This window comes from Bufo bufo, chromosome 1 (assembly GCF_905171765.1).
Source record: "Bufo bufo chromosome 1, aBufBuf1.1, whole genome shotgun sequence".
NCBI classification, from domain to species: domain Eukaryota; kingdom Metazoa; phylum Chordata; class Amphibia; order Anura; family Bufonidae; genus Bufo; species Bufo bufo.
In genome coordinates, this window is record NC_053389.1 from 9,318,262 (window position 1) to 9,462,440 (window position 144,179).

Sequence of the window (144,179 nt, forward strand, 5' to 3'; positions counted from 1 at the left end):
TCCTGTACTGATCCTGAGTTACATCCTGTATTATACTCCAGAGCTGCACTCACTATTCTGCTGGTGCAGTCACTGTGTACATACATTACTTATCCTGTACTGATCCTGAGTTACATCCTGTATTATACTCCAGAGCTGCACTCACTATTCTGCTGGTGCAGTTACTGTGTAGATACATTACTTATCCTGTACTGATCCTGAGTTACATCCTGTATTATACTCCAGAGCTGCACTCACTATTCTACTGGTGCAGTCACTGTATACATACATTACTTATCCTGTACTGAACCTGAGTTACATCCTGTATTATACTCCAGAGCTGCACTCACTATTCTGCTGGAGCAGTCACTGTGTACATACATTACTTATCCTGTACTGACCCTGAGTTACATCCTGCATTATACTCCAGAGCTGCACTCACTATTCTGCTGGTGCAGTTACTGTGTAGATACATTACTTATCCTGTACTGATCCTGAGTTACATCCTGTATTATACTCCAGAGCTGCACTCACTATTCTGCTGGTACAGTCATTGTGAACATACATTACTTATCCTGTACTGATCCTGAGTTACATCCTGTATTATACTCCAGAGCTGCACTCACTATTCTCCTGGTGCAGTCACTGTGTATATACATTACTTATTCTGTACTGATCCTGAGTTACATCCTGTATTATACTCCAGAGCTGCACTCACTATTCTGCTGGTACAGTCACTGTGTACATACATTACTTATCCTGTACTGATCCTGAGTTACATCCTGTATTATACCCCAGAGCTGCACTCACTGTTCTGCTGGTGCAGTCACTGTGTACATACATTACTTATCCTGTACTGATCCTGAGTTACATCCAGTATTATACTCCAGAGCTGCACTCACTATTCTGCTGGTGCAGTCACTGTGTAAATACATTACTTATCCTGTACTGATCCTCAGTTACATCCTGTATTATACTCCAGAGCTGCACTCCCTATTCTGCTGGTGCAGTCACTGTGTACATACATTACTTATCCTGTACTGACCCTGAGTTACATCCTGTATTATACTCCAGAGCTGCACTCACTATTCTCCTGGTGCAGTCACTGTGTACATACATTACTTATCCTGTACTGATCCTGAGTTACATCCTGTATTATACTCCAGAGCTGCACTCACTATTCTGCTGGTGCAGTCACTGTGTACATACATTACTTATCCTGTACTGATCCTGAGTTACATCCTGTATTATACTCCAGAGCTGCACTCACTATTCTGCTGGTGCAGTTACTGTGTAGATACATTACTTATCCTGTACTGATCCTGAGTTACATCCTGTATTTGTCACAACCAGACAGTTGAGAAGCTCTGACAGGAGCTTTCCAGATCCTCCTCCTTGAGTTTCTTTGTTTGGTTAAGTTCCTCATCTCGTTAGTCTATCTCAGCTGTCATGCAGTTGGACTGATTGCTGCCCTTTAAGTTCCTCCCCAGAATGCAGTAGTGTGCGGCTTATACAACTTCCTGGAGTGTGTGTGCATGCTGTTCCTGGTTCCCAGTCCACAGTCCCCAGTCGTCTGCAAGATAAGTGCTGTTTATGTATTTATGATTTTCTGTTTTCTGGATCCAGGTGACCCTGACTCCCTCCGTGTCTGTGTAGGGAGCCGGTGGTCGTGTCCCCTCACTATTGTAGGGTCTTCAGGTGTAAGATAGTCGAAGTACGTGGATATGCGCCCATCCACCTTTGGGGTGGTCGCATAGGCTGAGCAATAAGGGGGAGAGGCAGGTCTCATGCAGGGGTCTCCCTTTTGTTCCTTAGTTGTGGATCCAGTGAGTCATTGTTTATATTGTATTGTCTTGTTTCCTGTACGCCATCCGTGACATTATAAGCCGCCAAAACCGTCTCAAGCATGGATCCGGTTTCACTTTTGGCTGAACGCCTCCAGGGTCTTTCATTGGAGGTAGCTGATCTCCGTAGGATTTTTTCTCAGTTTCAAGTGACCGGTTCAGCTTGCGTTCCTGGAGTTTGTTCTGAGCCTAAGATCTCGCTCCCGGATACGTTCTCTGGGGGTAGTGAGAATTTTGTGCGTTTTAAAGAGGCTTGCAAACTCCATTTTCGCCTTCTTCCCCATTCCTCCTGTGATGAAGAACGGAGGGTGGGGATCATTGTATCGCTGCTCAGGGGTAACGCTCAGTCTTGGGCCTTTTCGCTACCGGAGGGGGCACGGCCCCTCCGCTCAGTGGATGAATTCTTTTTAGCCCTGGGTCAGATATATGATGATCCGGATCGTATTGCTCTGGCTGAGTCTAGACTACGTCTTTTATGCCAGGGTAAACAATCCGCAGAGATATACTGCTCAGAATTTCGGAGATGGGCAGCTGATACTGGTTGGAATGATGCTGCACTCCGAAGTCAATTTTGCCATGGTCTTTCAGAGGGATTGAAAGATGCATTTGCCTTTCATGAGAGACCTACCTCCTTGGATTCTGCTATGTCTCAGGCCGTTCGTATTGACAGGCGTCTTAGAGACAGAGGAGAGATCTCTCCTTCCTGTCATACTCAGTCCCGGGACAGTGCAGCGGTCTCTTTCTGTGCGCAGGGGTCTCAGTCGCTGTCAGCCCCTTCTGAGCAGGAGCCCATGCAGCTGGGGTTGATTGCCTCTGACAATAGAAGATTCAGCTCTCAGAGGAGGGTTTGTTTTTGTTGTGGAGGCATAAATCATTTGGCAAATGTTTGTCCCTCTAGGAGATTCAGACAGTTTTCTGGGAGTAATAAAGAAACAAAAAGGAAAAAATCTTTTAAAAATGTTCCGTCTGTTACTATTGGCAGGGTTGAGGCGGAAATTGAAGGTTTTCCGTTTGCTTGTAGTTCCCGTTTTGTCCTGCCTGCTAGGGTGGCGCTAGAGAGCAAAAGCATTTTTTGTGAGATTTTTGTGGATAGTGGAGCAGCTGTCAATCTCATTGATAATCAATTTGCAATAACTCATGGTTTCCAGGTATGCACTTTGGGAAAGGATATTCCTGTTTTTGCTATTGATTCAGCTCCACTTTCTCAGAAATCATTAAAGGGCATAGTTCACAATATCCGTTTAATTGTGAGTGATGCTCATGTTGAGGATGTGTCATGTTTCGTCCTTAGCGGTTTGCCTACTCCTCTAGTGTTGGGGCTACCCTGGCTCACTAAACATAACCCCACCATTGATTGGCAAGTGAGGCAAATAAATGGTTGGAGTGACTTTTGCAGAGAGAATTGCCTCATAACATCTGTTTCTGAGGTTTCTACTAAGACTGTACCACCTTTCCTCTCTGAATTTTCGGATGTCTTCTCTGAGAGTGGAGTTCAGGATTTGCCTCCGCACAGGGAGTACGATTGCCCTATTAATCTCATCCCAGGCGCCAAGCTGCCTACATCTCGTTTATACAATCTCTCCCAACCTGAGAGGGTCGCTATGCGTGCTTATATCTCTGAGAGTCTGAGAAAAGGACACATACGACCCTCGAAGTCACCTGTTGCCGCTGTTTTTTTCTTTGTTAAGAAAAAAGATGGTTCTTTAAGACCTTGTCTGGATTTCAGGGAGCTGAACAGTATCACTATTCGTGACCCTTATCCGCTTCCTCTGATCCCGGACCTGTTTAACCAGGTTGTTGGGGCTAAAGTCTTTTCCAAATTAGACCTAAGAGGGGCATACAACCTGGTCAGGGTCAGAGAAGGAGACGAATGGAAGACGGCTTTCAATACCCCTGAGGGCCATTTTGAGAATTTGGTTATGCCTTTTGGTTTGATGAATGCCCCAGCCGTTTTTCAGCATTTCGTGAACAGCATTTTTTATCATTTAATGGGAAAATTTGTATTAGTGTATTTGGATGACATTTTGATTTTTTCTCCTGATTTCAAGACTCATAAGGAACACTTACGTCAGGTCTTGCTCATCCTGCGGGAGAATAAATTATTTGCGAAACTGGAAAAATGTGTGTTTGCGGTTCCAGAAATTCAATTTCTGGGGTTTCTTCTCTCCGCTTCTGGTTTTCGCATGGACCCCGAGAAGGTCCGCACTGTGCTTGAGTGGGAGCTTCCTGAGAATCAGAAGGCGCTGATGCGTTTTTTGGGCTTTGCCAATTATTACAGGAAGTTTATTTTGAATTATTCCTCTGTTGTTAAACCACTCACTGATATGACCAGAAAGGGGGTAGATTTTTCTTCCTGGTCGGTAGAGGCGCGTAAGGCCTTTTCTAATATCAAGGAGAGTTTTGCTTCCGCTCCCATCCTGGTACAACCTGATATTTCGTTACCCTTCATAGTTGAGGTTGATGCTTCTGAGGTAGGGGTGGGTGCGGTCTTGTCTCAGGGTTCCTCTCCTGCCAAATGGCAACCATGTGCCTTTTTCTCGAAGAAACTCTCCTCCGCAGAGAGAAATTATGATGTGGGAGATAGGGAATTGTTGGCCATCAAGTTGGCTTTTGAGGAATGGCGCCATTGGCTAGAGGGAGCCAGACACCCTATTACCGTGTTTACTGACCATAAAAATCTGGCCTACTTGGAGTCAGCCAAGCGTCTGAACCCGAGACAGGCCAGATGGTCTTTGTTCTTTTCAAGGTTTAATTTTGTTGTCACGTTCCGCCCTGGGGTTAAGAATGTGAAGGCAGATGCCCTGTCACGTTGTTTTCCGGGAGGTGGGAATTTTGAAGACCCGGGTCCCATTTTGGCTGAAGGTGTGGTGGTCTCTGCTCTTTTTCCTGAATTGGAGGCAGAGGTGCAGGCAGCCCAGTCGGAAGCTCCTGATCTTTGTCCTCCTGGGAGGTTGTTTGTGCCTCTCGCTTTGAGACACAAGATTTTTAAGGAACACCACGATACGGTCCTTGCTGGGCACCCGGGGGCAAGAGCCACACTGGATCTCATCGCTCGGAGATTCTGGTGGCCTGCGCTTCGTAAGTCGGTTGAGGGTTTTGTGGCAGCTTGCGAGACTTGCGCTCGTGCCAAAGTCCCTCATTCACGGCCATCAGGTCCTCTCCTTCCCTTACCCATTCCTTCCCGTCCTTGGACACATCTGTCCATGGACTTCATAATGGACTTGCCTTGTTCCTCGGGGAAGACTCTGATTCTGGTGGTGGTGGACCGTTTTAGCAAAATGGTGCATTTCATCCCTTTTCCTGGTTTGCCCAATGCTAAGACGCTGGCGCAGGCATTTATTGACCACATTGTCAAATTGCATGGTATTCCTTCAGACATAGTCTCTGATAGGGGCACGCAGTTTGTTTCCAGATTCTGGAAGGCTTTCTGTTCTCGCTTGGGGGTTCGGTTGTCGTTCTCTTCTGCTTTCCACCCGCAGTCGAATGGCCAGACAGAGCGCGTCAATCAGAATCTGGAGACATATCTGCGCTGTTTTGTGGCGGAGAATCAGGAGGATTGGTGTTCTTTTTTGTCCCTTGCTGAGTTTGCTTTAAATAACCGTCGTCAGGAGTCCTCTGATAAGTCACCATTTTTTGGTGCATATGGGTTTCATCCGCAGTTTGGGACTTTCTCGGGAGAGGGGTCTTCTGGTTTACCTGATGAGGACAGATTCTCCTCGTCTTTGTCATCTATTTGGCAAAAGATTCAGGATAATCTAAAGAGCATGAGTGAGAGATATAAGCGTGTGGCAGATAAGAGACGTGTGCCTGGTCCGGACCTGAATGTTGGTGATCTGGTGTGGTTGTCTACCAAGAATATCAAATTGAAGGTTCCCTCCTGGAAGTTGGGTCCTAGGTTTATTGGGCCTTACAAGATCCTGTCTGTCATCAATCCTGTTGCCTACCGTCTTGATCTTCCTCAGACTTGGAAGATCCATAATGTTTTTCATAAGTCCTTATTGAAACCTTATGTTCAACCTATTGTACCCTCGCCTTTGCCTCCTCCTCCGATTATGGTTGATGGAAATCTTGAATTTCAGGTCTCTAGGATTGTGGATTCTCGTCTTGTCCGCGGTTCCCTCCAGTACCTCGTTCATTGGGAGGGTTATGGTCCTGAGGAGAGGATGTGGGTCCCAGTGACGGACATTAAGGCCACTCGTCTCATCAGGGCTTTCCATAGGTCCCATCCTGAGAAGGTGGGCCCTGAGTGTCCGGAGTCCACTCGTAGAGGGAGGGGTACTGTCACAACCAGACAGTTGAGAAGCTCTGACAGGAGCTTTCCAGATCCTCCTCCTTGAGTTTCTTTGTTTGGTTAAGTTCCTCATCTCGTTAGTCTATCTCAGCTGTCATGCAGTTGGACTGATTGCTGCCCTTTAAGTTCCTCCCCAGAATGCAGTAGTGTGCGGCTTATACAACTTCCTGGAGTGTGTGTGCATGCTGTTCCTGGTTCCCAGTCCACAGTCCCCAGTCGTCTGCAAGATAAGTGCTGTTTATGTATTTATGATTTTCTGTTTTCTGGATCCAGGTGACCCTGACTCCCTCCGTGTCTGTGTAGGGAGCCGGTGGTCGTGTCCCCTCACTATTGTAGGGTCTTCAGGTGTAAGATAGTCGAGGTACGTGGATATGCGCCCATCCACCTTTGGGGTGGTCGCATAGGCTGAGCAATAAGGGAGAGCGGCAGGTCTCATGCAGGGGTCTCCCTTTTGTTCCTTAGTTGTGGATCCAGTGAGTCATTGTTTATATTGTATTGTCTTGTTTCCTGTACACCATCCGTGACAGTATTATACTCCAGAGTTGCACTCACTATTCTGCTGGTGCAGTCACTGTGTACATACATTACTTATCCTGTACTGATCCTGAGTTACATCCTGTATTATACTCCAGAGCTGCACTCACTATTCTGCTGGTGCAGTCACTGTGTACATACATTACTTATCCTGTACTGACCCTGAGTTACATCCTGTATTATACTCCAGAGCTGCACTCACTATTCTGCTGGTGCAGTCACTGTGTACATACATTACTTATCCTGTACTGATCCTGAGTTACATCCTGTATTATACTCCAGAGCTGCACTCACTATTCTGCTGGTGCAGTCACTGTGTACATACATTACTTATCCTGTACTGATCCTGAGTTACATCCTGTATTATACTCCAGAGCTGCACTCACTATTCTGCTGATGCAGTCACTGTGTACTTACATTACTTATCCTGTACTGATCCTGAGTTACATCCTGTATTATACTCCAGAGCTGCAATCACTATTCTGCTGGTGCAGTCACTGTGTACATGCATTACTTATCCTGTACTGATCCTGAGTTACATCCTGTATTATACTCCAGAGCTGCACTCACTATTCTGCTGGTGCAGTCACTGTGTACATACATTACTTATCCTGTACTGATCCTGAGTTACATCCTGTATTATACTCCAGAGCTGCACTCACTATTCTGCTGGTGCAGTCACTGTGTACATACATTACTTATCCTGTACTGATCCTGAGTTTTACAGCAAGACACGGAGGCTTCATATTGCTTTCTCCTTCTTTACTGACCACCAATAGCAGCAAAGAGAAAAAATTTACATACAAGGAACCATAGCAACCAAGGTCCCTCCCCACTGGCCCCTATAATAGGCCGCTCTTCCTCTGTAACTCCCTCTTTCTTTGCTGCTGCCACCAGATGAGTACATTGTGAGATTTCTTATCAGTGACTGTATTTATCAGTGATTTATTACTGTTGCTTGCGCTATGTACCCAGGGTGACTAACCCTGTCTTTGCTAGCAGCGCTAACTTGATTGATTTTGCCCGCTTGCCTGCCGATAGGACTTTGCGCTTATCCACTGCGCCCCCCCTTTTGCATCTGCTTGCGCTTCATTGCCCCTTCCCTACTTGCGCCGCTCACTGCGGCGATCGTCACTGCTTGCACGGCGCATGCCCCCCACCTTCTCCTCACTCACCGGAGCAATCTTCTTAGGATCAGGTGGCTCCTCGGATTCCAGCGGCACCTCTCCATAACACCTCCGGTGGTCAGTGCGGCCGCGAGATCTCGCGAGATCTCGCGAGATCTCGGAGGCCATATTGGTATACCCTCAGTGACCCGGCCGGCCGCGAGATCTCAGCGGCCGTGCTGTATCAAGCTTACCGCATTTCGCGGGCTTCTCAGCGCTACTTCCGGTACCTCCGTCACTTCCGGTCCTGCGTCTGCTCCTGTGCTGTGCGGTCGGCGGCTCCTGCTCTGCCTGTGTTGCTGAGGTGACATTTTACATCAGGTGCATCTAGTTTTAGCCTGCGCTTTGCTCCATTAGCTAGTGGCATTACTATCATGTCTACCCCTATACCTTCTGCTGTGAATATGTCCCCTGCCTCCCCTGAGGGTCACAATCACTCAGATGTGGATGTACAAACGCTGGCCCTGCAGCGCTCTGTATCAGAAGCCATCACGGAGGCCATGGGCTCCATGTCGACTATTCTGTCAAAAACCATTACCCATGCGCTGTCCACCCAGCCAGCTACCAGGTCCTTGCCAGACCATAACACGTCTCCGCAGCCTACCTTTATTGAACCTCCTGTGCCACAGGGGACTTTGACTGGTGCGCATCATGCCACCCCAGAGACCGTGCATAGTTCACGGAAAAGAGCCTTTTCCCGCCAGGCAGAACGGGCGCGGACATGGAAGTGCGCTAGAGCACAATCACCAGATAGGTCTGACTCAGAGCATCAGGCGAGGAGGCTATGGCGGACTTTGACTACGGGTCAGAGGAGGATATAATCCCACCAGTGCAGGGTCCATCTACATCCGCTACTGCGGCCTCCTCTGCCAAGGATGCGGCATCCTCTTCTAATGCCATTCGCTCGGAGGCTCTGCTAGACGCGTCAGGCGAACCCATGTTCGACCCTGAGGCACTGCATCATCCGCGCTCGGCGGAATGGCTCCCCACTGAACACGTGGGGTCTTATTTAGAGCACTGGGTACGCCACCGCCTTAACCGTGAGACACGGAACAAGCTTAGGGTCGAGTGCCCCAGGCCGATTGTGCCTAACAAAGTATGTGACACCCCCATAGTTGACCCGAAGATGTCTCAATTCTTAGCCAAAACTGTCTGGAACCCTAAGAAGGGCCTGGATTCAGCTCTCCGCAGCTGCCAGGACAAGGTTCTGGATGACTTTGGCCCATTGGCAAAGATTTTTGAATTAGCTGAAGCAGCTAGGAATCAGGGATCTCCAATAGACCCCGAGGAACTACGGGGTTGGACCCAAAGGGCAATTTGTATTGCCGGTAACGCCAATACCTCATTGGCAATCGAGAGGCGCAAGGCCATCTTGTTCAAGATCGACCCCAAGTTGGCAAATTTGGCTCTTACTGAGGTGGGTAAAGACGCCCAGGGTCTCCTCTTCGGAGACTCTTTTATTAAAGACATGAGCCGCTTTGTGGGTACTTTTACTGCGCTTGACAAGGCCCAAACCAATATGCGCAGAGTTTTCCAGGGACAGGTCTCTCACCGGGCCGGCAGTGGTAGGGGCCGCCTGTCCGGCCGTGCAAACTTTCAGGCCCGTGGCACGAGCAGAGGTGCTGGTGGTCAACGACCAGCATTCCAGGACCACCACCCGTCACCTTCTCCACCAGAGGAAATCAATGGAGGTCTCGTTCCTTCAGAGGAAATCCAAGTTACCGCAGACCCTTGGGTAAGTCCTCCCCAGATTGGGGATTCTATGGTCCCTTGTGTAGGGGGCAGACTCCAGCTTTTTTCTCATGCTTGGGGCCTCATCACCTCAGATCCATGGGTACTTTCCACGGTCAGGGGATTTCACATAGAACTCACGGGTTCCACATCCCTAATCCCTTCCCCTCCACCCATACCCTTGTCAACCCCAGATTATGTGTTGGTGGACGCGGAACTGGTCTCTCTCAGGCAAAAACAGGCGATAGAACGTGCGCCCCCTTTCGGGGAGGGGTGCTCAGCAACATCTTCCTCGTCCAGAAGAAAGGGGGTCAGATGAGACCTGTCATCAACCTTCGCGCCCTAAATGCGGTAGTACGATACCGGCATTTCAAGATGGAAGGGATCCACCTCCTTCGGGATTTGCTAGTCCCCGGGGACTGGATGGTAAAGCTGGATCTGAAAGATGCTTACCTGACGGTCCCAGTGGCCAGACATTCCAAGGATCTTCTCAGGTTCCGGTGGAGAGACGAGATCTGGAGATTCACCTGTCTACCGTTCGGACTGACATCCGCCCCTTGGTGTTTCACCAAGTTACTACGGCCGGTCGTGTCATGGTTGAAGACACGGGGCATGCGTCTTATCATATATCTGGACGACATCTTGTTGATGCACGAATCCAGGACGGGTCTACTGGAGCATCTCCAGTGGACAGGGAACCTGCTGTCGGACCTCGGTTTCCTCCTCAACAGGGAGAAGTCCTCTCTCATCCCATCCCAGAGGATGGAGTTCCTGGGATTCATGGTAGACTCGCTCTCGGAATCCCTCAGCCTGCCGGCGGCGAAGTTACGAGCCATCCGCAAGGAGTTGAGACATGCTCTTCTCATGCCCAACCTCTCCTTACGTCACCTGGCTCGCATCATCGGCTTGTTAGCCTCGTCGATTCAGGCCGTGTTTCCAGCCCCGTTGCATTACCGGGTTCTACAACGGCTGAAGATCGCTCATCTGCGGACCGGTGCCTCCTTTGCGGACGCAGTGGTCTTGGACTCGGAGGCCCGAGAGGAATTGAGTTGGTGGATCGCCAATCTGGAGGCGTGGAACGGCAGAGCGATCTTCGGTTTTCTGCCGGAAATAACCATCGAGTCGGATGCGAGCCTCCAGGGCTGGGGCGCCCACTGCCAGGGGGTCTCCACGGGGGGTGCCTGGTCGGCGGAGGAATCCCTCCTCCATATCAATGCCTTGGAACTACTAGCCGGTTCGTTTGCAGTGAGGAGTTTTTCCAATGGGATCGCCAACGCGTGCATCAGGCTACAGATGGACAATATATCGGCGGTCCGGTATGTCAACCGTTTGGGAGGTACCCACTCGGCAACCTTGGCTCGGTTGGCCAAGTATTTTTGGTCGTTTTGCCTGTCCAAAGACATCATGGTACAGGCGGAATACTTGCCGGGATGGAACAACGTTCGTGCGGACTGGAACTCTCGCTACCTAGCGGATGGCAGCGACTGGCAACTGGATCCACAGATTTTCTCAGCAATCTCGGAGATATGGGGTCCGATGTCGGTCGATCTCTTTGCCTCTCGGCTCAACAGACAACTCGCTCGGTTTTTCAGCTGGCGTCCGGATCCGGAAGCGGTGGCAGTGGATGCGTTCCTCCAGGATTGGTCGATATCCCGCCTCTACGCCTTCCCTCCTTTCTCGATGATCCCGAGGACTCTTCTTCAGGTCCAACGTCACCTGGCGGATGTGGTGTTGGTGGTTCCGTTCTGGGGGTCTCAAGTCTGGTTCCCTTCACTGATGAGGATCCTGGTGGAAGTACCTCTTCTCCTCCCGAGCCGTCTGGATCTCCTACGCAACCCTCAGGGTCTACACCATCCACTTCTCCTGGACGGATTCCTACGGTTGTTGGTGTGCCGGATCTCCGGACACCTGGAGCTGTCGAGGGCATTTCGGCTGCAACTCGACAGTTACTGGATAACGCATGGGCTCCCGGTACCAGAAAGTCTTACCGGGCAGCCTGGAGAACTTGTGCTAATTGGTGCGTGGAACGGGACCTGGATCCCATTTCGGCACCTGTAGCCCACATACTGGAGTTCCTCACCTCTCTCTTCGAGGCGGGGAAGGCGTATCGGACCATCAACCTTTTCAGGTCCGCTATTTCTTCTTCCCATGCTGGGTTCGATGGTGTGCCGGCTGGTCAACACCCTTCTGTGTCTCGCCTTTTGCGTGGGTCACGGTTGGCTCGCCCACCTCAACCTCGTTTTTCCACTACATGGGACGTCTCCCTGGTCTTATCCTTTTTTATCCTCTTGGCCCGAGAATTCTGCCCTTACACTTAGGCAATTATCCGCAAAGTTGTTGGCATTGTTTTGCCTTATTTCTTGTAAAAGGGTCTCGGATGTGAGAGCCCTGGACTACGACGCTCGTTCGTTTACCCCGGATGGGGTCACCTTTAATATTTCGCGTCGTACTAAGACTAACATCAGGTCTGTCTCCTATCCCAGTTTCCCTTCCTCTCCGGTCCTGTGTCCTGTGGCTTGCATGAAGGAGTACGAATCCAGGACCTTATCACACAGGTCTTCTACCATTTCCCAATTGTTTCTTTCTATCCGACATCCTTTTGGCCCAGTTTCTAGTCCTACGTTGGCGCGTTGGCTTAAATGGGTCATGTCTCTTGCAGGTATCGACACTTCTATCTTCACGGCCCACTCGGCACGGGGTGCCTCTGCCACTGCCTTGGCGGTTTCGGGGGCCAGATTAGAGGACGTCATGCGTTTGGCGGATTGGTTGAGTGTTACTACATTCAGAGAATTTTATTTTCGCCCTCCGTCTAATTTGTTTGCTTCTATTATAGACAGGCTTTGAACTTGCAATATGAAGCCTCCGTGTCTTGCTGTAAAACTAAATGATTTTCCTATTCCATGACGTAAACCCGGGGTCCTTCAGCCACAACTCTCCCCGCTCCGTTCTCGTTGTAGGCACGGGTCACTAGCGATATGCCCTTATTGTCTTTGATGGGAAAACCACTTTAAGCCTTGGTCCGGTAAGTTTCCGGTCTCCCACGGATGTGTGCTACTGGTGACCTCAGGTCCCATAAGCCTGTGTGCTAGTGGGCGACCTCAGTTTTTTTTTTTGACCAAGTTCACAGTCATAGGGGCACATTTATTATAGTGTTTGCACCTCTTTTTTGTCGGAAAAATGCTATTTTAGATAGTCAATTTTTTTTACTACTGAAACTGCGGCTGTTTTGGAGGCATTTGCGCCTAAATTGACAATTCTGCATTTGTCTAATTTTTCAGACTTTTTTTTCAATCTATTTATGTAGGTGCGCCTTTTTGCGATTGAAATGAGCACAAAAATAGTCAGATTTTTCTTCCACTCCAGGGCTGGCTTATTTTTATTCGTCAGTTTTGAGTGGTGAAGTTGTAGCATACCAAACCACAGGGGAAACACATGAGGCTCACGGTGGGCCGATGGGTGCTATAGTTCATGTACTCACGGTTAGCAGATGTCTCCCTGGGCCGGCGTACAGTGGATGGGAAGACAGCAGGAAATCCTCCGGGGCGCTCTCTGTTACAGGGAACACCAGCCAGATGTTGGTTGAGGTGCACTTGATGGTAATTAGTGTTAGGTGCTTTTGCGGCTGGGCCCCTGGTTCGTGACGGTTCAATGGAGGGATTCTTCTAATGCTGATACCTTACAGGCAAACTAAAGATTTACTTTAAGTTCCAACTCTAGACTTATCTTATTGAGTTATCCAATAAGGGCGTTCCCCTCGTGGCAGGCAAACATTTCCACCACATAATTTGCAGGATGCTCTTCTGAAAAGGTTCAGGTTTTTCCACTATATCCCGGAAGGCTTCTAGTGAATAAGGACAATTCTGCGCACTAACTGTCCATTTGTGTCCCGGCACTCGGAAAGTTGCTCTCAGGCGCTTGTGCTAATGAGGTCCATAAGCTGAGTTTAGCTGTTACTCTTACTAGTCTCTCCCCATATCCAGACATAGACTTACTGTCTTGTGCTCTGCTGCTGTAGATAGATGTTCGCTGTACTCCCTTAGACACACCCAAGCTATATGTATTATGTGGTGCCAGCACCACCTAGGGGCGAGTGGGTGAAAATGACATTGCCAGTCTGATAGAAGGAAATACCATACAATGCAAATAAACACATGTATATATATATATTAAGATGTTTGAAGTGTCCCATTTACACACATATGTGGGACGCTGCAAAGTGCGAATATTTGTGCATTTAAAGTCGCACTTTCAGGGGGTACGTATGAGTTTTCACAGCACATTTGCGCCTTTTTCATGCGCATTAGACCAGCCCAGCTGAAATTGAACTACCAGAGACCTGACTAATACGACGACGCCTCGCCTCACTCAAAAACGCCACAACGGCGTTTCGCTTGTGCCATTGTACCATACGTTCCAGTGTCGAATGCTGGTGGGTTTGAATCTGGGTTATTGTGTTCAATGGTGGTTCATGTTTCCACTGCACCGTGTATCATGGTCCTGGTTACTTGTGCTGTGAATGTCTATGTGCTTGTACTCCTCCTCAGTCCTGTATTGCGAGGGTTAATCAGTCCCTTGCTGCATGTGTAAAGGAGTTTGTTATTTCGGCTATATAGTCCTAAATCCTGTATCAGTTTGGGGGATGTCTCGTGTGATATAACCAGTCCAGGTTAAGCAACCTTCATATCCTTTATGTCTGTCCCGTCATGCCTTGCTTTGACCCGCTGGGAGTCTGTCTGTGCCGTAGGCCTCATGCACACGACCGTGGTGTGTTTTGCGGTCCGCAATTTGCGGAACGGCACAGACAGCCTTCAATATAAATGCCTATTCTTGTCCGCAAAGCGCGGACAAGAATAGGACATGTTATATTTTTTTAGCAGGGCCACGGAACGGAGCAACGGATGCCTTAGTGCATTTGCCTTAATCTGTTCTGTGTCATAATCTGAATCCTGTCCTAGTTTGTTTGCTAAAGTCTGTTCCGTGTCTTCATTCTGTTCTAGTTCTTGTCCAATCAGTCTTGTCTAGTTTCTGTATGTATCTGCTGTGTCTAAACAGTGTCCAGGTTACTGAAGTCTGTCTTGCCAAGTTCTGCTATGTCCAAACCGTGTCCGGGCTCCTGGAGTCTGTCCTGCCAAGTTCTGCTATGTCCGAACCGTGTCTGGGTTCCTGAAGTCTGTCTTGCCAAGTTCTGCTATGTCCGAACCGTGTCCAGGCTTCTGAAGTCTATCTTGCCAAGTTCTGCTATGTCCGAACCGTGTCCAGGTTCCTGAAGTCTGTCTTGCCAATTTCTGCTATGTCCGAACCGTGTCCGGGTTCCTGAAGTCTGTCTTGCCAAGTTCTGCTATGTCCAAACCGTGTCCGGGCTCATGGAGTCTGTCCTGCCAAGTTATGCTATGTCCGAACCGTGTCCAGGTTACTGAAGTCTGTCTTGCCAAGTTCTGCTATGTCCCAACCGTGTCCGGGTTCCTGAAGTCTGTCTTGCCAAGTTCTGCTATGTCCGAACCGTGTCCGGGTTCCTGAATTCTGTCTTGCCAAGTTCTGCTATGTCCAAACCGTGTCCGGGCTCCTGGAGTCTGTCCTGCCAAGTTCTGCTATGTCCGAACCGTGTCCAGGTTACTGAAGTCTGTCTTGCCAAGTTCTGCTATGTCCGAACCGTGTCCGGGTTCCTGAAGTCTGTCTTGCCAAGTTCTGCTATGTCCGAACCGTGTCGGGGTTCCTGAAGTCTGTCTTGCCAAGTTCTGCTATGTCCGAACCGTGTCCAGGCTTCTGAAGTCTATCTTGCCAAGTTCTGCTATGTCCGAACCGTGTCCGGGTTCCTGAAGTCTGTCTTGCCAAGTTCTGCTATGTCCAAACCGTGTCCGGGCTCCTGGAGTCTGTCCTGCCAAGTTCTGCTATGTCCGAACCGTGTCCAGGTTACTGAAGTCTGTCTTGCCAAGTTCTGCTATGTCCGAACCGTGTCCGGGTTCCTGAAGTCTGTCTTGCCAAGTTCTGCTATGTCCGAACCGTGTCCGGGTTCCTGAAGTCTGTCTTGCCAAATTCTGCTATGTCCGAACCGTGTCCGGGCTCCAGGAGTCTGTCCTGCCAAGTTCTGCTATGTCCGAACCGTGTCCAGGTTACTGAAGTCTGTCTTGCCAAGTTCTGCTATGTCCGAACCGTGTCCAGGTTACTGAAGTCTGTCTTGCCAAGTTCTGCTATGTCCGAACCGTGTCCGGGTTCCTGAAGTCTGTCTTGCCAAGTTCTGCTATGTCCGAACCGTGTCCGGGTTCCTGAAGTCTGTCTTGCCAAGTTCTGCTATGTCCGAACCGTGTCCGGGTTCCTGAAGTCTGTCTTGCCAAGTTCTGCTATGTCCGAACCGTGTCCAGGCTCCAGGAGTCTGTCCTGCCAAGTTCTGCTATGTCCGAACCGTGTCCAGGTTACTGAAGTCTGTCTTGCCAAGTTCTGCTATGTCCGAACCGTGTCCGGGTTCCTGAAGTCTGTCTTGCCAAGTTCTGCTATGTCCGAACCGTGTCCGGGTTCCTGGAGTCTGCCTTGCCAAGTTCTGCTATGTCCGAACCGTGTCCAGGCTTCTGAAGTCTATCTTGCCAAGTTCTGCTATGTCCGAACCGTGTCCGGGTTCCTGAAGTCTGTCTTGCCAAGTTCTGCTATGTCCGAACCGTGTCCGGGTTCCTGAAGTCTGTCCTGCCAATTTCTGCTATGTCCGAACCGTGTCCGGGTTCCTGAAGTCTGTGTTGCCAAGTTCTGCTATGTCCAAACCGTGTCCGGGCTCCTGGAGTCTGTCCTGCCAAGTTCTGCTATGTCCGAACCGTGTCCAGGTTACTGAAGTCTGTCTTGCCAAGTTCTGCTATGTCCGAACCGTGTCCGGGTTCCTGAAGTCTGTCTTGCCAAGTTCTGCTATGTCCGAACCGTGTCCGGGTTCCTGAAGTCTGTCTTGCCAAGTTCTGCTATGTCCGAACCGTGTCCAGGCTTCTAAAGTCTATCTTGCCAAGTTCTGCTATGTCCGAACCGTGTCCGGGTTCCTGAAGTCTGTCTTGCCAAGTTCTGCTATGTCCGAACCGTGTCCGGGTTCCTGAAGTCTGTCTTGCCAAGTTCTGCTATGTCCGAACCGTGTCCGGGTTCCTGAAGTCTATCTTGCCAATTTCTGCTATGTCCGAACAGTGTCCGGGTTCCTGAAGTCTGTCTTGCCAATTTCTTCTATGTCCGAACCGTGTCCGGGTTCCTGAAGTCTGTCCTGCCAAGTTCTGCTATGTCCAAACCGTGTCCAGGTTACTGAAGTCTGTCTTGCCAAGTTCTGCTATGTCCGAACAGTGTCCGGGTTCCTGAAGTCTGTCTTGCCAATTTCTTCTATGTCCGAACCGTGTCCGGGTTCCTGAAGTCTGTCTTGCCAAGTTCTGCTATTTCTGAACAGTTTCCACATTCCTGAAGTCCGTATTTGCATGAACTTCATATGTCTGGGTTCCTGATCCGTTTGTCTGCCATCTAGTATTCTGCCTGGTACTGAATGAACACACCATGCCTGTGTCTGTGTTTTCACCAGTGTTCCTGACCACAGTAGGCCAGCTGCCAAGTACACTGGGACCATCCCAGGAGGTAGCGGTCTGGGCAGTAAGTCCACATCCCTGTACAGAGGTTAAAGGTTGAATACTGGGGAGGTGCCAGAATAACACCCTTAGGCCCCTTGCAGACGAGCATGTCCGGATTAGGTCCGGATGCGTCCCGGTGCACAGCGGCAAACCCGGGCGAGTAGATACGCAATTGCAGTCAGTTTTCACTGCGATTGTGTTCCGATGTTCAGTTTTTATCGCGCGGGTGCAATGTGTTTTGCACACGCGTGATAAAAAACCGACTGTGGTACCCAAACCCGAACTTCTTCACAGAAGTTCAGGTTTGGGTTAGTTGTAGTGTAGATTGTATTATTTCCTCTTATAACATGGTTATAAGGGGAAATAATAGCATTCTGAATACAGAATGCAAAGTAAAATAGCGCTGGAGGGGTTAAAAAAATAAAAAAATAATTTAACTCACCTTAATCCACTTGTTCGCGCAGCCGGCATCTCTTCTGTCTTCATCTGTGAGCAATAGGACCTTTGATGACGTCACTGCGTTCATCACATGATCCATCACCATGGTGATGGATCATGTGATGGACCATGTGATGAGCGTAGTGACGTCATCAAAGACGATTTTCACGCAACCCCATTCATTTCTATGGGGCCTGCGTTACGTGAAAAACGCACAAAGAGGAGCATGCTGCGATTTTCACGCAACGCACAAGTGATGCGTGAAAATCACCGCTCATGTGCAAAGCCCCATAGAAATGGATGGGTCCGGATTCAGTGCGGGTGCAATGCGTTCACCTCACGCATTGCACCCGCGCGGAAATCTCGCCCGTGTGACAGGGGCCTTAGGGTTTGGGACAAAGTCAAACCAGTTACTTGGCACAGTGGGTCCACAAACATTGTACGTATGTCTGTAACTAGTACAAATCTGGCCAAGGGCATCATCTGCATGGAGTATGTATGTTCTCCCTGTGTCTGTGTGGGTTTCCTCCAACACTCCATAGACATACTGAAGACACATTTCTGTGTCCATTTGATGTCCATTCAAAATTCTTAGGCGTTTGATCCGTGATATTGTCCATGAATGATCCGTGTTCCGTGGTCCATGTGTCTGTTTTTTGCCCTCCGTGTGTCATCCGTATTCTACGGACACTTGCTTAGCTGAAAATTAAATAGGTCTGCACCACTGACTAAAGTAGTGCATGTGCTAACTAGCATATTAAAATCATTGTGTACATGTACTGTCCGTTGAAAATGCAAACAGCCCACGCCATTGGGGACAGCAACTGATGATCATGTCTGTAGAGTGCTGCGAATAAGTCAGCGCTTTATAAGTGGGTAAAATAAAAGAATAAACATAAATGTAATGCATATCATGTGGATGTACAATAAATACCTTTTAATACCTTCTTTAGGAGAAGACGGGGCTTAATCTTACAGGACAGCACTTAGAAAGGATGAACACTTTGGAGCTCCGATGTAGACGGACTGGACCAGGAAGCCGTTTTACAACTCTCTTAAAGAGGCATTTGTTTGCCCATGAGGTGGACGCTGTTTCGGCAGAATGGGACCTTATTGGAAAAGGAGAACTTTCTTCCAGCGATTAAGTCTCAGAGTTGGTAGATTTTAACCATCTCGATAAAGAAATTTTTTAAACTTTAAAGCCTCTTGTACGGCCAGAAAAGACAAAATGTAAATTCTCGCATAGTCTGAACTCTTGTTCCGGACAAGTAGATTTCAATCGTCCTGTTGACATCCGAAGAATAATGATCTTTATGAATATCATCTTCCGGATTTGGACTAAGGACTCCTTATTAATTTTCTGAATAAATGAAGCCATGGGAACAAAAGACGGCACTGTGGTAAGGTGTACATTGCGGGAAGGCGTGTATATTCCACTCAAGTACCTCAGTTGGGTGGGATAACTAAACTCCAGAATGCAGTAGTCTCAGCAGCATGTAGTTTGCTGAGACAATGTGGTTTAAGGTGTGTTCTGGACTGGATTTTAGTTGGATTGGCGGATAGGTCTGGTAGTGGGATCTGCCAATCCACATCCTTCCAGTACGGGTGTTCCCTTTGCCCTGAGGGGATTGCAGGTGAAGCCTGCTCGGATCAGGCTGGCATAAAGCCCCTCCCAGTGTCAGTCAGTCTGGGGAGCGTGTTATCTTGGAACAGAGACCTGCAGAGGTTCTGAGTGGTCTCAGCCGGGTAGGATGAGGGGCCACGAGGCTCGGTGACAGCCTGAAGTGTGAGGGATGCAGTGACGTCTGCGGAACAAGGGTCACAAGGTCACCGTCAGTAGGACTGCTGGACCACAAACCCCAACGAAACTCGTATTGGCTATGGACTGTTTGGCTATGAAAGCCGGGCCTGATGTCAGGTATGAACTGTGTCCTGTAGGTGAGTCAGGGATTCCATTGATGTACTAGGTAGTGCACAGATCGGCAGGCGTTTATTTTGTATTGTTTATGTTTTGCTGGTGCCGCAATAAAGCACTGTTTGGACACTAAAACCCTTGTCTGAGGACGAAATCTGTGCTTGAAAACCCCTGAGAGAAAGCGACCCCTTACAGCACAGTCTTTAAGGCAGCACCCTCTGGTAAGGATGCTTACAGGAAAGGGCTTGGCTCATGCGATGGCCACAATAATTAGATTTCTGAATAAGAGCCATTTAACATCCACTTCAGTTTATGGTTCACAAAGAACCTCGATTAATCTTCTTAAGACATGCAACAGATCTCATGAAGGAAGAGGAGGTCTCTCATTTGTTGTGATACTTCTGATAGCTTTGAAGACTTTAGTGGCAAACTTATTTAACGTCAACCCTTTAAGCCATGAGTAAAATATCTTCCAAAGTCTTGAATGCATGGGATGCTATTCATAGTTGGCTTTCTGGGACACAGAAGACTGACTCTGATAGACCTTTACTAATCAATATATATTTCTCAGCCCCCAAGCTGTCAAGTGGATGACAAAACCTCTCAGTCTATAAAAGTCTTCCTTCAAGAGGTGCTCTGCAGGGCCAAAATGGGGCAATTACTGCTTTGCTGCTAAGAATTCCTGCATCATTCTCAGAATGAGAAGTACCAGAGGAAAGATTCAGAGAAAATGGTTCCCCCAAATGATGGCGCAAGCATCCACTGCCTGTGGCGGTTGTGCGTGGTGGCCATTACATCCATCTTTGTTACTTCATAAGTTTTTGGTGATACGTATGTCAGAAAGACTTTGGGCTTAGCTTCCACAATGATGGCTTCAGAATCTGTACTGATATCTTCTCTTGCATAATAACCTCTCTGCTCAATTCATGATTCTCTTGCACTCCATCAGAATTCTGCTTCTGGTTCCACCTTCTTTATTGAGATAGAAGACTGATGTCAGATTGTCCAGCCAAATCAGGACAGGCTTCAATCTCATTGGTTTCTCATGAACTGGGTTACTGGGACTTGTCTCTGAAATGCCAGGTTCCCTTAACCCACTGACTTCCCAGATATTCTCCCCAACCTCCTCACCGAAGCCTACTCAAGTGAGAATCTTCAATGTCACCAGACTTCGAAGACTGAAGGGAATCCAGTCCCATGATCTGAGGATATCTTGCTGGTGTTCTCTAAAGTGGTTTATGGCCAGGAACATAATCTATAGCTCAGGGTCTTCATAGCAGAATGAACAGATAGTCATAAGTGACTTCTCAATAAATGGTAGTGATCTTTTCTGGTGGCAGGATGAGATTGAGAGGGCTTGAATCGAAGATAAAACTGAACAATATTTGATTATTTCAATATATAATGAAACCCAAGTCTTGATTTGACATTTTTACATTAATTTCTGTACATCTGTATTAATTACTCTTTTTAATCTGGATCTGTAGAATCTCCATTGATGACGCTATTAACAGCCAGTTTTCTAAGTGTGGGACCAATTGAAAGCTTAGTAGGTGAAGAGCTGTGACCACCAGAACAGGGGTTGTAGACTATACAGTCCAAAGTGGAGAGCTCAGACATGTAGATGATGAATTTTCCTTTGACGTAAGAAGGAAAGGTAGAATTCATCATTTCGGACTCGGAGACAGCATAAAGTCTCCTTGTTGGAAAATACTGGTCACATCTTCTGGAGTCCGTCTTGAACTGTATCTACTGTAAACATCGGTTTTGCAGTCCTAATAGGCAACTGCACATAGCAGACATGTGAGCCATTAATGGACCCGTTGTCACCGCCAGATCTCTGAGAAGTTCTGACAGACGTTCTTCAGTACCTCCTGCATGATGTTCTTTTGTTTTGGTTTCATTTTGACATCTCTTTTCCCTCTCCCAGCTGTCATCTATTAGCAGTGATTGCCTCCCTTTATATCCCCTCCCATACTGCCTCACTTTGCGGTTTATACTACTTCCTGGATTGTGCTCACTGCTAGAAGTTGCTACTGCTGGCTCCTCAGATAAGTCTATCCCTTTATTTGTGTTTTCCTGTTGGCTTGATTCTACGTGACCCTGACTCCCTCCGTATTAAGTGCAGGGAGCCGGTGGTCGTGCCCCCTCACTATTATAGGGTTTTCAGGTGTCACTCAGTCGAGGTACGTGGACATGCAACTTTCTATCATTGAGATCTTTGCATGGGCTGAGCAGTCAGGGAGAGCTCTAGGGGTTTTATAGGGCACACCCTATTGTTCCTTAGTTTGGGATCAAGTCAGTCGGATCTTTATTTGTTACTTCTTGTTTTCTGCAACACCATCTGTGACACCCGTGCTGCTACAATTCTGCCTCTTGCAGTAGGGTATCAACTGTATGCTATAGCTGACACCTGCTGAAGATGGTGGAGGTGTAGTTTCTGAGCCTGTGCCATCCCTGCACAGTGTCGTACAAAAGTATTCCTCTCCCCCCCCCCCCCCCCCCCCCCACACACACACACACAGTATTTTATGTAATGGACCTGACAAAATAGTTCAAATTCTCAAAGAAAAGAAATATCTTGTTTAGCAGAAATTCATATGAACAGTATACTAACAAGTTGCGAATGCATATGTCTTCGCACCCTTTTTGCTATCAAACCATTTAATGTCTGGTTCAATCCTTTAACTTCCAAACTGACATAATTAGTTGAATAAGGGAATCAAAGTGTCACCTGACCTGTCATCTGATGTCCGGATAAATACACCTGTTCTGAATAGCCCCTGACTCTGTAACATTACTGATCCCCACAAAGACCACGGAGCCTTGGTCAGAGACCAAGAGAAGAACAGATTGGGGCTAGCGGCTCAGGATCTGTTGGTCTCTGGGGTTGGGGACTTCGCTGCCATACAGGAGAATTGGTGCAATGATGCTGTGAGATTGTAAAACAGCTATTTCTGCATAATGTCTGTACTTGAACTGTCATTTAGCATTCCGGGCACTAGAGGCCACTGTTTTGCAGCTACAGCCAGCACACTCTGAGATTTGAATATGCAAAACAGATGATGACTCATGCTGAGGACTCATGCTGCTGCCTGTGAGTGAACCAGGAAGTGTTGATCTGGCATGGTGGAAGGATTGTGCTGTGAGGGACTGAATCCGATTCCATCCTGGCTTGCAGATGTCCGGCAGTTAATGGACACTCAGAAGAAGGTGAGTAGCTGTTATACCCTGACTGAATCCAGCTCTTTTGAAAGAGAGGTTGTCCCAGGAAGACCAGTTCAGTGTGTGGACAGAAGGCCTCATCATCAAGCAAGGCCGCACGGTTGCTAAGAGGTTGGTGGCCATCCCTGGTAGGCTGCATCCTCGGGCCCAGAACGGACGCAGGTCAGTACACCTGGTTACTGATTGTTATATTGTGTGGCGCCTGAAGTTACAGAGACTAGCCTAGGCCTAGCATTAGTTAGGATTAGATCGTTTTGCTAGGCTGTACTGTACTGCACTGCAGCCCAGTTATTGACTTGCAGGCTCTGCTGCGTTTGCCATCGGCTAGGGGTGTCCTCTGTAGCGGCACAGCACGACTTGCAGGCTCTGCTGTGTCCGCCATCGGCTAGGCCTGTCCAGTGGGCAGGGACATTGACTGTGGGTCCGGGGATATAGCGTTTTCTATGCATGTTTATATTGTTTTGGTGATGCTTATGTTATTACTCGTTGTCTAAGTAAAGTTTCTGTTCTTGCATACTAAGCTGGTGTCAGTGTCGCTTTCCTTGTCTGTGACTTCGCTGTATTCTGGGGAGCCCACCCCGGGACACGGCTTACAACTTGGTGTAGTCGGCAGGATACAGCGACCGCTATGGACGGGAACGCGTCGGGAGATCGTCCCCCGGCGCCAGTGGTGCCGGATCAGGACCCCGCCCAGGGTGCACAGGCGCAAGTTCAGCTTGCCCCCAACAATATGGCTACCCCAGTAGGATACATCCCTGTAGGGGCACTGCTTCGTCATCTGCCAAAGTATGACGGTAACAACATGACATTGCAGGACTGGACTGAAAGGGTGCGAAGTGCGGTTAAAATGTGTAACCTGACCCCCGAACTGCGGGCCGAGGTTGCATTGGGAGCCCTAGAGGGCGACGTCAGGTGGACAGTGATAATAAGGCCTGACTCTGAGAGAAATACCCTAGAGAAGATATTCTCCCTGCTAGAGAGAGCCCAAGGGGGGCGGGCCAAAGTGGTACAGTTACGGAGTCACTTTTTTAACCGACCCCAGCGAGAGGGCGAGATCCTGATGCAATATTCTAATACTCTACAGGAGACACTGAATGAGATACAACGATGAGACCCTGAGGCTATGGGCGCCTTCCAGGAGGTGGACCGGCTTCTACGAGATCAGTTCATAGTGGGGCTCTCCAATAAATTCCTACAAGATAAATTACAAGAGATGACCCGAACAATGGCATGACATTCTACAGCGTTTATTTAGCCTCCGTAGAAAGGGAGGAAGAGCCCATACCTGTGGCAGCGAGAGTGATGAATAGCGCGCATGTTACAAAGGACCGGCCGGGATCTGAAGAATCGGAGTCCTTAAAGGATGTGGGCGGAATTGAAAGAGCTTCGGCTGGAAGTGTCCCAGATGAAGGTAGAACCGTCCCGGCCTTCCGGAAACTGTCCCTGCACCTCGTGTCACTCCACCCGGAACAACCCCATCAAGGGGGCCGGGCAGAAGAGGGCCCGTCTGTTGGGTTTGCCGAAAGTACGGCCATATGGCCAGAGAGTGCCCAGAACAGGTAGCGTCAGAGCCGACGTTAAACTTCCGACCGCTGCAGTAGCTGGGCGTCCTGCGGCGGTGCACCAGAAGTTAAGCCCTCTGCGTGAAGAACGTGATCTGTATGCCAGCAGCCCCGTATTAGAAGCCGAGCTGGAAGGCCAAAAGGTTTGCTGCCTAGTTGATACAGGGTCAGAGTGCACTCTAATGCCTTTGGAGTTCTTTGAGAGGCACTTCAGGCATATGATGGAGCCCGAAGATGGGAGCGTCATCAGGCTGTCGGCTGACGATAATAGAGAGATGGATGTTCGAGGGATAGTCTGGATGCGGGTCCGACTGTTTGGGCAAGACATCGGCAAGAAAGGGGTCGTGCTGGTGGACCATTCGTCCCGGAAAGGAATGGACGTGACCCTGGGCATGAATATACTGAGAGACCTAGATCATCAACTCTATGCCAAGGAAGGGCTGAAGTACTGGCAACGGGCCACCTCACACCGGCCTACCCAGAAGGTCTTACAACAAATGGTGAGGAGCTGTAGCCTACAAAAGAGTAACCTGTCCGGACGGGCCATTGGAGACGTGAGGGTGCTACGGAGGACTCCGTTGAAGATCCCACCTCGACAGGAGCGAATATTGATGCTGCAAGTGGGGGCTGGACGACAACTGAATGGACTGGAGGTCCTGATCGAGCCCGCTTATCAAGAAGAAATGCAGATTTGCCCACTGGTAGCCCGGGCCCTTGCCGTTGTGAAAGACTGATGTGTGCCTATACGCTGCTGTAATGTTGAGGACTGCGAGTTAACCGTCCCTGCAAACACCCTGCTGGCCAAAGTTTATGTGTCCGAAGGGGGTATCGCTCGACGAAGGGGCTTTACACTGCAGCCGGATAGGAGATCAGCCTGGACCTATGCTTTGGAGGTCCATTCAAAGGAAACCCCGACAGCGGAGTGGAACGGTCGAGTGATCATTGCCCGTATGGGGGTGGACTGCAGAACCCTGACCCTAACCCTAACCCTCTGGGAATTTCAGGAGGCCTTCTCAAGACATGATGAGGACTTTGGGTGTGCTACTGCCATCGAACATGAAATCCCAACCGGCGATGCTGCGCCGATCAGGGAACGCTACCGGCAGATCCCACCTAAGATGTATCAGGAGGTGAAAGATATGGTGGCCAGCATGTTAGAGAACCGGGTGATCCAGGAAAGTCAAAGTCCGTGGGCTGCTTCGGTAGTTTTGGTGCGGAAGAAAGACGGGAGTCTCCGGTTCTGTGTGGATTATCGGAAGCTGAATGCTCTAACCGTCCGGGATGCCTACCCCCTTCCGTGGATTGAAGAGTCATTATCAGCCCTAAGCCAAGTTAAGTTCTTCTCAACTCTTGACTTGGCTAGTGGGTACTGGCAGGTCCCAGTGGCCAAGAAGGACAAAGCCAAGACGGCCTTTATTCTACCTATGGGACTCTACGAGTTCAACCGGATGCCCTTCGGCCTCTCCAATGCTCCGGGGACATTCCAGCGATTGATGGAACACTGTCTGGGGGACCTCAACTTCGAATCAGTATTGATATACCTGGATGACATAGTAGTGTTCGGGGCCTCCTTTGAAGATCACCTCCAGAAGCTGCGACAAGTCTTGGGACGGCTACGAGACCATGGGCTCAAGATCAAGCCAAAGAAATGCCAGCTGTTCCGACAGCAGATAGAGTACTTAGGATACGTGGTCACCCTGGAGGGGGTAAAACCAGCCCTCAGCAAGGTGGAGGCGTTCAGAAGTGGCCAAGTACGCTACGGGAGGTACGGGCGTTCGTGGGACTGGCCAGCTACTACAGGAGGTTTATACCCAAATTTGCTCATCTGGTGGGCCCATTAAACGAGTTGCTAAGAGGCATGGCTGGGGGCCCGAAGAAACGCCCCGTCAACTGGGGGCCCCGGCAACAAGAGGCCTTTGAAGCGGTGAAAGAGGTGCTGACCAATGCCCCGATCCTGGCTTACGCACGGTTTGATACCCCATTCCTGCTGTATACTGATGGAAGCCTACATGGTCTGGGGGCCATCTTGTCCCAAGTCCAGGATGGACGGGAGAGAGTCATCGCCTATGGGAGCCGGTCCCTAAGAGAGTCAGAACGCAACCCTGATAACTATAGCTCCTTTAAACTGGAACTACTGGCACTGGTGTGGGCCATGACCGAAAGGTTTGCAGAATACCTGACTGGTGCAGAAGTGACCGTGATGACGGACAACAACCCGTTGGCACACCTGGAGAATGCCAAGCTCGGCGCACTCAAGCAAAGATGGTTGGCCTGCCTCTCTAAGTACCAATACCGCATCAAGTTCCGGTCCGGTAGGGAGAACGGCAATGCCGATGCACTCTCTCGAGTTCCAGTAGGACAGTCGACTCAGAGAGCTGATGAGGATTTAGAGGATACTGAAACTCCTGACCTTGGTCACTTACCTCTGTTCCCGGATGTGGCACATTCAAGTGGGGTGGCGTCTGGAATGACGCTGGTGCTGGGGAAAACGTTGACTGATTGGGAGAGAGTCCAGGATAGCTGCCGGGATTTGTGGAAGGTGAAAGAATGGGTTCGGAGAAAGATCTGGCCTCGGCCAGAAGAACGAGCCCTCCTGACCCCAGAGGGTCAGAAGTTGTTAAGGCAGTGGGACAAGCTGACAGTTATCCAGGGTCTCCTGTGCCGGATCATATACTTACAGTCAGAGCTGCAGTACCGGCAACAGATTGTCATTCCCATGTCGTTGGGACCGGAGGCCGCCAGAGAAGCTCATGAAAAGGGAGCTCATTTCGGGAGCGACAAAACGTTCAAGTGGCTCCAACGGCTGGTGTACTGTCCAGATCTGGCCGACATGGTGGCCGCAGCATGTCTTAAGTGTCGATCCTGTGGGTTGAGTAAGAGTACTGAACAGCGGGCTCCTGTGTAGACCATCCGCACCTCAGCGCCCCTAGAACTTCTGATGATCGATTATGTACAGATCGGATATTCTACCTCGGGACACTCGTACTGTCTAGTTATGACAGATCACTTTACCAAGTATGCAGTGGCTGTGCTCACCAGAGACCAAACCGCAGAGTCGGCCACCGAAGCTGTCTGTAAACACTTTATACAGGTGTTCGGGTGTCCACGGAGGATACATTCGGACCAGGGAGCATGCTTTCAGGGTACTCTAATGAATAAACTGTACCAACTGTATGGGATTGAACGCTCCCGAACCACTCCATATCACCCACAAGGAAACGAGGAGTGCGAACGCTTCAATCGCACCTTGCTTCAGATGCTGCGGACTCTGGAAGACAGTCAAAAAGCCCAGTGGCCCGCATACCTACTTGAGTTTATGTGGGCCTATAATAACAGAGTACACAGTACCACCGGATACTCTCTACACATGCTCATGTTTGGACGAGACAGACGGGAGATTGAAGATCTCCACAAGCCTAACCTGATGGAGCGCCCACCGAGAAGTACCACCGCATGGGTGCAGGAGCACCGCCGCCGGCTGAGAGCGGTACACAAGGTTGTGGGGGAGCGCCTGGGACAGGTGGTACACCCTAACCCAAGACCAGTGCAGAAAGATGGGTATGTCCCTGGTGATCGGGTGATGGTCAAAGCCAAACAGCCGTCAGGAAAGTTGGATGGATGGTGGGAGGCAGTGCCATACACGGTGAAGAGAAGGGTAGATCCCGCTATTCTGGTCTATGAGGTAGAGCCAGTAGGGACAGGGGGACCCTCACGGAACTTACACAGTAATATGTTAAGACGTTGCAATTTTGATGAGCCGGTGTGCGTAGAGGGGGGTGCTTCCTCACGCTCAGGGTATGGAGGAAAGTCCCTCAGACGAGGAAGAGGAGGAATGGTGGGTCGTCCCTGCTCAAGTGTCCACAGAGATTCCGGCCGTGGCAGGTTTGCCACCCAGATGCAATGCTGAGCAATCAACAGCTCCTCTCTTGTCAAATATGCCTGATGTCCCCAGTATTTCTGAAACCCCCAATCTGAGAAGGTCAGCGAGGCCCAATGCTGGTGCGCCTCCACAGCGCTATGCTCAGGATGAGTTTTTATGGGGAGAGTTGCCAAGGACGACAACTGCTAGTGGGGTGGCATGTGAGATTGTGAAACAGCTATTTCTGCATAATGTCTGTACTTGAACTGTCATTTGGCATTCCGGGCACTAGAAGGCACTGTTTTTCAGCTACAGCCAGCACACTCTGAGATTTGAATATGCAAAACAGATGATGACTCATGCTGAGGACTCATGCTGCTGCCTGTGAGTGAACCAGGAAGTGTTGATCTGGCATGGTTGAAGGATTGTGCTGTGTGAGGGACTGAATCCGATTCCATCCTGGCTTGCAGATGTCCAGCAGTTAATGGACACTCATAAGAAGGAAAGTAGCTGTTATACCCTGACTGAATCCAGCTCTTCTGAAAGAGAGGTTGTCCCAGGAAGACCAGTTCAGTGTGTGGACAGAAGGCCTCATCATCAAGCAAGGCCGCACGGTTGCTAAGAGGTTGGTGGCCATCCCTGGTAAGCTGCATCCTTGGGCCCAGAACGGACGCAGGTCAGTAACCTGGTTACTGATTGTTATATTGTGTGGCGCCTGAAGTTACAGAGACTAGCCTAGGCCTAGCATTAGTTAGTTAGGATTAGATCGTTTTGCTAGGCTGTACTGTACTGCACTGCAGCCCAGTTATTGACTTGCAGGCTCTGCTGCGTTTGCCATCGGCTAGGGGTGTCCTCTGTAGCGGCACAGCACGACTTGCAGGCTCTGCTGTGTCCGCCATCGGCTAGGCCTGTCCAGTGGGCAGGGACATTGACTGTAGGTCCGGGGATATAGTGTTTTCTATGCATGTTTGTATTGTTTTGGTGATGCTTATGTTATTACTCGTTGTCTAAGTAAAGTTTCTGTTCTTGCATAGTAAGCTGGTGTCAGTGTCGCTTTCCTTGTCTGTGACTTCGCTGTATTCTGGGGAGCCCACCCCGGTACACGGCTTACAATGCTATCAAAGGTTTTAAGCCAAATGGTTACTGGTGCTTTTGTGATGATACAGACGCCTTCACGCCTTGTCTTTTAGTGTGTTTATAGCTTGCTTGAAGCTCCCTGATTGGCTAATTTCTAGTCCCAGGTAGGTGTACCTGTCGGTTTCTGAAAATGGACAGTTTAGCAGAAAGGGAGAATGGCCAGCTGGTTTCTCTTCTTTCTCAGGGCATTTCAATAAAGCAGAAACTTCACCTGGGTATCATGGAGAGTGAGACTGGGTGCTGAGGAGGACTCCAGAGCCACCACCAACTCATTGATGTAGATGTTGAAGAGGGCTGGACTGAGGCTGCAGCCTTGTCTGACTCCTCGGGTCTTCACCCATTACCTTCATGCTTCATCTGTTCTCAGTGTAGGAACTTCTGATGACCTCATATGTTTTTACTCCAATTCCACTTTCCAGAAGTTACAGGAATAGGCCTGGGTGCCACACTGAGTCAAAGACCTTCCTAAAGTCCACAAAGCAGGTATTGATCATTTCATGCTTTGTATTGTGGACATGGCTCTGGATGAGGCTCTGCAGGGTGTAGATTTGGTCCATGGTGCAGTAGTTTGGCATGAAGCCTGCTTGGCTGCTGACACATATCTCTCGATAGCTGACCAGGTCATAACTGTCTCCGCTCTTGTGTATGAGGGCGATAAGGCACTGGTTCCAGCTCTGGGGGAAGTAGCCTGCACTCAACACAACATTAAAGAGTTTTACTATAGCGGCATGGATACCTGGCGGGCTGTATTTTATCATTTCTGGAAGGATCCCATCTGGCCTGCTGGTTTTACTCTTTATCATTGAGATCCTCTCGGTTATCTCCTACAGTGCAATTGGTGTATCCAGAGGGTTTTGGAAATCTTTGTTTTTTTCCCTCCATTTCCTTTAGCCATGATCTCTTTTTGATCTCGGCTTTGGTTCTTTGTAAAAGTCCTTGAAGTACTGGAGCCAGATGTTGCCGTTTTGGATGTGGAGGTAGGGGGCTCTTACTGTCTTTGTCCATGTGGTTCCATAGTTCCCAGAATGAGTTGTCCTGGAGAGCATCTTGGAGTTAGAGAAGCTTGGTTGAAATATGGCCTTGTTTTTTTTTTTTTTTCTGAGGATGGTTTTGTATTGCCTTTGTAGGTTTCCCTCAGACTGGGGTTGTTCTTAGCTCTTTCCTTATATCTTTACACTCCCGGTCGAACCAACTGTTGGGTTATTCTTTTCTTGGCCTCTTGTTGTTGCATCTTTTGAGTTTGGACATTTCTGCCATGGTGTAAAGTATATTATTAAAGAGGCCTTTTCATGTTTTTTTTTGTTTTGTTTTGATAAATACCTTTAGTTGCTGATGCTGCAACCCTACCTGTTTTTTTTCAAATATTGCTCCTACGCCCCGTGTGCCCCCCCTGCTCTCCGCTGTGATTGGATCGCGGCACAGCCAGGGAGAAGGAGACGCCCATTGAGAAACCCTGGTGTCTCCTCCTCTCTGTACCGATGCTCAGTATTAACATACTCAGCGGGAAAACTGCGGGGAGGGGGGCACAGCGGGGCGTAGGAGCAATATTTGAAAAAAAAAAAAAACTGGCAGGGTGGCAGCATCAGGTACCCCGCAACTAAAGGTATTTATCTAAACTAAAAAAAAAACATGAAAGGTCCTCTTTAAAGTATTTTACCGTGAGATTTACTCCTTCTGGGTCAGCTCAGAAGTTCCACTTTATTATGGAAGTTGTGTAGCATCTCCTGGATCTCTACTGTTTATGGTCTCTATGTCTCTTGAAGAGGCCGGTCTGCTGTGATGTTTGTGCAGATGGTTGGCTTTGAACTCTATTTGTTGTTGGTGACTTTTCTATAGATTTTTGTATTGTCTGGGGTCTGGGCCGGGGGTCTCTGTTGAGCACTATGTCTTTTGAGTTCTTTGGCCAGAAGGCTGACTCCTTGGTATTGAGGTGTTTATTGTCATATAGGTAGTGCTGGTTTATAGAGGGTGTAGTGCCAGGGTGAGGTCTGGCATAGCTCTGGTTTTAGCTGCCAGCTCTGTGTTGATGTTTCGGGTGGTCTGTTCAGGGATGTCCTTTCTTGGGAGCAGAGATGACAGGATGATATTACATTCTGTGGTCTTAGCTACACAACAGAAATTCCCCTGAAAAGTCGCCTTGTGCTCAAGTATTTACTATTAGAGTCTATAATCAGGACAATATCAGGACATGGTGACTGCTCCTGTGTCTTATCGTGTCCGTGTCCTGACTGCTGCTCGGTCGGGTTGTTGGAAGCTGCTGTGATCCTATATCTGGGTTCTCTCTGTCTCTCTCTAAATGTGACAATGTTACTTTTATTCTTTAACATTGAAGAGCTCAGCCTGTATTCTATTTTACATAAAGAGATAGATAATGTGATAGATAGATGATAGATAGGAGATGGATAGATAGATAATAGATAGATAGATAGATAGATAATAGATAGATAGATAGATAATAGATAGATAATAGATAGATAGATAATAGATAGATAATAGATAGATAGATAATAGATAGATAGAAGATAGATAATAGATAGATAATAGATAGATAGATAATAGATAGATAGATAATAGATAGATAGATAGATAGATAATAGATAATAGATAGATAATAGATAGATAGATAATAGATAGATAATAGATAGATAGATAATAGATAGATAGATAATAGATAGATGATAGATAATAGATAGATAATAGATAGATAGACAGATAATAGATAGATAATAGATAGATAGATAAATAATAGATAGATAATAGATAGATAGATAATAGATAGATAGATAATAGATAGATAGATAGATAAATAATAGATAGATAATAGATAGATAATAGATAGATAGATAATAGATAGATAGATAGATAATAGATAGATAATAGATAGATAGATAAATAATAGATAGATAATAGATAGATAATAGATAGATAGATAATAGATAGATAATAGATAATAGATAGATAGATAGATAGATAGATAATAGATAGATAGATAGATAGATAGATAGATAGATAGATAATAGATAGATAGATAATAGATAGATAGATAGATAGATAATAGATAGATAGATAATAGATGATAGATAATAGATATAGATAATAGATAGATAATAGATAATAGATATAGATAATAGATAGATAATAGATAATAGATAGATAATAGATAGATAGATAGATAGATAGATAATAGATAGATAATAGATAGATATAGATAGATAATAGATAGATAGATAATAGATAGATAATAGATAGATAGATAATAGATAGATAGATAGATAGATAGATAATAGATAGATAATAGATATAGATAGATAATAGATAATAGATAGATAGATAGATAATAGATAGATGGATGGATAGATAGATAATAGATAATAGATAGATGATAGATAGATAGATAGATAGATAGATAGATAGATAGATAATAGATAATAGATGATAGATAGATAATAGATAGATAGATAATAGATGATAGATAATAGATAATAGATGATAGATAGATAATAGATATATAGATAGATAGATAGATAATAGATAGATAATAGATAGATAATAGATAATAGATAGATAGATAATAGATAGATAATAGATAATAGATAGATAATAGATAATAGATAGATAGATAATAAATAGATAATAGATAGATAGATAATAGATAGATAATAGATAGATAATAGATAGATAATAGATAGATAATAGATAGATAGATAGATAGATAGATAATAGATAGATGATAGATAATAGATAGATAATAGATAGATAATAGATAGATAGATAGATAATAGATAATAGATAGATAATAGATAGATAGATAGATAGATAGATAGATAATAGATAGATAGATAATAGATAGATAGATAGATAATAGATAGATAATAGATAATAGATAGATAGATAGATAGATAATAGATAGATAATAGATAATAGATAATAGATAGATAATAGATAGATAGATAGATAATAGATAGATAATAGATAATAGATAATAGATAATAGATAGATAATAGATAGATAGATAGATAATAGATAATAGATAGATAATAGATAGATAGATAGATAGATAGATGATAGATAATAGATAGATAATAGATAGATAATAGATAGATAGATAGATAATAGATAATAGATAGATAATAGATAGATAGATAGATAGATAGATAGATAATAGATAGATAGATAATAGATAGATAGATAGATAATAGATAGATAATAGATAATAGATAGATAGATAGATAGATAATAGATAGATAATAGATAGATAGATAATAGATAGATAATAGATAGATAATAGATAGATAATAGATAATAGATAGATAATAGATAATAGATAGATAGATAGATAGATAGATAGATAATAGATAATAGATAATAGATAATAGATAGATAATAGATAATAGATGATAGATGGATGGATAGGAGTCGGGGGCTGCCCGTGTCCCTCCTGTCTCGGTGGACGGTGCTGAGACATTCTGCATGACGCACTCTTCACCCCCTGCCCGGCTTTCATTGGTCTCCTCTCCCTCTCTCTCCAGAATCCTTGCCGTCACCCCCCCCCCCCCCCCCCCCCCCCCCGCATTCTGCGTATAAAATGCCACACCCTTAGGATGGGATGATCCAGAGCATTCGGAAGCACCGCAGCACCATGGTGTCAGCCGTCGCCGTCCTCTGCCTCGTGGCTGGCTTGCTGGAAGGAGGTGAGCGAATGGATGTGTGGAGTGCATGCTGCGCAGAGAGCAGGGGCACTGTCAGATGTAGCAGAGCTGAGTATGTCATTTAGAGCAACTCATCACGATGCTATGTGGGGTCCGGCGCAGGACTGCAGGTAAGTCTCTGGCTGCACCTGCAGAGACCCCGGGCTGTAATCCAGCGAGACGCGCGCCGTCTGGCTGATGTCTGCCTGTGACGCACATCTAATAGACTGGGTTCTGCAGAGAGTGAGAGAGGACCATGGACGGGGGCTGAGGAGACGGACACCGAGCCTGCTGACATCTATAGAGCGGAGCGTGATCCCCCCGAGAGGATCCGAGCCAGGACCCCCGAGCGGCGACATTATAATATCATATACATGACGCCTGCAAATGATAGATATCACACTCCGACGTCAGAACCTGCAAATCGTAGAGATCAGCGGCGCCGCTTATCTCTACCACAGAAACAGCTGATCAGATATTCTCAGTGATTAACTGACATGTAAAAGGGAACAGCGCAGTGTGAATGAGCTCCGTGTCCCATCTGCTGCAGAACCTCATAATACACACCTCAGCTGCTGCAGAACCTCCTAATACACACCTCAGCTGCTGCAGAACCTCCTAATACACACCTCAGCTGCTGCAGAACCTCCTAATACACACCTCAGCTGCTGCAGAACCTCATAATACACACCTCAGCTGCTGCAGAACCTCTTAATACACACCTCAGCTGCTGCAGAACCTCCTAATACACACCTCAGCTGCTGCAGAACCTCCTAACACACACCTCGGCTGCTGCAGAACCTCCTAATACACACCTCAGCTTCTGCAGAACCTCATAATACACACCTCAGCTGCTGCAGAACCTCCTAATACACACCTCAGCTGCTGCAGAACCTCCTAACACACACCTCAGCTGCTGCAGAACCTCCTAATACACACCTCAGCTGCTGCAGAACATCATAATACACACCTCAGCTGCTGCAGAACCTCCTAATACACACCTCAGCTTCTGCAGAACCTCATAATACACACCTCAGCTGCTGCAGAACCTCCTAATACACCTCAGCTGCTGCAGAACCTCATAATACACACCTCAGCTTCTGCAGAACCTCATAATACACATCACAGCTGCTGCAGAACCTCATAATACACACCTCAGATGCTGCAGAACCTCCTAATACACACCTCAGATGCTGCAGAACCTCCTAATACACACCTCAGCTGCTGCAGAACATCATAATACACACCTCAGCTGCTGCAGAACCTCCTAATACACACCTCAGCTGCTGCAGAACCTCCTAATACACACCTCAGCTGCTGCAGCACCTCCTAATACACACCTCAGCTGCTGCAGAACCTCCTAATACACACCTCAGCTGCTGCAGAACCTCCTAATACACACCTCAGCTGCTGCAGAACCTCCTAATACACACCTCAGATGCTGCAGAACCTCCTAATACACACCTCAGCTGCTGCAGAACCTCATTAGAACACTAGGGTATGTTACCTTTCCCCACTACTGAGTATTGGGCTGCAGTATAATGGATCTTCCCTGTGACCTCACCCCCATTAGTCGGCAGCGCAGGGCGATCTCCCAGCCCCTCGGGATCTTGACGGAGTAATTGGCTTCCTGAATCCATTCCAGCCTCGCTCGGTGACTTCATACACCCGCCATATACTGTGTAATGTATATCATGGCGAGGCCGAGCACTCGGATATAACAGACAGGCGTCTTGTAGAAGTGGTCTCCAGGGGGCGCTATCACACTGTATTATTAGGGCTTGGTTACTGCTGCCGGAAATGAATGGAAACCCTAAGAGAAGGCGTTAGTAGCGCTAGCATCCAAGATGCATGCAGGGGAGGCATGTCCGCCATTATGGGAGTGACTGAGGAGGGAGGTGTCTGCGTATAGCGGGTGGCCGACCAGAAGCCTCCGTGCCATGGCCTCCACTTACCGAAGAAACTGCAGCTCTGGAGCACAAACTGCAGCTGTGGCAGATGAACTACGGCAGGGAGGACATGACACTTACAGGGGAGAGGATTATACGGGCAGAGGAATTACTTCAGTATTTGATACATTTTTCAATTTCTTACCATATTTCAAAATTGCTGCTTGCTGTCAGTGAATAAAATCATTCTTGTTTACATCCAGAGGGTGAAATCACCTCCACAGATCTAATACTTCTTTGTATGCAGCCTAGACGACTACGGCAGTGGCATTAAAGGGGTATTCCGACTGTTACAAGCTAGCACAGGATAGAGGATAACTATTAGATCAGTGGGGGTCCTACCGCTGGGACCTCCCCAATCAAGAGAACGGCAACCCCGAGACGAACGGAGCGGCAGGTGGAGCATGCGGAGGGCCTCTCCATTCATCTCTATGGGAACTCCGAGTTCTGAAACCTCCCTAGACGTGAATGGAGCGGCAGTTTGCAGGCTCCATTCATTTTCGGGGGGGCTCCCAGGGGAATGCGGCCCCTGTTCTTGTGATCGATGGGGACCCAGCAATAATTGTATATATATAAAAACAATAGAGCCGCTTTAATCTCTCGCCTGTCTTGATAACTTGTTACAATGTATCAGCGCAGGTAAAATGTATCCGCCTGTTTAGTGACTGACAATTGTCTAGACTGGATGCAAGTGTAGCAAACCCTCGGCTGTGAGAAGTGTTTGAACTGAGCAGGCTTTCAGGCTTTGGATGTCAACTAGAAGCTTGTCGTTCACTGACAGCCGGCAGGGGTCTTGAGAATAGTGAGAAGCTGAAGCACAAGGTCTGCCATAAAGCTAGTCCGGCGAGAGCTCCGTAGGATCCACCTGGGCGTCTACAGGGTTTGGACTCGCCCTGTCCAGGGGTCAATGCAGGGATACGAGCGCCGATCGATGACCTCATTACAGCGAAAATCAGCCCCGGACGCTTCTGATGGATTTATTATATAACGCGCCATCGTCGTCTGCAGGAATATGGATGACAATATTAATTCCACATGGCGCCTGCTGAAGTGAAGGGGGTCCCGCCATGTGCAGGACTACAGGGGTGAGCCTCAATCAGGGCATTAATAGTGAGCAGACCACAGTGCTGTACAGAGATACACTGCTCCTTAAAGGGGATGTCCAGTGAAACAATAATACAATGACATTGGTCCTTAGAGGGAACCTGTCACCTGGATTTTGTGTATAGAGCTGAGGACATGGGCTGCTAGATGGCCGCTAGCACATCCGCAATACCCAGTCCCCATAGCTCTGTGTGCTTTTATGGAGTATAAAAACCGATTTGATACATATGCAAATTAACCTGAGAAGAGTCAGAGCTTGAAAATAGGACTCTTCTCTGGTCACACAAGTAAGATATGACTCTTCTATGTTAATTTGCATATGTATCAAATCGTTATTTTACACAATAAAAGCACACAGAGCTATGGGGACTGGGGACTGCGGATGTGCTAGCGGCCATCTAGCAACCCATGTCCTCAGCTCTGTACACAAAATCCTGGTGACAGGTTCCCTTTAAAGGGGATGTCAAGTTTAAAAAAAAAAAGTTACAAAAAAAAAAAAAAAAAAGGCAAGCAATAGAACTTACTAATATATTTCAATCATCCATGATCATCAGATGTCCCCCGCCTCTGGCTTGTCCTTGTCACATGACCAGTATCGAGCGTGAAGGGGGCGGGGGATTGGCTCATTTCAGCAGCTAGGCCAGCCCCTTCTCCATCGCGGCCAATGAATGTAAAGAAAAGGGCGCTGGCTATTGAAATGAGCCAATCACAGAGCACTGGTCATGTGACGAAACCGGACACCGCAGGGGCCAACACCCAGGAGCGGAGGGGGTAACTGAAGTATATTAGTATATTATGTACTTGTTATTTTGCTTCAAATAAAAATAATTTTAAAAAAAGTATATTAGCCCAATAACTCGCTTTTTTGGAACATTTAGGTAGATTTTTTTTAGCTGGACAACCCCTTTATTGGTGTTTCTCAGGCCTAGCAGAGCTGACTGCTGCTCCATACAAGCCCATAGTAGTCGCAGGCTCTGTCCTACTGGAAACAGTCAGCAAGCTTGTGGACAGTTTTTTTCGGGTGACACATCCGTCCTGTGAGGTACAGGACCAGCCTTAGTCACATGACCGTCTACACAGCGCTGTCGTCTGTTTCCAAGGGCAACCAGCACAATAATACGTACAGATAAAAGGACAGACTATAACAGTAAGTACGGTCGACCCCGCCGCGTTCTCTCCGGATTTATCCTGGAAAGATCTTAAAGTGCAGGTAAGATGGCGATCGATGGGCTGCGAGGACTGGATGTACTTCTGCCCAAAGCCCCGGGGACCCTGAATGCATCTCCGTTTATTTCTGACCAGACGCTTGGAAAAAGTAATTAGTGCAGACAGATGGCGGCACGCTGTGTGGAGAGCGGTAACCCTCTGCTAGTTCTGCCTGTCATATGGCTGACTCCACAGTGCTGAGGGCAGATTAGATTGGACCAGAGCGGAGCTGAAGGCAACAGCAATGGAAGAAGTAAGATGGAGAAACAGCACCACTCCTGGGGAAGGGCCGAGGCTGGTATTGCAGCGCGGTTCAATGACCAGAATAGGGATGAGCTGCTGCAATACCCCCCGTCCTGCTCTGCACCGGGCATAGTGCAATGTGTGAGACATTTATAAAACATTTATAGGGAATGGCACAGGTGGGGGTTGCACCTATTGAGAAAGCTGGGGCCCTCTGACTACTGCTCCACCAGGTGGAGAATGAATGTGGCTCTATTTAAAGGGGTATTCCAACCTTATAATGTCATACCGCTCCGCAGGGAACTGCAGCCGACCTATGTGAGCCCCCCGAGCAGTGGCTGGCCATGGCGCCGCTGTGCACGGGAAACGATGGGGACGCAGCTCAGCACCAGATCAGTCAGGATCAATGAGGGTCCCAGCGGTGGGACCCCGACAATCATTAAGTAAGGGCATTTTATAGCTGTTTATAAGATGGGAGTACCCCCGACTGCTGGCCCCCCACAATCCTTAGAAGGAGGGTCCCGTTCCCAAGCCCTAATGGATTGGCAGGTCCAGCATGCGTCCATAGAGAATGGATGGGCTGGCAGGGAGCACGCTCGACCGTCGCTCCATTAGGACAGGAGTACGGGACCCCCATTCTAGGGATCGGCGGGTCGGTAATAGCGTTAAAATTTGCCACAACCCTTTAAGTCTATGAGCGTTACAGAATAACCAAGCCACTGGCGGTAGAGCAACTTTTCAGTCTCTTCCAAGTCTTGAGACCAGAACCTAAATGTCGATGAGCTGTTCTCGAGGAAGGGGCCGGTGGGAGCTCTGCCGATCAGCAGAATGAAGGGAATGTATAAAATCCTCCTAGTCTGAGAAACTCCTGGGCCCCCATGACAACACTTCTGTTTGGCAGCTACGAGGCACTGTTCGAAGATCGTTAAAATCCTGCCCTAATTACAGTCTGCTCCAGGATCTCAGTATCTCAACGCGTTATTTCCGTGATTTCCCTGCGGTGCTGGCTCACTGCGCTTAATATCAGGAGCCGATGAGCTGCACCGGCCAAAGTACTAAAATAGGCAGCAAGATGACGTCTGCAAATAGGTCAACGCCCGCTTGGAATCATCATCACCCGCTCTGCACGCGGTGGGAGCGCGACACCCACCTCCAATCCCAGCCACTGGACCCGTCAGATGCAGCGATCAATGGCGACCGCAGTGTCTGGCCAAGTCCCTTACATAAAAAAAAAAAAAGTTAAAGAAAAACCAAAAAGTTTAAATAAAGGTAAAAAAAAACACACACTAAGGGCTCATGCACATGAACGTATTTTCTTTCTGTGTCCAGTCCGTTTTCTTTGCGGACTGTATTCTGAACCATTCATTTCAACAGGTCCGCAAAAAAACGGAAGTTACTCCGCTCTGCAAAATACGGAATGCACAGGGATGTCATCCGTATTTTTTGCGGATCCGTTTACATACATACAGCAATGAGCCTTAAAAATGAAAAAAGAAACCTTTTCATGTTCTTCATATAAAAAAAATTTTAAAATCAATTCCCCACTTCTGAAAGATTTTAAAATCACATTTTACGCCGTAAAAAAATAAAAAAATAAAAGCACAATGCCAGAATTACCCGAAAAAAAACAATAAAAAAGATCAAAAAGCTGCACGTCCCACAAAATGGTACCAATAAAATGCAGCAGAACTATGTAAATGTAGCATCGCCGTAATCGTACCGACCCGCAGTATAGAGTCACGTCATTTATACCCCATAAAAACTAAACGCAAAAAACAATAGTGGAATTATGTGGGTTCCTTTTTCCAGTCCACCCTACAGTTTCTCTGTATATTATATGGTGCCTACCATAGTATGATAAAATTACGTACAATGTAATATACATTACTCCAAGAATTGTTAATGTTTATAATTTGTTTTTATTCTATTATTTACTTATGTACATGCATATCTATCTATGCTCAAACTCAATAAACACCTTTTGAAACATATTATATGGTGCCATTGAAAAGTACAACTAACCACAAAAAAAAACACGCCCTGACTACGCCGACAGAAAAAGGATAAAAGTTTTGGCTCTTAGAAGGCAAGGAAGAAAAAAAAAAACTCGTAGACAAAACTGGCTTTAAGGGGTTAAGGAAGGATTCCTGCCAAAATTCAAAACCTGATTACTGCTGCAGGAGGCGCCGCAGGACTAAGAAGCACCTCGTGAAGTACAAGGGGATTTTCAGACCTTGCATAGTGGTCTGAAGGTTTCTTGTGCAGAAGAGTTGTCATGGGGACACACCTAGTGTTATATAGAAGCAACTCGTGTGTCACCAAAATGCTCCCCAAAGTAGATAGACCTGGTGTTTTATTACAGATAGCCTATGGGTCACTAGCATATACCTCATGCAGAACAACGGTTACAAGAACACACCTGGTGTTGTATACAGGTAACCTGTGGGTCGGTAGAAAGCCCCCTGTGCAGAACAGTTGTTATAAGGATACACCTCATATTATATACAGGTAATACCTATGTCACTGTAGAATGCCCCCTGTGCAGAACAGTTGTTATAAGGATACACCTGGTGTTATATACAGGTAACCTGTGGGTCTGTAGAAAGCCCCCTGTGCAGAACAGTTGATATGAGGATACACCTTGTAGTATATACAGGTAATACCTATGTGTCAGTAGAAAGCCCCCTGTGCAGAACAGTTGATAGAAGGATACACCTTGTAGTATAGACAGATAACCTTTGGAACCCTCCCTGGTCGTTACAAGGATGCACCTGGTATTATATACAAGTAACATGTGGGTCAGTAGAAAGCCCCCTGTGCAGAACAGTTGTTATAAGGATGCACCTTGTAGTATACACAGAACACCTTTGGGTCACTGGAACCCTCCCTGGTCGTTACAAGGATGCACCTGGTATTATATACAGGTAACCTATGTGTCAGTAGAAAGCCCCCTGTGCAGAACAGTTGTTATAAGGATACACCTCATATTATATACAGGTAATACCTATGTGTCAGTAGAATGCCCCCTGTGCAGAACAGTTGATAGAAGGATACACCTCATATTATATACAGGTAATACCTATGTGTCAGTAGAATGCCCCCTGTGCAGAACAGTTGATAGAAGGATACACCTCATATTATATACAGGTAATACCTATGTGTCAGTAGAATGCCCCCTGTGCAGAACAGTTGATAGAAGGATACACCTTGTAGTATACACAGAACACCTTTGGGTCACTGGAACCCTCCCTGGTCGTTACAAGGATGCACCTGGTATTATATACAGGTAACCTGTGGGTCAGTAAAATGCCCCCTGTGCAGAACAGTTGTTATAAGGATACACCTCATATTATATACAGGTAATACCTATGTGTCAGTAGAATGCCCCCTGTGCAGAACAGTTGTTATAAGGATACACCTAATATTACACAGAGATAACCTATAGGTGATTGGGACTCTCCCTAAACCACGGATCCACAACATACTAATCCCTTTGTGAACAATCCACACTTTTCTCAGTTCCATAAATAGAGATGTCTGTTCTTGTCCGCAAATAAGACCGGTTCTATAATTTGCGGAACAGACACACGGATATGGACAGCACAAGGATGACATTTTTTTTTGCGGTGCAATAGAAATCAATGGGTTTATATGCAATCCGCAAAAAATGCGGATCTGACCAAAAAGACGGTCATGTGCATGAGAACTTATATAGAGGAAACATATAAGTCCCTAGAATTCTCCCTGCGCAGAACAGTGGTTACAAGGAAACAACTGGTATTATGTAGAGGTAACCTATGGGTCTGAAGATTGCACCATGAGCAGAACAATGATTATAAGGACGCACCTGGTATTACATGGAGGTAACCTATGAGTCCCTAGAATTCTCCCTGCGCAGAACAGTTGTTATAAGGATGCGCCTAGTAGTATATACAGGTAACCTGTGGGTCAGTAGAAAGCCCCCTGTGCAGAACAGTTGTTATAAGGATGCGCCTAGTATTATATCGAGGGAACATAAGAGTCCCTAGAATTCTCCCTGTGCAGAACAGTTGTTATAAGGATGCGCCTAGTAGTATATCGAGGGAACATAAGAGTCCCTAGAATTCTCCCTGCACAGAACAGATGTCACAAGGTTACGTCTATTATATAAAGGTAAAATATGGGTCACTAGAATGTCCATTGTACCGACACAAGGATGTAGCTAGCGTTCAATGGGTTAGAACAAGTTATCCCCTATGGACTGATAACGGTTAGACTGCTGGGACCTCCACTGATCATCACAAGAACCTGCTCCCCTTCCACCAGCTGCTCCACTCATCTCTATGGGACTCGCCAGTCTCCGCAATCCCACAGACTTTTAGTGGAGTGGCAGTGCACGTGCTCAACCATCGCTCCGTTCCGGTGGGGTCGCCGTTAACATGGCTGATCTCACATTAATCCCTACAAAGTGTATAAGGGATAACCTTATTGTAACCGGAAAACCCCTTTAGATAGGAACCACAAGAAGGTTTCTAATACTCTCCCCCTGCAGTCCATGCTTTGTGTGCAATCATCCTCCACCTCTTCCTCTCTCCTCAGCCTTCTCTCTGACCTGCTATCACTGCAACAGCGTCGAAGCGGACTGCAGCACGGAACCGAAGCAGTGCGACAAAGCCACCGATGTGTGTATGTCCACCATCACCGAGCTCGTCACAAGTAAGTCCCGCTAGGTATCTACTGAAGGAATGGCTCCGATGTCCTTACAAACCGTTTACAGATGAAAGGATCTCATCTCCACAGCCCCGATTAGGGAATATGAACACCATCGACGGCGGTCTATCCGGAGGTTGTGTAGACGGCCGTTCACGAGAATGGATACTTGTAATACTACAGTTTCCAGTGCACAAACCAGTAGGAATATATACATGAAATGCTACGTTTTAACTTGGTTACTGGTTTGGATTTGACGTTTTCACCTCCATTCCCACCCGAAGCTGTACTCAGAATTCTACCGCATTCCTGTTACTGAGACAGATACAGATTCTGTCATCAGATTTAACCCCTCTAACCTAAACGTATGCTCATGTCCAGACTAATAAGAAGAATCCTGAGCTGGCCTTATTAAACCTCACTGTGGCTCTATTTGCCCAAAAAACAGGTTTTTATAACCTGTCAATCCCTTACTTAAGGTGCCCAAGGGGAGGTCCGATAATACAGGGTGCCCGCCCGCACCCCTCGCCGTCCGGTGCCCAGTGCCGCCTCTGCAATCCTCCCAGTCCCTCTGCCAGATCCCACGCCTGCGCACTAGGCTCAGCCAATCTGCAGGTCATATCAGGGTTGAGCGAAGTGCGCATCAGGCCGGCGCATGTGCACTTCGCTCAACGAAGCCGCTGCCAGGAGTCCGCACGGGCGCTTAAGGCTGAGCCTAGTGCGCGGGATCTGGCAGAGGGACTGGGAGGATTGCGGAGGCGGCGCTGAGGTGTAGAAGGCGGCACTGAAGACAGGGAAGGCGGCGCTGGGCACCGGACGGCGAGGGGTGCGGGCGGGCACCATGTATTATCGGATCTCCCCTTGGGCACCTTAAGTAAGTGATTGACAGGGTTTAAAAACCTGTTTTTGGGCAAATAGAGCCACAGTGAGGTTTAATAAGGCCAGCTTAGGATTCTTCTTATTAGTCTGGACATGAGCATACGTTTTGGTTAGAGGGGTTAAATCTGATGACAGAATCCCTTTAAGGGGTACTCCCGTCCAGGCAAGTGATAGTATACTGTGAGGATATGCCATCCCTTGCTAGTAGTGAGGGTCCGACTGCTGATACCCTCACTGGGGGTTTGTCTTTCCCTTAACCTCACAGGTCCCTAGCTATTCAGGTTCTGGAACTACGGTAAGCCCCATTCCCTTTAAAAGAGTTTCCTGGGACTCCGTGGGTTAATTACGCATAACTCGCCTGGAAAGTGGAGAAGCAATTGCTTTTGTTTAAATTAAAATAAGGTCAACTAAGCAGAGTCCACTTCAATAGAGTCGGTGACTGTGATGCCGACCAATATGGCAGGCGGCATGAGGACTAACATCACGTGATGATTGAGTAGTATAGGGTTACTTTATGCCCACTGTGCCAGGCAGTCCGACAACTGGCTGCCACGACCAGCCTCCCGAAGGCAGCCTGAAGAAGCTACACAATATGGCAAACTGACTCTTGTCTCTAAAACCTATCTGTGTAAAATAATGGGTGTGGACCCGCTGTGCCAACTGCTACTTTCACACTGGCGTTCTGGCTTTCCGTTTCCGAGATCCGTTCAGGGCTCAGCGGTCCAAAATGGATCAGTTTTGCCCTAATGCATTCTGAATGGAAAAGGATCCGCTCAGAATGCGTCAGTTTGCCTCCGTTCAGCCTCCATTCCGCTCTGGAGGCCGCCTGCAGCGTTTTGGTGTGCGCCTGACGAAGCGGAGCCAAACCGATCCGTCCTGACGCACAATGTAAGTCAATGGGGACGAATCCGATTTCTCTGACACAATCTGGCACAATAGAAAACGGATCCGTCCCCCATTGACTTTCAATGGTGTTCAAGACGGATACGTCAGGGCTATAGAAGACATAATACAACCGGATCTGTTCATGACGGATGCAGGCGGTTGTATTATTGTAACGGAAGCGTTTTTCAGATACATGGCAGATCCGCAAAAAACGCAAGTGTGAAAGTAACATAACCAATTTTCCTTTGGGCTAAACCGAGCAATTCCCTAGTATTCACCTTTAAACCTCTGTACAAGGATGCAAACTTTCCTGCAGGGAACTAACCAGGCCGCTACCTCCTGGAATAGTCCCGGTGTGATTGGCTGCTGAGATACTGACCGGTACGAAGCACCCAAGGTCAGGCTGCGTACATCAGTATTCCAGATAGCAATTCCAAGGTCGGGGCAGGCTGCAAGAAGCAGAATCAGTAGTCAGGCAAGGTACTTTACACAGGTAAGTAGACACCTTCGCTGGTTACTAGTCATTAGAAAATCTCAAAGCTCAGGCGAGGAGGTGGATCCACAGCCCAGCTAAGTAGAGAGGCTGATCAGCACCTTAGTCAACAGCTTGACAGGGAGCAAAAGGGAAGGATTAACTCAGGTGCTGTAGTCCCAATACACACCAGTGCCTGCCCAGGGAAGCAGGACAGCGGCAGACATGGGCCGCCAGCCTAACAATTATAAATCTAAGAAGCTATTGTTTTCTCCTCACTGTGAAATAACCTCTCTGACCCTGGACTAACTGTATTCTGTGTTTTAAGGTTTCTTTCCTCCATCTAACTGACGTGATATGCCTCCAATCTACAATCCCTGAAAAACGTGGCAGATCCCGGCTGCCTGAGACATGTCCACTGACATCACAGCTATAGTCCAAACACAATACAACAGTACTCTGCAAACATAGTATATATAAAGTAATGCTATACTCACTATACAATGTGAGGTACATATATAAGGTAAATATATTGTGATCAAAATCTTTTGTGCCCATCCACCACGGCCAGGGGACCACTTTTGGACGGGGACCTACTCTACATACCTCATGTCAACCAGCCTCAAATAACTTCAAGGAGAACAGGCTCCCCATATATACTAAACCTACTGTATATGATCATACATATACACTACTCACAAACAGGGATTTTTGGCTTTTTGGTGAAATTTCAGGATGAACCTAAAATGCCCTCTAACCTTTACAGGAGAACTTAACGTGACCTTCTCTAAACTTCTGAATGCCCATGTTCAAAACTATTCAATGTTTCAGTACTTTTTGCACAACTTGCTGTTCTCTAACAAGGAGCTTAACGGCCAAATTCACACCAGGTGTTTGATCCATGAATCGCCCAATACATCTCCTGGTTCCATTAGAATTGGTATTTAAACAGTCCTCCTCATCATGCTGTTCACATTGTAACATCATGAGACCAAGACGACACCTAACAATTGATCAGCAGTACCTCGCCATTGCGAGGCTTCAAGCAGGATGTTCTCAGACGGAAGTGGCCACTGAGCTTAGAGCGTCACAGAGAGTCATCAGCAGGTTGTATCAGAGATACAGAGAGACTGGAAGATTCAAAGAAAGGCAGAGAAGTGGACGTCCTTTGGCCACATCCCACACTGATGACCGCTTCATTGTGAACAATGCCCTGCGGAACTGGATGATGAATTCCACACAACTCCAGACACATTTAAGGGAGGTGAGAGGCACCCAAGTGTCACGTCAGACCAGTAAAACCATTTACATCAGCATGGTTTGTGTGCTGGACGACTTGCAAGGGTACCTGACCACACCACCAGGCACAGGCATCATCTTCTTGCATGGACCAGGGAGCATCTACACTTGACGAGGGACCATTGTGCCTCATTGCTGTTTAATAATGAAAGCCGATTCACACTGAGTAGAAATGATGGCCGCCAACGATGTTAGAGATGTGAAGGCGAGCGCTATGCATCAGCCACTGTTGTCACCAGACGAGCCTGTGGTGGTGGTGGTGTTACAGTGTTGTGTAGGTGTGTCCAGTCAATACAGAACTGCCCTACACTTTGTGAATGGTCCAGTGACAAGCCCAGACTACTTGAAGAACATTAATCCAGTCATTGTGCCTCTGCAGGAACAACACAGGCCTAATGTCATCATCATGGTGGACAATACGTCAGCTCATCGAGGTTGCATCATTAGGGAACGGCTGCTGGAGACTGGGGGACCTCAAATGGAGTGGCCTGCACTTTCTCCAGACCTGAATCCCATTGAAAACCTCTGGGATCAGCTGAGTCGCAGAGTAGAGACTGGTAACTCTGTACCTCAGAACCTCACTGACCTGAGGGCCACCCTTCAAGAAGAGTGGGATGCCATGCCTCAAGAGACAATAGGTTGACTTGTGAACAGCAGGAGACGTCGTTGTCAAGCTGGAATTGATGCTCAAGGCCACATGACAAGTTCCTGAGACACTGACATTTTGAGGCAGTATACCCAGCACTGGGGTCAGCTTTTGTTTCAATAAATTGTTTGAGATGAGGAAATCACCATCGTTGCATCTACTTAATGCCCGACTTTTATGATATAATACCACTGGAGCAGGAACTTTTTACGTTTTCCAGAAATTTCACCCGAAAGCCAAATATCCCTAACGTTTTGTGAGTAGTGTATATACAAACTGTATATGATCCTTGTGCCAGCTGGCCTCAGCAGAATTCAAGGAGACCAGGATACCGCTATATACTGCACTAAATAAAAACAGCCTGTGAGAAAGATGGTTTTGCTAGAAGAGCACAATGAAAATGGAGACAGCCACACTTCCAAATGCAGACTGCAAAAGTCAGCATGTCCTGTAAAATGAAGTGAATGCGCAGGTAGGGCTGCAGTAAACGATTATTTTAGCAATCAAGTATTCTACCGATTATTTTTTACGATTAATCGAGTACTCTAATAAGAAAAAAATTATTAATAGACTGTTTTCCTTTGTAAAAACTAATCAGACCCCTGCCTTCAGTCCCCAACACCCTTCTTTCCCCCCGTGTGATCAGCTCAAGTGCATCAGTTCCCCCCAGTGCCATAAGTTCCCCCCAGTGCCATCAGCTCCCCCCGTGCCATCAGCTCTGTTCCCCCAGTGCCTACAGCTCTCCCCACCCCAGTGCCTTCACCTACCCCCCGTGCCATCAGCTGCCCCCATAAGTGCCATCAGCTTGCCCCCATAAGTGCCATCAGCTTGCCCCCCAGTGCCAGTACTTAACTTTCCTGTAGGGGCACAGCGTCGGATCATAGTGCACTAGGTCCTGACGATGTGTCAGGGCTAAAAGTGCAGTGCGGTATGGGCCGGTGGGTAACCACGGAGCGGTAAGTAACAGCAAGCGCTTCACTCCCGCTCCATGGTCACATGACACAAATTAATCCTCGATGCAAATTTTTCTGTGTAGAATTACTCGATTCAATTGAGTAATCGTTTCAGTCCTATGCGCAGGTGCCCGACACAATGGTTGAAAATACAAAAGCAAAAACAAACACAGTGAAACAGCAAACCTAGAATATATGCACTAATTCTATATTTACTATATAACATATGTACGAGGTACTTAGCAAACATATTTTGATCAAAATCATTTTGTGCCCATCCACCACAGCAAGGTGCCCTATTTCTGGATGGGAACTTACGCTATATGATACCTCTCTCTGTGCCTGCAGGCCTCTTAATTCAGGGAGAGCAGGCACCACATTTGTACTATGTATGCTCTATATAAGACCTCTCTCCGTGCCAGCAGGCCTCAAATAAATTCAGGAAGAGCAGACCACAGCTATACTGTATACTGCACTAAGTAAAAACAGCATGTCGGAAAGATGGGTTGTCAGGAGTTCACAAGCAAAATGGAGGCAACAGCACCTCCAAATGCACACTGCAAAAAGAAAAGTTAGTCAGCACCTCCTGTAAAATGAAGTGAAAATCCTTTGTGCCCATCCACCACGGGAAGGTGATCACTATAGTCCCTCATGATTGGCGGAGACTAACAGCAAGGCATTGTGGGCAAGCTCGTTGGGAAAGGTCATTTGGATCTCCTTATTCATCTTCTATGTAAAATATCAGTTGCCATTTTGAACAAGATTTAATTCTCTAGAAAATAAAGTTTTGGGGAAATCTGCAACAAATGTGTGGAACGGCTCATCTTTAGTATATTACAAACTTACCTCTACTTGTTATGTGTAATTAAGCTGGGTCTTTAGGACCTGCTGGGCGCTGGATAGCCCATTTAGGCTAGGTTCACACCTGAGCGTTTTACAGTGTAGTCACTGTACGGCTTGTATAACAGTGTAAAGTAGTCAGAGTAAAGCTTGTATAACAGTGTAAAGTAGTCAGTGTACAGCTTGTATAACAGTGTAAAGTATTCAGAGTACAGCTTGTATAACAGTGTAAAGTAGTCAGTGTACAGCTCGTATAACAGTGTAAAGTAGTCAGAGTACAGCTTGTATAACAGTGTAAAGTAGTCAGAGTACAGCTTGTATAACAGTGTAAAGTAGTCAGAGTACAGCTTGTATAACAGTGTAAAGTAGTCAGTGTACGGCTTGTATAACAGTGTAAAGTAGTCAGTGTAAAGCTTGTATAACAGTGTAAAGTAGTGAGAATACAGCTTGTATAACAGTGTAAAGTAGTCAGTGTAAAGCTTGTATAACAGTGTAAAGTAGTCAGAGTACAGCTTGTATAACAGTGTAAAGTAGTCAGTGTAAGACTTGTATAACAGTGTAAAGTAGTCAGAGTACAGCTTGTATAACAGTGTAAAGTAGTCAGTGTACAGCTTGTATAACAGTATAAAGTAGTCAGTGTACAGCTTGTATAACAGTGTAAAGTAGTCAGAGTACAGCTTGTATAACAGTGTAAAGTAGTCAGTGTACAGCTCGTATAACAGTGTAAAGTAGTCAGTGTAAGACTTGTATAACAGTGTAAAGTAGTCAGTGTACGGCTCGTATAACAGTGTAAAGTAGTAAGAGTACAGCTTGTATAACAGTGTAAAGTAGTCAGAGTACAGCTTGTATAACAGTGTAAAGTAGTCAGAGTACAGCTTGTATAACAGTGTAAAGTAGTCAGAGTACAGCTTGTATAACAGTGTAAAGTAGTCAGTGTACAGCTTGTATAACAGTGTAAAGTAGTCAGAGTACAGCTTGTATAACAGTGTAAAGTAGTCAGAGTACAGCTTGTATAACAGTGTAAAGTAGTCAGAGTACAGCTTGTATAACAGTGTAAAGTAGTCAGAGTACAGCTTGTATAACAGTGTAAAGTAGTCAGAGTGCAGCTTGTATAACAGTGTAAAGTAGTCAGTGTACAGCTCGTATAACAGTGTAAAGTAGTCAGTGTACAGCTTGTATAACAGTGTAAAGTAGTCAGTGTACAGCTTGTATAACAGTGTAAAGTAGTCAGAGTACAGCTTGTATAACAGTGTAAAGTAGTCAGAGTACAGCTTGTATAACAGTGTAAAGTAGTCAGTGTACAGCTTGTATAACAGTGTAAAGTAGTCAGAGTACAGCTTGTATAACAGTGTAAAGTAGTTAGTGTACAGCTTGTATAACAGTGTAAAGTAGTCAGTGTACAGCTTGTATAACAGTGTAAAGTAGTCAGAGTACAGCTTGTATAACAGTGTAAAGTAGTCAGTGTACGGCTTGTATAACAGTGTAAAGTAGTCAGAGTACAGCTTGTATAACAATGTAAAGTAGTCAGAGTACAGCTTGTATAACAGTGTAAAGTAGTCAGAGTACAGCTTGTATAACAGTGTAAAGTAGTCAGAGTACAGCTTGTATAACAGTGTAAAGTAGTCAGTGTACAGCTTGTATAACAGTGTAAAGTAGTCAGAGTACAGCTTGTATAACAGTGTAAAGTAGTCAGTGTACAGCTTGTATAACAATGTAAAGTAGTCAGTGTACAGCTTGTATAACAGTGTAAAGTAGTCAGTTTACGGCTTGTATAACATAGTAGAGTAGTCAGTGTAAAGCTTGTATAACAGTATAAAGTAGTCAGAGTACAGCTTGTATAACAGCGTAAAGTAGTCAGTGTAAGACTTGTATAACAGTGTAAAGTAGTCAGAGTACAGCTTGTATAACAGTGTAAAGTAGTCAGTGTACAGCTTGTATAACAGTGTAAAGTAGTCAGTGTACAGCTTGTATAACAGTGTAAAGTAGTCAGAGTACAGCTTGTATAACAGTGTAAAGTAGTCAGTGTACAGCTCGTATAACAGTGTAAAGTAGTCAGTGTAAGACTTGTATAACAGTGTAAAGTAGTCAGTGTACGGCTTGTATAACAGTGTAAAGTAGTAAGAGTACAGCTTGTATAACAATGTAAAGTAGTCAGAGTACAGCTTGTATAACAGTGTAAAGTAGTCAGAGTACAGCTTGTATAACAGTGTAAAGTAGTCAGAGTACAGCTTGTATAACAGTGTAAAGTAGTCAGAGTACAGCTTGTATAACAGTGTAAAGTAGTCAGTGTACGGCTTGTATAACAGTGTAAAGTAGTCAGAGTACAGCTTGTATAACAATGTAAAGTAGTCAGAGTACAGCTTGTATAACAGTGTAAAGTAGTCAGAGTACAGCTTGTATAACAGTGTAAAGTAGTCAGAGTACAGCTTGTATAACAGTGTAAAGTAGTCAGTGTACAGCTTGTATAACAGTGTAAAGTAGTCAGAGTACAGCTTGTATAACAGTGTAAAGTAGTCAGTGTACAGCTTGTATAACAATGTAAAGTAGTCAGTGTACAGCTTGTATAACAGTGTAAAGTAGTCAGTGTACGGCTTGTATAACATAGTAGAGTAGTCAGTGTAAAGCTTGTATAACAGTATAAAGTAGTCAGAGTACAGCTTGTATAACAGTGTAAAGTAGTCAGTGTACGGCTCGTATAACAGTGTAAAGTAGTCAGAGTACAGCTTCTATAACAGTGTAAAGTAGTCAGAGTACAGCTTGTATAACAATGTAAAGTAGTCAGAGTACAGCTTGTATAACAGTGTAAAGTAGTCAGAGTACAGCTTGTATAACAGTGTAAAGTAGTCAGAGTACAGCTTGTATAACAGTGTAAAGTAGTCAGTGTACAGCTTGTATAACAGTGTAAAGTAGTCAGAGTACAGCTTGTATAACAGTGTAAAGTAGTCAGAGTACAGCTTGTATAACAGTGTAAAGTAGTCAGAGTACAGCTTGTATAACAGTGTAAAGTAGTCAGAGTACAGCTTGTATAACAGTGTAAAGTAGTCAGTGTACAGCTTGTATAACAGTGTAAAGTAGTCAGAGTACAGCTTGTATAACAGTGTAAAGTAGTCAGTGTACGGCTTGTATAACAGTGTAAAGTAGTCAGAGTACAGCTTGTATAACAATGTAAAGTAGTCAGAGTACAGCTTGTATAACAGTGTAAAGTAGTCAGAGTACAGCTTGTATAACAGTGTAAAGTAGTCAGAGTACAGCTTGTATAACAGTGTAAAGTAGTCAGTGTACAGCTTGTATAACAGTGTAAAGTAGTCAGAGTACAGCTTGTATAACAGTGTAAAGTAGTCAGTGTACAGCTTGTATAACAATGTAAAGTAGTCAGTGTACGGCTTGTATAACATAGTAGAGTAGTCAGTGTAAAGCTTGTATAACAGTATAAAGTAGTCAGAGTACAGCTTGTATAACAGTGTAAAGTAGTCAGTGTACGGCTCGTATAACAGTGTAAAGTAGTCACAGTACAGCTTCTATAACAGTGTAAAGTAGTCAGAGTACAGCTTGTATAACAATGTAAAGTAGTCAGAGTACAGCTTGTATAACAGTGTAAAGTAGTCAGAGTACAGCTTGTATAACAGTGTAAAGTAGTCAGAGTACAGCTTGTATAACAGTGTAAAGTAGTCAGTGTACAGCTTGTATAACAGTGTAAAGTAGTCAGAGTACAGCTTGTATAACAGTGTAAAGTAGTCAGTGTACAGCTTGTATAACAGTATAAAGTAGTCAGAGTACAGCTTGTATAACAGTGTAAAGTAGTCAGTGTACGGCTCGTATAACAGTGTAAAGTAGTCAGAGTACAGCTTGTATAACAGTGTAAAGTAGTCAGAGTACAGCTTGTATAACAGTGTAAAGTAGTCAGTGTACAGCTTGTATAACAGTGTAAAGTAGTCAGAGTACAGCTTGTATAACAGTGTAAAGTAGTCAGTGTACAGCTTGTATAACAGTATAAAGTAGTCAGAGTACAGCTTGTATAACAGTGTAAAGTAGTCAGAGTACAGCTTGTATAACAGTGTAAAGTAGTCAGAGTACAGCTTGTATAACAGTGTAAAGTAGTCAGTGTACAGCTCGTATAACAGTGTAAAGTAGTCAGTGTACGGCTTGTATAACAGTGTAAAGTAGTCAGAGTAAAGCTTGTATAACAGTGTAAAGTACTCAGAGTACAGCTTGTATAACAGTGTAAAGTATTCAGAGTACAGCTTGTATAACAGTGTAAAGTAGTCAGTGTACAGCTCGTATAACAGTGTAAAGTAGTCAGAGTACAGCTTGTATAACAGTGTAAAGTAGTCAGAGTACAGCTTGTATAACAGTGTAAAGTAGTCAGAGTACAGCTTGTATAACAGTGTAAAGTAGTCAGTGTACGGCTTGTATAACAGTGTAAAGTAGTCAGTGTAAAGCTTGTATAACAGTGTAAAGTAGTGAGAATACAGCTTGTATAACAGTGTAAAGTAGTCAGTGTAAGACTTGTATAACAGTGTAAAGTAGTCAGAGTACAGCTTGTATAACAGTGTAAAGTAGTCAGTGTAAAGCTTGTATAACAGTGTAAAGTAGTCAGAGTACAGCTTGTATAACAGTGTAAAGTAGTCAGTGTAAGACTTGTATAACAGTGTAAAGTAGTCAGAGTACAGCTTGTATAACAGTGTAAAGTAGTCAGTGTACAGCTTGTATAACAGTGTAAAGTAGTCAGTGTACAGCTTGTATAACAGTGTAAAGTAGTCAGAGTACAGCTTGTATAACAGTGTAAAGTAGTCAGTGTACAGCTCGTATAACAGTGTAAAGTAGTCAGTGTAAGACTTGTATAACAGTGTAAAGTAGTCAGTGTACGGCTCGTATAACAGTGTAAAGTAGTAAGAGTACAGCTTGTATAACAGTGTAAAGTAGTCAGAGTACAGCTTGTATAACAGTGTAAAGTAGTCAGAGTACAGCTTGTATAACAGTGTAAAGTAGTCAGAGTACAGCTTGTATAACAGTGTAAAGTAGTCAGTGTACAGCTTGTATAACAGTGTAAAGTAGTCAGAGTACAGCTTGTATAACAGTGTAAAGTAGTCAGAGTACAGCTTGTATAACAGTGTAAAGTAGTCAGTGTACAGCTTGTATAACAGTATAAAGTAGTCAGTGTACGGCTTGTATAACAGTGTAAAGTAGTCAGAGTGCAGCTTGTATAACAGTGTAAAGTAGTCAGTGTACAGCTCGTATAACAGTGTAAAGTAGTCAGTGTACGGCTTGTATAACAGTGTAAAGTAGTCAGAGTGCAGCTTGTATAACAGTGTAAAGTAGTCAGTGTACAGCTTGTATAACAGTATAAAGTAGTCAGTGTACGGCTTGTATAACAGTGTAAAGTAGTCAGAGTACAGCTTGTATAACAGTGTAAAGTACTCAGAGTACAGCTTGTATAACAGTGTAAAGTAGTCAGAGTACAGCTTGTATAACAGTGTAAAGTAGTCAGAGTGCAGCTTGTATAACAGTGTAAAGTAGTCAGTGTACAGCTCGTATAACAGTGTAAAGTAGTCAGTGTACAGCTTGTATAACAGTGTAAAGTAGTCAGTGTACAGCTTGTATAACAGTGTAAAGTAGTCAGAGTACAGCTTGTATAACAGTGTAAAGTAGTCAGAGTACAGCTTGTATAACAGTGTAAAGTAGTCAGTGTACAGCTTGTATAACAGTGTAAAGTAGTCAGAGTACAGCTTGTATAACAGTGTAAAGTAGTTAGTGTACAGCTTGTATAACAGTGTAAAGTAGTCAGTGTACAGCTTGTATAACAGTGTAAAGTAGTCAGAGTACAGCTTGTATAACAGTGTAAAGTAGTCAGTGTACGGCTTGTATAACAGTGTAAAGTAGTCAGAGTACAGCTTGTATAACAATGTAAAGTAGTCAGAGTACAGCTTGTATAACAGTGTAAAGTAGTCAGAGTACAGCTTGTATAACAGTGTAAAGTAGTCAGAGTACAGCTTGTATAACAGTGTAAAGTAGTCAGTGTACAGCTTGTATAACAGTGTAAAGTAGTCAGAGTACAGCTTGTATAACAGTGTAAAGTAGTCAGTGTACAGCTTGTATAACAATGTAAAGTAGTCAGTGTACAGCTTGTATAACAGTGTAAAGTAGTCAGTTTACGGCTTGTATAACATAGTAGAGTAGTCAGTGTAAAGCTTGTATAACAGTATAAAGTAGTCAGAGTACAGCTTGTATAACAGCGTAAAGTAGTCAGTGTAAGACTTGTATAACAGTGTAAAGTAGTCAGAGTACAGCTTGTATAACAGTGTAAAGTAGTCAGTGTACAGCTTGTATAACAGTGTAAAGTAGTCAGTGTACAGCTTGTATAACAGTGTAAAGTAGTCAGAGTACAGCTTGTATAACAGTGTAAAGTAGTCAGTGTACAGCTCGTATAACAGTGTAAAGTAGTCAGTGTAAGACTTGTATAACAGTGTAAAGTAGTCAGTGTACGGCTTGTATAACAGTGTAAAGTAGTAAGAGTACAGCTTGTATAACAATGTAAAGTAGTCAGAGTACAGCTTGTATAACAGTGTAAAGTAGTCAGAGTACAGCTTGTATAACAGTGTAAAGTAGTCAGAGTACAGCTTGTATAACAGTGTAAAGTAGTCAGAGTACAGCTTGTATAACAGTGTAAAGTAGTCAGTGTACGGCTTGTATAACAGTGTAAAGTAGTCAGAGTACAGCTTGTATAACAATGTAAAGTAGTCAGAGTACAGCTTGTATAACAGTGTAAAGTAGTCAGAGTACAGCTTGTATAACAGTGTAAAGTAGTCAGAGTACAGCTTGTATAACAGTGTAAAGTAGTCAGTGTACAGCTTGTATAACAGTGTAAAGTAGTCAGAGTACAGCTTGTATAACAGTGTAAAGTAGTCAGTGTACAGCTTGTATAACAGTGTAAAGTAGTCAGTGTACAGCTTGTATAACAGTGTAAAGTAGTCAGTGTACGGCTTGTATAACATAGTAGAGTAGTCAGTGTAAAGCTTGTATAACAGTATAAAGTAGTCAGAGTACAGCTTGTATAACAGTGTAAAGTAGTCAGTGTACGGCTCGTATAACAGTGTAAAGTAGTCAGAGTACAGCTTCTATAACAGTGTAAAGTAGTCAGAGTACAGCTTGTATAACAATGTAAAGTAGTCAGAGTACAGCTTGTATAACAGTGTAAAGTAGTCAGAGTACAGCTTGTATAACAGTGTAAAGTAGTCAGAGTACAGCTTGTATAACAGTGTAAAGTAGTCAGTGTACAGCTTGTATAACAGTGTAAAGTAGTCAGAGTACAGCTTGTATAACAGTGTAAAGTAGTCAGAGTACAGCTTGTATAACAGTGTAAAGTAGTCAGTGTACAGCTTGTATAACAGTGTAAAGTAGTCAGAGTACAGCTTGTATAACAGTGTAAAGTAGTCAGTGTACGGCTTGTATAACAGTGTAAAGTAGTCAGAGTACAGCTTGTATAACAATGTAAAGTAGTCAGAGTACAGCTTGTATAACAGTGTAAAGTAGTCAGTGTACAGCTTGTATAACAGTGTAAAGTAGTCAGAGTACAGCTTGTATAACAGTGTAAAGTAGTCAGTGTACAGCTTGTATAACAGTGTAAAGTAGTCAGAGTACAGCTTGTATAACAGTGTAAAGTAGTCAGTGTACAGCTTGTATAACAATGTAAAGTAGTCAGTGTACGGCTTGTATAACATAGTAGAGTAGTCAGTGTAAAGCTTGTATAACAGTATAAAGTAGTCAGAGTACAGCTTGTATAACAGTGTAAAGTAGTCAGTGTACGGCTCGTATAACAGTGTAAAGTAGTCAGAGTACAGCTTCTATAACAGTGTAAAGTAGTCAGAGTACAGCTTGTATAACAATGTAAAGTAGTCAGAGTACAGCTTGTATAACAGTGTAAAGTAGTCAGAGTACAGCTTGTATAACAGTGTAAAGTAGTCAGAGTACAGCTTGTATAACAGTGTAAAGTAGTCAGTGTACAGCTTGTATAACAGTGTAAAGTAGTCAGAGTACAGCTTGTATAACAGTGTAAAGTAGTCAGTGTACAGCTTGTATAACAGTATAAAGTAGTCAGAGTACAGCTTGTATAACAGTGTAAAGTAGTCAGTGTACGGCTCGTATAACAGTGTAAAGTAGTCAGAGTACAGCTTGTATAACAGTGTAAAGTAGTCAGAGTACAGCTTGTATAACAGTGTAAAGTAGTCAGTGTACAGCTTGTATAACAGTGTAAAGTAGTCAGAGTACAGCTTGTATAACAGTGTAAAGTAGTCAGAGTACAGCTTGTATAACAGTGTAAAGTAGTCAGTGTACAGCTCGTATAACAGTGTAAAGTAGTCAGTGTACGGCTTGTATAACAGTGTAAAGTAGTCAGTGTACATCTTGTATAACAGTGTAAAGTAGTCAGTGTACAGCTTGTATAACAGTGTAAAGCAGTCAATGTACGGCCTGTATAACAGTGTAAAGTAGTCAGTGTACAGCTTGTATAACAGTGTAAAGTAGTCAGAGTACAGCTTGTATAACAGTGTAAAGTAGTCAGAGTACAGCTCGTATAACAGGGTAAAGTAGTCAGTGTACGGCTTGTATAACAGTGTAAAGTAGTCAGTGTACAGCTTGTATAACAGTGTAAAGTAGTCAGTGTACGGCTTGTATAACAGTGTAAAGTAGTCAGTGTACGGCTTGTATAACAGTGTAAAGTAGTCAGAGTACAGCTTGTATAACAGTGTAAAGTAGTCAGAGTACAGCTTGTATAACAGTGTAAAGTAGTCAGTGTACGGCTTGTATAACAGTGTAAAGTAGTCAGTGTACAGCTTGTATAACAGTGTAAAGTAGTCAGAGTACAGCTTGTATAACAGTGTAAAGTAGTCAGTGTACAGCTTGTATAACAGTGTAAAGTAGTCAGTGTACAGCATGTATAACAGTGTAAAGTAGTCAGTGTACAGCTCGTATAACAGTGTAAAGTAGTCAGTGTACAGCTTGTATAACAGTGTAAAGTAGTCAGTGTACAGCATGTATAACAGTGTAAAGTAGTCAGTGTACGGCTTGTATAACAGTGTAAAGTAGTCAGTGTACAGCTTGTATAACAGTGTAAAGTAGTCAGTGTACGGCTTGTATAACAGTGTAAAGTAGTCAGTGTACGGCTTGTATAACAGTGTAAAGTAGTCAGAGTACAGCTTGTATAACAGTGTAAAGTAGTCAGAGTACAGCTTGTATAACAGTATAAAGTAGTCAGTGTACAGCTTGTATAACAGTGTAAAGTAGTCAGAGTACAGCTTGTATAACAGTGTAAAGTAGTCAGTGTACAGCTTGTATAACAGTGTAAAGTAGTCAGAGTACAGCTTGTATAACAGTGTAAAGTAGTCAGTGTACAGCTTGTATAACAGTGTAAAGTAGTCAGTGTACAGCATGTATAACAGTGTAAAGTAGTCAGAGTACAGCTTGTATAACAGTGTAAAGTAGTCAGTGTACAGCATGTATAACAGTGTAAAGTAGTCAGTGTACAGCATGTATAACAGTGTAAAGTAGTCAGTGTACGGCTTGTATAACAGTGTAAAGTAGTCAGAGTACAGCTTGTATAACAGTGTAAAGTAGTCAGAGTACAGCTTGTATAACAGTGTAAAGTAGTTAGAGTACAGCTTGTATAACAGTGTAAAGTAGTCAGAGTACGGCTTGTATAACAGTGTAAAGTAGTCAGTGTACGGCTCGTATAACAGTGTAAAGTAGTCAGTGTACGGCTCGTATAACAGTGTAAAGTAGTCAGAGTACAGCTTGTATAACAGTGTAAAGTAGTCAGAGTACAGCTTGTATAACAGTGTAAAGTAGTCAGTGTACAGCTTGTATAACAGTATAAAGTAGTCAGAGTACAGCTTGTATAACAGTGTAAAGTAGTCAGTGTACAGCTTGTATAACAGTGTAAAGTAGTCAGTGTACAGCTTGTATAACAGTGTAAAGTAGTCAGTGTACAGCTTGTATAACAGTGTAAAGCAGTCAGTGTACAGCTTGTATAACAGTGTAAAGTAGTCAGAGTACAGCTTGTATAACAATGTAAAGTAGTCAGAGTACAGCTTGTATAACAGTGTAAAGTAGTCAGTGTACGGCTTGTATAACTGTGTAAAGTAGTCAGAGTACAGCTTGTATAACAGTGTAAAGTAGTCAGAGTACGGCTTGTATAACAGTGTAAAGTAGTCAGTGTACAGCTTGTATAACAGTGTAAAGTAGTCAGTGTACAGCTTGTATAACAGTGTAAAGTAGTCAGTGTACAGCTTGTATAACAGTGTAAAGTAGTCAGTGTACGGCTCGTATAACAGTGTAAAGTAGTCAGAGTACAGCTTGTATAACAATGTAAAGTAGTCAGAGTACAGCTTGTATAACAGTGTACAGTAGTCAGAGTACAGCTAGTATAACAGTGTAAAGTAGTCAGTATACGGCTTGTATAACAGTGTAAAGTAGTCAGTGTACAGCTTGTATAACAGTGTAAAGTAGTCAGTGTAAAGCTTGTATAACAGTGTAAAGTAGTCAGTGTACAGCTTGTATAACAGTGTAAAGTAGTCAGTGTACAGCTTGTATAACAGTGTAAAGTAGTCAGTGTACGGCTTGTATAACAGTGTAAAGTAGTCAGTGTACAGCTTGTATAACAGTGTAAAGTAGTCAGTGTACAGCTTGTATAACAATGTAAAGTAGTCAGTGTACAGCTTGTATAACAGTGTAAAGTAGTCAGAGTACAGCTTGTATAACAGTGTAAAGTAGTCAGAGTACAGCTTGTATAACAGTGTAAAGTAGTCAGAGTACAGCTTGTATAACAGTGTAAAGTAGTCAGAGTACAGCTTGTATAACAGTGTAAAGTAGTCAGTGTACAGCTTGTATAACAGTGTAAAGTAGTCAGAGTACAGCTTGTATAACAGTGTAAAGTACTCAGAGTACAGCTTGTATAACAGTGTAAAGTAGTCAGAGTACAGCTTGTATAACAGTGTAAAGTAGTCAGAGTACAGCTCGTATAACAGTGTAAAGTAGTCAGAGTACAGCTTGTATAACAGTGTAAAGTAGTCAGAGTACAGCTTGTATAACAGTGTAAAGTAGTCAGTGTACGGCTCGTATAACAGTGTAAAGTAGTCAGTGTACAGCTTGTATAACAGTGTAAAGTAGTCAGAGTACAGCTTGTATAACAGTGTAAAGTAGTCAGAGTACAGCTTGTATAACAGTGTAAAGTAGTCAGAGTACAGCTTGTATAACAGTGTAAAGTAGTCAGTGTACGGCTTGTATAACAGTGTAAAGTAGTCAGTGTACAGCTTGTATAACAGTGTAAAGTAGTCAGTGTACAGCTTGTATAACAGTGTAAAGTAGTCAGTGTACAGCTTGTATAACAGTGTAAAGTAGTCAGAGTACTGCTTGTATAACAGTGTAAAGTAGTCAGTGTACAGCTTGTATAACAGTGTAAAGTAGTCAGTGTACAGCTTGTATAACAGTGCAAAGTACTCAGAGTACAGCTTGTATAACAGTGTAAAGTAGTCAGAGTACAGCTTGTATAACATAGTAGAGTAGTCAGTGTACAGCTTGTATAACAGTGTAAAGTAGTCAGAGTACGGCTCGTATAACAGTGTAAAGTAGTCAGAGTACGGCTTGTATAACAGTGTAAAGTAGTCAGTGTACAGCTCGTATAACAGTGTAAAGTAGTCAGAGTACAGCTCGTATAACAGTGTAAAGTAGTCAGAGTACGGCTTGTATAACAGTGTAAAGTAGTCAGTGTACGGCTCGTATAACAGTGTAAAGTAGTCAGAGTACGGCTTGTATAACAGTGTAAAGTAGTCAGTGTACGGCTCGTATAACAGTGTAAAGTAGTCAGTGTACGGCTCGTATAACAGTGTAAAGTAGTCAGTGTACGGCTCGTATAACAGTGTAAAGTAGTCAGAGTACGGCTTGTATAACAGTGTAAAGTAGTCCGTGTACGGCTCGTATAACAGTGTAAAGTAGTCAGTGTACAGCTTGTATAACAGTGTAAAGTAGTCAGAGTACGGCTTGTATAACAGTGTAAAGTAGTCCGTGTACAGCTTGTATAACAGTGTAAAGTAGTCAGAGTACAGCTCGTATAACAGTGTAAAGTAGTCAGAGTACGGCTTGTATAACAGTGTAAAGTAGTCCGTGTACGGCTCGTATAACAGTGTAAAGTAGTCAGTGTACAGCTTGTATAACAGTGTAAAGTAGTCAGAGTACAGCTTGTATAACAGTGTAAAGTAGTCAGTGTACGGCTTGTATAACAGTGTAAAGTAGTCAGTGTACAGCTCGTATAACAGTGTAAAGTAGTCAGAGTACGGCTTGTATAACAGTGTAAAGTAGTCAGTGTACAGCTTGTATAACAGTGTAAAGTAGTCAGAGTACAGCTTGTATAACAGTGTAAAGTAGTCAGTGTACGGCTCGTATAACAGTGTAAAGTAGTCAGTGTACGGCTCGTATAACAGTGTAAAGTAGTCAGTGTACAGCTTGTATAACAGTGTAAAGTAGTCAGTGTACAGCTTGTATAACAGTGTAAAGTAGTCAGTGTACAGCTTGTATAACAGTGTAAAGTAGTCAGTGTACAGCTTGTATAACAGTGTAAAGTAGTCAGTGTACAGCTCGTATAACAGTGTAAAGTAATCAGTGTACAGATTGTATAACAATGTAAAGTAGTCAGTGTACAGCTTGTATAACAGTGTAAAGTAATCAGTGTACAGCTTGTATAACAGTGTAAAGTAGTCAGTGTACAGCTTGTATAACAGTGTAAAGTAGTCAGTGTACAGCTCGTATAACAGTGTAAAGTAGTCAGTGTACAGCTTGTATAACAGTGTAAAGTAGTCAGTGTACAGCTTGTATAACAGTGTAAAGTAGTCAGTGTACAGCTTGTATAACAGTGTAAAGTAGTCAGAGTACAGCTTGTATAACAGTGTAAAGTAGTCAGTGTACGGCTCGTATAACAGTGTAAAGTAATCAGTGTACAGCTTGTATAACAGTGTAAAGTAGTCAGTGTACGGCTTGTATAACAGTGTAAAGTAGTCAGAGTACAGCTTGTATAACAATGTAAAGTAGTCAGTGTACAGCTTGTATAACAGTGTAAAGTAATCAGTGTACAGCTTGTATAACAGTGTAAAGTAGTCAGTGTACAGCTTGTATAACAGTGTAAAGTAGTCAGAGTACTGCTTGTATAACAGTGTAAAGTAGTCAGAGTACAGCTTGTATAACAGTGTAAAGTAGTCAGTGTACAGCTTGTATAACAGTGTAAAGTAGTCAGAGTACGGCTCGTATACCAGTGTAAAGTAGTCTGTGTACAGCTTGTATAACAGTGTAAAGTAGTCAGTGTACAGCTTGTATAACAGTGTAAAGTAGTCAGTGTACAGCTTGTATAACAGTGTAAAGTAGTCAGAGTACAGCTTGTATAACAGTGTAAAGTAGTCAGTGTACAGCTTGTATAACAGTGTAAAGTAGTCAGTGTACAGCTTGTATAACAGTGTAAAGTAGTCAGTGTACAGCTCGTATAACAGTGTAAAGTAGTCAGTGTACAGCTTGTATAACAGTGTAAAGTAGTCAGAGTACAGCTTGTATAACAGTGTAAAGTAGTCAGTGTACTGCTTGTATAACAGTGTAAAGTAGTCAGAGTACAGCTTGTATAACAGTGTAAAGTAGTCAGAGTACAGCTTGTATAACAGTGTAAAGTAGTCAGTGTACGGCTTGTATAACAGTGTAAAGTAGTCAGTGTACAGCTTGTATAACAGTGTAAAGTAGTCAGTGTACAGCTTGTATAACAGTGTAAAGTAGTCAGTGTACAGATTGTATAACAGTGTAAAGTAGTCAGTGTACAGCTTGTATAACAGTGTAAAGTAGTCAGTGTACAGCTTGTATAACAGTGTAAAGTAGTCAGTGTACAGCTCGTATAACAGTGTAAAGTAGTCAGTGTACAGCTTGTATAACAGTGTAAAGTAGTCAGAGTACAGCTTGTATAACAGTGTAAAGTAGTCAGTGTACAGCTTGTATAACAGTGTAAAGTAGTCAGTGTACGGCTTGTATAACAGTGTAAAGTAGTCAGTGTACAGCTTGTATAACAGTGTAAAGTAGTCAGTGTACAGCTTGTATTACAGTGTAAAGTAGTCAGTGTACAGCTTGTATAACAGTGTAAAGTAGTCAGTGTACAGCTTGTATAACAGTGTAAAGTAGTCAGAGTACAGCTTGTATAACAGTGTAAAGTAGTCAGAGTACGGCTTGTATAACAGTGTAAGTTTGGTGTGCCCTCAAAATAACTCAACACACAGTCATCAATATCTAAACCGCTGGCAACAAAAGTGTGTATACCCCTAAGTGAAAATGGCCAAATTGAGGCCATTTAGCAATTTTCCCTCCCCGGTGTAACATAGTAACATAGTACATAAGGCTGAAAAAAGACATTTGTCCATCCGGTTCGACCTGTTATCCTGCAAGTTGATCCAGAGGAAGGCAAAAAAAAAACTGTGAGGTAGAAGCCAATTTTCCCCAATTAAGGCCCATTTCACACGGGCGAGTTTTCCGCGCGGATGCGATGCGTGAGTTGAACGCACTGCACCCGCACTGAATACCGACCCATTCATTTTTATGGGGCTGTTCACATGAGCAGTGATTTTTACGCATCACTTGTGCGTTGCGTGAAAATCGCAGCATGCTCAATATTCTGCGTTTTTCACGCAACGCAGGCCCCATAGAAGTGAATGGGGCTGCGCGAAAATCGCAAGCATCCGCAAGCAAGTGCAGATGCGGTGCGATTTTCACGCACGGTTGCTAGGAGACGATCGGGATGGGGACCCGATCATTATTATTTTCCCTTATAACGTGGTTATAAGGGAAAATAATAGCATTCTGAATACAGAATGCATAGTAATATAGCGCTGGAGGGGTTAAAAAATAATAATAATAATTTATCTCACCTTAGTCCACTTGATCGCGATGATCACATAATCTTTTACCATGGTGATGGATCATGTGATGACCGGTGTGACGTCACCACAGGTCCTTGACCTGTAATGAATGCTCACCACAAGTCCTGTTTAGTAAAGGAGACAGAAGGAGAAGCCGGGCATCGCGATCAAGTGGACTAAGGTGAGGTTAAATTATTTTTATTTATTTTTTTAACCCCTCCAGCGCTATTTTACTATGCATTCTGTATTCAGAATGCTATTATTTTCCCTTATAACTATGCTATAAGGGGAAATAATACAATCCACAGAACACCGATCCCAAGCCCGAACTTCTGTGAAGAAGTTCGGGTTTGGGTACCAAACACGCACGATTTTTCTCACGCGAGTGCAAAACGCATTACAATGTTTTGAACTCGTTCGGAAAAATCGCGGGTGTTCCCGTAACGCACCCGCACATTTTCCCGCAACGCCCGTGTGAAAGAGGCCTAAGGGGGAAAAAAATTCCTTCCCGACTCCAATCAGGCATCAGAATAACTCCCTGGATCAACGACCCCTCTCTAGTAGCCATAGCCTGTAATATTATTACGCTCCAGAAATACATCCAGGCCCCTCCTGAATTCCTTTATTGTACTCACCATCACCACCTCCTCTGTAGTATATATACAGTATACTGTCCTCTGTAGTATATATATATATACACCGTATACTGTCCTCTGTAGTATATATACAGTATACTGTCCTCTGTAGTATATATACAGTATACTGTCCTCTGTAGTATATATACAGTATACTGTCCTCTGTAGTATATATACATTATACTGTCCTCTGTAGTATATATATATATATATATATATATACAGTATACTGTCCTCTGTAGTGTATATACAGTATACTGTATACTGTCCTCTGTAGTATATATATACAGTATACTGTCCTCTGTAATATATATACAGTATACTGTCCTCTGTAGTATATATACAGTATATTGTCCTCTGTAGTATATATAAAGTATACTGTCCTCTGTAGTATATATATACACAGTATACTATCCTCTGTAGTATATATATATACAGTATACTATCCTCTGTAGTATATATACAGTATACTGTCCTCTGTAGTATATATACAGTATACTGTCCTCTGTAGTATATATACAGTATACTGTCCTCTGTAGTATATATATACAGTATACTGTCCTCTGTAGTATATATACAGTATACTGTCCTCTGTAGTATATATATATATGCTGGATGTAGTGTGCGATCACATTTGCATTTTCCGTTTATATATATATACAGTATACTGTCCTCTATAGTATATATACATTATACTGTCCTCTGTAGTATATATATACAGTATACTGTCCTCTGTAATATATATACAGTATACTGTCCTCTGTAATATATATACAGTATACTGTCCTCTGTAGTATATATACAGTATATTGTCCTCTGTAGTATATATAAAGTATACTGTCCTCTGTAGTATATATATATATACACAGTATACTATCCTCTGTAGTATATATATATACAGTATACTATCCTCTGTAGTATATATACAGTATACTGTCCTCTGTAGTATATATACAGTATACCATCCTCTGTAGTATATATATACAGTATACTGTCCTCTGTAATATATATATATACACAGTATACTGTCCTCTGTAGTATATATATACAGTATACTGTCCTCTGTAATATATATACAGTATACTGTCCTCTGTAGTATATATACAGTATATTGTCCTCTGTAGTATATATAAAGTATACTGTCCTCTGTAGTATATATATACACAGTATACTATCCTCTGTAGTATATATATATACAGTATACTATCCTCTGTAGTATATATACAGTATACTGTCCTCTGTAGTATATATACAGTATACTGTCCTCTGTAGTATATATACAGTATACTGTCCTCTGTAGTATATATATACAGTATACTGTCCTCTGTAGTATATATACAGTATACTGTCCTCTGTAGTATATATATATACAGTATACTGTCCTCTGTAGTATATATACATTATACTGTCCTCTGTAGTATATATATACAGTATACTGTCCTCTGTAGTATATATATACAGTATACTGTCCTCTGTAATATATATACAGTATACTGTCCTCTGTAGTATATATACAGTATATTGTCCTCTGTAGTATATATAAAGTATACTGTCCTCTGTAGTATATATATATACACAGTATACTATCCTCTGTAGTATATATATATACAGTATACTATCCTCTGTAGTATATATACAGTATACTGTCCTCTGTAGTATATATACAGTATACTGTCCTCTGTAGTATATATACAGTATACTGTCCTCTGTAGTATATATATATAGTATACTATCCTCTGTAGTGTATATACAGTATACTGTCCTCTGTAGTATATATATACAGTATACTGTCCTCTGTAGTATAAATATATCAAACGAATGATGAGGCAGCACTTCCAGTATAGGGTGAACGGGTGAGGACCCCAAACTTTATTCAAGCGACGTTTCGGCCTGCTCAATGAGGCCTTTCTCAAGCTTGAGAAAGGCCTCATTGAGCAGGCCGAAACGTCGCTTGAATAAAGTTTGGGGTCCTCACCCGTTCACCCTATACTGGAAGTGCTGCCTCATCATTCGTTTGATATATTTCGTGGAGGAAGAGCCGACCTCTGTGGGGACTTTGCACCCGGTACATCGCATCTGACTGTGCTGCTGCACTATCTGTTTTTTTTATATATATATATATTTGTGGTCAAGGCTAAATACGAAACTTGGGCAGCGTGCCTGCCTGGAACCTAACCGGCTGAGGTGTGCCTGGAGCCGGGTATGAGAGTAGCCTAAAAGGGGGCTACCCTAAGGAGGACCCTTGAAATGAAGGGAATGGGTGGGTGGGACCAAGAACCGGAACGCCCACTGTGATGAGGTAAGTGGGGGTTTAAATAGGCTCAAGCCCCTCCCACAAATGCAGGCTGAACCTCAGCCTTACCAACTTGTGGTCAAGGCTAAATACGAAACTTGGGCAGCGTGCCTGCCTGGAACCTAACCGGCTGAGGTGTGCCTGGAGCCGGGTATGAGAGTAGCCTAAAAGGGGGCAAAATGACAACAAAATAGTTAAGGTGTAAGACTTTATTACCTTATAACACCAAAGACCGAAATGCCTGCGAAATCTCCACCTGCGGGTTAGGTATGTATCTGGTGAAGCAAGACGAACGCAATCTCCCCATCTTTCGGATGACGTGGGCGGGGACCCCCTGCCGGGAAGCCGCGGAGGCTGCCCCAATGCGGAAGGAATGACCGGATATTGCTCCTGAGTCCAACCCTAAGCCAGCAGCTACCGTGCGGATGTGGCTGATGAATTGCGCCGTGGTGAGAGCTCCCTTCAGATGGGGTAGCAGAGGGCTGTGAGGTGGCGCATCCCGGAGGGCGAGGATGAGCTGGTCAAATACCTGTAACGGGCACCATTCATTACTAGTGGGAAAAAACTGGACCTCCACCGGGGGGCCTGTTTGACTGGTTTTGGAGATAATTATCTTCAGCGCGTAATGGTCAACCACCCTCACCAGCTGCTCTCGGTGCAGGCTGCACCGTCCCGCCGTGCTGCACGTGAACTCGCCTGGCCTAAGGAAGCCGTAAAAAGCTAAGTACATGGCAGCTTTGATGATTAAGCTGGAAAAGGGCCCAAAAGGAGCACCATCCAGGGCTGAAGATAATTTCCGGAACATCTCTCCCGTGACGCCCTGCCTGCGGGACGAGGGATTGGACCCACCCTTCTGGACCCCTCGTAAGGTGGCCTTGACTGCATGCGCAGAAAAAATGGATCCGCCCCCTGGGTTGCGGAGCATGGTGTGGTGTTGGACGCCTGCTAGGTACAACTTAATGGTGTTGTAGGAGAGGTGTAACTGGTGGTGGCAATGGGCGATGAAGGCCATGATGTAAGGAATGTCCGCCAGGCCCGCCTGCGGGTGCAGACGTGAAAACTCCTGGAAGGTTTTCAGGCCTGAAAGGTAGTTCCTGGCCGTGTTTGGGGCAAGGGACTGCTGCGCCAGGTCCCTTGCTGACGAGACGAGCAAGCCTAGTCCATTGACAGGGAACTGAAAGGCGGGGTGAGATATCTGCGTGGCTCGGCCTCCGGCATGACCTGGAAGAATAGTTCAAAATTAAACCTAGACAGTGCGTCGGCTGCTACATTCCTCTCCCCCGGGATGTGGCTACAATGCACATGGAAGTTATGTGACAGGGCCAGCCAAACCAGCTGGCGCAACAGCGCCATGATCTTGGGGGACTTGGCCCTGCCCTTGGCCAAGATGTCGACCAAGGCCTGGTTATCTGTCACAAACATCACCGGCAAGTTAGCCCAGAGGTGGCCCCATGCCTGAGCAGCTGCCACGATGGGGTATAATTCCAACAGAGAGGAGGTGCGGATGGATTCAGCCTCCTCTAAGATGGTACTGGGCCAACGATCCGCTAGCCACTGGGAACCCCAAATGGCAGCGTAGCCGCAAGATGCAGCTGCGTCTGAAAAAATGGTCGGGCAGGAGGAAGACCAAGGTGACACGAAAAAGGAGACGCCGTTCCATCGGGACAGGAACAACTCCCACATGGCCAGGTCTGCCATGGCCTGGCCGTCCAAATGGATGATGCTGTCCTGTTCGAGTGCTGAGGGAAGAAGCTGGATCAGCCTTGACACAAAGGTTCTTCCCTGGGGCATAATCCTGGAGGCAAAGTTGAGCCGCCCCAGAAGAGACTGCAACTCGACTCTAGTGAGGCATCCCGTGGCTGCCGCATGGGAAATGACCTCCCGACACTGAGTGAGTTTCTCCTCCGGTAGGCTGGCTTGCAACAGAACCGAATCCAGGACGATGCCCAAGAATGAGACCCTCGTGGCAGGACCCTCAGTCTTTGACTCCGCGATCGGAACAGCCAGACTGGCGAACAATCCGAGGAGGATGGTGAGTATGCTGGACCCGCCCTGTGGATCCTCGACAACCAGAAAATCGTTGAGGTAGTGGATGACCGACCGGAGGCCCCCGTGATGGATCAGGATCCAATGCAGCGCCTTGGCCAGCTGGTCGAATAACCACGGGCTACTCTTGGATCCAAACGTGAGCCTGTTGGCGAAAAAATACTGGCCGGCCCACTCAATGCCGTAGAATTGCCATAACTGCGGCAGGATGGGCAGGAGTTTAAATGCATCCGCAATGTCAACCTTTGCCAGCCAAGCGCCCCTACCATGTGACAGGATGGCCTGGATGGCGTCGTCCACCGAGGAATAACGCATGGAAAATTCCTCTGAGGGAATCAGAGAATTAAGGCTTGGAATACCGGACACATGAGGGGCGGACAGATCATAAATTAATCTTTTTTTATTAGTGTTCTTTTTTGCCACTAAGCCGATGGGGTTAATGCGCCATGAGGAGAACGGGATGCGTGGGAACGGGCCTATGAGGAACCCCTTGGAAACTTCCGACTGGAGCAACTCGCTAGTTGCTGGAGGGTCCAGGGTGGCGGACAGCAGATTCCTGCCCTGCCAGGGCACCTGCGGCAGGGTGATGAGCCCTGTGTGGAACCCCTGGCGGAAGCCTGCCAACAGGAACGCCACGAAGTCTTGATCGTGGTGATTGTGAAGGAGTGCCGCCAAGAGGTCCACGTTGATGTCCGCTAGTCAGGAACCTTTGGAAGATTTCTTTGGGCAGGCGGACCGTGGGTGGGCCCTGAAGCACAGGGAGCAGACGTGGAGTGACCTGCAGCTGGCATATGAGCACCCCCCTGAATTAAAGTTATTACAGACCTGGCTCTTCCCCAGGTAGACAATAGGTCTGCCGAGCTTGTCTGTGGAGGGGTTGGATGGAAATGACCCGGAGGTCCCCGGGATGGCCCTGTCCTGAGGCGGGTGCGCGGTATTGGGGCACCACTCTGAGGAGTGGAAAATCGACTGACACGTCGCACAGTTGGGAGCCCTGAGGCCAGCGAAGTGACGGCAGAAGAGCTCGGTGTCAATCAAGGACCAGCTGGTGACATACTGGAACTGGGCCAGAGCTGCCGCCGCCTTAGCTGCAAAGGAACGGTGGTAGTCATAGAAGGCCGACCCTCCATACTTGTGCCCTAGGTCAGTGACCAGGTACAAATAGCTGTCAAGCTCCTCTCTTCTCTCCGGCTGTGCGGTGCAGACGATGTCCCTGAAGAGGCTGAAGGCCAGGACAAATTCCGGAATGGACAACTTGCGGTTGAGCCGCGAATCCTTGGCCCGAAGGACCACCGACACATCGCCACAGTTGATGACCCGGTTCTCGGGAACATCTTGAGCGGCAATGAGGATTGATGCCAGATTGACATCTTTCCCTGCCAGGATGTCTCTCTTAAGGTTATCAGGAATGAAGTGAGAGGGGGACACATGTGGAATGGGTCTTGGCGTACCTGTAGCCAGCCAGCCTGATGTAGAGGGAGTCATCAGCGGAACGGGAGCCGGGGGTACAACGGGTGGCCGGGATTCGAGCTCCGAAACCCTTGCCCGCACATCCGCCACCGAGTCCACCAAGGAATTCAGGGTCGCCTGTAGCTGCACCAGGGACAAATGGATGGCCGACGCCTCTGGCTGCACTGTTGTGGTGCTGGGGCTGGTCATGAGCAGTTTGTATAGCTCAGCCTTTCTTGCGGTGGCCGGATGTGGAATGCCTCTTCGGTTCAACTCGGCCAACAGTTTTGGAATGGTCCAACTCCGAAGGGATGAGGGACCCGCTTGGCTTGACACGATTGAGCCGGAGATGGAAAGGCCGTCCTCCATGTCCGAGGCTCGAGACATGGCAGAGCAGCTAAACAAAAATACAAGGCATAACAAAATAAAAGGAAAAAAACGAGGGTGATGATGTACTGGAATTTGGACTGGTGCACGACAGAGAGACACGTACCGGTAACGGAATTCACGAGACGGCTCAGTCGAACCTGGCCTAACCGAACAGACGAAGACAATTAACGCGTGGTTATGACTTGACTGGGACCGAGGTGGTGCCAGTGCGAACTTACCTGAACAGGACCGAAAGGAACGGAGAACTGGGAACAAACTTCTGTAAATAAAGCACAGGCAAAAAAAAACATTTGAAAGTGCAGAGGACACGGGTGCCCACCAACCTGCGGAACCAGGCGAACTGGCCAGGCTGGGGCTCACCCTAAGGCCAAGTGACCATCCGAGCGCATCGGATCGAACACCTGACCGAAAAGAGAGCCGCCTGAGCGTACCAGGCGGTTTGACAGGAGAGAAGGCGCGTAGCCATGAAATAGAGGCTGCGCGTAGCAGCGGCCCGCGAAGGGCAGTGGTAAGCCATAACCTAGGAGTTACGGAAAGCAAGAATGACCCGGGGAGAAGCCGAGGACGGCCCCTTGGAAGACTTGAAAGCCGAAGGACAGGTGCGTGAACCCGTGTGATAGACAAGAAAAAACATGAAGACCTGGGCGTACCAGGAGTGAACCGAGCCCCGGGCGTACCAGGGAAGAAGGAGGTGCCACCAACCGCGACCGGACACCTGACTGTGACCGGCCGACAACGACTTGGCAACAAGACAAAACCCGGTGGCCTGGGCGAAACCAGGAAGATCAGACACCCTGGCCGTAACCAGGTGCCCGAGGTGGGGCCAGATCGGTCCTACGTGGGACACCTATCCTTGTCCAACCGTGAAAATTAAATAATTTTTTATTTTTTTTTATTATTAAAAGGGGGTTAGTCGGTGTCGACTATATGGCGGGTTTGTGCCGCAAATACATATATATTTATATTATATATTTTTATTTTTTATTTTTTTCGGGTTGATGATCCGACTATATGGCGGGTTTGTGCTGTAAATACTCACATATACCTTTTTTTTTATTTTTTTTATTCAATTATTTATTACAATTTTTTTATTTTTTTTTGCGGACTATATGGCGGGTTTACCAACGTACTTATCCCTTTTTTTTTTTTTTTATATAGACCATGTGGCGGGTTTACTGCACACACTGATACCAATGCTTATTTCATTTATGTGAATTATTCCTTTACTATCCCCTCCTTTCTTCCCACCCTCCCCGTCTGGCCTGGCTGCCCGTGAGCCCGCGCCCAGCGTGGAACGCAAGCTGACATTGCAGCCAGGGAGACCGGCAGGGGGCGGGTGACGTCACAGAAGCGCCGGAAGAGGCTGGAACGCACGCCTATGTGCACCGGCTTCCATGCCGCACCCGGGGTGCAGCCTTGCCCAGGAACCCAACCCCCCCCCCTCCCCGAAGAACGGGTATCCGCTGGCAGGCGCTGATTTGTCCCTGCTGCCGCCAGAAAGCAAGTGGAGCGGGCGGGGACCGGAACCAGGAAGTGCGTGCGTTCCACCCTGGAACGCACGCCTTCCTGCGCCGTGCCGGGAACAAGGTGAGCCGGCCAGACCAGGGAAAAACACCCCCCCCCCCCCCCCGTCTCCAGCATGACGAGCCGACCGGCTGCCGGGTGCGCTACCTGACGCCATACCGCCAGGAACACAGGGAGACGAGTGGAGGAGGAGGGGACCCGGAAGCCCGTGCGCTCCACGCTGGAACGCACCGGCAGCATGAGGCGGAGGGAGGGTGCCAGACCGCCGCAGTCCTTGCCCTGCGAAAGAGCCCCCCCCCCCCTACTTACCACCAGGAGACACGAACTCTGCAAGAGGCGACCGTAGGTACCAGGAAACACACGAACACTAGCCAGTGAATAACCAAGAACCGGAACGCCCACTGTGATGAGGTAAGTGGGGGTTTAAATAGGCTCAAGCCCCTCCCACAAATGCAGGCTGAACCTCAGCCTTACCAACATATATATATATATATATATATATATATATACAGTATACTGTCCTCTGTAGTATATATATACAGTATACTGTCCTCTGTAGTATATATACAGTGTACTGTCCTCTGTAGTATATATATACAGTATACTGTCCTCTGTAGTATATATACAGTGTACTGTCCTCTGTAGTATATATATACAGTATACTGTCCTCTGTAGTATATATACAGTATACTGTCCTCTGTAGTATATATACAGTATACTGTCCTCTGTAGTATATATACAGTATACTGTCCTCTGCAGTATATATACAGTATACTGTCCTCTGTAGTATATATATACAGTATACTGTCCTCTGTAGTATATATACAGTGTACTGTCCTCTGTAGTATATATATACAGTATACTGTCCTCTGTAGTATATATACAGTGTACTGTCCTCTGTAGTATATATATACAGTATACTGTCCTCTGTAGTATATATACAGTATACTGTCCTCTGTAGTATATATATACAGTATACTGTCCTCTGTAGTATATATATACAGTATACTGTCCTCTGTAGTGTATATACAGTATACTGTCCTCTGTAGTATATATATACAGTATACTGTCCTCTGTAGTATATATACATTATACTGTCCTCTGTAGTATATATATATATATACAGTATACTGTCCTCTGTAGTATATATACAGTATACTGTCCTCTGTAGTATATATATACAGTATACTGTCCTCTAAAGTATATATACAGTATAATGTCCTCTGTAGTATATATATACAGTATACTGTCTTCTGTAGTATATATATACAGTATACTGTCCTCTGTAGTATATATACAGTATACTGTCCTCTGTAGTATATATACAGTATACTGTCCTCTGTAGTGTATATATACAGTATACTGTCCTCTGTAGTGTATATATACAGTATACTGTCCTCTGTAGTATATATACAGTATACTGTCCTCTGTAGTATATATATATTTGGTATACTGTCCTCTGTAGTATATATACAGTATACTGTCCTCTGTAGTATATATACAGTATACTGTCCTCTGTAGTATATATATACAGTATACTGTCCTCTGTAGTGTATATATACAGTATACTGTCCTCTGTAGTATATATACAGTATACTGTCCTCTTCAGTGTTAATTACTTTACACAGTTTAGTGTCATCTGCGAAAATTGATACTTTACTATGCAAGCCTTCTACAAGATCATTAATAAATATATTGAAGAGAATAGGGCCCAATACTGACCCCTGAGGTACCCCACTAGTGACAGTGACCCCTCCAGTACTGACCCCTGAGGTACCCCACTAGTGACAGTGACCCCTCCAGTACTGACCCCTGAGGTACCCCACTAGTGACAGTGACCCCTCCAGTACTGACCCCTGAGGTACCCCACTAGTGACAGTGACCCCTCCAGTACTGACCCCTGAGGTACTCCACTAGTGACAGTGACCCCTCCAGTACTGACCCCTGAGGTACCCCACTAGTGACCCCTCCAGTACTGACCCCTGAGGTACCCCACTAGTGACAGTGACCCCTCCAGTACTGACCCCTGAGGTACCCCACTAGTGACAGTGACCCCTCCAGTACTGACCCCTGTGGTACCCCACTAGTGACAGTGACCCCTCCAGTACTGACCCCTGAGGTACCCCACTAGTGACAGTGACCCAATCTGAGTGTGTACCGTTAATAACCCCCCTCTGTTTTCTATCCCTCAGCCAGTTACTTACCCACATACAGACGTTTTCTCCCAGTCCGAGCATTCTCATTTTATATACTAACCTTTTATGTGGTACAGTGTCAAATGCTTTGGAGAAGTCCAGATATACGACATCCATTGATTTGCCGCTGTCAAGTCTAGAACTTACCTCCTCATAGAAACTAATTAAATTAGTTTGACATGACCGATCCCTCACGAAGCCATGCTGATATGGCGTTATTTGCTTATTTCCGTTGAGATGCTCTAATATAGCATCTCTCAGAAAACCTTCAAACAGTTTACCCACAACAGATGTTACACTTACCGGCCTATAGTTTCCAGGCTCTGTTTTTGAACCTTTTTGAATATTGGCACCACATTTGCCATGCGCCAATCCTGTGGGACATTCCCTGTCAGTACAGAGTCCTTAAATATCAGAAATAAGGGTCTGGCTATGACATTACTTAATTCCTTTAGGATACGGGGGTGTATGCCATCTGGTCCTGGTGATTTGTCTATTTTAATCTTTTTAAGACGCCGCTGTACTTCTTCCTGGGTCAGACAGGACACTTTTAATGGGAAATTAACTTTTACATTCTGCATTTCAGTTTATTTTCCTCAGTGAATACAGTGGAGAAAAAAATATTTAATAGCTTTAATAGCTCGTCGCTCTCTGCGACTCCCCCCTCATTACTCTGTAGAGGGCCGACACCGACATATTTATACTTTTTATCATTTTTATAATTGAAAAACATTTTAGGGTTAGTTTTGCTCTCTTTGGCAATTAATCTCTCAGTCTCTAGTTTGGCCGCTTTTATTTGTTTTTTACATATTCTATTTTTTTCCTTATAGTTTTTCAGTGCTTCCTCGTTCCCCTCCTGTTTTAGTGATTTAAATGCTTTCTTTTTGTCATTTATTGCTTTCTTTACAGTTCTATTTATCCACATTGGTTTTTTCTTGTTCCTTAACCTTTTATTCCCATACGGTATGTACCTCTCACAATTAGATTTAAGGATGATTTTAAAAATATCCCATTCTGTGGCTGTATTTTTATTTTTGAGGACTTTGTCCCAGTTAGTTTGGCCTATGGCCTCTCTTAGCTAAATTTAGCTTTTTTGAAGTTTGGTATTTTTGTTCCTCCCTGAAGAAACAATCTTTTGAATGATAATTGGAAGGTTATTACTTTCTGGTCACTATTTCCCAGGTGTCCCCCGACCTGCACGTCTGTTGTTCTGTCAGGTCTACTGGTTAGTACTAAGTCCAGTATGGCCGTCCCTCTAGTCGGGGCCTGAACCAGATGGGAGAGGTAATTGTCTTTGGTTATTGCCAAGAACCTGTTTCCTTTATGAGATGTACAGGTCTCAGTTTCCCAGTCTATATCTGCGGAGTTCCCCCATAATAACCTCCTCATTATGATTTGCCGCCTCGTCTATCTCGTTTAGTAGTAGATTTTCTGTGGACTCTGGTATATTAGGTGGTTTATAGTAAACTCCTATTAGTAATTTATTATTGTTTTTGCCTCCATGTATCTCTCCCCACAGAGACTCCACATGTCCATGTCCCTCACTTATATCTTCTCGGACTGTGGGCTTTAGACCGGACTTTACATAAAGGCAGACCCCTCCCCCTCTCCGGTTTTGACGATCCTTTCTAAACAGACTGTAACCTTGTACATTAACTGCCCAGTCATAGCTATCATCCAGCCATGTCTCAGTTATTCCCACTGTCATAGTTATCATCCAGCCATGTCTCAGTTATTCCCACTGTCATATCTATCATCCAGCCATGTCTCAGTTATTCCCACTGTCATAGCTATCCTCCAGCCGTGTCTCAGTTATTCCCACTGTCATAGCTATCATCCAGCCGTGTCTCAGTTATTCCCACTGTCATAGCTATCATCCAGCCATGTCTCAGTTATTCCCACTGTCATAGCTATCATCCAGCCGTGTCTCAGTTATTCCCACTGTCATAGCTATCATCCAGCCATGTCTCAGTTATTCCCCACTGTCATAGCTATCATCCAGCCATGTCTCAGTTATTCCCACTGTCATAGCTATCATCCAGCCATGTCTCAGTTATTCCCACTGTCATAGCTATCATCCAGCCATGTCTCAGTTATTCCCACTGTCATAGCTATCATCCAGCCGTGTCTCAGTTATTCCCACTGTCATAGCTATCATCCAGCCGTGTCTCAGTTATCCCCACTGTCATAGCTATCATCCAGCCATGTCTCAGTTATTCCCACTGTCATAGCTATCATCCAGCCGTGTCTCAGTTATTCCCACTGTCATAGCTATCATCCAGCCATGTCTCAGTTATTCCCACTGTCATAGCTATCATCCAGCCGTGTCTCAGTTATTCCCACTGTCATAGCTATCATCCAGCCGTGTCTCAGTTATTCCCACTGTCATAACTATCATCCAGCCATGTCTCAGTTATTCCCACTGTCATAGCTATCATCCAGCTGTGTCTCAGTTATTCCCACTGTCATAGCTATCATCCAGCCATGTCTCAGTTATTCCCACTGTCATAGCTATCATCCAGCCGTGTCTCAGTTATTCCCACTGTCATAGCTATCATCCAGCCATGTCTCAGTTATTCCCACTGTCATAGCTATCATCCAGCCGTGTCTCAGTTATTCCCACTGTCATAGCTATCATCCAGCCATGTCTCAGTTATTCCCACTGTCATAGCTATCATCCAGCCGTGTCTCAGTTATTCCCACTGTCATAGCTATCATCCAGCCATGTCTCAGTTATTCCCACTGTCATAGCTATCATCCAGCCATGTCTCAGTTATTCCCATTGTCATAGCTATCATCCAGCCATGTCTCAGTTATTCCCACTGTCATAGCTATCATCCAGCCGTGTCTCAGTTATTCCCACTGTCATAGCTATCATCCAGCCATGTCTCAGTTATTCCCACTGTCATAGCTATCATCCAGCCATGTCTCAGTTATTCCCACTGTCATAGCTATCATCCAGCCGTGTCTCAGTTATTCCCACTGTCATAGCTATCATCCAGCCATGTCTCAGTTATTCCCACTGTCATAGCTATCATCCAGCTATGTCTCAGTTATTCCCATTGTCATAGCTATCATCCAGCCGTGTCTCAGTTATTCCCACTGTCATAGCTATCATAAGCCATGTCTCAGTTATTCCCACTGTCATAGCTATCATCAGCCATGTCTCAGTTATTCCCACTGTTATAGCTATCATCCAGCCGTGTCTCAGTTATTCCCACTGTCATAGCTATCATCCAGCCATGTCTCAGTTATTCCCACTGTCATAGCTATCATCCAGCCATGTCTCTCAGTTATTCCCACTGTCATAGCTATCATCCAGCCATGTCTCTCAGTTATTCCCACTGTCATAGCTATCATCCAGCCATGTCTCAGTTATTCCCACTGTCATAGCTATCATCCAGCCGTGTCTCAGTTATTCCCAATGTCATAGCTATCCTCCAGCTGTGTCTCAGTTATTCCCACTGTCATAGCTATCATCAGCCATGTCTCAGTTATTCCCACTGTCATAGCTATCATCCAGCCATGTCTCAGTTATTCCCACTGTCATAGCTATCATCCAGCCGTGTCTCAGTTATTCCCACTGTCATAGCTATCATCCAGCCGTGTCTCAGTTATTCCCACTGTTATAGCTATCATCCAGCCATGTCTCAGTTATTCCCACTGTCATAGCTATCATCCAGCCATGTCTCAGTTATTCCCCCTGTCATAGCTATCATCCAGCCATGTCTCAGTTATTCCCACTGTCATAGCTATCATCCAGCCATGTCTCAGTTATTCCCACTATCATAGCTATCATCCAGCCATGTCTCAGTTATTCCCACTGTAATAGCTATCATCCAGCCATGTCTCAGTTATTCCCACTGTCATAGCTATCATCCAGGCGTGTCTCAGTTATTCCCACCGTCATAGCTATCATCCAGCCGTGTCTCAGTTATTCCCACTGTAATAGCTATCATCCAGCCATGTCTCAGTTATTCCCACTGTCATAGCTATCACCCAGCCGTGTCTCAGTTATTCCCACTGTCATAGCTATCATCCAGCCATGTCTCAGTTATTCCCACTATCATAGCTATCATCCAGCCATGTCTCAGTAATTCTCACTGTCATAGCTATCATCCAGCCATGTCTCAGTTATTCCCACTGTCATAGCTATCATCCAGCCATGTCTCAGTTATTCCCACTGTCATAGCTATCATCCAGCCGTGTCTCAGTTATTCCCACTGTCATAGCTATCATCCAGCCGTGTCTCAGTTATTCCCACTGTCATAGCTATCATCCAGCCGTGTCTCAGTTATTCCCACTGTCATAGCTATCATCCAGCCGTGTCTCAGTTATTCCCACTGTCATAGCTATCATCCAGCCGTGTCTCAGTTATTCCCACTGTCATAGCTATCATCCAGCCGTGTCTCAGTTATTCCCACTGTCATAGCTATCATCCAGCCGTGTCTCAGTTATTCCCACTGTCATAGCTATCATCCAGCCGTGTCTCAGTTATTCCCACTATGTCATAGCTATCATCCAGCCATGTCTCAGTTATTCCCACTATGTCATAGTCCTCCTCACACATCACCAATTCCAGTTCACCAGTTTTATTAGTCAGGCTTCTGCCATTAGTATACATACATTTGAGAGGTTTATGTATATTTTTCACCATTTTCCTTCTGAACTGTTCTAGTCCCTCCTTCCATTCCTCCCCCAGTCCCACTACCTGCCCCCGGTCTCTATCTGCACTATCTTCCCCTCCTATAACGTAATTACCCTCCCCCCAGTCCCTAGTTTAAACCCTCCTCCAACCTTCTAGCCATCTTCTCCCTAACACTTCTGCCCCTTCCCCATTGAGGTGCAGCCCGTCCCTACGATAGAGCCTGTAGCCGATAGAGAAGTCGGCCCAGTTCTCCAGGAACCCAAACCCCTCCCTTCCTGCACCAGTTCTGGAGCCACTTGTTCCCCTCCCTAATCTCCCGCTGCCTTTCTTGTGTGGCTCGTGGTACCGGCAGTATTTCGGAAAACACTATCTTTGAGGTCCTTGCCCTGAGCTTGTGACCTAAATCCCTAAAATCATTTTTAAGGACTCTCCACCTACTCCTAACTTTGTCATTGGTTCCGATATGGACCCTGACCGCTGGGTCTTCTCCAGCCCCTCCCAGTAATCTGTCAACCCGATCCGCCATGTGTCGAACTCTAGCGCCAGGAAGACAACTCACCGTTGGGCGATCCCGGTCTTTGTGACAGATCGCCCTATCTGTACCCATAATAATGGAGTCTCCCCCTACCAGCACCCGTCTTCCTGCTCTCCTGGTCCCCTGCTTACTGGAGATGACATCCCCCTGACTGGCAGAGGAAGTGTCCGGCTGCAGCAGTGCCGTCCCTGGACTGACATCCCACTAACCTGCCAACCTTGTGTCAGATCAGGGATAGCCTCCCGGCACTCTTCCCTCTACCCCGCTATCCTCCAGTCATGTGACTCTATAGTGTGACAAGGTCTCAGGTGTGAATGGGGAGCAGGGGTGTTATATTTGGTGTCATCGCTCTCACACTCTCATACTGGTTACTGGAGGTTCATCATGGCTCCTCATGGTAAAGAACTCTCTGTTCATAAAGATGGCCGAGGCTGTGAGAAGATAGCCAACACCCTGAAACAGAGCTGCAGAGCGGTAGCCAAGACTATACCGCGGTTTAACAAGACAGGTTCCACTCCGAATAGTCCTCGTCATGGTTGACCAAAGAAGTTGAGCGTACGTTCTCAGCGTCATATCCAGAGGTTGCCTTTTCTAAATAGAGGTATGAATGCTGCAGAGGTTACAGGGGTGGGGGGGTCGGCCTGTCAACGCTCAGACCATACGCCGCACATCACATTGGTCTGCATGGCTGTCGTCCCAGAAGGAGGACTCTTCTAAAGATGATGCACAAGAAAACCCGCAGTTTGCTGAAGATAAGCAGACTAAGGACATGGATTACTGGAAGCACGTCCTGGGGTCTGATGAGACCAAGATATGGTTCAGATGGTGTCAGGCGTGTGTGGCGGCAACCGAGTGAGGAGCACAAACGCAAGTGTGTCTTGCCTACGGTCAAGCATGGTGGTGGGGGAGCCATGGTTTGGGGCTGCATGACCGCTGCCGGCTGTGGGGAGCTACAGTTCATTGATGGAACCATGAAGGCCACCATGCACTGTGACATACTGAAGCAGAGCGTGATCCCCTCTCTTCAGTAACTGGGCCACAGGGCAGTATTCCAACATGATAACCTCCAAGACGACCACTGCAGTACTAAAGAAACCGAGGGTAAAGGTGAAGCATGTCTCCAGACTTAAACCCTATTGAGCATCTGTGGGACATCTTCAAACGGAAAGTGGAGGAGCCCAAGGTCTCTAACATCCAGCAGCTCCGGGATGTCGTCATGGAGGAGGAAGAGGATTCCAGTGAAACCTCTAGTGATCTCCATGCCTAAGAGAGTTAAGGCCGTGCTGGAAAATAATGGTGGCCACACAGAATACTGACACTGGGTACAATTTGGCCATTGTCACGTAGGGGTGTCCTCACGGTTTAGACATTATTGTCTGTGTGTTGAGTTATTTTGAGGGCACATTAAACCTACACTGTTATACAAGCTGCACACGGACTACGTTACATTGTATCACAATGTCTTATCTTCAGTGTTGTCCAATGAAAAGATAGAATAAAATATTTACAAAAATGTGGGGGGTGGACTGACCTTTGTGAGATACTGTAAGTCCTCCCCAGATCTGCTCATTATAACATTTGTATTTCAGAAGGTAAAGGAGTAAAGAAAATGGTGGTGAGATCCTGCGGAAACAAAGACTTGTGCAACGGGAATTACAGCATGTCCCTGAACGCCACCAACCTGTACGCCACAATCAGGTGCTGCGAAAAAGACAAGTGCCCCACAGCTACCCTTGATGGTAAGTCTCGTGGCATCTGTGTGCAAAATCCTACTGACAGAAGGAAAATCTAGCTGGCCTCTAATGGGTTCCTGGGCCCTGATGTAAAATCTGCCTTAGGCCTCCTGCACACGAACGTGTGCGCCCCGTGGTCGTGCTGCGGCCCGCATGCTTAAACACCGTCCGTGGGGCAGCCGCACCGGATCGCGGACCCATTCACTTTAATGGGTCCGCGATCCGGCCGTTTTGCGAAAAGATAGGACATCTTTTTGTGGAACGGAAGAACGGGACGAAACCCCACGGAAGCACTCCGTAGTGCTCCCGTAGGGTTCTGTCCCGCACCATTCCGCATCTTCGGATTTGTGGACACATTGAAGTGAATGGGTCCGCATCCGTGATGCGGAATGGCCACGGAACGGCGCCCGTCTATTGCGGATCCGCAAATGCGGTCCGCAATACGGCAACGGGAAGCACACGTTCATGTGAAGGAGGCCTTAAAGTGATCCAACTAGGATGTGGCATCAGTACTTGTCTGCTCATATGGGCCCCAGAGGGACCCGCTGTGACCCCGTACACACCTACCGCTATGCCCTCGGGTTAACCTATAGACCCGCCATCACCATGTCTTCCCTTCGGGAGGCAATCATCTCCCCACGTGATCCATTCACACACACAGCAGACAGGCCCTGCAGACAATGTAGACTGTCGGGGAAATAGTTGTGTCGGTGGGAGCCTAATGGTGTTGTTAGGGGCCAAATAGTGGGTTCAGTAGGTTCCTGTGAGGACATCTCCACTTCAGTGTTCTTCTGACGTAACTGATGACATATGTCTCCCTGTATACCTTGCTAGTACCAAAATCCACCAGTGAGAATGACGTTGAGTGCTCTACATGCAATGAAGTGGGTGAGAAGTGCAAAACCCCAATCAAAATCAAGTGCACTGGGCAAGAGAACAAGTGTGCCACCTACGGTGCCAAAGACGGTAAGTACACAATACCTCCTGCATGCGTGTCCCGTGCTGGCTGCGGCGGGTGCTCGGCTTCTGATGACAGCCTGCCTTCTGCGCACTGTTAATCCTTAGATGCCGCAGTCGTTGTGAAGTGCTTTACGGCGGGGTCAAGCTCCTTCTGTAAGCCAATTAGCATCCTCATTCTTCCCTGGTGACAGTAGGCCTCCATGGTGCCTATCATAGGCCCCAGCTCTGCCCTGGACATAAGCCTATTAGGTCCTGGAAAAGGTAGTGCCTAATAGGCTGCTTTCAGTATATGGCTGACAGGCAGTGTACTCGGCACTGCACACGTATCGCATCTGTATGGGAACTAAAGAAAACACAAGGTCATTGAAGGGGCCAGACACTAATCTGATGCATGCAGGCATGTGAAATTGTAAAAGGGGTCATTCTGTACGCCGGCTGAAGCCCCCTACCTTCCTGCTGACCATGGCTCAGCTCATGCGCAGACGCGCGCAGCATGAACTCCTGGATCTGCCTATGACCAGCGGGGGAGACAGTCACGTGAGAAAAGTGCTTGGCGAGCCATGGAGGCCACATGGGACCTGCCGTCCGGTGGAGGGGGCGGGGTGCTAAGCAATAAAACCTTTTTGCATGTTTACAATTCACATGCCTGTATCCATCAGATTACACCATTTCTGTAAGTTCATCAGAAAGCGGCCGGCCCCTTTAAAAACTAGACTAGTCACAAAGGGGTTAAAGAGCAGGGCCAAAAATTCCTATTTGCTGGTGATTTTTGGATAACAGACCAAGCGGCGGCGCTAATACTTTTCATCTTTCCAACAGCAAAGACCAACGTCCACTACATCTCCCAGACCTGCGTCACGGAGAACGTGTGTGCCATGCAGAGCGTGGCTACCCTGCCCTTCGAGCAGACCCTCACCACCAAGTTTAACTGCACCAACCACGCGCCGTCTCTGCTCCCCGGCCTGCTTCTTCCCATCGCCGCCGTCATCGCCATGCTCAAGCTGCTCTCATAATACTCATCAAAGACAAAGGCCATTCCTATGGAGAGCTGAGGTGGACCCCTCCCGGGCAGGGAGGCACTGCAGAGATGTACCCCCCCCCCCCCATACAGGCAGGGCAATGCATGTTTATCCGCTGTGTATTTGCAGAGCCAGGTATATCTATATAACAGTTCAGACTCATTTATACACGTATGTTACACGTATGTGCAGAACAATTGACATATGGGACAGTATATTACTATAGGGTTCGTGTGCAACAGCAACTGCATGGCTACTTAAACCGGACACATTATTATTACTACGAGCCCTGCCGCCATATTGGATAGCCAGTGATGTCTTTAGAGCAGTGGGGGCGACGCCACGCTTCTGTGTAAGGCTATAAAGACCCCTGGACTCTACAGCTGCTGTAGGACTACAAGCCCCAGCACTCCTGCCGTCTGAGCATGCTGGGACTTGTAGTTCCCCAAATGACAAGACACCCCACCCTAAAGTCGCTGTCTACGGTATACGTTATATACATCTATACCGCTATCGCCATGGCCCTCTGTCATCTCTGAAATGTCGCTGTAATTGCATTTCTCTCTTCCTTTTATCTTCCTGATTGGAACAATAAATGAAATTACTAAATAAAAAATGTTTTTCTATAAATCCAGGTGGACTCTTTGCTGAACCTGTAGATTACGGATCACTAGATTATAGATCACTTACTGGATCACCATTCCCCTGATCTTGTAGAAGACTCGCACAGTAAAGTATCCAGTGTCGCAGGGAAATGATGAAAATAGAGATTTGATCAAATCCCTCAGGAAGATGATGTTCCCTAAAGATAGTGATTTGATCATTAAATCCCTTAACTGTTTTAGTGAAAAGTTTAATATTTTTGATAATATAATAATAATATGAAATAATATTGTTTCGATATTTGGATCGGAGTCAGACTTTCTCTTCAAAATCAAAGATTTTTTAGTACCTACTTCCATAACATCGTACTTTTTTCCATAATAGTGCTGCTTATGTGTCCAATGTAGTTTAAGTAGAGTCGCTAATTTAAATTGCTCAATGACTGTGATGCTTCCTCTATCCTTTCGCGAGTCCACAAAGGATTTTCTTTATCATGCCGCTTGTTCAAAAACGTCGTGATAGTTTCATTAAACTGTTCTTCAGATACAACTTCGGTCAAAGTTAGATTTTTTTCTATATCTGAACCCATGGCCAGGAGTGGCCCCCCACCGAAATCTGCCTGGCTGTGTGTTCCCCCTGCCAGAATAGTAGATACCTAGAATCAGGGGCGTCGCTGGGGCCTTTTATCAGCGAACTGTGAGAGCTACGGCATAAAGGACCTTTGATAACATCACCATGTGACCAGTAACATAGCAATATTACTGGTCACATTACTGGTCACATGTCTATGAGGTAATCAAAGGTCCTTCAACTGCTTTCTTTTTTTCCAAGGACTCCTTACTTTTATTTAATCTTTTCACTAAAACAGTTAAGGAATTTGAACCAAATCACTTACACTCTTTAAGGAAATCTCCCCACAGAGATGATATTTTAAACATCTTCCATGATTTGATCAAATCTCCATTTTCATCATTTCCCTGCGACATATATACTACAGAGTACAGTATACTGTATATATACTACAGAGGATAGTATACTATATATATACTACAGAGGACAGTATACTTTATATATACTACAGAGGATAGTATACTATATATATACTACAGAGGACAGTATACTGTATATACACTACAGAGGACAGTATACTGTGTATATACTACAGAGGACAGTACACTGTATATATACACTACAGAGGACAGTATACTGTATATATACTACAGAGGATAGTATACTATATATATACTACAGAGGACAGTATACTTTATATATACTACAGAGGACAGTATACTGTATATACACTACAGAGGACAGTATACTGTATATACACTACAGAGGACAGTATACTGTATATATACTACAGAGGACAGTATACTGTATATATATACTACAGAGGACAGTATACTGTATATACACTACAGAGGACAGTATACTGTATATATACTACAGAGGACAGTATACTGTATATATATACTACAGTGGACAGTGTACTGTATATATATACTACAGAGGACAGTATACTGTATATACACTACAGAGGACAGTATACTGTATATATACTACAGAGGACAGTATACTGTATATATACTACAGAGGACAGTATACTGTATATATACTACAGAGGACAGTATACTGTATATGTACTACAGAGGACAGTATACTGTGTATATACTACAGAGGAAAGTATACTGTATATATATTACAGAGGACAGTATACTGTGTATATACTACAGAGGATAGTATACTGTATATATACTACAGAGGACAATATACTGTATATATACTACAGAGGATAGTATACTGTATATAATACAGAGGACAGTATACTGTATATATACTACAGAGTACAGTATACTATATATATACTACAGAGGACAGTATACTGTATATATACTACAGAGGACAGTATACTGTATATATACTACAGAGGACAGTATACTGTATATATACTACAGAGGACAGTATACTGTATATATACTACAGAGGACAGTATACTGTATATATACTACAGAGGACTGTATACTGTATATACACTACAGAGGACAGTATACTGTATATATATTACAGAGGACAGTATACTGTGTATATACTACAGAGGATAGTATACTGTATATATACACTACAGAGGACAGTATACTGTATATATATACTACAGAGGACAGTATACTATATATATACTACAGAGGACAGTATACTGTATATATATACTACAGAGGACAGTATACTGTATATATACTACAGAGGATAGTATACTATATATATACTACAGAGGACAGTATACTGTATATATATTACAGAGGACAGTATACTGTGTATATACTACAGAGGATAGTATACTATATATATACTACAGAGGACAGTATACTGTATATATATTACAGAGGACAGTATACTGTGTATATACTACAGAGGACAGTATACTGTATATACACTACAGAGGACAGTATACTGTATATATACTACAGAGGACAGTATACTGTATATATACTACAGAGGACAGTATACTGTATATATACTACAGAGGATAGTATACTATATATATACTACAGAGGACAGTATATTGTATATATATTACAGAGGACAGTATACTGTATATATACTACAGAGGACAGTATACTGTATATATATTACAGAGGACAGTATACTGTATATATACTACAGAGGATAGTATACTATATATATACTACAGAGGACAGTATACTGTATATATATTACAGAGGACAGTATACTGTGTATATACTACAGAGGACAGTATACTGTATATATACTACAGAGGACAGTATACTGTATATATACTACAGAGGACAGTATACTGTATATATACTACAGAGGACAGTATACTGTATATATACTACAGAGGACAGTATACTGTATATATACTACAGAGTACAGTATACTGTATATATACTACAGAGGATAGTATACTATATATATACTACAGAGGACAGTATACTGTATATATACTACAGAGTACAGTATACTGTATATATACTACAGAGGACAGTATACTGTATATATACTACAGAGGACAGTATACTATATATATACTACAGAGGACAGAATACTGTATATATACTACAGAGGACAGTATACTGTAAATATACTACAGAGGATAGTATACTATATATATACTACAGAGGACAGTATACTATATATATACTACAGAGGACAGTATACTGTATATATACTACAGAGGACAGTATACTGTATATATACTACAGAGGACAGTATACTGTATATACACTACAGAGGGCAGTATACTGTATATATACTACAGAGGACAGTATACTGTATATATACTACAGAGGACAGTATATATATATATACTACAGAGGACAGTATACTGTATATATACTACAGAGGACAGTATACTGTATATACACTACAGAGGACAGTATACTGTATATATACTACAGAGGATAGTATACTATATATATACTACAGAGGACAGTATACTGTATATATACTACAGAGGACAGTATACTATATATATACTACAGAGGACAGAATACTGTATATATACTACAGAGGACAGTATACTGTAAATATACTACAGAGGATAGTATACTATATATATACTACAGAGGACAGTATACTGTATATATATACTACAGAGGACAGTATACTATATATATACTACAGAGGACAGTATACTGTATATATACTACAGAGGACAGTATACTGTATATATACTACAGAGGACAGTATACTGTATATATATATACTACAGAGGACAGTATACTGTATATATATACTACAGAGGATAGTATACTATATATATACTACAGAGGACAGTATACTGTAAATATACTACAGAGGACAGTATACTATATATATATACTACAGAGGATAGTATACTGTATATATACTACAGAGGATAGTATACTGTATATATATACTACAGAGGATAGTATACTGTATATATACTACAGAGGATAGTATACTGTATATATACTACAGAGGACAGTATATTGTATATATACTACAGAGGACAGTATGCTGTATATACTACAGAGGACAGTATACTGTATATACACTACAGAGGACAGTATACTGTATATATACTACAGAGGACAGTATACTGTATATATACTACAGAGGACAGTATACTATATATATACTACAGAGGACAGTATACTGTATATATACTACAGAGGACAGTATACTGTATATATACTACAGAGGACAGTATACTGTATATATATATACTACAGAGGACAGTATACTGTATATATATACTACAGAGGATAGTATACTATATATATACTACAGAGGACAGTATACTGTAAATATACTACAGAGGACAGTATACTATATATATATACTACAGAGGATAGTATACTGTATATATACTACAGAGGATAGTATACTGTATATATATACTACAGAGGATAGTATACTGTATATATACTACAGAGGATAGTATACTATATATATTGAACTAAGTGTACTGACATAGGAGGTCACAATGATAGAAATTGGCGCTCCAGATTACCAGGTATAGGGCCAATAATCAGAAAGTGGGTAATCTAAAATTTAATATTTATTGGTAATGCAGATAAAAAATGAGTTCCAAAATAAAGTGTGCTAAAGACGAACCTTGGGATAGAAATAATGTATAAACCCTAGGGAAACCCAGGCATCTATCCCAAATGAAAAATGACAAAAAATACACAATAATAGTGCACGGCGGCACCAGTAACCGTTTTGTCCTACCGGTACCGCGGAACAGGATGCGGATCGATCACCACCGTCGTCAGACCTTCGATAGAGGTTTCTCCAATACAAGAAAGTTTTGAAGAAAAAATATATGAACATCAGGCAGTGATGCACATGTGTGCAGGGTCCCTGTTGAGGCCCTAAGGCTAGCTAGGAGGTATATCCCTAATACTAGATGTAGGTAGCAGCCTCACCACAGGGCACTCGTCCTGACAAGGACGACCCCGTCCGGATCCTGTCCCTGAAATGAATTAACTATGTGTCCCTAAAAGAAAAAAGAACTCCCTACACGCATGTTTCACTGCCTAAAAAACCAAATTAAAAGGCAATTCATCAGGGGAGAGATGAGGGAAAACGTACTAGGGATAGGTATAAGATGGACACTTATCCCTAGAGACCAGCCTAACTAAATATGTCAGCCAGTAGTGGGGGTAACCAGATGGTGGGTACCTCCTTGGGCGGTCTCTGTAGATAAGGAGACTATGGTGCATGCAGTGACATGATATAGGAGAAGCTGCACATGGGACGCCAACCTGTCTGGCGTTTACACCATGTTTAAATATTCACCTCGCTGCCGCCTCCGCCGCGCACGATGTAGCAGGGCCAATGGGCGCATCCGTGCGCTCGCACGTCGGCGCCGCGCATGCGCTCACCGCAGAGTCAGAAGCGAGGTTTGGAACGCAAGGAAATGCGAATAGGACAACATCTCCTTGACATTGACAAACGATGAGATACAGCTGTGGCCAGACATGTGTGCGACTTTCACAAAGGTGATACACGTGCCATTAGAGTTAGTGGTATTGAAGCAGTCGCCCCCCCCCCCAAACGGGGAGGCGATTGGGATAAGATCCTCTTACAGCGTGAAGCCCGCTGGATCTTCCTTTTGCGAACAGTCGCACCAACTGGCCTAAACGAGCAGCTGAATTACAGTTGTTTTTTGTGAAAGATTCAGCTGTGCATCCACCTTAATATGGGTGCAGACACTGTTTAGGGCTGTATCAAGTCTGTCTATATTTACTCATGTTACCTTTTCCACCCTATCTACAATATTTTGTGCCAAGATATATCTATTATAGAGAAAATGACTGGGCACACCTAAGGATACTTAGTTGCTAATGTTTATTAGATAAAAGGACAATAAGTGTAGTGAAGTAAATAATATTCAATATAAACTTGCGACAGTAAAATCGCAAGTTTATATCGAATATTATTTACTTCACTACACTTATTGTCCTTTTATCTAATAAACATTAGCAACTAAGTATCCTTAGGTGTGCCCAGTCATTTTCTCTATATCCAATTTCCTTTCAACAGCGGGGTGACGCTGTAGGACTGAGAGCACCCTTTTTTGGTGTGTCTACCACCCTGTGCATCCGACTAATACATTTATAAGATATATCTATTGGCCTTCACATCATAGCGTCTGTTTTTTCCATAATCCAGAGATTTTATGTCTAGTCTGTACCTGACTAGATTGCCTAAATACCGCCTTTTACTGATGGCCCGATTCTGGGCTAAGATGCGGTGTTGACAGGACGAGTTCCGAGCGTTCTGCCATTCCGCATCATTAATAGACAACTGCTACTAGGTTCTGTCTATAGTATTGCTGTCAAACAGCTGACAGCCGCGGCATCGTGAGAACAAACGAGGCCGCGCATGCGCAGGAGAGAGCCGGCATCTATGGCATTTCCTTGCGTTCCAAACCTCGCTTCTGACTCTGCGGTGAGTGCATGCGCGGCGCCGACGTGCGAGCGCACGGATGCGCCCATTGGCCCTGCTACATCGTGCGCGGCGGAGGCGGCAGCGAGGTGAATATTTAAACATGGTGTAAACGCCAGACAGGTTGGCGTCCCATGTGCAGCTTCTCCTATATCATGTCACTGCATGCACCATAGTCTCCTTATCTACAGAGACCGCCCAAGGAGGTACCCACCATCTGGTTACCCCCACTACTGGCTGACATATTTAGTTAGGCTGGTCTCTAGGGATAAGTGTCCATCTTATACCTATCCCTAGTACGTTTTCCCTCATCTCTCCCCTGATGAATTGCCTTTTAATTTGGTTTTTTAGGCAGTGAAACATGCGTGTAGGGAGTTCTTTTTTCTTTTAGGGACACATAGTTAATTCATTTCAGGGACAGGATCCGGACGGGGTCGTCCTTGTCAGGACGAGTGCCCTGTGGTGAGGCTGCTACCTACATTTAGTATTAGGGATATACCTCCTAGCTAGCCTTAGGGCCTCAACAGGGACCCTGCACACATGTGCATCACTGCCTGATGTTCATATATTTTTTCTTCAAAACTTTCTTGTATTGGAGAAACCTCTATCGAAGGTCTGACGACGGTGGTGATCGATCCGCATCCTGTTCCGCGGTACCGGTAGGACAAAACGGTTACTGGTGCCGCCGTGCACTATTATTGTGTATTTTTTGTCATTTTTCATTTGGGATAGATGCCTGGGTTTCCCTAGGGTTTATACATTATTTCTATCCCAAGGTTCGTCTTTATACTATATATATACTACAGAGGACAGTATACTATATATATATACTACAGAGGATAGTATACTATATATATATACTACAGAGGACAGTATACTATATATATACTACAGAGGACAGTATACTGAATATATACTACAGAGGACAGTATACTGTATATATACTACAGAGGATAGTATACTATATATATACTACAGAGGACAGTATACTATATATATACTACAGAGGACAATATACTGTATATATACTACAGAGGACAGTATACTGTATATATACTACAGAGGACAGTATACTGTATATATACTACAGAGGACAGTATACTGTATATACACTACAGAGGACAGTATACTGTATATACACTACAGAGGACAGTATACTGTATATATATACTACAGAGGACAGTATACTGTATATATACTACAGAGGACAGTATACTGTATATATACTACAGAGGACAGTATACTGTATATACACTACAGAGGACAGTATACTGTATATATACTACAGAGGACAGTATACTGTATATATACTACAGAGGACAGTATACTGTATATATACTACAGAGGACAGTATACTGTATATACACTACAGAGGACAGTATACTGTGTATATATATATATATATATATATATACTACAGAGGATAGTTTACTATATATACACTGCTCAAAAAAATAAAGGGAACACAAAAATAACACATCCTAGATCTGAATTAATTAAATATTCTTCTGAAATACTTTGTTCTTTACATAGTTGAATGTGATGACAACAAAATCACACAAAAATTAAAAAATGGAAATCAAATTTTTCAACCCATGGAGGTCTGGATTTGGAGTCACCCTCAAAATTAAAGTGGAAAAACACACTACAGGCTGATCCAACTTTGATGTAATGTCCTTAAAACAAGTCAAAATGAGGCTCAGTAGTGTGTGTGGCCTCCACGTGCCTGTATGACCTCCCTACAATGCCTGTGCATGCTCCTGATGAGGTGGCGGACGGTCTCCTGAGGGATCTCCCCCCAGACCTGGACTAAAGCATCTGCCAACTCCTGGACAGTCTGTGGTGCAACGTGACGTTGGTGGATAGAGCGAGACATGATGTCCCAGATGTGCTCAATTGGATTCAGGTCTGGGGAACGGGCGGGCCAGTCCATAGCATCAATGCCTTCGTCTTGCAGGAACTGCTGACACACTCCAGCCACATGAGGTCTAGCATTGTCTTGCATTAGGAGGAACCCAGGGCCAACCGCACCAGCATATGGTCTCAAAAGGGGTCTGAGGATCTCATCTCGGTACCTAATGGCAGTCAGGCTACCTCTGGCGAGCACATGGAGGGCTGTGCGGCCCTCCAAAGAAATGCCACCCCACACCATTACTGACCCAATGCCAAACCGGTCATGCTGGAGGATGTTGCAGGCAGCAGAACGTTCTCCACGGCGTCTCCAGACTCTGTCACGTCTGTCACATGTGCTCAGTGTGAACCTGCTTTCATCTGTGAAGAGCACAGGGCGCCAGTGGCGAATTTGCCAATCTTGTTGTTCTCTGGCAAATGCCAAACGTCCTGCACGGTGTTGGGCTATAAGCACAACCCCCACCTGTGGACGTCGGGCCCTCATATCACCCTCATGGAGTCTGTTTCTGACCATTTGAGCAGACACATGCACATTTGTGGCCTGCTGGAGGTCATTTTGCAGGGCTCTGGCAGTGCTCCTCCTGTTCCTCCTTGCACAAAGGCGGAGGTAGCGGTCCTGCTGCTGGGTTGTTGCCCTCCTACGGCCTCCTCCACGTCTCCTGATGTACTGGCCTGTCTCCTGGTAGCGCCTCCATGCTCTGGACACTACGCTGACAGACACAGCAAACCTTCTTGCCACAGCTCGCATTGATGTGCCATCCTGGATAAGCTGCACTACCTGAGCCACTTGTGTGGGTTGTAGACTCAGTCTCATGCTACCACTAGAGTGAAAGCACCGCCAGCATTCAAAAGTGACCAAAACATCAGCCAGGAAGCATAGGAACTGAGAAGTGGTCTGTGGTCAACACCTGCAGAACCACTCCTTTATTGGGGGTGTCTTGCTAATTGCCTATAATTTCCACCTGTTGTTTATCCAATTTGCACAACAGCATGTGAAATTGATTGTCACTCAGTGTTGCTTCCTAAGTGGACAGTTAGATTTCACAGAAGTGTGATTGACTTGGAGTTACATTGTGTTGTTTAAGTGTTCCCTTTATTTTTTTGAGCAGTGTACTTAATGGTAAAACACTCGGTAACACTGACATGGAAAAGGACTTAGGAATTTTAATAAACAGCAAACTAAGCTGCAAAAACCAGTGTCAGGCAGCTGCTGCCAAGGCCAATAAGATAATGGTTTGCATCAGAAGGGGCATAGATGCCCGTGATGAGAACATAGTCCTACCACTTTACAGTTCACTAGTCAGACCACACATGGAAGACTGTGTACAGTTCTGGGCTCCTGTGAACAAGGCAGACATAGCAGAGCTGGAGAGGGTTCAGAGGAGGGCAACTAAAGTAATAACTGGAATGGGGCAACTACAGTACCCTGAAAGATTATCAAAATTAGGGTTATTCACGTTAGAAAAAAGACGACTGAGGGGAGATCTAATTACTATGTATAAATATATCAGGGGTCAGTACAGAGATCACTCCCATCATCTATTTATCCCCAGGACTGTGACTGTGACGAGGGGACATCCTCTGCGTCTGGAGGAAAGAAGGTTTGTACACAAACATAGAAGAGGATTCTTTACGGTAAGAGCAGTGAGACTATGGATTCTATACTGTAAGAGCAGTGAGACTATGGACTCTTTACTGTAAGAGCAGTGAGACTATGGACTCTTTACGGTAAGAGCAGTGAGACTATGGACTCTTTACAGTAAGAGCAGTGAGACTATGGACTCTTTACTGTAAGAGCAGTGAGACTATGGACTCTATACTGTAAGAGCAGTGAGACTATGGACTCTTTACTGTAAGAGCAGTGAGACTGTGGACTCTATACACTAAGAGCAGTGAGACTATGGACTCTGTACTGTAAGATCAGTGAGACTATGGACTCTTTACTGTAAGAGCAGTGAGACTATGGACTCTTTACTGTAAGAGCAGTGAGACTATGGACTCTTTACTGTAAGAGCAGTGAGACTATGGACTCTTTACTGTAAGATCAGTGAGACTATGGACTCTTTACTGTAAGAGCAGTGAGACTATAGACTCTTTACTGTAAGAGCAGTGAGACTATGGACTCTTTACTGTAAGAGCAGTGAGACTATGGACTCTTTACTGTAAGAGCAGTGAGACTATAGACTCTTTACTGTAAGAGCAGTGAGACTATGGACTCTTTACTGTAAGAGCAGTGAGACTATAGACTCTTTACTGTAAGAGCAGTGAGACTATGGACTCTTTACTGTAAGAGCAGTGAGACTATGGACTCTTTACTGTAAGAGCAGTGAGACTATGGACTCTTTACTGTAAGAGCAGTGAGACTATGGACTCTTTACTGTAAGAGCAGTGAGACTATGGACTCTTTACGGTAAGAGCAGTGAGACTATGGACTCTTTACTGTAAGAGCAGTGAGACTATGGACTCTATACTGTAAGAGCAGTGAGACTATGGACTCTTTACTGTAAGAGCAGTGAGACTATGGACTCTTTACTGTAAGAGCAGTGAGACTATGGACTCTTTACTGTAAGAGCAGTGAGACTATGGACTCTTTACTGTAAGAGCAGTGAGACTATAGACTCTTTACTGTAAGAGCAGTGAGACTATGGACTCTATACTGTAAGAGCAGTGAGACTATGGACTCTTTACTGTAAGAGCAGTGAGACTATGGACTCTATACTGTAAGAGCAGTGAGACTATGGACTCTTTACTGTTAGAGCAGTGAGACTATGGACTCTTTACTGTAAGAGCAGTGAGACTATGGACTCTTTACGGTAAGAGCAGTGAGACTATGGACTCTTTACTGTAAGAGCAGTGAGACTATGGACTCTATACTGTAAGAGCAGTGAGACTATGGACTCTTTACTGTAAGAGCAGTGAGACTATGGACTCTTTACTGTAAGAGCAGTGAGACTATGGACTCTATACTGTAAGAGCAGTGAGACTATGGACTCTTTACTGTAAGAGCAGTGAGACTATGGACTCTATACTGTAAGAGCAGTGAGACTATGGACTCTTTACGGTAAGAGCAGTGAGACTATGGACTCTTTACTGTAAGAGCAGTGAGACTATAGACTCTTTACTGTAAGAGCAGTGAGACTATGGACTCTATACTGTAAGAGCAGTGAGACTATGGACTCTTTACGGTAAGAGCAGTGAGACTATGGACTCTTTACTGTAAGAGCAGTGAGACTATGGACTCTATACTGTAAGAGCAGTGAGACTATGGACTCTTTACTGTAAGAGCAGTGAGACTATGGACTCTTTACTGTAAGAGCAGTGAGACTATGGACTCTATACTGTAAGAGCAGTGAGACTATAGACTCTTTACTGTAAGAGCAGTGAGACTATAGACTCTTTACTGTAAGAGCAGTGAGACTATGGACTCTGTACTGTAAGAGCAGTGAGACTATGGACTCTATACTGTAAGAGCAGTGAGACTATGGACTCTTTACTGTAAGAGCAGTGAGACTATGGACTCTATACTGTAAGAGCAGTGAGACTATGGACTCTTTACTGTTAGAGCAGTGAGACTATAGACTCTATACTGTAAGAGCAGTGAGACTATGGACTATTTACTGTAAGAACAGTGAGACTATGGACTCTTTACTGTAAGAGCAGTGAGACTATGGACTCTTTACTGTTAGAGCAGTGAGACTATGGACTCTTTACTGTAAGAGCAGTGAGACTATGGACTCTATACTGTAAGAGCAGTGAGACTATGGACTCTTTACTGTTAGAGCAGTGAGACTATACACTCTTTACTGTAAGAGCAGTGAGACTATGGACTCTTTACTGTAAGAGCAGTGAGACTATGGACTCTTTACTGTAAGAGCAGTGAGACTATGGACTCTATACTGTAAGAGCAGTGAGACTATGGACTCTATACTGTAAGAGCAGTGAGACTATACACTCTTTACTGTAAGAGCAGTGAGACTATGGACTCTTTACTGTAAGAGCAGTGAGACTATGGACTCTTTACTGTAAGAGCAGTGAGACTATGGACTCTTTACTGTTAGAGCAGTGAGACTATGGACTCTTTACTGTAAGATCAGTGAGACTATAGACTCTTTACTGTAAGAGCAGTGAGACTATGGACTCTTTACTGTAAGAGCAGTGAGACTATGGACTCTTTACTGTAAGAGCAGTGAGACTATGGACTCTTTACTGTAAGAGCAGTGAGACTATGGACTCTTTACTGTAAGAGCAGTGAGACTATGGACTCTTTACTGTAAGAGCAGTGAGACTATGGACTCTATACTGTAAGAGCAGTGAGACTATGGACTCTTTACTGTAAGAGCAGTGAGACTATGGACTCTATACTGTAAGAGCAGTGAGACTATGGACTCTTTACTGTAAGAGCAGTGAGACTATGGACTCTTTACTGTAAGAGCAGTGAGACTATGGACTCTATACTGTAAGAGTAGTGAGACTATGGACTCTCTGCCTGAGGAGGTGGTGATGGTGAGTATAATAAAGGAATTCAGGAGGGGCCTGGATGTTTTTCTGGGGTGTAATAATATTACAGGCTACAGCTACTAGAGAGGGGTCGTTGGTCCAGGGAGTTATTCTGATTGCCTGAATGGAGTCGGGAAGCAATTTTTTTCCCCTTAAAGGGAGTCTTTCACCTAAACTGACCATTATAGAACACTAACACCATGATCTGCATTATAGTCCCCATATTGGAATGCTACTTACCGTATAGCTGTCCGTCGCTTATTTTCGCTAAAAAACACTTTTATTCAATACGTTAATTAGGTTGTGAAGGTGCCCAGGGGAGGCATTCAAGCGGCCGGTGCCCAGGCCCCTCGTCGCTTTTCATATGAAACCCCTCCCCTTTCACCCCTCTGGCCCGCCCTAGATTCTTCAAAAATCCAGCGCCAGTGCCGTTCACAAGATTCGCCACGCCTGCGCACTTCATTCCCCATTATGGGCAGAGGCACAAGGCCGGCTAGATGTACGGGCCGGGACACATGCGCATTAAACGCTCTTGTGAATGGTGCTGGCGCTGGATTTCTGAAGAACCTAGGGCGGGCCAGAGAGGTGAAAGGGGAGGGGTTTCATATGAAAAGCGACGAGGGGCCTGGGTACCTTCAGACCTAATTAACGTATTGAATAAAAGTGTTTTTTAGCGAAAATAAGCGACGGACAGCTATACGGTAAGTAGCATTCCAATATGGGGACTATAATGCAGATCATGGTGTTAGTGTTCTATAATGGTCAGTTTAGGTGAAAGACCCCCTTTAAGTGAGGAAAATTGTCTTCTACCTCACAGTTTCTTTTTTTGCCTTCCTCTGGATCAACTTGCAGGATAACAGGCCGAACTGGATGGACAGAGGGCTTTTTTCGGCCTTATAAACTATGTAACTTGTAGATTGTAGATCACTATATTAGACATCACTGACTGGATCACCATTCCTCTCGTGCACTTGGAGATCACTGACTGAATCACCTTTCCTGTTCTGCACTTGCAGACTGTGGATCATTATATTATAGATCACTTACTGGATCACCATTCCCCTCGTGCACTTGTAGATCACTTATTGGATCACCATTCCCCTCGTGCACTTGTAGATCACTTATTGGATCACCATTCCCCTCGTGCACTTGGAGATCACTTACTGGATCACCATTCCTCTCGTGTACTTGGAGACTGTGGATCATTATATTATAGATCACTTACTGGATCACCATTCCTCTCCTGCACTTGCAGACTGTGGATCATTATATTATAGATCACTTACTGGATCACCATTCCTCTCGTGCACTTGGAGACTGTGGATCATTATACACTGCTCAAAAAAATAAAGGGAACACAAAAATAACACATCCTAGATCTGAATTAATTAAATATTCTTCTGAAATACTTTGTTCTTTACATAGTTGAATGTGCTGACAACAAAATCACACAAAAATAAAAAAATGGAAATCAAATTTTTCAACCCATGGAGGTTTGGATTTGGAGTCACACTCAAAATTAAAGTGGAAAAACACACTACAGGCTGATCCAACTTTGATGTAATGTCCTTAAAACAAGTCAAAATGAGGCTCAGTAGTGTGTGTGGCCTCCACGTGCCTGTATGACCTCCCTACAACGTCTGTGCATGCTCCTGATGAGGTGGCGGACGGTCTCCTGAGGGATCTCCTACCAGACCTGGACTAAAGCATCTGCCAACTCCTGGACAGTCTGTGGTGCAACGTGACGTTGGTGGATAGAGCGAGACAAGATGTCCCAGATGTGCTCAATTGGATTCATGTCTGGGGAACGGGCGGGCCAGTCCATAGCATCAATGCCTTCGTCTTGCAGGAACTGCTGACACACTCCAGCCACATGAGGTCTAGCATTGTCTTGCATTAGGAGGAACCCAGGGCCAACTGCACCAGCATATGGTCTCACAAGGGGTCTGAGGATCTCATCTCGGTACCTAATGGCAGTCAGGCTACCTCTGGCGAGCCCATGGAGGGCTGTGCGGCCCTCCAAAGAAATGCCACCCCACACCATTACTGACCCAATGCCAAACCGGTCATGCTGGAGGATGTTGCAGGCAGCAGAACGTTCTCCACGGCGTCTCCAGACTCTGTCACATCTGTCACATGTGCTCAGTGTGAACCTGCTTTCATCTGTGAAGAGCACAGGGCGCCAGTGGCGAATTTGCCAATCTTGGTGTTCTCTGGCAAATGCCAAACGTCCTGCACGGTGTTGGGCTGTAAGCACAACCCCCACCTGTGGACGTCGGGCCCTCATATCACCCTCATGGAGTCTGTTTCTGACCGTTTGAGCAGACACATGCACATTTGTGGCCTGCTGGAGGTCATGTTGCAGGGCTCTGGCAGTGCTCCTCCTGTTCCTCCTTGCACAAAGGCGGAGGTAGCGGTCCTGCTGCTGGGTTGTTGCCCTCCTACGGCCTCCTCCACGTCTCCTGATGTACTGGCCTGTCTCCTGGTAGCGCCTCCATGCTCTGGACACTACGCTGACAGACACAGCAAACCTTCTTGCCACAGCTCGCATTGATGTGCCATCCTGGATAAGCTGCACTACCTGAGCTACTTGTGTGGGTTGTAGACTCCGTCTCATGCTACCACTAGAGTGAAAGCACCGCCAGCATTCAAAAGTGACCAAAACACCAGCCAGGAAGCATAGGAACTGAGAAGTGGTCTGTGGTCACCACCTGCAGAACCACTCCTTTATTGGGGGTTTCTTGCTAATTGCCTATAATTTCCACCTGTTGTCTATCCCATTTGCACAACATCATGTGACATTGATTGTCACTCAGTGTTGCTTCCTAAGTGGACAGTTTGATTTCACAGAAGTGTGATTGACTTGGAGTTACATTGTGTTGTTTAAGTGTTCCCTTTATTTTTTTGAGCAGTGTATTATAGATCACTTACTGGATCACCATTCTAGAAAACAAGAAGAGGGGTCAAAATAATTGCGGATATTTTCAGGTTGGGCTCTGCTGCCGCCTACAGCTCACATTTGGAACTGCAACCAACAGCGCAGAGATGGCTTTTCTAGTCCCCTGGAGCATTAGTAGGTATTCACACTCGTAGGTTTGGATAAAGGTTTTTTGATGCAGATTTTGAAGCCAAAGTCAGGAGTAGATTAACAAAAGAGGAGAAGCAGCTTCTGTCCTACTTTCTCTGTTTTTCATGATCTGTATTTGATTCTGGTATAAAAAACGACAGCGAAAACCTGATCTAAGGGGGCGTGGCTAACGGCCGACATGAGCGCACGCACTTGAAGTCTGCTCCCTACCCCGTACTAAATCCTGCAGCATCCTGACATACTGGCCGCTCCAAACATCAAGTGGCAGGTGCAGAAGAGGAGGAGAAGACCTCGGAAGTCGATGATGGGCCCCAGCAAGGCGCAATCAGCGGCTGAAAAGCTTAAAGAATACGGCAAGAGGCCCAAAATGGCGCCGCCGCTCCTGCTACACCGCGAGCGGCGGTTACGCGAGGTCAAGCAGCGCAGCAGACAGAGGCGGAGGGCTCGGGGAAGCCAGAGGTAACCCTAAAACTGTCTCCCACCAGCTGCTGACAGCAATCTCCACCTGCCAGACATCGCTTACCTGCTAAATAGAGAAGTGAAGGTGGATTTGGGCGGAGGCAAGATGCGCAGCAGCTCAGGGAGCGAGCGCGTCATACAGAGGACAGGGTCTCGGCTCTAGAAGATCTCACTAGGCCACTTGCAAGCAGAGTGCATGATGTGGAGAGGTCTGTGAGCTTATGGCAGCGAAAGTGCGATGACCTTGAGAACAGAGCCAGACGTAACAATGTCAGGATCCTGGGGCTACCAGAGAGAGCGGGGGGCTCCGATCCGGCTACTTTTCTGGAACTTTGGTTCAAGGCACAATTTCCTGAAGCGCCATTTTCAGGCGCCTACGCCGTTGAAAGAGCGCACCGGGTTCCCGCCAGGCCCACCCCTCCAGGAGCTCCCCCAAGGCCCCTATTGGCGCGAATGCTTAATTGGAAAGATAGAGACCTCATCCTGAGCCAAGCAAGGAACAAGCGCGACATCAAACATGAAAGTGCGAACATATCGCTGTTTCCTGAAAAGAGCCGCCTTCATCTCTGTCAAGCGTCGGCTCCGCGATCTAAACCTGCAATACTCCATGGCCTATCCGGCACGTCTCCGGGTGATAGATGGAGAGAAGACGGTCTTCTTTGTGGATCCTAAGGAGGCGGAAGAGTGGATTTCCAAGAGGCCAAGGATTGCTGTGTTCTCTCATCTCCGACAGTACAACCCCCACATCTTGGGGCTGCAGGAGACCCTCCTGACGCCAGAAACAGGGAATAGAATCAAGAAGCCAGGGGTCCAGTGGTCTCTGAATGCGTACGGATCAACGCGCTCCAGAGGGGTAGCTATACTGGTCCACAAGACCATTAGATGGGAAGTCCTGCAATCGGTGGTGGATCCTGAGGGGCAGTATATCCTTGTGTATGCATTCATCAATTGTGCTCCATATGTTGTGGTCAATATATATAATCCCCCCCCCCCGCCACTATAACCATATTCCAGGTGGTGATGGGCTTCGCTGCGCAATACCCCAACGCTAAACTCCTCTGCATGGGGGATTTTAATCTAGTGATGCCTGAAGACATGGATAGGTTTCACTCAGTGATGAGGCTACACTCAGCAAGACACTAACCTATCGAGAATGATTACAGAACTGGGATGGCTGGATATGTGGAGGCTGCGGCCTCCACTTCAGAGGGAGTACTCCTGCTTCACTCCAGCCGGGGGCGCACTCTCCAGGATTGGCTATCTTCTTGGCAGTGCCGCAGTATACACAGATCTCAAAGATATCAGATATGGATCACAGGGGCCCTCGGACCAGGCACCGGTTTTTGCTCATGATGGTGTCAAACAGAGTGTCAACATGCGCGTTCATCCATTCTGGTTGTCTCTTATGACCACGAATGATAGAATTCCTGATCAGCTTCGGACGATTTGTTACTCTGGGGGACATTGAAAGCCTACTTGAGGGGATGCCTCAAATCATCTATATCCTATATCAAAAGAGATTCGGCACGCAAAGAGCTGAAGCTACATGCTAATTGTAAGGAGGCAGAGAACTCGTTCAGGTCTAGTCCAGGTGAATAGACCGGACTGGATGCTTAAGGGAAGGCTCTACATGATGCACCTCAGGGAAAAGAGCGAGCGTAAATTATTCTTTTTAAAGCAGCAATCCTTAGAGTCGGGTAATCAGGCGGGTAAATTGTGCGTAGTAATAGTATGTCCCCTCCGGTCATCAGAGTAAAGAACTCCGAGGGCGCGGTGGTAGAATCAGTCGGCGATATACTGGAACGCTTCAAGGGGTTCTACCAAGACCTCTACAAGTCCGCGGCTCACTACACCACCCAGGAGATGGGGCTTTATCTAGCGCAGGTAGCACACCCCCAGCTTAGCGATGAGGACAGGAACCTACTTGAGGCCGACATTTCACTAGACAAAATTCAAATGGCAATAAAGGAGCTGCCAGCGGGCAAAGCGCCAGGCCCGGACGGGATTCCGGTAGAAGTGTACACTAAATATGCTGATGTATTGGGGCCCGAACTTCTTAAACTATATCTTGCTACTCAGCAAAGACGTCGGCTACCAGAATCCATGTACGATGCTGCTATAGTGGTGATCCTGAAGCCAAAGACCCTCTGGAGTGTGGGTCTTATAGAGGCCTAGGCAAGGATGCCCCCTGTCACCGCTACTGTTCGCCATAGCGATAGAACATCTCGCCCTAAGAAGCAGGCAGGACCAGGTCTTTAAAGGGGTGAGCATGGGAGACAGGACAGATAAAGTTGGATTATACGTGGATGATCTCCTTCTTTCTATGGATGAACCTGACACTACGCTCCCCCGAGCGATTAACATAATAGAAAGGTTCGGGGAATACTCGGGTTTACACATAAATTGGATGAAATCAGCAATTATGCCCCTATGGACACATACGTGGCCCTCGCAATACTGTAACTTGCCGGTTGTAGACCACTTCAAGTATCTGGGAATTGTGATCACCAGGGATCCCCAATTGGCGTATTCCTTAAATATGATAAATTCAGAACATGGAAGTCCCTGCCGTTATCAACCATGGGGAGATTAAATCTGGTCAAAATGATCCTCTTACCCAAAGGGCTGTACCTCCTGGCGCATGCATGCACACCGCTACCACAGGGATTCTTTGGTCACATCCATTCACTTCATTTGGGGGGAGTCTAGACGGAAACTTTCCCTTACTGTCCTGCAGAGATCCAAGCTGGAGGCTGGAGCCGCCCTGCCTGATTTCTTCCTATACTATCTAGCTGGGCAGCTGAAATCCTTAACCCCCTGGATCCTAACGTCAGAATTGCCAAATGCAGAATATTATCTCAGGGAATATTTAAGCATGTCCTCCCTGTGGCCAGTGCTGGAAGGATCACGTTCTGTCCCTACGCGCTTGCTCCCTATACACAGATTGGCTCACCAGGTATGGAGCGCTGCCAAGATGCAATAATTTAAGGATCTCCTTAAATTATGATATACCGATATGGGATAACCCCATGTTTGCCCATCTGAAAGAATTGGAGGGAGTGAATCTGTGGAAGGCCCACTAGGGTTCTTACCCTGAGAGACCTATATGTTGGGGGCACTCTATGCTCCTTTTTGCAGATGCAGGAGAAATTTGAACTACCTCGCAACTTTTTCTTTAGGTATCTGCAGCTGAGGCACGCGTTAACGGTTCAATTCGGGGCAGGAGACCGGAAAATTTCAAAATACCCTTTAATAGGTGTTCTAAGATCACAGGGTCCGAGAGGTATTATCTCTGTGCTTTATACGCATCTGCTCAACAACCGAATGCTGATGAACCCTCTCGCTGTTGAGGGAAAGGGGAGAAACTCAACACCTTCTTGTCACCGCCACTTCTGTAAGAAGGTCTGACAGACATCCTTCTCTACCTCTTGCATGATCTTCTTTGTTTTGGTTTCACTTTCTCATCTCATTTTCTTCTCCCAGGTGTCACCTATTTAGACTAATCCTCTTTCCTTTATACTTCCTGGATTGAAGTGTTCACTGCTGGAGACTTCTGCTGCTGCTTGTTCAGATAAGTCCTTTCATGTATTGTGTTTCCTTTCTGGATTGATTCTAGGTGACCCTGACTCCCTCCGTATTAAGTGCAGGGAGCCGGTGGTCGTGTCCCCTCACTATTATAGGGTTTTCAGGTGTCACAAAGTCTTAGGTACAGGGGCATACAATCGTCTACCTTTGAGACCCTTGTATGTGCTTAGCAGTCAGCGTGAGCTCTTAGGGTTTTATAGGGATCACCTATATGCTCCTTAGTTTGAGATCAAGCCAGTCGGACGTTTATTCATAACTTCCAGCTATCTGCTAACTTCATCCGTGACACTTCTCTAACGGCTGATGACTGGAATGAAGCCCTGATGGCTCCGGCAAGGGTCTCTCCATCAATTAATAACAGGCTGATTTATTCGGAACAGACGTTACCTAACGCCCACTAGACTACACAAAATGGGCAGGACATCACACAATAGATGCCATAGGTGCTCGCAGGATGGCGCTGACTTCTGGCACCTCATGTGGGATTGCACGTACTTAAAAGGCTTCTGGAGAGCAGTAACAGAGGTGCCGACAACTATGGTTCCCACTGCAGTGCCGCTCTGCCCCAAAGTCTGTGTTCTGGGTATAGTAGATGAAGAAATCTGGGGGCATCACCATAGGGTATTCTTGAGTGAGACTCTATTCTTTGCTAGAAAAGCCATTGCTGTGAGGTGGATGGCTGACAGAGCGCCCACACTGGGTCAATGGAAATCACTGGTCAATCACGCTGTGAGTATGGAGAAAATTGTATTTATTCACAGAAAATGCCCACAAAAGTTTCACAAGGTGTGGGGAGAGTGGTGCTCATCTCCTTTGACATTACACATGTATGTATTCTGTGGCCGATATCGTCCATACGCCTGCTGCATGATAATGTGTGGATTCCGGGCTCTAGATTACTGCCTCATTATTTCCTTATGTCTGATCGAGAATGGATTCCTCTTCAGGCCCGATGCAAGATTCTTGAGTTATATTATGATGTCAATGTACCCCCTGCGTGGGATTTACCCCTGCTTTGTCGTTCAATAAAACGAGTAAAAAAAACTAACCTGATCTAAACCTGCCTGTGTGAACGCGCCCTTATGTCCCTCAGAGGTACATCGCGGTAAGATCCTCCAGTGTAGCCTCGGATGGAAGGCAGCCATACAGGGACCCATCAGCATACGTCGGGCGTGCACACCGGAAGTCTTCCTGGAGACGCCGCCGTTCTGTGCAGCAAACGAGAACGTAAAGCAGGTAAAAGATGGCGCCGCGTTGAAGGGCACATCTGATGCCACTTTCCAATATGTTTATCACAGACACTGATAAATCTCCCCCCATACAGCTCTACATTCTCCGCTGATAAAACCGTCCGCCTGCAGCCACCACCAGGTGGAGCCAACTGCATTGGGGTTTATGTTGTTACCATTGAAGTTAATGGAAGCTGTAATAAGGCTTTACACTGAGCTCCCCCTAGTGGTGGCTGCCAGAAAATGTTGTGGATTTATGTCAGGAACAGAAAAAGCTCCGCGCTCTGCCTGTCCTCCGGGCCCTACAGCGGTCATTTCGCCTGCCTCCAAGGTGAGGGCCCCACTGTTTAGGGGCCTATATGTGTAGAATTTATTTATTTCCTTGGGGCTAAACAACCAAAAGCCGCGAAGCCAAAATCCTGGCGAGTTTACAATCTACATCCCAGCTGCTGACGAGCACAGTGCCCACACGCTACAGGACGAGCGGTTGTCAGGGGCCCCACAGAGGACAGGTAGGTGGATGCCACACTGCCCACCACGCGAGCGCCACCTACCCTGCCACTTCACAACCTGAGTGCCACATAACAGCACCCGCCACATACCTGCCCCATATAGGGAGCGATGCAACATGCTCCTCGGATTGGAAAAGTCCCACAGGAAACACCCCCCCCCCTATAAAACATGGTGGACACCGTGGAGCTGCTAAACTGAATAGGAGCCTGCGGGTGACATTATTAGGGGTCTGCGGGTGACATTATTAGGGGTCTGCGGGTGACATTATTAGGGGTCTGCGGGTGACATTATTAGAGGTCTGCGGGTGACATTATTAGGGGTCTGCGGGTGACATTATTAGGGGTCTGCGGGTGACATTATTAGGGGTCTGCGGGTGACATTATTAGGGGGTCTGCGGGTGACATTATTAGGGGGTCTGTGGGTGACATTATTAGGGGTCTGCGGGTGACATTATTAGGGGGTCTTCGGGTGACATTATTAGAGGTCTGCGGGTGACATTATTAGGGGTCTGCGGGTGACATTATTGGGGTCTGCGGGTGACATTATTAGGGGTCTGCGGGTGACATTATTAGAGGTCTGCGGGTGACATTATTAGGGGTCTGCGGGTGACATTATTAGGGGTCTGCGGGTGACATTATTAGGGGTCTTCGGGTGACATTATTAGAGGTCTGCGGGTGACATTATTAGAGGTCTGCGGGTGACATTATTAGGGGTCTGTGGGTGACATTATTAGGGGTCTGTGGGTGACATTATTAGAAGTCTGTGGGTGACATTATTAGGGGTCTGTGGGTGACATTATTAGGGGGTTTGCGGGTGACATTATTAGGGGTCTGGGGGTGACATTATTAAGGGTCTGTGGGTGACATTATTAGAGGTCTGTGGGTGACATTATTAGGGGTCTGCGGGTGACATTATTGGGGTCTGCGGGTGACATTATTAGGGGTCTGCGGGTGACATTATTAGGGGTCTGCGGGTGACATTATTAGGGGGGTCTATGGGTGACATTATTAGGGGGGTCTGCAGGTGACATTATTAGGAGGTCTGTGGGTGACATTAGGGGTCTGCAGGTGACATTATTAGGGGGTCCGTGGGTGACATTATTAGGGGGTTTGCGGGTGACATTATTAGGGGTCTGGGGGTGACATTATTAGAGGTCTGTGGGTGACATTATTAGGGGTCTGCGGGTGACATTATTGGGGTCTGCGGGTGACATTATTAGGGGTCTGCGGGTGACATTATTAGGGGTCTGCAGGTGACATTATTAGGGGGTCCGTGGGTGACATTATTAGGGGGTTTGCGGGTGACATTATTAGGGGTCTGGGGGTGACATTATTAAGGGTCTGTGGGTGACATTATTAGAGGTCTGTGGGTGACATTATTAGGGGTCTGCGGGTGACATTATTGGGGTCTGCGGGTGACATTATTAGGGGTCTGCGGGTGACATTATTGGGATCTGTGGGTGACATTATTAGGGGTCTGCGGGTGACATTATTAGGGGTCTGCGGGTGACATTATTAGGGGGGTCTGTGGGTGACATTATTAGGGGGGTCTGCGGGTGACATTATTAGGAGGTCTGTGGGTGACATTAGGGGTCTGCAGGTGACATTATTAGGGGGTCCGTGGGTGACATTATTAGGGGGTCTGCGGGTGACATTATTAGGGGGTCTGCGGGTGACATTATTAGGGGGGTCTGTGGGTGACATTATTAGGGGGGTCTGCGGGTGACATTATTAGGGGTCTGTGGGTGACATTATTAGGGGTCTGCGGGTGACATTAGGGGTCTGCGGGTGACATTATTAGGGGGGTCTGCGGGTGACATTATTAGAGGTCTGCGGGTGACATTATTAGGGGGGTCTGCGGGTGACATTATTAGGGGTCTGTTGGTGATATTATTAGGGGTCTGTGGGTGACATTATTAGGGGGATCTGTGGGTGACATTATTAGGAGGTCTGCGGGTGACATTATTAGGGGTCTGTGGGTGACATTATTAGGGGGATCTGTGGGTGACATTATTGGGGGTCTGTGGGTGACATTATTAGGGGTCTGTGGGTGACATTATTAGGGGTCTGTGGGTGACATTATTAGGGGGTCTGCGGGTGACATTATTAGGGGGATCTGTGGGTGACATTATTAGGAGGTCTGTGGGTGACATTATTAGGGGTCTGCGGGTGACATTATTAGGGGGGTCTGCGGGTGACATTATTAGGGGTCTGCGGGTGACATTATTAAGGGTCTATGGGTGACATTATTAGGGGTCTGGGGATGACATTTTTAGGGGTCTGCGGGTGACATTATTAGGGGTCTGTGGGTGACATTATTAGAGGGTTTGCGGGTGACATTATTAGGGGTCTGGGGGTGACATTATTAAGGGTCTGTGGGTGACAATATTAGAGGTCTGTGGGTGACATTATTAGGGGTCTGCGGGTGACATTATTGGGGTCTGCGGGTGACATTATTAGGGGTCTGCGGGTGACATTATTAGGGGTCTGCGGGTGACATTATTAGGGGGGTCTGTGGGTGACATTATTAGGGGGGTCTGCAGGTGACATTATTAGGAGGTCTGTGGGTGACATTAGGGGTCTGCGGGTGACATTTTTAGGGGGTCCGTGGGTGACATTATTAGGGGGTTTGCGGGTGACATTATTAGGGGGTTTGCGGGTGACATTATTAGGGGTCTGGGGGTGACATTATTAGAGGTCTGTGGGTGACATTATTAGGGGTCTGCGGGTGACATTATTGGGGTCTGCGGGTGACATTATTAGGGGTCTGCGGGTGACATTATTAGGGGTCTGCGGGTGACATTATTAGGGGGTCCGTGGGTGACATTATTAGGGGGATCTGTGGGTGACATTATTAGGAGGTCTGTGGGTGACATTATTAGGGGCCTGCGGGTGACATTATTAGGGGCCTGCGGGTGACATTATTAGGGATGACATTATTAGGGGGGTCTGCGGGTGACATTATTGGGGTCTGCGGGTGACATTATTAGGGGTCTGTGGGTGACATTATTAGGGGTCTGTGGGTGACATTATTAGGGGTCTGTGGGTGACATTATTAGGGGGGTCTGTGGGTGACATTATTAGGGGTCTGCAGGTGACATTATTATGGGGGTCTGTGGATGACATTATTAGGGGGGTCTGTGGGTGACATTATTAGGGGTCTGCAGGTGACATTATTAGGGGGATCTGTGGGTGACATAATTAGGGGTCTGTGGGTGACATTATTAGGGGTCTGCGGGTGACATTATTAGGGGGATCTGTGGGTGACATAATTAGGGGTCTGTGGGTGACATCATCACTAGTATTCATTTTTTCCACTGCTTCACCCACGCTGACTCTTCCATGATCCTTTCTTGTGGAAATCACCTGAAATGAGTGGAAGAAAGACAAAACTGTACGAGGTGTACAAAGATGGCCGACCTTCTCACTCCATCACTACGCGTTTCCGGGAGTTTAAACATGGCTTCCGAGAAACTTCCGCTTCTGTGAAAATGGCCGCTGACAACTTCCGGTGCGCCTTGTACAGCTGGAAGGTGATCACTTCCGGGGCGGGAGGTTTGGTGGAGGTATGAGAATCGCATGTTTCCTAACCTTGTGTGTATTGTGTGCGTATCTTTGCTGTTTTATGTGCGGTTGTTGCGGCGTCTGTCCTGCGGTACCGCAAATTGTACCTGATAAGTTATGGCCGGCGGCTGCTGCGTGTACTCCCTGTAGTATCAGGTTATGGCTGCTGAGGGGGGTTTCCACCACATGTTTTACTTCTTTTACAGATAAGCCCCCAGGCTGGAAAATAATAAACGAGTCCGTAAAATGTCATTAATATGTAGTCTCCGTATGTGAAAGTCGCGTCCAGCGCTGGCGGCATTGGCGACTGTGGTCACATGACAGGCGGCCATAGTGCTCCCATTCCACTCCGACGAATATCGTATTAACCCCTTATGGCTGTCGCTGCCTACAGAGTGCGGTCTACGGGGACGTGTACACTACAGCGTGCGGTCTACGGGGACGTGTACACTACAGCGTGCGGTCTACGGGGACGTGTACACTACAGCGTGCGGTCTACGGGGACGTGTACACTATAGAGGGCGGTCTACGGGGACGTGTACACTACAGCGTGCGGTCTACGGGGACGTGTACACTACAGCGTGCGGTCTACGGGGACGTGTACACTACAGCGTGCGGTCTACGGGGACGTGTACACTATAGAGGGCGGTCTACGGGGACGTGTACACTATAGAGGGCGGTCTACGGGGACGTGTACACTACAGCGTGCGGTCTACGGGGACGTGTACACTACAGCGTGCGGTCTACGGGGACGTGTACACTATAGAGGGCGGTCTACGGGGACGTGTACACTACAGCGTGCGGTCTACGGGGACGTGTACACTACAGCGTGCGGTCTAGGGGACGTGTAAACTACAGCGTGCGGTCTATGGGGACGTGTACACTACAGCGTGCGGTCTACGGGGACGTGTACACTGTAGAGGGCGGTCTACGGGGACGCGTACACTGTAGAGGGCGGTCTACGGGGACGTGTACACTGTAGAGTGCGGTCTACGGGGACGTGTCCACTATAGAGGGCGGTCTACAGGGACATGCACACTATAGAGTGCGGTCTACAGGGACATGTACACTATAGAGTGCGGTCTACAGGACATGTACACTATAGAGGGCGGTCTACGGGGACGTGTACACTATAGAGTGCGGTCTACAGGACGTGTCCACTATAGAGGGCGGTCTACGGGGACGTGTCCACTATAGAGGGCGGTCTACGGGGACGTGTACACTATAGAGGGCGGTCTACGGGGACGTGTCCACTATAGAGGGCGGTCTACGGGGACGTGTCCACTATAGAGGGCGGTCTACGGGGACGTGTACACTACAGCGTGCGGTCTACGGGGACGTGTACACTATAGAGTGCGGTCTACGGGGACGTGTCCACTATAGAGGGCGGTCTACGGGGACGTGTACACTACAGCGTGCGGTCTACGGGGACGTGTACACTATAGAGTGCGGTCTACGGGGACGCGTACACTGTAGAGGGCGGTCTACGGGGACGCGTACACTGTAGAGGGCGGTCTACGGGGACGCGTACACTGTAGAGGGCGGTCTACGGGGACGCGTACACTGTAGAGGGCGGTCTACGGGGACGCGTACACTGTAGAGGGCGGTCTACGGGGACGCGTACACTGTAGAGGGCGGTCTACGGGGACGCGTACACTGTAGAGGGCGGTCTACGGGGACGCGTACACTGTAGAGGGCGGTCTACGGGGACGCGTACACTATAGAGGGCGGTCTACGGGGACGCGTACACTATAGAGGGCGGTCTACGGGGACGCGTACACTATAGAGGGCGGTCTACGGGGACGCGTACACTATAGAGGGCGGTCTACGGGGACGCGTACACTATAGAGGGCGGTCTACGGGGACGCGTACACTATAGAGGGCGGTCTACGGGGACGCGTACACTATAGAGGGCGGTCTACGGGGACGCGTACACTGTAGAGGGCGGTCTACGGGGACGCGTACACTGTAGAGGGCGGTCTACGGGGACGCGTACACTGTAGAGGGCGGTCTACGGGGACGTGTACACTACAGCGTGCGGTCTACGGGGACGTGTACACTACAGCGTGCGGTCTACGGGGACGTGTACACTACAGCGTGCGGTCTACGGGGACGTGTACACTACAGCGTGCGGTCTACGGGGACTTGTACACTATAGAGGGCGGTCTACGGGGACGTGTACACTACAGCGTGCGGTATACGGGGACGTGTACACTGTAGAGTGCGGTCTACGGGGACGTGTACACTATAGAGGGCGGTCTACGGGGACGTGTACACTATAGAGGGCGGTCTACGGGGACGTGTACACTATAGAGGGCGGTCTACGGGGACGTGTACACTATAGAGGGCGGTCTACGGGGACGTGTACACTATAGAGGGCGGTCTACGGGGACGTGTACACTATAGAGGGCGGTCTACGGGGACGTGTACACTATAGAGGCCGGTCTACTGGGACGTGTACACTATAGAGGGCGGTCTACGGGGACGTGTACATTATAGAGGGCGGTCTACGGGGACGCGTACACTATAGAGGGCGGTCTACGGGGACGCGTACACTATAGAGGGCGGTCTACGGGGACGTGTACACTATAGAGGGCGGTCTACGGGGACGTGTACACTTCTACCTTATGACTGTGGAGGCTCCACTCCTGGTTTTGGCTCGCAATCACTGACGTGTGAATGAGGCTGTAATATAAATAACTAGGAGAACACTCATGAATGTCCAGTTGTGATGTCTTTCAGTGGGCATGCACTGGCATCTACTGGTGGAGAGACGCAGAAGACTGGTTGGTTGAGGGCCTCCTCAGTTTGGCAGCGTGAGAACCATGCCTGAGATCAAACTGAAGCACGTGGTCTCCTGTAGCAGCGCGGACACGGTGAGTACCTCTTCTTGTCGCTGAGACGACAGACTGGGGACCTGCGGCGCCCACAGGTGGACTGAGGGTTGGCTATTTATGGGTCTTGCTGATACCATTCACTCATTGATTTTTGCTTTCTAGACGCACACGGCAGAGAACCTACTGAAGCCGGACACGTACCGGAAATGGAAAGCACAGCACGCCGGGGAGAAGCAGATCTCCGTCATTCTCCAGGTATGGATACGGGGGGGAGGGTGTCATAGCTCCCCCGCTGCATTCTCATCAACCGGTCCTCGCTGCGTTCTCACCGCCTGTCCTCGCTGCGTTCTCACCGCCTTTCCTCGCTGCGTTCTCACCGCCTGTCCTCGCTGCGTTCTCACCGCCTGTCCTCGCTGCGTTCTCACCGCCTGTCCTCGCTGTTTTGCTCACCCCCTGTCCTCGCTGTTTTCCTCACCGCCTGTCCTCGCTGTTTTCCTCACCCCCCTGTCCTCGCTCTTTTCCTCACCCCCCTGTCCTCGCTGTTTTCCTCACCCCCTGTCCTCGCTGTTTTCCTCACCCCCTGTCCTCGCTGTTTTCCTCACCCCCTGTCCTCGCTGTTTTCCTCACCCCCTGTCCTCGCTGTTTTCCTCACCGCCTGTCCTCGCTGTTTTCCTCACCCCCTGTCCTCGCTGTTTTCCTCACCCCCTGTCCTCGCTGTTTTCCTCACCGCCTGTCCTCGCTGTTTTCCTCACCGCCTGTCCTCGCTGTTTTCCTCACCGCCTGTCCTCGCTGTTTTCCTCACCGCCTGTCCTCGCTGTTTTCCTCACCGCCTGTCCTCGCTGTTTTCCTCACCGCCTGTCCTCGCTGTTTTCCTCACCGCCTGTCCTCGCTGTTTTCCTCACCGCCTGTCCTCGCTGTTTTCCTCACCGCCTGTCCTCGCTGTTTTCCTCACCCCCTGCCCTCGCTGTTTTCCTCACCGCCTGTCCTCGCTGTTTTCCTCACCGCCTGTCCTCGCTGTTTTCCTCACCCCCTGTCCTCGCTGTTTTCCTCACCGCCTGTCCTCGCTGTTTTCCTCACCGCCTGTCCTCGCTGTTTTCCTCTCCCCCTGTCCTCGCTGTTTTCCTCACCGCCTGTCCTCGCTGTTTTCCTCACCGCCTGTCCTCGCTGTTTTCCTCACCGCCTGTCCTCGCTGTTTTCCTCACCGCCTGTCCTCGCTGTTTTCCTCACCCCCCTGTCCTCGCTGTTTTCCTCACCGCCTGTCCTCGCTGTTTTCCTCTTCGTTTGTCCCTCCACAGTTCGAGAAGGAAGAACAGATCCACAGCATGGACATTGGAAATGAAGGCTCGGCCTTTGTGGAAGTGCTGGTCGGACATTCTACATCAGTCAGCGAGCAAGAGTATGAGGTGAGGATGGGGGGAGTCAAGGAGGTGATTTTAGATTTCTGGGGTGATTTAGATCGCTCAGTATCTGCTCACCATGCATTGCCAGTTTCCTCACCACCCAGCAGTTGCGTCTCTCCAAGCTTCAGATCAAATGGGAGATCTTTCCTGGACAGCCCCTTTAATTTAGAGATGCCAGGCCTCTGCTGTGTCATGTAGGGAGCGGGTGCCTCACGTACCTGAGATGTTTCCTGTCCTCCATCAGGTGATCCTGGGGATGTCCTCCTTTATGTCACCCAGTGAGAGCAAGGCTGGCAGTAACCTGAATCGTACACGGATGTTTGGGTCAGACAAGCTGGTAAAGGCAGCGGCTGAGAAGAAGTGGGACAGGGTGAAGATTGTGTGCAGCCAGCCATATACCAAGGTGAGCCGCAGACCTAACAGGGCGTATTCTGAGAAAACTGTGACAGAGGTTCTAAGTAAGCTGCGGGCCATTTCTGTCCTCTAGAATCTGGCCTATGGACTTTCATTCGTACGGTTCCACTCTCCTCCGGACAAAGACGACCCACCTCCCTCTTCACCGGTAAGTAGCCGTAACAACTTGTTTTCAGATGTCTTTCACATTCTGTATAGCACCACATGCAGTAAACGTATGGCACGTGGTCCTGGACTTCAAGGGGGTTGTCTACTCTTTTTATATTGATGATTAGTGTTGAGCAAACTTGTGTTTTAAGTTCGGCGTCTAAAGTTCGGGTTATGGATTCTAAATTCCGTTATGGTCCGTGGTAGCGGAATCCATAACTCGATTCTTCGATAACCCGAACTTTAGACGCCAAACTAAAAACACAAGTTCGCTCAACACTATTGATGGCCTATCCTGTGGATTGGACTGTTCAATCAGTCAGGGCCGTTAAAGAGGACTTCTTACCTCTCCTGACAGGCCTGTGCTAATCGCTTCATTCCCCTTTGTAATAACAATTCTGGAACATCTATTCTTATTCCTCTATTATTTCTACTAGAAGTTATGAATGAATGGCCAGCAGTCTGCAGTAAGGGTACAGAGGTGTTGTGTCCAGTTGGGGGCGTGTCCCTGCACAGACTCTATCCAATCAGTGCTGCCATTGTCAGACTGTACAGGGACACCCCCCCAACTGGTTACCGCCCCTCTGTACCCTCACTGCAGACTGCTAGCAATTCATTCATAACTTCTAGCAGGAATAATAAAGGAACGGCAGAACGTAGAGCCATAAGGATAGATGCTCCAGGACTGTTATTACATGGGGGATGCATGAAGCTATTAGAACAGACATGTCAGGAGCGGCGAGAGGTTCTCTTTAAAAAATTAAACAGACTTGCTGCATTGCGCGCCCTCTTGTTCGCAGTAGTCAGGGAAGCGTCAGGGCGTTGTTTGGCGACTGTGTACTTTTTGGCGGTACGTGTGAACATATAAAACCTGTAATCTGACTTATAAGGGGTGCTGGCTCCTTTCTCTCTGTCTGCAAGTGTTTAGAAACCTCTGCAGTGATACCATAGAATGTAGAGGGGGAGGAGGGGGATGCAGCTGCAGCTTGTCGTCGTCCTGTGTGGCTGCATGCTGTGAGAGGAGGGCGGAGGAACGGAAAGGTCACAGGTTCCTCTCTTTCATTCGCTGAATCCATTGGACCTTCCTCATGTATTCTGTGCAGAAAGTCACCAAGCTGGGCCAGTTCAAGGTGAAAGAGGAGGAGAGCTCATCCCCCTCCATGCGTCCCGGTAGTCTGTTTTTCAGCCGCACAAGCAAAACGGAGATGACTCCTCCAAAAGGTAAGTGTCACGTGGTTTCTGCCTGTCCGTGTTATGTAACATGCGGAGCTTTACGTGGTCGCAGCCAGACATGGCTTCCTCCTGTGATAACAGCTGGACCCGCGACGGTCACCTGATCTCTGCACCAGTGCTTTGTCTTGGTGACAGTTATTAAAGGGGTTTTCAGGATTTTAATATTGATGACCTATCCTCAGGATGGTTTATCAATATCAGATCGCCGGGGGTCTGACACTGGAACCCCTGCCGATCAGCTGCTTGACGAGAAGGCTGCGCTCCTGCAAGCGCTGCCTTCTCTTCATTGTTTACCTGCTCGCCGCTGCAGTGTTGATGGCGAGCAGGTACACAATGAAGGGAAGGCTGCGCTCTCACGGAACGCGAATCGGCGGGGGTGCCGGGTGTCAGACCCCCTCTGATCTGATATCAATATTAAAATCCTAGAAAACCCCTTTACCGCCCTGCACCAGGTAGATCGCTGTCTAATGGCAGACAGGCTCATGCTCCAACAGCTTCTGATCACAGACGTTTAACCTGTTGATTGCTGCAGTTAAGAGAGACCACAGCATGACGAGCGCAGAGTCCGCCATTTGATAATGTCAATAGATTTCCTGGTGACATGATTGGGAAAGGTGGAACCCCTGTGCAGTCTTTCCTGCGCCCCTAAAAAGGGCCCCAAAGCCATATATATATATATATATATATATATATACGCTAAATGCTACCCTAACAGAACCAAGTCTCATAGTGACACAGATCAGAGCATATTACTAAAAAAAACACATTGAGCAGAGAGACTTAAAGGGAATAAACCATAATAAAAATTTAATGAAAAAGGATTTTAAAAAAAGTCTGCAAAAAGAAATTACATAAAAAGTGATTTAGTAGAAAATGCATTTTCTTACGCAGACATTACTTTAAAAAACCTACAGGTAATTTTCTATATTTGCAAAAATAAAGTAATCACCTTACTGAAAAAAAGTTCAGAGATGTTGTGGCTGCTGAAATGCGGAGAGGCAAAAAATAATAATAATAATTAGCACATCTTTAAAGGTTCTTCTTTTCCAGCTTTTTGTTGTAATTTCCACCCCAGTATGCGGCACTTGTGGAGAGATCCACAGTCCCCTCCTCCCCTGCCGCTCTGTTTAACGATCTTCTGGTCCCAGTCTGTAAATTTCCAGATAGACGGGGGTCACATGCACAGCTGCAGCCAATGACTGCCCTCCGTCTGGGGCTATATACCACCTGGTCACTGCTGAGGCCGGTCATTGGCTGCAGTGCTGCATGTGATTCCATCCAGAAGTTTACAGACAGAAGATCAATGAAGAGAGCTGTGGAGTCACAAAGTGGCGGAGAGCAGGTACGTGCAGCTGCAGGTTGTGGTGGAAATATATATGAAAAAAACTTTAAAGGGGTTCTGCAGTTTGTTTAAACTGATTATCTATCCTCTGGATAGATCATCAGCTTCTGATCGGCGGGGGTCCGACACCCGGGACCCCCGCCGATCAGCTGTTTGAGAAGGCGGCAGCAGCGCCGTGGCCTTCTCGCTGTTTACCGCAGGCCCAGTGACGTCACGACTAGTATCACTGGCCTGGGCGGGGCTAAGCTCTGTTCACTTGAATGGAGCTTAGCCGCGCCCAGGCCAGTTGATACTAGTCGTGACGTCAGTGGGTCTGCGGTAAATAGTGAGAAGGCTGGAGCGCCGCTGCCTTCTGGCGGGGTACAGCGCCACTTACGGTACAGTTATGGTACTCTTAAAGGTCCCCGCCTCTTCCTGTGCAGTTGGTAAATGTCCTGTTTGTTTCACCATGCAGCTCCACAGACGAGCTATGCAGCGGCGGCGTTACAAGGGGCCAGCTCCACAGACAGCAGCGGTGAAAAACCCGTCACTAAAACCCCACCGAGCAGTACAGCGCCAAAGGTAAGGTGACAGAACGACATCATCTCCGCCCCCGAAAAAGCAGTGCAGGATTTCTCTATTGCCTTTCTCTCCCTTAAGGATCCGTCTTCTGGCAAACGCAAGTTCGAATTCAAAAAAGAGCCCTCCAGCCACCCACCGACCAAGGCCTCCCCATCGCATTCCAAAGAGAGCAACTCGCAGCCCCCACCCAAAAAAATTAAAGGTAACGTCTTGTCGTTGTGATGAAACGGCCTCTCGCTGTCACTTCATATCCCGTGTGAAACCTGCACGGATTTCTAAAAAGGTTGTGCAGGAGTAAAAAAAAAACATGGCTACTTTCTTCCAAGAACAGCGCCACATGCTGGCTGACTGTGGAGTTTCAGTACTGTACGTGACCTGTCTGTGTCGTTTTAGCTGAGCCCCAGCCTGCACCCCCTGTAAAGAAGACCCCTCCACCACCAGAGAAAGCCTCGCACAAGAAGACTCCCCCCAGCTCCCAGCCGGTAGAGATGAATCGCGTCCTGCAGGGGACGGTGTTTGTGCTGAGCGGTTTTCAGAATCCGTTCCGATCTGACCTAAGGGATAAAGCCCTGGAGATGGGGGCCAAGTACCGACCAGACTGGACCCCGGACAGCACTCACCTCATGTACGTAGAATATGCTGCACGGACATGTTCACCGCGGACCCCCTCTCACAGCCAATGGTTCACCGTACCTGAAGATTGGGGTTGTCCAGCTTTGGGGAATTTTGTAAGTTTGAGCCCCCTCCCCAGGCCTCCTTTCAGCGGTCTTCCAGTCCCTCTCCTGTAAGGGTCACATGCACCACAGCAGCCAATGGCTGACCTCAGCAGTGACCTGACGCTTGGAGACCCGCCACTGCTGAGGTCAACCATCGACTGCACAGACGGAGATCGGAAGGCGGCAAAAGAATTCAAAAAGCTGCACGACCCCTTAAATGAATGTCGTAAAGAAGGTTGGGCTACGGGGGTCTTGCTAATCGCATTAGTTGACACATTTATACTTTGTTTTTTAGATGCGCATTTGCCAATACCCCAAAATACAGTCAGGTTAAAGGTGCGGGAGGGATTATAGTACGCAAGGAGTGGATTCTGGACTGTCACCGGAAGAGGCAGCGCCTTCCCTACAAGAAGTAGGTTCACTGCCGTTAACACTTTTATCACTCGGTTTTTTTGTAGGTTCAACCTGGACGACCCCAACAAAGGGGTTTATAAAAAAAAAAAATAACTAACTGTGGCAAATGCTGTGAAATTTCAGATATTTGATGGTTGGCACTGACAGCAGCAGCGACGAGGAGGACGACAGCGAAGACGACTCTCCGCCTCGACACAAAGCTCCGCCCCACAGAGCGGTAATTGATCTGCCTCTTAAAGGGATATATTCTCAACATGACTTTCATTAAATGTCTGTGTATGGCAGTGATGCTTCTCATTAAAGGGGTGTTCTCATCTTGTCAATGGATGGTGTAAAACTAGAATATGTCATCACTTTGTGGTTGGTTGGTGGGTGTCTGACCTCTGGGACCCCCATGTATCCTGAGGGTCGGTGGGTCTAGACGTCATACCCCCATCGAACATAAAGTTATGACATATCTTTGTGATTTTATGAGGTGGGAGTTCAGAAGTTTTGATTTGCACAAGTGATTGGAGATAATAGGAGTTGTAGTCCATGTCTTCTCCTTTATTAACACGTCGCTTCTCCAGAATCCTGACCCCGGGCGGACAAATAACAAGAATCAGTCGTCCAGCCCTGCAAAGGCCAAACCCGCAAGGACCGCGGTCAAAGTAGAAAGCGAGGAAGATGAGGAAAAACCCAGTGTAATGAAAAGAGAGAATCCCCCAAAAGAAGAGGATGAATATGGTGGGTCTACAGACGAGGAGGACAGGGGTGAGTGTCTGCTCCGAGCCTGTTACCCCTTGAAGGTTGGATGAGGTCTGCTTTACAGAGACAGCACCCCCCTTGTCCATCAGCCTGGGCCTGGCATTGCAGCCTTCACGTGAACGAGGCCTGCGGACCAGACTGGTGCTTTTTCCACAAAGCGGACCCCTTTTTTCTGGCTTCATAAAAGCTACTTTCTCGCGAGGTTCTCTCCATGTAGCGGATCCAGGGTCAAGCGGATTTCTTACCGGCCATGTTTATAAGCTGCAATTACATGATGAGACCCTCGTGATAGCGGCTTCGCCCCCGCAGATGTCTTATACTCAGATAATAACTCTGCATCATTATTTTCAGGTGGAGAGCGGTATCCGGATGAGGACTCTGGGGGAGACACGGAGGACGAGCTGAGAAAGTGGGTTCAGAGGAGCTGCAATGTCTCGTAGAGTGACGCTGCCATTTATTAACCCCTTAATGACGCTGACCTTTAAGGACTAATCTCTGTAGTTTTACTGGCTAGGGCAGCGCTGAAGCCCGCCCATCAGTGCTGGTGACGTCACCGGGCTTCCTGTCTGCCCCATGGAGAGCCCCGGTACGTCACCGGAACTCCCGAAAATGCCTTTGCCCTGCGCGATTTAGCGCAGGGCAAAGGAGAGCGTCGGAGCATGAACCGCTCCGATGCTCATGTCAGGGGGGCTGCCGGGGTGGAAATGGGGATATGCCCGGGTTCAGAGCTGAACCCCTTTAAATGATTTGTTGCTTGCAATTTCTTACAGGGTTGTTCTTGTTTTATGTGACTTTCTCATAGACATTGAGCTTCAGTTACTTGCTATTTTTGCCAACAGCAAGCAGAGATCTTGCTGATAGTGTGGAACGCGCACAGCGTGGATCTTTCATACAGTATGTGCTTATTCTCTGCTTCATCGTCTTATTCCACTCAGGATGGAGGAGCAGAAGAAGGCGGCCAAGAAAGAACAGCACTCTCCTCCAAGAGCTGACCCCTACGCTGGGTCAACCGACGAGAACACGGATGTGGAGGACGAGCCGGAGGTCGACCTGCCGATTCCTGAGCTTCCAGGTGGGTAACACCTGTGGACAAACCCACTGTACTACGAGAAGGACTGAGCTCATGTGCCGCTTTATCACTTGTTAATGGTCAAGCAATACTGCAGGTAAACAGCTATTTTACCTAACGACTTCTGTAACCTGCAGAACTGGTCTGTGGCGGCCCAACAGCCGCTGCGCGTGGCCCTACTCCGAGTAGCGGCACATTATTGATGCAGCCTACAAGTCTGGTCTTTGACAATGGCACCTGCTTGCAAGTGCAGAAGGCACCACCATAGCCGTCAGGTTTCTGCTTTTTTAAATGGCAGACCCCCTTGGCCAATGTCTGCAATTGGCGATAATGCTGATCGCAGATATTTAACCCTCAGATGTCGTGGTCATAATTGAGGCTGCCTTCCCTGGGAACACTGTTCTCCCGGGGCCGGAACAACTTCTCCCTGCTGAGATTGGGGAAACGCTTCCCTCGTAATCATAGGCTGGAGCCAGCTGAAGGCTTCCAGGCCTATCAGAGGTATATTCCAATGTAGGCCTGCAGGCGGCTGCCGGAGTAAAGAGGTATCTATATTTGTTTCCAAATAGACAACCCCTTTAATCTTCTGATTTGCTGAAGCTGCACTGTATGTATATGTTTTACTGTCTCTCTACTAAGTTTTTATTTTTTTCATGTAGATTTATTTGTTGGCAAACGCTTCTTCTTGTACGGGGAGTTCCCTCCCGCTGAACGCCGCCTGCTCCAGCGATACATCACAGCGTTCAATGGGTACGTTATAAGATGCATCTACCTGCCAGCTACATAATGTTTGTAATGACAACCTTAAAGGTGTTGACCAGGATTTTGATAATGATGGCCTATTGTCACGATAGGCCATCAATATCCGATCGGCAGGGGTCCAACACCAAGCATCCCCATCAGTCAGCTATTTCAGGGGTGCTCCAGAACTACACAACTCTGCCCATTGTCTAATGGATGGAGCTTCAATGGGGGCAGTGTTGCAGTAACCTGCTCCATGCACAGCGCAATGGAGGGCGCTGTGTAGTTCCGGGGTGCCTGAGCTACACCGAAACAGCTGATCGGTGGGGTGAAGGACCCCGATACAGTATTGATGGCCTATGCCAGTGATGGGGATCCTTTTCCAGACTGAGTGCCCAAACTGTAATCCAAAACCCAAATATTTATCGCAAAGTGCCAACACTGCAATTTAACCTGAATACTACAGTCCAGTATAGTATATCTGCCATGTACTTTATCATGTAGCAGGCTGCCTGCATTCAGTGCACTGCCTGTGCTGTACATAGTGCGTCCTGCGCTGCCTGTGCTGTACATAGTGCGCCCTGCGCTGCCTGTGCCGTACATAGTGTGACCTGCGCTGCCTGTGCTGTACATAGTGCGCCCTGCGCTGCCTGTGCCGTACATAGTGTGACCTGCGCTGCCTGTGCTGTACATAGTGTGACATGCGCTGCCTGTGCTGTACATAGTGCGCCCTGCGCTGCCTGTGCTGTACATAGTGTGACCTGCGCTGCCTGTGCCGTACATAGTGTGACCTGCGCTGCCTGTACTGTACATAGTGCGCCCTGCGCTGCCTGTGCTGTACATAGTGCGCCCTGCGCTGCCTGTGCTATACATAGTGTGACCTGCACTGCCTGTGCCGTTCATAGTACCCTGCGCTGCCTGTGCTGTACATAGTGTGACCTGCGCTGCCTGTGCTGTACATAGTGTGACCTGCGCTGCCTGTGCTGTACATAGTGCGCCCTGCGCTGCCTGTGCTGTACATAGTGTGACCTGCGCTGCCTGTGCTGTACATAGTGTGACCTGCGCTGCCTGTGCTGTACATAGTGCGCCCTGCGCTGCCTGTGCTGTACATAGTGTGACCTGCGCTGCCTGTGCTGTACATAGTGTGACCTGCGCTGCCTGTGCCGTACATAGTGCGCCCTGCGCTGTTGATAGTGCACCCTGCGCTGCCTGTGCTGTACATAGTGCGCCCTGCGCTGATAAATGGCAGAAAAAAACATATTGGTACACCATAGACTTTTTCCAGGGTGCCCACAGAGAGGGCTCTGAGTGCCACCCGTGTCCTAGGTTTGCCACCACTGGACTATGTGCTGTGGAAATGTCATCAATATCAAAATCCTGGAATACCGATGCATCTCCATGGTAACAGACGGCAAAGAGACCCTGTGTAGTCTGATCCTGCAGTTACCTACAGCCGTCTGTCACCTCCTTCTTGTTAAAGGGGTTTTCCTAGTGTTGAATATTGATGACCCATCCTCAGAATAGGTCATCAATATCTGATTGTTGGGGGTGCGAACCCTGGGACTCCATCTGAGTAGCTGTTTGAAGGGAACACAGCACACATCACAATGCTGTGGCCTCTTCATAGTATGCACAGCGCCATACGTGGTATTGTGGCCGTGCTTGGTATTACAGCTCACCCCCATTTACTTGAATGGGTCTAAGAAGGGTCATATGACCGATGGACATGACATCACAGGCCACAGCGCTCGCCCAAGTGCCAGGGACACTTCCAGCTGCTGATGTTCGGGCCCCACTGATCAGACATTGATGATCCATCCCGAGGATGTGCCAGCGATATATGACTCCCAGAAAACACCTTTAGGCCACCTGCACATGTTGCGGAATGTGTGTGGTTTTTCTGTACAGATTTACTTGCGGGAAAACCGCAGCATAGTACAGTACCAGCAAAGGGTATGAGATTACACAAATCTCATGTACACTTTGCAGATTTTTTTTCTGTGCGGAAATTGACCAGCCGTGTGGATTTCCAAATCTGCAGCATGTCGATTTATTGTATTTTTCGCCCTATAAGACGCACCTAGGTTTTAGAGGAGGACAATAAGAAAAAGAAAAAAATCTTTAGACCTCAGGTCCGACCAGCAATCAGACCTCAGATAAGAGCCCCATTCCTCTCATCAGCCCCCATGCCACAAAGCACATTAAAAAAAATCCACCTACCTCTCCTGCTCCGGCCGCCGCCGCTCCTGTTCTTCCTGCCATCGGCTGTGCTGTGAACTAACGCGCACAGCAGGCGTAAACAGAGCGCCCTCACGTTGTGCGCAGGCACAGCACAGCCAGGATACAGCGAGTACAGAGCCTTCACCGCTTCCTGGCCCTCCGCGCTCATTAGTATTTACTCCATAAGACGCAGGGACATTTTCCCCCCCACTTTTATGGTGCAAAAAATACAGTATGTTTGCAGTTTTAGTGCGGATTTTACCCGTTTCCAATGAAATGTTGCAAAACCACATCAAATCTGCACAAAAAAAAAAACGCATTTAGAAATTCATACGGCTCTTATGTGCCTTCACGCTTGTGTCCTATTGCAAAGAGGACAAACGGGAAAGAGTATGACTGCAGGATCAGACTACACAGGGCTTACTTGTGGTCTGTTACCATAGAGATGCATCAGCCTGCGTGGCGGCCGTAGACTCATAACGGCAGGAAAGTTCTAATAAATACTATTTGCAAAGTTGTTTAATTTTTTTTATTTAGGTTGCATCAAAGCAATAAAAATATGGCGGACCCTTCGGTGCATACTGTATGGCCTGTGTCATATGTCTGTTTCTCTGCAGGGAGCTGGAGGAATATATGAACGAGAAGGTTCAGTATGTGATCACAGCCCAGGAATGGGACGACAGCTTTGAGGAGGTGAGGGAGCGGCGGGCTGCCTGCTGGTACTGTTATCACTGTGGCTGTGTCTGACACTGTGACGCCATCTTTGCCCCTCTCTTTGCCAGGCTCTCAATGACAACGCCAGCCTGTACTTTGTTCGTCCGCGCTGGATCTACAACTGCAACGAGAGGCAGAAGTGCATCCCCCACCAGCCGTACGTCGTGGTGCCGCAGGCGTAGCGCATGGATTACAGTGGTGTATTTATTTCTGAAGAGAATCTCCCTCCAGCGCGCACACAAATATCAGTTTCCAGGAAAGCTGGGTGACGGCTGTAATGGTGGCCATTTGGATCATTACCCAGCTTTCCCAGAAACAGAACTTCAGAATGGAATGAAATGACAGGAGGAAGACAGCAGCACATTTCTTTCTTCTTCTTTTTTCAGTGGACGCTGTTTCTGACGGGTGTAAGTTGTTTTCTTATAGGTCACTTGTTATAGAAATTCCACGTACTGTTGTACACAGAGTATAACACCCATCAGGCAGCGTTCTTGTGTGTATATATTAGGTACTAGGGGAACTAACCAGCGTTTGAACCCACACTCATTAGTAGAGGTCGAGGTGGGATCAGATCCTGTAGAAGAGTTGAGGGAGTCCTCTGATGGGATCGGATCCAAGGTCTGCAGTAGAAGTCGTACAGTAAAACACCGACGAGACGATGTGCACCAAATATTATATTGCTCTGAGGCACCTAAAGTAAAAAAGAAAAGAAAAATGCAATTGTGGAAATGATCTTGATGACCTCTCAGCTCCTCCGCAGAGCTGTGTATCTCCATGGTTACAGCTACACTGTGTATGGCCGCATTCTGCAGCCATTCCATGTTCTTGCCCACCTACCAAATGTATATCAGATGGAGGTAGTTACTGCAGCGTCAGACTAAGCAGGCTTTATCCATGGAGGCATAGCAGTCGTAGACATAAAAAACGTAGATTTTCTATATCAAAATCATTTTTTTATGGGGCTTCATTTTTTTTTATTTTAGATGCACTGAAGCAAAAAAAAATAAAAAATGTACAAGTTGCAAAAATTGACATTTCCTTTATTCAGCATTTGCAGGTCGTTTCTTGGTTTGTGACGATGTCGTTTCTTCCTGTTTTCTTTGTACTGAGACTGAAGTGTAGTAAATATATTTTTTAATCTAAAGTTGCTGCGGTCAAAATCTCTCTTTATTTCATGTGTGTGAAAGACGGCCCCGGTACCATATAGACCGAATTGTGTGTATTGAGGTGTCCCAAAGCAGTGAACGGAGGGGGTCTGAGGGGTCCGGGAGAGAACCGAGATCACATGGCGAGCATACATGTGTGTGTTTAGTGGGAGAAACAGCTGTGGGCTCAACCTTCTTAGGGCACATGGCGGCAGATTTACTAGTAATGTCGTCCTTTGCACGAATCACAGTCATAATGCTAGAAAAATGTACTATTCCGACGCATGGACCTTTATAATTTTGGAGTATTTGAAATCCTACACCAGAATTCTGTCCGTGCGTTAAGAAATGCCTCGTCTAAGTTCACGCCACCGATAAGTTGAGGTTGTTTTTCTCCAAAAAGATGCCCCCTTGTCGAACAAGGCGTAAAAGGCTGTGTGGAACAGTTGGTAGATGTGATGCAAAGCATGCACGCCTGTTTTTGGGGCAAAATGCACTAAAAATAATAAATGGATTATCAATTACCGTAAAAAAAATCCTTTTCTCTTCAGTTCATTGGGGAATACACAGAGACCTTGGGTATTGCTGCGGCCACTAAGCAGTTAAGTTCCCTCCTGCCATCAGCTAACCCTTCCCACAGGGACGGAGCTAAATCAGGAGGAGAAACGGTGAGCCGGAACCTAGAGCAGAACGAACCCGCAACGAGCAGATAACTCAGAACATAACCCAACTAGGCAACCAATGGAGGGTGGGCGCATTGTCTCCAGTGAAGAGAAAGAAAAGGCTTTTACAGTAAATGACAAAAAAAAAAAACATTTTTCTCATTCATGTCATTGGGACGTTCCAAAGGAGCACCCAGGGTCTGAAGTCACCAGACTTCCGCCTGCAGAACTCTGTGAACCGTGGCTGCATCTGCTGAAGAAAAGCTATGCATCTTATAGAATTTGGTATAGGGTGTGTAGAGACGGCCACCACACTTGAAGTGCAGAAGCTTGGCGACACACTACCCAAGAGGCCGCCCCTACTGAACGCTAGAATGAGCGGTATATGTTCCTTAGCCCGAGTAGCATCTGGACAAAATGAAGGCAAGACAATATCCTCATTAAGATGGAAAGCAATCACGACTTTTGGCAGAAATGGAGGACAACCTTGTCCTGGTGAAGCACCAAGAAGAGGGATTTATACCATAATACCAGTTCAGGACCTTTATGGATATATGTAATGGCAACAGAGCTACATTGAATGCGAGGAAGCGGAGAGAAATGTCCTGTAGTGGTTCACAGGAGATCTCTGCAATACGTCAAGGTGAGGTCCCATGGAGGTAAGCGGGTGCCTCATGACCCGCACCCTGTAGAAAGGTTTGAACTGACAAACTGGAAGTTGGAGGATGCTGAAAAAGAATAGACAATTCAGGAAGAAAAAAAGACTTCAACATCCTGTGGTAGGTATGGGAGGAAGCAGGCTTTCTAACATGGCCTGGATGACTCTGGCTCTGAAGATGGCGGCTTTAACAGCCATGCCGTTAAGTGTAGAGGAAGTAAATTCGAGTGATGCCAAGGTCCTTGGGAAAGATGCTCTTCCTGTAGAGGAAGGGGCCAGGATTGGTCTACTAGAAGAGCGATCAGAGGCATAATCTAAACCGTGATGGACGATCTTCAGCGACTTAAATGAAGGCTCAAATCTTCAGGAGGACCTGAGGTAACAGGAATTAGAGGAAACACTTAACGGAATATGAATCGGCTCTAAGAAATGGGCAGAGTATAGGAATTGTGAAACTGAGCAATGAAGCCAAAAAGTTGATTGTTCAGGCGGGATGCTATCATGTCCACATCCAGTAGACCTCATTGGTTGCAAATTACCTGAAAAACCTGAGGATGAAGTTTCTGTGCTTAGAAAATACGCAATCGAGTTGTACAACTCCTGGAATGCGGGCAGCTGATTTTTTTGCCAATCTGAAGATCTAAGATTTTTTCTCCACAGTTGTGGGACTTCCCGCTTGACATACGCCACTACTGTTGCATTGTCTGTCTGGATGCAGACTGGGTGTTTGGTCATCTGATTGGTCCAATCGTATTGCTCTCAGCTCCAGTATGTTGATTGTAAGAGATGACTCCTCTCAAGACCATTGCCTTTCACAATTTGGGATCTAAAGATGCCTCCCCAACTGTAAAGGCTGGTATCTGTGATCACTACCTATCGGAGAGGGATAAAGTATTGCCCAGTATTAAACATCTGGAAGACTTGTCCCACCTGTCCAGTATCATGTGTTGAAGAGGTTGAGAGCAAAACGGTGTAGGGGACCTTTCACCAAGATGTTGTCTAGAATTGCGACAATCCCTCTGGAGTAAGAACCCATGAGTGACACACAGACCTTGATAAATGTCCACGGGACAGTTGCTATCCCAAATGTAAGGGCCACGAATTGGAAGTGGAAAGACCTCATAGAGAATCTTAAATATTGCTCATACTGGTCGATGATTGGAATGTGTAGATGGGCATCTTGGATGTTTATGGAAGACAAAAAAAATTCTCCCACTTCCATGGAGGATATGATGGATCTCAATGACTCTAGGTGAAAATGTTTGTCTGGAACTAATTTGTTGAGGAACTAGAGGTCAAGCATCAGGTGAACAGTCCCCTCCTTTTTGGGAACAATAAATAGGTTGGAATAGGGACCTTTCTTGGAGGGGCACTGGTACCTGAGCAAGTAGTTCCTGGATGGCTTGGCATAAGGGCTCATGCACACGACCGTTGTATTAGTCCGTATCTGTTAAACATTTTGGAGGGCCGGGTGCGGACCCATTCACTTCATTAGGGCCGCAAAAGATGCGGACAGCACACCATGTGCTGTCCCCGTCTGTAGGTCCATTCTGCGGCCCTTCAAAAATATAGAACATGTCTTATTCTTGTCTGTTTTACGGACAAGGATAGGACAGTTCTACAGAGGTTCCGTTTCACAAAATACCAACGGTCATGTTCATGAGGCCTTTTCAGGAGGCGGAGATGGCCATCATGAAAAAATGAGAGGGGGGAACATTGGAGAATTCTATGTTGTACCTGTCCGAGTTTACCACTCTTACCCTGACATTTGAAATGTAAGTGCTTCACGAAACAGATGGAAGTGCCCCTCCAACTTGAGATGGCTTGGAGGCAGGCCTTGATTAATGCAGAACTATAATTGGAGGAGAATGGTTTGGAAGAGCTGGTGAAAGGTTGGAGAGAATGGCAGGGTTTAAAGGAGGGTTTCCTCTTGAGTTCCTGGGAAGTCTTAGGCTAGTTTTAAATCTGCGCTTACCTCATCCAGGAGACTGCAAAAAGATCCGAACGGGTTCCAGCAGAGGAGCAGCCTGCTGGAGTTCGGTATAACCAGATTCTGCCGTTAACCACCGGACTCCATTGTCTAGCCCGTTTCCAGCACTCATATAGTCAATGAGGTCTGGTGGTGAACTCCAGCGTACTTTTCCTCTGCTGGAACAGCCTGCCACATCAGGTAAATGCAAATATGAAAGTAGCCTTTAGACTCTTGCGAACAGACTGTTACAAAAAAAAAAGGCGCGTTTAAGGGGGTGTTGTCAGCTTCCCAGCAAGAAAGCTTAAGAGGCCTACTGATGGCTACCAGTAGTGCTGAGGAGCATCCAGTGGGGCTTCACAAATTTAGGAATTTGTGTGAAGGCCACCATCATCTTCAGAGACTCATCTGCAAGGATAACGAAGCAGTGGAGAGAAGCCCATTTGGCCATAGCTTTAATGACGCATGTGAAGGTAAAGACGGGACGGAGAGCTGATCCTAGGGATTCGAATGAAGATTTTGAAAAAAGTTTTAGTTTCCTCTCCTTTTGGTCGGGAAAGGAAGCTGTGTCTGCCATGGACAAAGTATTATGTTTTGCCAAGCGGAAAACCACTCGACCGACAATAGGGGGAAGAGGACCATTTTTTTTTTTAGCAAGGTCATCTGGAAAAGGGTAGAGCAGATCTAGGCAAAGTCCGATTCTTTGGACAGAGAGATATAAATAGTAGTTCGAGAAATATTTTGGGGAACGCCATGACCGGGGAAAGAGCATTCCATTTCCTTAACCTGAAGAATCTCAATTATAGCCAAGATGACTGTCAAACACAGAGGAGAGTTTAGATGACTGCTTCTCATCCACAGTTTGCTTGGTATCGGCAATCTTCCCTGTATCAGTCCCCTCCAGGTGAGAATAGTGTTTCCTACTAGGGGTTGTAGACAATCATGGGGAGACAGAGGGGGTCCCGGGCTACAAAAGGGGGATGCGTTCCAGCATCTCTACACTAGGTTTATTAGTAAGAGACGTCCTGTACAATTTTAGTAAGGGAGCGCACTCAGCAAAAGTCGACTGTCAGCTGGGACGCTGAGGTGGGGTCACCGACCGTAGGGCGGCTCCGACGAATCGCACTCGAATTTTGTGTGACAAGGAGCATTCAAAATGAGTGACCAAGGTCACCACCCTTCTGTGGAGCTCTGTTCTAGGATCCAAGATGGCTAAGAAAGGGTTAAAGCCTGTCCTTGCAGGAAGGGGTGGAAGCCAGCAAGGGCAGATCTTACCCCAATCTATGATGTGTCCCCCAAGAAAACAGAGCCCTGAAGAAATGTCAGGAGAAGCAGTTGGAGGTCAGATTTACGCTTAAAGTGACATATGAAAAGTTTTGATCAGTGGGGGTCTGAGTGCCGAGACCCCCGCAGGTGTATTTCATAACCATACAGACTGCAGCACAACTCCAGGGGCTGTCACTCCAAAAGTACACACAGGGTCTTTACAATGTACATTTCTCCTACGTGAACATAACCCTTAGGCTTCATGCACACGGCCATTGCCCAGTCCGCTATATGCAGGCACCGGCCATGTGCTCCCCGCATCACGGATGCAGACCCCTTCACTTGAATGGGTCAGCAATCCGGAGCTGCGGTGCAGAACGGAGGCACGGAAGCACTACACAGTGCTTCCGTGGTGTTTCTGTCTGTGCCTCCGAACCGCAAAAAAATAGAACATGTTCTACTTTTTTGCGGTGCGGACGGATCACGGACCCATTCAAGTTGAATGGGTCTTGATCCGTCCCGGCCGCCGCCCGTGCATTGTTGCGGTTCCCAATGCACGGAACGGCCGCGACCTTAGAATGAAACCAGCAGTGAATGGGTCAATGCAGGCTCTTTGTGCTGAGCTGTTCACTTTTTTTTGTAATGCTATTTTTGCCAAGTTCTCTTTTTTTTTTTTGTACATGTGGTTTTTTTTTTATTTAGGAAAAACCGCCAACTTCAGATGTTATCTGTGAATTATCAAACTCCGTTACATACATGCATTTTTTTGTGGTGCCTTTTTTTTTTTCAATTTGGGTTTTTTAACGTTAAAGTTTTCTTTTCTTTTTTAAAACACAGAGCAACGCCATTTCTTCTATACCCTGCAAAAAATGCATTTGACATGTACAGTCATGTGAAAAAATTAGGACACCCTTTGAAAGCATGTGGTTTTTTGTAACATTTTTAATAAATGGTTATTTCATCTCCGTTTCAACAATACAGAGAGATTAAAGTAATCCAACTAAACAAAGAAAACTGAAGAAAAGTCTTTTCAAGATCTTCTGTAAATGTCATTCTACAAAAATGCCTATTCTAACTGAGGAAAAAGATAGGACACCCTCACATGTATTCCCTCTTAAATTGGCTCAGATCTCACACAGGTATATCACACCAGGTGCACATAATTAGTAGATCGTTACTCTGCATGTTGAATGAGGCTTGCCCTATTTAAACCTCAGACATTTAGTTTGGTGTGCTCCTGACTGTTGAAGTGAGAGTGAGCACCATGGTGAGAGCAAAAGAGCTGTCAGAGGACTTCAGAAAAAAGATTGTAGCAGCCTATGAGTCTGGGAAGGGATTTAAAAAGATCTCAAAAGATTTTGAAATCAGCCATTCCACTGTCCGGAAGATAGTCTACAAGTGGAGGGCTTTCAAAACAACTGCCAACATGCCCAGGACTGGTCGCCCCAGCAAGTTCACCCCAAGAGCAGACCGCAAGATGCTAAAAGAGGTATCCAAAAACCCTAAAGTGTCATCTTGAGAACTACAGCAGGCTCTGGCTACTGTTGATGTAGAAGTACATGCCTCTACAATCAGAAAGAGACTGTACAAGTTTAACTTGCATGGGAGGTGTGCAAGGAGGAAACCTTTGCTTTCCAAGAGAAACATCGAGGCCAGACTGACATTTGCCAGCGATAAAGTTGACAAAGACCAGGACTTCTGGAATAATGTTCTTTGGACAGATGAGTCCAAAATTGAATTATTTGGACACAACAGCAGAGGACATGTTTGGCGTAAACCAAACACAGCATTCCAAGAAAAGAACCTCATACCAACTGTGAAGCATGGAGGTGGAAGTGTCATGGTTTGGGGCTGCTTTGCTGCAGCAGGACCTGGTCAGCTCACCATCATAGAATCCACGATGAATTCTACTGTGTATCAGAAGGTGCTTGAAGAACATGTGAGACCATCAGTTAGAAAATTAAAGCTGAAGCGGAACTGGACCATGCAACATGACAATGACCCAAAACATACTAGTAAATCAACCAAAGATTGGCTGAAAAAGAAGAAATGGAGAGTCCTGGAATGGCCAAGTCAAAGTCCAGATTTGAATCCCATTGAGATGCTGTGGGGTGACTTGAAAAGGGCTGTACGTGCAAGAAACCCCTCAAACATCTCACAGCTGAAAAAGTTCTGCATTGAGGAGTGGGGTAAAATTTCCTCAGACCGATGTCGAAGACTGGTAGATGGCTACAAGAACCGTCTCACTGCAGTTATTTCAGCCAAAGGAGGTAACACTCGCTATTAGGGGCAAGGGTGTCCTATCTTTTTCCTCAGTTAGAATAGGCATTTTTGTAGAATGACATTTACAGAAGATCTTGAAAAGACTTTTCTTCAGTTTTCTTTGTTTAGTCGGATTACTTTAATCTCTCTGTATTGTTGAAACGGAGATGAAATAACCATTTATTAAAAATGTTACAAAAAACCACATGCTTTCAAAGGGTGTCCTAATTTTTTCACAAGACTGTATATTCGAAAAGAACGCCACTGTAAAAAAACACATCATGTAACATGCAAAAAAGCACGCATTTTTAAGCATCCAAAAAATGCCACACCAAATTCCTGTGTGAAGGGGGCCTTAAAGGGGTATTCCAGGACTTAAATATTGGTGGCCTACCTTCAGAATAGGTCATCAGAATATGATCAGTGGGGGTCCTCTGCCTTAGCCTGTGAGGTCACATGGTCTTTCTGCAGCTCAGTCCCATTTAAAGGGCATCTGTCAGCAGATCTGCACCCATGACCCCGGCTGACCTGTTACATGTGCACTTGGCACCTGAAGACATATGTGTTGGTCCCATGTTTAATGTGCCCGCATTGCTGAGAAAAATGATGTTCCAACACAGACGCCTTCACCTGCCGAGTGCACATGTGAGAGGTCAGTGTCATAGGGACAAATCTGCTGACAGATGCCCTTTCAGTGAATGGCAGTGAGCTGCAATACCAAGCACCGCCACTATAGAAGGCTGCAGTACTCCTTCAAACAGATGATGCCCCCACCGAGCAGATATCCTGAGGATGATGTCATCAGTAGGTAAGTGCTGGACAACTTATTTGAATGTAGCATAGCAAGCTGTAGATTCTGGCTCCTGAAATGTAGGGCATTGTGTTGCTTGTTGTGAACATATCCTTAGAGCAGATCTACTGACACCGAGAAAAAAGTCCCAACATAATCTTTGGGCCAAGGCGGCTTTACACTGCACAATTTCACAGCAGATGTTCCCTCCTGACAGTCGGCTGCTCGTTCAGTGAAGGACACACATTTACATGCAGCGATCTCCTACACAGTAGAAGGACAAGTGGTCGCTACTGCGATGCCTCGTCCCTATACAGAATCTGTTTCTGGGCGGCATATTGCTGTTTAGACCGCAAGATCTGCTGCCCAGAAGCCATGATCAGTGGCGCCTACACGAATGACAGGATCATCCAAAGAACAAGCGGCAGATTCGGAACGAGTGTTCGCAGTCTAAAGACACCTTTACATTTTTAATTTAGTCATGAAAGTTGAATTTATCTAGAACCATCACACGACATATGGGGAAGTCTTTTTAGTCTCGAAGAAACGCTGCTTCCTGTGACGACCCCATCATTAAAGTCTCTGTAGCCTCCAGGGGTTGTCTCAAAGTCATTGGTGGCATAGCGCTTGGACATCGTGGAGATGGTGCCGCTTGGCTAGAAGTAGCTGGGCCAGAGTTACCGATGGCTAATCCTGGCTAAATGCAACCAATGTCTTTGGGGAGGACTACCCCGAGTGCCAATAACATCCGGTGGAGAAAAGAAGCCTCGTCAACCATCAACTTATCCAAACGCTTTCTTTTTATTCTCTTTTGCTAATGCATTGTTAGTAATACCACATGGAGAATTAATCTAACAGGAGCAAACTACAGAAGGCTTTATTACAAAAGAGCCTGGTGAAGGGTTACAGCAGAGAGTACATTTGGAAGGTTGGTTGAGCGAGACAGAACTTTTACAAGGTTTATAGTCCATTCTTTGTGTCCTCCTCAACCACACAGATGGTACATTGCTCCACGGTGTGAGGGTTTTCCTATTCGTTTTGCACTACCCATTGCATTGTCACCCGTGAAGAAGCTTCCCTTTGGTTGGGTAAGTAACAGATGGTGTAGCTCTAGCGTTTAGGGCAGCTTCATCACCCTCCGACTGTGGAGTCCCTACCCCGTTATACTTTCTTTCCATAGAGGACGGTCAGTTTTCTTGCCAAGGACTCTCAAAGGGGTTTTAGCCCTATGAAGTTTCTAAAGTCAACACAAACATGGTCTTCATCTAACATAGAAATGAGCGTTGAGATCCTTGAGATAGAAGACGCTCTGACCCAAGTGTCAGCCATGTTATGCTTGGGTCAGAATATTCTGCTCCTATGACTGGTCAGAGTAACAACGAGGAGACTCGTAATGTCTATCAGTCCACAATATGAGCATTTCTCCACCACGCTGGGCTTTTGGAGCTGAAAGTTTTCTAGTGATCCAACCGTTTGGTCGAGCGTGGAAGGTTGGGTTTTGCAAACAGATCTAGAAGTACAGTTATTAAATAAGGGAATGGCTGGCCACGAGAAGAGACCGCTTTCCCCCCCAACTCTGCAGAACCAGAATGTACATTTCCGTGGAAGACAAAGAAGGTTCTCGAAAGTAAAGAACAATCACGAATGGGTAAATATGCACAATTCAGAGAACATATACATCAGTTACCAGGTGGAAAAGGGTTTCTACAAGACAACCACCTCTGATTATTGCAAAATACATACAGACACTGCACTTTTCACCCTGAGGACAGAGGCTCGGAAACAATTGTGAGAGCACCCCCTTGTGTTTGAGGGGCTCGTTAAATTTCCATCTGTGTTTATTTCACTGCAGTTACATGCTATGTGCAAAGGTTTACTAGAGTAGTCCCATGAAGAGGTCTGCAGACGACATGCTCCCAGATTTTCTTAGTTTGCCCGTTTTGTCATCTGTACCCATGATAAACAACCATCAGTGAGGCGTAATATGCTTCATGCCTCATTGCGTGACTAATTTATCAATGCATTGGCAACAGAAGTTTTGTTCAGGCAACAAACTGCCGAGTGTTCAATTGGATAAATTAGAGGTTGACAAAAAAGTACCTTCAATGGTGACGCCGGTCACGTCAAAAGTTTAAAGGCTGCTCGTCTAGGCAAAGCATATGATGGTTGAGGCCTATCCTGCAAATTTGTTGTTTGCAAGTTTTTGGTGCGCTGCAAACCCCGATCACTTCTGCCAGGAGCCGTGACCGGCACCATCATTGGAGGTACACTGGTCCTTGTAATACAGCTCCTTCTACCAAACAAATGCTTGAAACTGTACCTTAGATTTCCTGCAGAAGACTGATCAGGAACTAAATACGTTCTAGATATGCATTGAGTAGATGTTAAGAAAGAGCATTTTCTCAATGGTCTATTTGACATCCCTGACTTTGCCCTTACAAGCTGCTCTTTGCCTGCACTTGAGTTCCTCCACAAAAATCTAAATTATGCAGAATGACAGGCTCTGAGTGATATGGCCAGCAGAAGCAGGTGCTCTCAAGTCAATGGTAAAGGGTAATATGAAATTTTATCCGAAGGACTGATGTGCATTAGGACACAGATGAGAAATTGAGACCAAGGATGATGGTGGTGGTTGGCTTGCAGACGATCGGCATCCACTCTGTTCTTTGCAGATTTCACCTTCCTTTAAAGGGGAATTCCACTTAGGTTTATCCTATACTATTTTAATGATGGACTGCAGACCTATCTATTTTATGAATCGGTGGTAGTGGAAGAATACGTTGGAATCCTGGTCAGCGTTAGTAAGAACGTTTGTTCGGCTGCTGATCAGTCTAAGCACCCCATCGATCAACTGAAACCCATTCACTTCTTGGCTGATCGACTCTTATACACCAAATAAAGCAACAACCGGGTAGAAAGTAATAAATATACCTTTATTTTTACATGATTATTAAAATCGTTGATGGTACAAAACACACAAGGCTGACAGTGCCCAAGCAGGAGATTCAGGCTGATCGCTATATATAATTACACAACTGGACAAGTAAATAAAGTACGGTACATGTGTATCCACGCAGTAGTAGATGCAAATCCTAATAAAGTGCAAGTGCTAATAAATATGTCACATGTTAAAACCTATAACAGTCCAGACAAGATCAAATGAAACATATGTATGTAGCCATACCAGAAAGCCGTATCTCCTACGTCCCGGCGCACGTTTCGCCTAAAGCTTCATCAGGGGGTAAGTGCTTACCCCCTGATGAAGCATTAGGCGAAAGTGCTTACCCCCTGATGAAGCATTAGAGCGAAAGTGCTTACCCCCTGATGAAGCATTAGGCGAAAGTGCTTACCCCCTGATGAAGCATTAGGGCGAAAGTGCTTACCCCCTGATGAAGCATTAGGCGAAAGTGCTTACCCCCTGATGAAGCATTAGAGCGAAAGTGCTTACCCCCCGATGAAGCATTAGGCGAAAGTGCTTACCCCCCGATGAAGCATTAGGCGAAAGTGCTTACCCCCTGATGAAGCATTAGGCGAAACGCGCGTCAGGACATAGGAGATACGGCTTTCTGGTATGGCTACATACATAGGTTTCATTTGATCTTGTCTGGACTGTTATAGGTTTTAACATGTGACTTATATTTATTAGCACTTGCACTTTATTAGGATTTGCATCTACTACTGCGTGGATACACATGTACCGTACTTTATTTACTTGTCCAGTTGTGTAATTATATATAGCGATCAGCCTGAATCTCCTGCTTGGGCACTGTCAGCCTTGTGTGTTTTTGTACCATCAACCATTTTAATAATCATGTAACAATAAAGGTATATTTACTACTTTGTACCCGGTTTGGTGTATACTAGTGGAGGGCCCTTACCGGGTTATATTGTTGTGCCCTACTATTATATGTTTGCTGATCGACTCTTATGCAGCCACAAAAAAATGCCCGGTACACAGAGGAATATGCTAATGGTATGGGGAAGGAATGAACGTGCGACTTCATCCCCCATGAAGTTTGTATTGACTGGTGTGAAGGTGCTATAAACAAGTGTTGATCGGTGTGTTATATCAGCGATAGGTGCTCATTATAAACCCCCAGACTAAAGTCCACAGAGAAGCCCATGTTCAGAACCACAGGAGGTCTGGGAGTTGTGCCCACATAATCATCATCCGACATTGGCCTTTGATGGTACGTTAAGTGGTATTCCCCTGTAACGGCTGGAATCTGCCATCATCCATAAGGTACTCCATTATAGTATTTCTCCAATGCTACATCATCTGAGACGTGTGAAAACTGTGCATCACAGCAACACTCATCATTGGTCCCTAAACAGAATCTACTGTACCGCCACCCGTCTGCTTAGAAAATGAGATCCTCCTCGTGACCCTGTGAAAGCTGCCTATCTTGGCTCCAGTGGAACAACAGTAGCTTAATTCTATCAATGTTACACTGCACAAAACGGATAAATCAGTTTCGCAGCAGAATGTAAAGCGATCCTTTCAGTTACCAGCTCACTATGCTGACCTCTAGTGGTCAATATCAAAACTGAAATACAGTATTTCTGTTAGCATGAGACAAAGGGGGGGGGGGGGAACAAAGTTTTTTTGTGAAAGCCACATTTTTAAAACACGACTTTACAGCTGTCCTCTGGAGATTTATCATTGGCACACATAGCCAACTAGGTTATGCTTAAATGTGAATTTTAGAAGCACAGATATTAACCGCTTCATTCACAACGGAGGTTCGCAAATGTTCATTCAGTTGCTAATGCTAATTGTAGGCGACTTTCAGACTTTTTATATAGTATTGCGCCCGGAGACTGTACACGTAAAATGGGTCACTTATCTCATTAGTGGTGCAGAAGGCAATGTGAATGCTGCGCTGCTCCTCGGTCTGGGCCGTGTACGGCGGCACATTACGGCATCAGATGCCTGTGTGAAGATACAGTAAACTGGGTGGATTACTGCGGAAAAAGGGAACACGTATTTCCGCTTCATAAGTAAGGAGCAGCATGGGGGGGGGGGGGAGATCACTGAAGCTGACCACACAATCCTATCAGCAGATCCCAACGGGGCCGGACGCGGTCTGACGTGTAATGTAAAGCGGATTTCACCCTCAGAGAACCATCTTACAGTCCACATATAGAATGAATCTACATGAAAGTTCAATCACTTTGTAAATATATTGTTACATCCTGTATTATACTCCAGAGCTGCACTCACTATTCTGCTGGTGCAGTCACTGTGTACATACATTACTTATCCTGTACTGATCCTGAGTTACATCCTGTATTATACTCCAGAGCTGCACTCACTATTCTGCTCTGGAGTATAATACAGGATGTAACTCAGGATCAGTACAGGGTAAGTAATGTATGTACACAGTGACTGCACCAGCAGAATAGTGAGTGCAGCTCTGGAGTATAATGCAGGATGTAACTCAGGATCAGTACAGGATAAGTAATGTCTGTACACAGTGACTGCACCAGCAGAACAGTGAGTGCAGCTCTGCAGTATAATACATGATAAGTAATTACAAAGTTACTTATTTTTTTATATCGTTTCTATGAATGAACTGTAAGATGGTTAACGCAGATTCATTTTACCGATTCTGTATCTTGATTAGATCATTCCAATGACTAAATATTCCTATGACGTGATGTCAGCAATAGAACCCTTTTCATCCATGATGTCACTCCAGTTTGTTGGGGGCGGCTGACCTCCCATGGGTGTCTATGTGCTATAAGGTCCACGGGCAGAGATCATCGCGCGTCTCCGTCTGACTGCTGCAGTAAGTGCAATGAGAAAAACCGGGGCGAGCGCAGAGGAGCGTCTCACCTTTGGCAACACAAATGGATTCCTCCTTCCTAGAACGTTAGATATGTACACTATGTATTAGTAAAATATATATATATATATATATCTCCGCCTTCTATTATATTATTCACTCGCAAACCAACCCTTCTGATACTTTTTCTAGCTCTCGGTGGGTTTGTGGAGTAATCGCCATCTATAGACTTGGAAGGCAGCCATTTTGTCAATCCAAGTGGGGAGGTTGTGGCGGCGTTGCGCCACGAGGACGAAGATGAACTGATCATGTAGGCGCATTGTCATCCTAGACACGAGTGGTCATAATACTGCTGAAATGGGAAGCACTTATGTGGTTAATGATATAAAGGGAGGTGACCGAGCTCACATACAAAACAGGAGCTCGGCCCTTACAGTTTCAGGGAGAATGGATCTTTGCAACAGTCCGCAAATTAAACAAAAAAAAATTCTTGGAGTTTATGGTGTAATACTTCACTTCTCCTGTTGGGGCGCTGTAGGAGAAATGAACACTACTTGCCAGGTTCTTCTGCTGATCCCTTCTAACAGAAGTTGTTTAAAGTGGACGCCTGGCATGTTTCAATAACTATTAAACCTTCCGTACTGCTCGTAAAAGGGGAGGGGCTGTGACAACCTACCGTTGAAAAAAAAAAAAAGTGGGCGTCGCAAAAATTGTTGCAGCCCAACAGTGGCCTCCCATTTCTCCCCAGTGATGGTAGGCGCCTTAAACAGCACCTACCGCTACATATTTTAGACAATTCTCTGGTACCACCTGCTTCCTACCATCAGTCATTATGTGGCCCCTATTCAAGTCAAGAGGACCCAGGTATAACTATATACAGATCGCCCCCTAGTGGAGGCGACAGAAAATATGTCATTTTACATAAAGCTGTGCTTCATACTAAATAGACAGAGCTGCGGAGCAGGAAATCCTCCAAGCTTCTCCCCCCGCACATCCAATATCTAATACAGGCCTTCCCACGTGATCACGTCTCACGTGGCGGAGGTAGAGCGGGTGCTTGCCAGTGGCGGAGCCTTTTATAGGTCTGGTCCAGTACGGTTCGGACCGTGGTTAGGAATCTGAGGTCAGATGCAGAGGAAGTAAGCGACGTACAAACTGATGGCGATATAAAGGCAGAAACTAAAACTCATATATAATAAATGCATAAATAAGAGAAGGCTTGTAACTACACGAACGTAGGCGACTCCTTGCGTCCGATTTTATACAGCAAATAAAGCTACAGAGCGAAGGGTTATACAAGTACTGAAGGCAGCCCGCGATGCTATAGAAGTAGCTGCCAAATTATCCCTATGACACTAACGGAAAGCAACACGCCACATGGGTGCGATAATGAAACGTAAAGAATGCAAGACGGCGCTAGCAAAATAAATACCGCGTAACCAGGTCATTTTCTCTCAAATATACTACACAGTAAAACTGGCCTAATGCACCAATCATCCATGAACTGAGGAAGCCGCCATTGCGTGGGTCAAACCAATCCTCCATGCCTCAATGATATAGTCCAACAATAATGGTACGGCCCACAAAGCGATGGACTCACTGGCATCTAAATGCGTTATATATTCCACTCAAAGGTTAATAAGTGCTTCCCATGTCATTCTCCAGCATTGGAAAAACATGGCGGCTTTCATCCCAATCGCGGCGGTACACTGGTGGTGTACGGAATTGCAGCTCAGCTCAGACAACCCATAGACAGGCGTTTTTGTTTTTTTAAGAAAGCCGCCATGTTTTTCTAATTCCAGACTTTTTTTTTTTACTTCTGGTATTCTTAAATTCAATCCTCTCGCAATATATTCATCTGATAATATTTTAACGTTTCGATCGTCAGTGGCAAAGCACTGAGGACCCTCTCGAGAACCGGCGTCACTTTCTATACCAGGTCGGAACTTCTCAGGAATATTTTTTTCCCCCTAAAGCTTTCGTATTTGTACAAGACAGTCAACCATTGTGATAATATATCAGAAGTTAAGCCCACCTTGCAAAGTATAGCCAGTCTCAAATCTCAGGTACTACCTGAAACGCACAGATATGAAGTTCCATACTTAGTGAGGCCTTAATCATTACCACTATTTTACCTAACTCCACTGAGCAGGACACATGAAAGTGATTATTTTTCATGCGGTGTGTACACAGCATTCCTTTCTTCTTCTGTCCCGGTATTTCTGGTGTCCATCAACTCTTGGTTTGGTCTCCAACAGAACTGTACGCCATGGTGAGGAGAGGTTACCTTGGAGTGCTGCTTCTTGTGAACTGCAAGATATCCTTGGTGAAGGAAGCTGTCTCCGCACTCTAAGCAACTGTACAGGGGTTGAAGGTCATGAGACTTCTGGTGGGCCACTAGATTAGACATGAGGTTATAACGCCTCGGGCACTCTGTGCACTTGTAGGTACGCTTGCCTCGAGGGATTATTCTCTTTTCCTTCACATCACTGCCTGACTCTGATTTCCGAGGACGGCCTCTGGATCTGGGTGCTGCGTACTCTGCGCTTTGGCTAGCGTCTATGGTTATCCCCTGCCCAATGTGACTCTTCAAATGATACAACAGGTTTGACTGCTGGCGAAAACGTTTGCCACAGCACTGGCATGAGTACGGCATCTCTCCAGTATGAGTGCGCAAGTGGATCATCAGACTGGTGCGTTGGCTGAACTGGCGGTTACACTCGTGGCAGTGGTATGTCCGCTCACCAGAATGGATTCGTTGGTGGACTAACAAGTTGGATTGGTGAGTAAATATTTTATCACAGGCAGGACAGTGGAATTCTCCTTTTGCTCCATCGTGTGCCAAAGCTGATGTGGTTTCAGTCTTAGAGTTAGTTTCCAGGTGGCCCCAAGGATGGGCTTGCCCCGGTGAAGCTTCCACATCAGAGCTCATGCTAGGTTCAATCCCTTGGTCTAACCTATTAAGCAATGGCGAGTTTGGCATGTTCTCTGCAGTACAGTTTAGCTGCCCTTGCACTGTGTTTGTCTTTATATGATAAAGTAAGTTGGACTGCTGTCGGAAACGTCTTCTACACTGCAAACAAGAATATGGCATTTCACCGGTATGTGTCCTTAGGTGCACCATCAGACTGGTGCGCTGGCTGAACTGCTTACCACACTCAAGGCATCGATAGGTCTTATCTCCTGAGTGAATACGTTCATGGACCAAGAGGTTGGATTTATGAGTAAATGTCTTAAAGCAGCTGCCGCACTTGTATGTATTTTCTGATGACGACTGGGTGCTGTTGGCTTCTGAGTTGTCTGTAACACACTCGCTACTGGAGGCAATATCAGCTAGATGGATAGTCTGAGGCCCCTGATACAGCTGCCCATTGTGATGCATCTGGGTTCCATCAAATGGAATAAAACCTGACCGGACCTGGACAGTGTTCGGGGACAGAGTCATTCCTATAGTCTGAATGTTTTTGCCATTTTGATGTTCTTTACTTGCATGCTTCCGTGGACGAGTGATGAGTTCATCCCCAAGAACATCTTCATGATTCTTGAGATGTTGGATCAAATTTGACTGCTGTCTAAATCTCTTCTCACAAAGCCAACATTGGAAAGGCTTCTCCCCAGTGTGAATACGCAAGTGGACAATGAGGTTTGACTTATTGTTGAAGTGCCTTGGACATTTCCAACACTTATGTACAGTTTTCCCTACCATGGAAGTCCCTGCTGATCCTTGACCTAACCAATGAATTTTTCTTGGTCTTCCTCTTCCTAGAACATGGAAAGGACCCTTCGGAGGTCCTCCCTCTCCCGACTGACTTCCAACTCTTTGATAGGAAATGCTGTGCGCCTGTTGGGGAATAAGGTTAGACTCAAGGTTATTCAGCATCCCAGAGATGTTGTTGCCTTCTGAACGTGAAGGTAGCTTGAAATGTTGGGTAGGATAACAGTCATGTTCCTGCCGGGGAGACAGCATGTTCTCAGGATATGGATGTGGAAGGCCTCTATTGATGGGGTACGAGACCTGAATTTCTCTACAGTGCATAATGGCATTGGACTGCTCTACGTGAAGTTTTTGATGCAAGAGGAGGCTATGAGAGCTGGGGAACCATTTGGAACATTGGGTGCATTGGTAAGCCCTAACCTGGCTTTCTTCAATGCGTCCACCGCTTACATTTATCATCTGTGAGTTCTCTCGCTCAACGTACTGACCAGAAGGTCCAATTAGTTGCCCAGACATCTTGGTGGCCTGCTCATTTTCCATGCTCATGTTGGCTTTTGGTTCAGCTGGCAAAGAATGGCTTTTCATGTGATAGAGAAGATTGGACTGTTGTCGAAAACTCTTTCCACACTGAAGGCAAGAGTATGGCATTTCTCCAGTGTGACCCCGTAAGTGAACCATGAGGCTGGTCCTCCTGGTGAAATGCTTGCCACATTCTTGGCAGCGATATGATCGATCCCCAGTGTGAATGCGCTGATGAACCATGAGGTTGGATTGATGAGTGAATCGCTTAAAACAGTGACCACAGACATAGGGTCTTTTACAGGATTCTGGATCTTCTGCCTTGTCACCTTTAACAAATGGGACTTTGCTGCCCCAAACTTCGCTGCTGGATTCATCCCCTTCCGATATCAGATACATAAAAGGAATGCTGGGGGCTGTGTTCTCTTCACTCCATTCCGCCCCTTCAAGTTCCTCTGCTCGTTGATGACTCTTCATATGATGGGTAAGGTTAGACTGTTGTCGGAAGCTCCGGTTGCATTTGTTGCATGGGAATGGTGCTTCTCCAGTATGAGTTCGTAGGTGGACAGTAAGACTTGTTCGCTGGTTAAATTTTCTCTTACACACGTGACAGGAGAACGGTTTTTCCCCAGTGTGTATACGCAGATGTGTTACCAATGAAGACTGCTTACAGAAGGTCTTATCGCACACTATACATCGGTATCGTCTCCATTCCAAGACTTGAGTCGACGACTGATGCTGTGGTGGTTGTTCGGAACGTGTCTGTTCATTCCCAATATCCTGGAATTTATCTTGGTTGTGGGTCTCTTGATGCTGCAGAAGTTCAGACAGATCTTGAAAGACAAAATTACAGAATGAGCACTGAAACAGACCCCAGAACCTCTGGTTTGACTGTTCCGTAGCGCTAGAATCTTTTCTTCTGTTTGTCTCGATAGTCTTAGGCTGATGTCCGACGTTGGACCACCCATGTGGTCTACATATCACTATATTATCCTTCTCAAGCTTGCCGAAGTTGCTTGGCATTGGAGTGACCCCGTGCAATGCTGGTTGTGCTGAGGTGTCTTCAGCAGTTCCGGCTATTTTGGTGCCACCAGTGCCACGATCCACTATTTCATCTTCTATGTGTCTTCCCTTCTCCATGAGAGGTAATGTTGATGGTGAGCTTTGTCCTGCTGTATAACTATATTCCACCGTGCCGCTGCCTGACTGGCACACTGCTTCAGTTGGCATCATGGGGTGGACATTTTTCTCTCTCCAACTGTTGTCGGTATTTTCGATCTCACTGACAATAAGGGTGCCCTGGGAATTTTGGGAAGTGGACTGGTCTTCAGGCAGCTTTCCAACCAGTGGAGCAAAGGATCTGGGCTCTTCGGTGGTTCCACTGCTCCAACACTCTGAAACTAAGAACAAAAAAAAATCTAAGCAGACTAGATTTTATAAAGGAAAAACAAACAAACAAGACTTAAAATGTCTTCAAGACAAAGTGAAAAAAAAAAAG

The 144,179-nt window shown here is 45.9% G+C and overlaps 3 protein-coding genes across 6 annotated transcripts in view; 2 read left to right on the forward strand and 1 right to left on the reverse strand.

Annotated features, from left to right (window-relative positions):
• Positions 1 to 33,858: 33,858 nt before the first annotated feature.
• Positions 33,859 to 84,089, forward strand: LOC120991317 (urokinase plasminogen activator surface receptor-like). The gene is made up of 5 exons (XM_040420157.1): positions 33,859 to 33,949; positions 43,027 to 43,143; positions 81,343 to 81,492; positions 82,321 to 82,452; positions 83,266 to 84,089. Exons 1-5 carry the CDS (start codon positions 33,865 to 33,867, stop codon positions 83,457 to 83,459), a joined length of 678 nt encoding a protein of 225 aa, XP_040276091.1. The 5' UTR covers positions 33,859 to 33,864; the 3' UTR covers positions 83,460 to 84,089.
• A 25,119-nt stretch (positions 84,090 to 109,208) lies between these two features.
• XRCC1 (X-ray repair cross complementing 1) lies at positions 109,209 to 124,828 on the forward strand. 2 transcript variants are annotated; one of them, XM_040420167.1, is made up of 18 exons: positions 109,209 to 109,353; positions 112,094 to 112,227; positions 112,351 to 112,443; positions 113,484 to 113,591; positions 113,833 to 113,991; positions 114,076 to 114,150; positions 115,253 to 115,370; positions 117,179 to 117,285; positions 117,364 to 117,487; positions 117,679 to 117,910; positions 118,297 to 118,413; positions 118,539 to 118,632; positions 118,985 to 119,141; positions 119,514 to 119,571; positions 120,098 to 120,234; positions 120,891 to 120,981; positions 123,810 to 123,885; positions 123,975 to 124,828. In XM_040420167.1, exons 2-18 carry the CDS (start codon positions 112,177 to 112,179, stop codon positions 124,086 to 124,088), a joined length of 1,911 nt encoding a protein of 636 aa, XP_040276101.1. In that variant the 5' UTR covers positions 109,209 to 109,353; positions 112,094 to 112,176; the 3' UTR covers positions 124,089 to 124,828. The 2 variants fall into 2 exon arrangements, with proteins under 2 accessions (XP_040276101.1, XP_040276098.1); XM_040420164.1 differs by having other exon boundaries at positions 109,215 to 109,353; positions 118,985 to 119,168.
• A 15,384-nt stretch (positions 124,829 to 140,212) lies between these two features.
• LOC120991346 (zinc finger protein 184-like) overlaps positions 140,213 to 144,179 on the reverse strand; it is a 17,219-nt gene continuing 13,252 nt past the window's right edge. For all 3 annotated transcript variants that reach the window (XM_040420175.1, XM_040420191.1, XM_040420183.1), the window contains one exon: positions 140,213 to 144,081. In XM_040420175.1, coding sequence (XP_040276109.1) covers positions 140,615 to 144,081 — 3,467 coding nt within the window. In that variant the 3' untranslated portion in view covers positions 140,213 to 140,614. The remainder of the gene's footprint in view (positions 144,082 to 144,179) is intronic.

Excerpts from the sequence above, each read along its gene's own strand:
- LOC120991317 (XM_040420157.1), top strand. The coding sequence starts at position 33,865 with ATGATCCAGAGCATTCGGAAGCACCGCAGCACCATGGTGTCAGCCGTC. Across the intron at positions 43,144-81,342 it reads CATCACCGAGCTCGTCACAA|AAGGTAAAGGAGTAAAGAAA; the intron begins GTAAGTCCCGCT and ends TTTGTATTTCAG. Across the intron at positions 82,453-83,265 it reads CACCTACGGTGCCAAAGACG|CAAAGACCAACGTCCACTAC; the intron begins GTAAGTACACAA and ends TCTTTCCAACAG.
- XRCC1 (XM_040420164.1), top strand. The coding sequence starts at position 112,177 with ATGCCTGAGATCAAACTGAAGCACGTGGTCTCCTGTAGCAGCGCGGAC. Across the intron at positions 117,488-117,678 it reads CCCACCCAAAAAAATTAAAG|CTGAGCCCCAGCCTGCACCC; the intron begins GTAACGTCTTGT and ends GTGTCGTTTTAG. Across the intron at positions 123,886-123,974 it reads GGGACGACAGCTTTGAGGAG|GCTCTCAATGACAACGCCAG; the intron begins GTGAGGGAGCGG and ends TCTCTTTGCCAG.